The sequence below is a fragment of the Oreochromis niloticus genome, linkage group LG14 (assembly GCF_001858045.2).
Source record: "Oreochromis niloticus isolate F11D_XX linkage group LG14, O_niloticus_UMD_NMBU, whole genome shotgun sequence".
NCBI classification, from domain to species: Eukaryota; Metazoa; Chordata; class Actinopteri; order Cichliformes; family Cichlidae; genus Oreochromis; species Oreochromis niloticus.
The window spans coordinates 2578310-2697126 of record NC_031979.2 but is presented as its reverse complement, the minus strand read 5'-3'; the positions used below and the strand labels follow the sequence as shown (position 1 = coordinate 2697126).

Below are 118817 nucleotides of genomic sequence, written 5' to 3'. Positions count from 1 at the left end.
TCTTCAAACAAGCACTCGTATAACTAAAATAAGCATAACTATATCATTGTTTTATGACCTGATTATGTGAAATAATCTGAGGGGATCTGACTACTCTGTTAGGCCCACCTGTGCATCATGTGCTGCTGTAGTTAAATCAGTTTTGTAAAAGTACTACTTTTGTTTTTATTAGAGTTGCACTAAAATATATTAACTTACCTCTAATATTTTGATCCACTAAATGTGAGTGGAGCATACTTGTTTTTTGGTTAGAGGCTTTAAGGCATGTTTGGGTCTTGTCATAGTTGCAGTGGTGCACCATTATTTAAAAAAAAAAAAAAAAAAAAAAAAAAAGGGGGCAGGGATAGCTCAGTAGGTAGAGTGGTTGCCCCATGATCGAATGGTCGGGGGTTCAAACCCACTGAACAGTACCCCCTGAGCAAGGTACTGTCCCAACACTGCCCCCCGGGTGCTGGATCGGTGGCTGCTCACTGCTTCACTGAGGGAATGGGTTAAATGCAGAGAGGAATTTCTCTGTGGGGAATAATAAAGTATACATTATTATTGTTATTATGTAGAAATGCAAGAAAAAGAGCTGCAATCAAAGCATTTGACCATCTTTAGTTTGAAAAAAGACTAAACGCTAAGTTCTGGATGTGCAGCACACCACGTTCATGGCCTTACTGGGTAACAAATACGAGTAATACTCAAGCTTTTTTTTTTGTAAAATACTTGTTACTATTGCACACCACACCTTTATTACCACATCATTTGAGCTGGAGCAGATTTTGTATCTGGAATGAGTAAAGCTTTCAAATTAAAATATAAACTGCTTGTTTAAAAAAAGTATCAAAGTACTTTTAAAGTATTTAACTCAAAGTGTTCATAGGGACTGTAGTAAGTGGGAGATCTGGAAAACGACCCTCATCCCTACCAGCTCTTTGCTTTATTTGCAAAGAATAATTCCAGAATGTGGAGGTAAAACAAGTGCAGACTGGAGTTTTCCACTGCTGAAGACATTGTTTGGAAAGTGACGGGATCACCGACGGTTAACCTTTCCTCCAAGAAAAAAGCTGTTTAAGGTACAGAAAATTTGGGGGGTTTGATAGAAAAAGTGTTGTGGAAGCTGCTGTTGCCAAAACGGGCCGCATCGTTCCACCCAAACTGGTTTTATGTATGTAGCCAGAGATTGACGACATACGTAGTGAACCGTGTAAAGTAATTTTACTTTGAAAGAGTCAAACTGCATGTGACCCTTTAACACTTGGACATGTATACTTTCATTTCTTTCTCCTCTAACACACGGAAATGTGTATAAACATCCTTATTTTTCCTGATGTTATCACAGTTATTGCCAGCAGATTTGACGCTAAACAGCAGGTGGTTGTGAGCTAACACGTTCTAAAGATCATGTTTTCCATTTGATGAAATTCTTATGTTGTACGATGTGACGTTTGACACTAATGTTAGATCACCTTCTAAGAAAGTTTCTACAATGCCGGCTAACTGGCAAAAACAGCAGAACAGTTCAGCATCAATGAGGACTAGAGTCGGGCTCCTTTTGCAGACATAATAATCTTGACAGTTGAGCTCAACAGTAGACTGACGACCTGCATCCGTTACAGATGAACAGCAGCCAGAATTGTTTTGTCCCACAGTGGCCACCGTAGCTAGGATTATGCGCTCGAGTTTGGAGGGGCGCGAAAACAGAATTTGGTTGACTGCAGTGTCCTGACAGCTAATGAGTAACTTTTACACACGGAGACTTTGTTTGCCATCCAGTTAAATATATCAACTTCATCGTGTAGCAGCCCACTTTATTTCTTTTTAAGGATAGGAAACGAGAATAAAATGCTGCCCCCTCGTGGTGAGGCGGTCAAGGTGTATTTTTTGCAGAGCAAAAGGTGTTTTTAACCTAAAGGCAGCGTAGACGTTATTAAAGGTGTTCACACGTTAGCAAGAAAAGCATAAAGGAAGGAGAGCAGGCGGGTCATGAACAACTTCTTATTTAATAATACATTACATTCAAGGCAAATGATACACCCTTACCAATACATATTCAGCAATGCAATCGTTGGCTCCTTACATAAATAGAAATTTGAAATCTTGAAGTCAGTGCACAACATTAAGAGAGAACACTTAACAGTCAATCTGTAACATGGTCTGCACACATTCTGCATTTCTGCACAGTACACACCTCTGGCTAGTGCTGCTAAAACCAACATAAAAATAGATCTCAAAATAAGTTATATGTATATTTGTATATGTTGTGTCTGTCTTCATAGAAATATTGGGCTTTTGGTTCATATGTACAGCAGTATAGACTTTGATGGGATTCTCAAATGACAGAAATTGCACAGTAGTGAAAGAATTCAAGAACACCATTTCCAAAAATATTTTACACAAATAGTAAACAGTCAGTCTTCAAGATGCAGTATGAAATTGCACGTTGTTGTCACGCCACAGAGGGGGCTGTTTCAAGGCTTTGGTACACAACGTCCTGATCGGAAGAAAAAGCACGGACCCGATTCCCCCTCCGAGCCTCCGCGGCGGCAGGGTGGGGGAGGGAGGAGAGGCCGTAGCGAGGTCCATCCAATGCCACGGCCTGTTCCTGGGATCAAACTAGCGAATCGGAGAGCAAGATGACTACAGTACACATTAGGATCGGGGAAGACTCTTGGCACTTGAATCACAGGTGCAGGTCCGTGTCGGACGACCGATCGTACGCGGCCGCGTTGGACGGTTTAAGGAGCGATAAAGGGTCACACTGAGAAGAAGGGAGAGCAGGAAGGGTGTCAAAAAAGCACCCGACTCCCTTCAGATACAAACGTGAATGTGCTGTTACTCTGAAGCCAACACCAACACACTGTAATACTGATCCACTGAACACTAGTGATGGCATTAAAAGCAGCTTCTTCTCAGGTTTCTTTTGTTTTTTCTCTAAACCTGGGACTGTAAAGACAAACCCAGCCCGAGTCTCACAGGCTGGACTTCGGCTTCACAGGGACAATTGCAACCACTTCTCTGGACAGTGCTTCTGAATGCAAAAGGAAGCTGAACAGTCTTCGTGGTGCCTTCAGGTCAGCGTGCATGTTTCAAACGAAATTACTGAAAGGACAGTCTATATTTCCCGAGAATATTCTTTGCTGCGAAAAGTCAAACAAGCACTGACCACATCCTGCAACCTCGTGTCTCCTGTTCTATCCCATATACTCGATCTGGTTTGCTTTTGGGTTTTTTCCCAGGGAATGCCTAATAATGTGTGCTTCTATTTCCTGCAGCTTCTCCAAATTTCAACGACATTTCAACACAGCTGGATCTGAAACCGACATTTTCCATAAAGTTAAATGGATTTACAGCTGGTTATTGGAGCTTTCATACTATAGTTCAGCTCTGTTGTGTGATAGTTAAGGATCAAACAAACTTAAATGTTAATCAAAGATTATCTGAAAAAATTATACTCCAGGAAGTATATCACAAAATTAGCTCAACTACTTGTCAGTTATCTCAGTGTGATTTAATAGCAAGGTAAAGACCCTTTGAGATTAGCGAGAGATCCCCAACGATCAGACAAGAACTTCTTTTTAACAGGAATAAGGCTCGGGGAGGGGGGTCACCAAGAAAAGTACATGTATCTCACTAACTGGTTAAAATGGGGGTGTTAAATACTGTTTTTCAACAGCTGGAAAAAGCTGTAAGTTATAAACAAACAGCACTACAACACTAACTCGATTCTATGATCTTATTGTGACGTCTGCTAAAACTACAGTCCAGCTGTTTGAGGAGGTTTCCTTCAAGGAAGTGAGTTTCATTCTTTTCATAAAAATATCCAAACACTGCTAGATAAATCAGTTTTTACATTTTCATTCCACTAATCCTAATTAGGCTAAATATATGAATATATGATGTTTTTTAACAAACAGATCAGTTTGCCTTTGAAAACTCAGTGAGTCTTTGTAGGCTAAGCGAAGCCAGAAATAGCAAACACAAACTGTTTGGTATTTTGTAATGACCCCGACACGTGAAGTCGTTCCCTCATGTTTCAAGTGTCGCTGGATTCTTCACCACCTTTGTCCCGCTCACCTTGGACGTAGGTGACGTTGTGCCGGAAACTTTTGGCTCTCTGAAATTGATGAGCAGCCACAAAAAGAGCTAAAAACAATTTAAACTCAAGCTGAAACTGATCGAGATAAGTTAAGGTGTAGCTGTCATACGTAGCTGTGGCCCTTTTAAAATTGCGAGGATAAGGAGGGAGGCTCGTGTGCTCTTGCGTTTTGTGTTGTGCTCTGGGAGTAGACATGCTTCAAACACTGACCGACATGTTCAGAAAAGCTGGCTGCAATTCATCCTGAGTTTCTAAACAGTCTGGCCTCTCGCAGGCTCCTCCGGCCCCCACAGACTGTGGCGTGGCCTTCACAGGGACCGCGAAGGACCCCCTCACAACAAAGTGCAAGTAAGTACCTTGGGCTGTTACTGAAAAAGGCAACATTTGTGTCATAATGACTTTGTAGACAAAAAGAAAAGAGGGGGTAAAAACACACATGCTTGTAGAAAACACTCATGAAAAGGTCGTTGGCACAGTCCATTTGGTCACTAATGAAAACGTCTTCGTGGCTAAGTCTTCTGCTCCTCTGTGTGTAAATCCTGCACTCTAGTGGCCAAAGATGGCACTGCATGGAGAACACAAACACAGAGCTTCAGCTTTCCTGATAGGCATCCAACATGTTCTGTCTCAGAGTCGAGAAAAAGAGCGAGACTTTAGAAAACCGAGTCGTGATAGTGTGTGTGTGTGTGTGTGTTTGTGTTTCATGCACGCACGCAAACTCTGTAGGACTGGGGAGACTCAAGAATGCGTTCACAGTGTGATCAAACTCACAAGCATGCAGACAAATCCACGTCCAAACAGGTACCATGGGCATTCCACGTGAAGGGTAATGTAAACAGATTGGGCCGAGCTCCAACAGCCGCCCCATTCCCGGGGCTTTCATCTGGAGAAAAGGGACGCCTCGACCACCCGGCTGTGGCCTGGGTAAGTGGAGGCAGGAAGTGCTCTAGTTTCCAGCAGGTTCAGACACTCTCCCTCTGCATCCTCCCATTCCTCTTTCTGCCTTCTTCGTCACAGTTACTTGTTGTCCATCAGAGACTGGACTTTGTGCACCAGCTCACGCGCTATCTTCAGGATATGCTGGACATCGTGCCGCTCAGCCATTTCTGTGGATCAGACAGGCTGTTAGAGAGATCGCTACCAATATGGAAATACAGCACAGCTGTAGGCAAAGATTTCAGCAGCTAACTGATCAGCCCTCACATTAGATTGACCTATGCGTGTGTTTGTGAGGAAGCCAGATTATCTAAAGAAACAGACGCAGGTACAACATGGCAGTGTACCGCCGCGCTGCCGATTCTACAGAGTGACCCATTTATATGGATACACCGTAATAACATGGGAATGGTTGGTGATATTAAAGTCCTGTTTGTGGCACATTAGTATATGTGAGGGGGCAAACTCCTCAAGATGGGTGGTGACCATGGTGGCCATTTAGAAGTCGGCCATCTTGGATACAACTTTTGTTTTTTCAATAGGAAGAGGGCCATGTGACACATCAAACTTATTGGTAATGTCACAAGAAAAACAATGGTGTGCAAAACTGAAACTTGGTGTGCAAAACTCAAACTTATCAAGCAACCTGCTTGATAAGTTTCGTGAAACTGGTTCAGTGTTGGATTTGCCAAAATGTGGACGCAAGAAAACTGTCACGAATGAAGAAACATCAGTGGCTGTCCTAGCTTCATTCAGCAAGAGCCCACAGCGTAGCATTCACCGCATGTCACTGGAGAGTGGCATTAGTCGAACATCCCTTCGGCGGATATTAGCTACTCACAAATGGCACCCTTACAAACTCCGGCTACGGCAGCATCTCAACGAGGATGACCCAGATCGGCGCACAGAATTTGCAGAATGGGCAAAACAAAAATTGGAACAGGACCCTCAGTTCACGCAGAAGATTTTGTTCAGTGATGAGGCAAACTTTTATGTGAATGGTGAAGTTAACAAACAAAACCACCGCTATTGGTCTGACACTAACCCACATTGGATGGATCCCTCCAAGACTGTTGGAACAACAAAAGTGATGGTTTGGTGTGGTATATGGGGAACAACGATAGTGGGTCCATTCTTCATCAATGGAAACCTCAAGGCCACTGGATATTTGAAATTGCTACATGATGATGTGTTTCCCTCTTTATGCACTGAAGCTGGCACGTTCCCTGAGTTTTTCCAGCAAGATGGTGCACCACCACATTATGGGTGCCAGGTCCGAGCATTCCTAGATGAACAGTTTCCTGGAAAGTGGATTGGTCGTCGTGGGCCAGTTGAATGGCCCCCAAGGTCTCCCGATCTGACCCCCTTAGACTTTTATCTTTGGGGTCATCTGAAGGCAATTGTCTATGGTGTGAAGATACGAGATGTGCAGCACCTGAAACTACGGATACTGGATGCCTGTGCTGGCATTTCTCCTGTGGTGTTGCTATCAGTGTGTGAAGAGTGGGAGAAGAGGGTTGCATTGACAATCCAACACCATGGGCAGCACATTGAACACATTTTATAAGTGGTCAGAAACTTGTAAATAACTCATGAAAGAATAAAGTTACGTTGAAACCAAGCACACCATTGTTTTTCTTGTGACATTACCAATAAGTTTGATGTGTCACATGGCCCTCTTCCTATTGAAAAAACAAAAGTTGTATCCAAGATGGCCGACTTCTAAATGGCCACCATGGTCACCACCCATCTTGAGGAGTTTGCCCCCTCACATATACTAATGTGCCACAAACAGGACTTTAATATGACCAACCATTCGCATTTTATTATGGTGTATCCATATAAATGGGTCACCCTGTAGATGTGGACCCACTGACACTGAAGTTTTCTACTCACTGTTCCAACCTCAGAGCACATTTCTGATCTCCACCGATGGGCATGGCAGAACAGTAACAGGTATGAATGTGCATCCTACCATTAAAGAATTTAATGATGTCGGTGAAGTCCATGTTGTTGTCCACGATGATCTCGCGGTAAACTGTGACCAGCGCCAAGGCCAGGAAGAGGACAAAGTGCTGTGAGGAAATCCTGGGAGCCACCCAGATCACCTCCCACACTGCGAACACGTCGTCGTACAGCAGCTCTGCACACAGCACATTTCCATAATCGGCATTTCTAAAGAGCACTTCTCAACATGCACACTTTGTCTGTGCTCGGAAAACAGAAACGTCACGTCACGGAGGAGTCAGGTAAGACGAGGATGTAGTGCTCACCTCTCTTGAAGTCCAGCAGGAACCACCGGTAACAGAAGTAGAAGTGAGTGTAATCTCCATTCTGCTGCATCAGCTCAAACAGCTCCGAGTCCAGGATCTGACGTCACACAGAGCACCAGGAGCTGTTAGCTGGAGCATCTCTCTCTAATACACACACTATGAATATTATCCATCACCTGGATCAGTGACCTCATGTTGGCAAAGTGCGAGTCCATGGCTCCACCATTAGGGAAGTTCTGACTCATCCTCTTCATCAGCTGAGTGAAACAGCTGTACGCCAGGCACTCTGACACACACACGCACGCACACACAGTCAATGATCATTTATTGAATGTTTTTTCTGGAATAAATACTGTCACAGAAATGAAAACAAGCTTCTGCTGCTGCTGCATGTGTGTTCTGCACTGACCGACATCCACTGCAAACAATCATCCCTGTCAGTCTATTTATCATTTTTACAATTTTTATTAGCTTCACTTGTCATTGTTAGGCAGGGCTGTGATCTGTGAGGTCACAATGATTCTTTTCTCTCACCATCATCCAGGATGACCATGAGCGGAGCGAGGAGGTCACACATGCCCTGAACGTAGCCCATCTCTAAATGCTCCCACACATAGCTGCCAGGAAGAAACAGGCACAAGAGAGACAGACGAAAGAGAGAGCACACACATCGGCTGTTGTTGTAGATGTTGGTGATTCGTTCTCCACAAATAAAACGCTAGAAACACAAACTGGAAATAACACAAACACAGCTGGAGATAAAACTTGCTTCTTCTCACTCTATAAATACTCGCCTCCACCTTCTGCATCTACTCATCACTACACAAGTAATCATCTAATACTACTGTGCATACAGCATTCAGCAATGAATTTAGAAGTGAAGAGAGTAGCCACAAACCCTCAGAGTGTGTCTCAGATCTACAGATCTGCAGTCAGCCCACTGCTTTACTATTTTCCTACCCACTGTGAAACTCTTCAAATAAGCCGCTCCTCTGCAGATGATCAGTTAGCTGTTTTACTACTACTCACTAGAATTTTTGAGGTCTATAATCGATGGCTTTTTAAATAACGGCTTAATTAATTCCACCTTAAAGGCCTGTCTTACGTAGCCCTAGCTGCACTGGCAGCTAACGTCTTCCCATGATGCTGTTTGGCATTGAGTTCCATAGAGTAGACTTGGGCATCAAACATGGTTAGAACTGATCTGTCTGTCGCTGGAACGTGTGAAAGCTGCAGACAGGAAGTTCATCGCTTCACCAGGAAGCAAGAACAGATCTGTTTATGAGAACTCTTCATTGCACCTGACCCTGGATCAGTTTTACAGCCTTCCTACTAACAGAGACCTGACCCAGTGCCTGAGATGGGTGTGGTATAAACCAGTTAAACCAAGGAGCGATGCAGATGCATTTCTTTGATATTCAACAGTAGCAGCTGTTAGTAAAGACTGACTGAAACACACAATTTACAGGAAGTGGATTTGATTTTGTTTACAGCAAAAGAAACCAACCTGTTCTTGTTTGATGCGACTACCTGACTCTGGTCATTTAAATCAAATCCAGCACTACGTGACTGGTGAAGTAAAATGGGTTTGTCTTTCTGTTGGAAAGCTTCACATTGCAGTTGCATTTTTTCACTCAGTGATTTGAATCATCGTCATAAAATAACAGAACGATCTGCCTTCCTTCTTCAGGTCTTTCTCTACCTGCACATGATGTTGCGGAGTTTCTCCAGGTTGCTCGTGGTGAAATAATAGTAGTTGCGATCACAGCGCTGGACATCTTTGTCTATTCTGTGGAGGTTGAGGGCGACCGTGTCCAACAACTCGATCTGGAAAATGAAAAATTGTTTTCAACGTTACTTAGTGAGTGTAAATCTGACCGTGTTACTGTGTCCATCAAACACACAGACTGCAGGTTGGTGTCAACACGTATGCACAAACGTACACTCACCAAGCACTTTATTCTGATCATGTGACATCAATGCAAAAAACAAGCCCCATAAACGGATGTATCCACACACTGTACGTACTGTATAGGAAGAGAGCGACGGTGACGTCCCCTCAGCAGCTGCTCCACTGGTCACCAGTTTGTCCAGCTGACTGCACAGCCGGTCTTCTGTCAGAGAGTCCCGGCACCCCGCCAGCTCACTGGGAGTCCTGCCGTCCTCCGCGCCCCCACCCTCCTCCTCTGTGCTCTGACCGTCATCGATACTAGACAGGATCTGGGAGTGAGCAGAGGTCACAGAGTAGTTTCTGGAGGAGGGGAGCCCTGAGTCGGGGGAATCGAATTCTACCAGAGGACGCTCTTCTTGTGGGAGGGCCACGGGGGGCACCAGGTTGGTCATTGTGGGAGTGCTGTCCTCTCCACTGGGGGTCTCCTGGCTTCCTGCGTCCTGCTCATCTACAGACATGAACACCTGAAAAGGGGACGGGGGAATCACTTTAGTTCACTTTAGTTTGTTCATATGTTTCGTCATCATCCAGGTGACAGTCTCAGCCGACTGCAGGTTTCCAACCTTATAAACATTTACACAAACTAGCACCACTGAGGGAACAGTGGGCTGTGAGGTCAGCTGAGTGCAGCCATTCCCCAACTCTCTGTGAATGGTGCTCATGACCTCTGATCAACAATGACCAAGGAACTGAGCTCACAGCCAACTGTTCCTTCAGTGGGCTGGTGTCTCCCACTGAAAACGCAGAATCAACCTTTTGGGATTTTCTTACTGGATGATTGAGCATGCATATAGATCTAACTATGTATCTCTTTGTGCGGTTGGTGCATTTAGCAGCATTGTTATCAGATCATCTGTCAAACACTGTTGCTGTTATTTGACTAACAGCTTGTCCAACACGTCTGCAGCCTCGTTTTGTAGAGTGAAACTATCTTATTTTGCTTGTTTGTTAGTTCACACTGCTTTACAAAACCATCAAAACAGCATCCCAGCACTCACTGTCCAGGTGAACATTAATCATACGTCAGCCTGTTTGTGGCAGTTTGATCTCTTTAAAAACAAGTCAGTATATCCTGATTTTTTACTGACTTCATCATATCCTGAAACGCTGAGACGTGCAGTTGCTATAATTCAGCCACTAACATGTTTTATTGCTCCATCCGTGCAGGTTTTAGTTTGACGTCTCAAAGCTTAATGCAAAACAACACAGGCTGAAATGAAAATATAACACAATGAGATAATAACATAGAGCTCACGGTGCAGCGTGTCTGCATGCTGCTGATACCAAATGAAGGTTTGAGGATAATATAAAGCTCACCCAGACAACCCAACAAAGACTTTGGATATTGCTTGTATGAAACTCACCTCATACAGCGTATATTCAGATTCATAATAACGTTTAATAAACTCTCACCTCCCAACTTAATAAAGTGTATCACTGAGTGGATGCTATATTGCTCTGAGCCCTTCACCTCATTGCTGAGTGTGGAGTCTCTGTGGACGAGCCGCAGGACGTGGCTGTCGATGCTGCTGCCCGAGGAGAGCTTGGCAAAGATGGCCGACTGCATCTCCTTCTCCCGCTGCTTGACGATCACCTCACAGGCCTTCCACTCCCGCATCACCTGCTGGTACCGCTCGCTGATCTTTGCATCGATCTTCAGTGGGAATTAGCACACAGGGTTTTACTAAATTAGGGGCAAATTCAAAGAATGTGTGTGTGTGTGTGTGTGCAGGTGCACTGTACCTTACTCATGTCCTTTTTGCTCATGCCAAACTTGTAGTGTCCCAGAAGGAAAGGCCACACCTCCTTTCTGATTTCATGCTGCACTCCACCGTAATAAACCAGCCGGAGCAGCTCCAGCTCCTTGTAGTTCTGTGCACACACACACACACACACACACACACATATATATATATAGAAACTATATCAGGAAGGTAGGCAAAAAAGAGGAAAGATAATAGACAAGAAAAGGTCTGAGAGGAAGAGGAAGCGCATCAATAATGGAAGGAGTGAAAGAGTGATGGAGCTCCGTACAGGAGTAGACGTAGATTAGAGCGGAAGATAAACGACACAGATATGAATAGAGTGTAAATTAGTAATGATGACTTTGTTGGAGCTGATGAATGATTACGGTGGCTGCTTTAATAGCTGCGATGGTATCACACGGAGACTTCATTTCACTGAAACTCATTAAATTTTCATTAGAGCGAAGGAGAGAGTGGAGACAGCAGGAACAGTGCACCATCCTCCACTTTCAATTAATATGCTCCATCAGCAGGTGGAATGATATATGAGTGCAGGATGAGGAAACCGAGGCTCACAAAGTTAGAGTTCAGCTTTGGTATACTTTGTGTTAATAAAATGACTCTGTGCTTTACAAACACAACAGGTAGTAATGCTAGTTTATAGCACTGTGCAGGAAGGCGCTGCTCTCAAACTGTGCTGCATTTAACCATTTATTGTTTTAATGGTGGATACTCACACTGAGCATGGACACAGTCACACACTGGGGTCTGCAAACGTCAGCTTCAGACCGCTCTAACTGCACTACTCAGATTCAGAGCTTTCTCCTCCTCCTGGCTCTGCTCATAAGACACAGGCAGCTTCAAACTTTGTTTATCAGACATAAAGTTGGCTTAAGCAGAGCTAACATGGCAGTTGTTCACACATTTACACCGACGGGTAATCGGATTTGAACTTAAGTACAATAAGTGGAAGCCTTTTGCTTAGAAGAGCCTCACGTCTGTCCACACAGGAGTGAACGACTTTCAGAAGCTATAAAGCTGCAGTGATTAATCGCTGGTATCATTATACTTAGCCTTTTGTTCTCGTCTCAGACTTCACAGCTTCTCGACCATGTTTGGTAAAAATCTTTCAGAACAGCTTAACATTTCATTAATTTATTAAAAAAATTAAATACATTTCCAGCTGATAACAGTTTAATGACATTCAGTGCATTTGTTTGGGCTCTATTTTCAGCTGAGGATTAAGCTGCGTTTGATGCTCTAGTAGCTGTTTGGGCCAGCAGGACGATGCGGGCTGGCCCGTGTCGATGTGCGTCGTGTTCACGTCTGTTCTGGACACAAAGACACTTATATTCACTGAAAAGTGTCATTGCATACAGCTGTCATGTGTAACGGGGTGGATTCAGAAAAGATCCGAGTCAACGCTGACAGGACCGTTCATCATATTGTTCCAGCTGTTTGTATCTGTTTGTTACCTTCATAGCTTTTTAGCTTCTTATCTATTACTTGTTATTTGCACCTATGAAGTTCACTGGATGTTATTAAATAAAGCATGCTGAAACTCTGGAATATCTTACAGGGATCATGGTGTGAGGGATTATTAGGGATTTTCTTCCATCGCTCAGGAGGTCGACCGGGTCAGCGGTTGACTCCCAAACTACACCAGGCTGCATGTCTAAGTATCCTTGGGAAGGATGCTAAAGCCCATCTGGTGCATTAAACCGGGTCTGTGTGTAAACCACCATAGGGATTAGTAGGTTCTGGGTTCCACAGAGCCCAACGCTCAGATTAAACATAATCTATATTCTAGGCAAGAAGTTTCATTAATTAGTAACCTGCAAACAAGAGCAACAAAGGTTTTATGACTTCTATAGAGTTTATACAGTTACTCAGCTTGGCCTTTTTCATGCTTTATGTATCTGACTTGACGAGGAAGTACAGCCCACTGCGCCTGATGAGACACAATTTCCTTCACACCCACGGGTAATCTAGAATCACCAGTTAACCCCACTAAATGCATGTGTTTGGACTGTGGGAGGAAGCCAGAGTACCTGGGGAGAACCCACGCAGACACAAGCAAACATGCAAACTCCACACAGAAAGCCCCGGCCACATGGTGGATTCAAACCAGGACCACCTTCTTCCTGACGGGCACTTTTTAAACCAATCAAGGGGCTGATGTCAGAAATTATATGCACATGAACAGTGCACTGGACTTTTTTCTGTACTTGTCCCTGATAAATAAACTCCTAGATAAACATGAGTGCAGCTCCTCCCACGCAGTAACTCGGTTAGTTGTGTTTCTTATGCAGCACAGCAGATATTTCCTGTGCTAATCCTCCAGCATTGTTTGCTTTGCTTTGCTCCTCATTATTCTCTGAAGGAGCGTTTCTCACAGTGTGGATCAGATGACCTCACTTTCTCAAGTATTACTGTAAATACGACTCACAGAGTCGCTGCACAGCACAAAACAGCCATAACTTACAGTGTCTTTGAGTGCCGATCAATATCCATGACAAGATGATGACTTGGCAATTTGCTGTGGTGTCTGGGTTTTAAATTTGCCATTGTGTGTGAGAGGTGGGGGGTGTCAGACTGAGGGGAGGGCCGGGCAGTCTCGTTAGGTTGCAGGGCCTGCAGGATTAATGGCTGCACCCACCTTGCAGTCTTTCTGGTACTTGCTCCACACCTCTTTGCTGAGGCCCCCGGATGCCTCGCAGGGCCTGTCTGGGGGGACGATGTTGTGGTTGACCAGAGCTGACAGGTGAGTCCGCACTGTGGACAGGTGTCGACAGTATGCCAGCCCTGAAGGGCACATGTGCACAACAGTAGGGTCAGGATGAGACTACGTTTAGCTCGAATCAGTCTTTCAAACATACAGGTCCTCATTTCATCGTTTTTTCATATTTGCCACACTTACATGTTTTATATCATCAAGCTAAATTTTAACATTAGACAAAAATAACCAGAGTAAATACAAAATGCAGGTTTTTTTCATTCATTAAGGGAAAAGTTATCCAAACTGTCCTGGCCCTGTGTGAAAAACTAACTGCCATCGATCGCACTGAGGAGACTGTTGTTGTGATTCGGTGTTATAGAAATAGAAGTGAACTGATTGTGCCGCACTTAGCAGCAAGAACTACAATCATGTGTTTGCAATAACCGGCAATGAGTCGTCATCACTGTGGAGGAATTTTGTCCCACTCATCTTTTCACACGAGGCCTTAAAGGTTTGAAAACTTAATGAATCATTTAAAACTGTGACTGAAGCTTTTTGTCTAATGTAACATTTTATCAGATGATCTGAAACAAAGTAAACCCCGAAGAAAATATAGAAAAATATATAAAAGAATATGTAACCACATCAGATTCATTACATATGAGATGTAGATGGTGCATAAGGACAAGTGCAGAATTAGTTCAGGTAATTCAAAGGGTCGCACAGGTCAGCAGGTTCTCATACTGCTGCACTAAACTCAGTAAATCAGTATGTGTGACACAAGATCTAATCTAGTATTTATTACAGGTGTTATTTATGAATTAAGAGGCCTACTTCATTACATCACAAACATATTGGATATATGAAACTGTTAATTTAAGACCATCATTTAAATCAAACCAGGCCAACACTGAACATCTCAGTAAAGTCCAGGAGGAACAAATGATACGATATGAAGCTCTGGCCACAAATAAAGACGCTCGAAACAATAAAGTGTGCTTACATCCATAGAAGGCTCTGGAGACTATCTGCCGCTTCATGTTCTGGCAGAGCATCTTCAGAGGAATACTGCAGAAAACAAAAGACATCAGTTGTTATCGTCACACGGTTCCAGAAGATGGATCCATCTCATCGATCTGTACATGCCTGTGGTTTCTCAGTGCACAGTTCAGTACAATCTCTCACTGTATTACAGCTAAGAAGCCACAGTCATCTCAAGTCGCTGCTACTTTTCTCTGTGTTCAGCTGATTATTTCCACAGACGAGTAAAGCTCTGCTCATGGCCCGTTTGTCCTGCCTCATGTACACTGTGTATATCTTCAGTATGGCATCATATCAATACTAAATGAATAAAGGCTTCAAGAATATTTTTTAAAGAAGCATCTTTACTCTTGATTTTAACTCTTGTTAGTTTCTGAGCATTAGAATAAATATCAGCTACTGAAGAACGTGTGTATTGTTTTCACGTGGCTCTTAAATACAATATTTTACTATAGAATTAGAAACTTTGGTTAAATTCAGTGTTTTCTTACTTTTCGAATATCTGATTAATTTTATTTTCTCAAATTTGTACAATGAGTCCCCACGGCCGTAACTCATGTAAACTAATGCAACGCTGCAGGTAGCTTAAACAAATAACTGGCAGAGTCGTGTGCAGCTTCTGCTTTAAAGCATACGTGTGAATATCTGACGGGTCGTGTATGCAGGTACAGCCAGACGCGTAGTCAAAGGACACGTTGCTGCCAGCGGTGGAGCAGGACTGGCACAGGGACTCGTGAGTGGTGACTTCAGCCTGTTGCCACGACGACGGGCTGCCTCCAAAGCCCTGCGTGTCCATCATGTCCCCGTGGTCTAAGCCAGAGAAGGAAAACGAGAAGACAGAGAGGTTTCAGTGCTCTGAGACACTTTTCTTTTCCCCACACTCCTCTCCTACTGTGAAAGGCTAAGCCTTACATATTATGACATTAGTCCCTCAGCTCAACCATAAATACATCATCACAATATTAAGAAATGAGGAGATGGAGAGTTTTAGACTCGTGTTAAATATGAGAGCTCGAAAAACAGAGGAAACCAAAAGTGGAAGGGGATGGTTTTGGGAAGCGGGAACAGTGCCGTGGGACAAACAGGCTGAGGATGCCGGTTCAGTTCATTCAGAGAGGAGGCAAGAGAGACAGCGGAGCTCGGGACGATGCTCCAGATGAACGGGAGAGCAGAAGACAGGAGGAACTGACAGTAGAGAGGGCGGGGACGAGGCTCACGCTCAGGCCGTGCAGGATGCATAAAACCAGAACAAGACAAGAGACGTCAAAAGAAATCCTCTCGAAACAACCAAAACAAATGGACACCGGTAACAGGGCACACACAGGGGAGGGAAGAAATCAGAAAACATTAACAAATGCTCTTCACCTTAATTCTTCAGGTTGGAGCTGATGACCTGTCATGAATATGAAGCTGTGCTTTGGTCGTTCGATAACACCCCCCATAAAAAAAGTCATTTTCAGAACCGAAAAAAGCAAAAAAGCAAAGAGAAATTGTGCCGGAGCAAGACCGACATCGGCCCCTCCTTATTTACTTTGGGACTAGACGTGATCGACACTGGGTTTGGGCTCAGTAACGCAACCCCGCTCACACCAGGACTCCACGTCTCAACTACTGCGGAACCCCACAGGACCATAATGAGAGGGGTGGAGGACGGGGCGAGGGGAGGGTGGGGTGGTGGGGTTAGTGAAGAATTACAGTGAACAGCATTGCAGCGAATGACTGCACGAACAGAGAAGAAGAAACTGGAGAGGAGAGAGAAATCAAAAACAAACAGAGGAGACTGTGAGAAAGTCCATCACAGATATGCAGAAACACACAGTTGTTCTTTAAAAAAGCAAACAGGCGCAGATTCCCCATGCAAACACTGTCAAGCATGTCGCAAGGGACAAAAGAAAGAGCCAAAAGGAAACAGAGTCAAGAGTGCAAAAATAAAGAGCCATGACAGAGAAAACCCAACAGGACTCGGGCATGCTTCAACAGATAAACCCTTTTTTTACTCTAAGGAGCATCCCAGAATGCAAAGCAGCCCCTAGGGCCCGGCGAGGACACCTGGGAAAGCTTGGATCTGTGCTGAAACCTGCTGAAAGACATTTGCAGTGACTATAAAACAAGTCTGTTCATCAGATAGCGTGTTTCCTGTCTTTCGCAGGTTTGTGTAAGAAGTGGATTTATCTGTGTTACTGAGCGCTGGAAAGATGGAGAAAACAGAAAGAGTGAAAGCAGGAAGGCGGCGGGGGGAGTGTGTTATCGGCTGCTGCGGTATTAACCAGACGCGTAACGGCAGCGTGTTCTTAAAACTGGATCATAACGTCCAACTTCCAGCTAGAACAGGAACTGCTTTCACTAATACTATTTAGAAGTGAATGCTGTGGTTTGAACAGATAACCGGGGGCTGAGATGCTGCTGTCTCCGACTCTACCAAGTATCCTAAAAAAGCCCTGAGCTGCTCACTGAACGGAGGATGTGGAAGCCCCCGTGGTGCTCCCCAGAAACTGTGTTGTCATAGCAATGCAACCATTTTTTAAATGACTCTTTTATTCTCATTTTGCTTACACAAAGTCAAAAAAGGCTGTTTAACTGAAAAATCCTTCGTGTGTACCTCACCATAACACCAACAGGGCAGCCACGTCTCCTAATGAACGTTTACTGGGGAAAATGGTTTGTCCACAACGAAAATCACTGAAACTCTGTTTTGTTTCAAGATTTTTTACAATGTAGCATTTTTAAACTTTTTAACAAAAAGGTTACAAAGAAGCGCTTCAGAGCACTTGTAACATGTCACTGAGCTGTCACTCAGAGGGACGTTAGCGAGCTTTTATTGGGTTGTGTAGTGGATATGCTACCAGTGTCTAATGGATGTGTCACTACGGTCAGTCAGCTACACAAACTCTGGACCAAATAACCAACAGGCTAACTGCAAACAGGTGCACATTTTTGGAAGGTACTTTCCTTCTTTTTTCTGACCCAGTGCCCTAAAAACTCTCAGAAGCTACTAACTCGTGTGGTGCAGCTGGACACAAAGTCAATGAATGAAGAATTTAGTGTTTCTTACAAGAGCAAACAACAACAACAACAACAAAAGCCTCTTCCTTAGACGAGTCTGAAAAGTTCTGTTCATGGTTGTAATGTGGGGCTAATTTTCTGTAGGCTGGAAATGATAAGGACACCCTTCATTTTACATGATGCATATGAAATACTGATTAGTGCGCTCAACCAGAACCTCGATGGAGACAGTAGAAGACCTTTAGCTTGTGCGAGACGATGTTGCGGCTTAAAATGGAAATCATATTTAAGTCTGCAGCTTCCACTAACCAGAACTCATTATCAACACAGGACAAACAACCAAAAGATTCTTCCATCTATTTTTAATCTGTGGCGATTTTCTTTAAGAAACTCCCTCATCCACGTCTGTGGTGCACTGACGTACTCCAGCAGTATACTGCTGACTATCCGTATTCACTGGACGGGCCTACCGTGATCTCACATAAATATGTTAATGCTCTAAGCGCTGCTCGTTGGTTGTGTTTAGTTGCTAACACAACCATCCCTAGTCCATGCTTCACTGTTGGGCTCGGAGTCGGGGAGAACATACACAGGCAGACGAAGCTGGAACGGGTGGGGTTGGGAGGTGGAGGGGAGAGGGCCAGAGACAACATAATGGGAGGCAAGAAAGCGCAGGTGAAGCGGAGGTGAGGTGTCGGGGTGGGGCAGCAGGGTTTGGTGAGGGTGGGGCAGCAGGGTCGGGTAGGTGTGTTAAGGTGATAAAAACCTTTCATGACATTAGGGTCTGTGAGGTTCCGCGAGCAGATCATTGAGATCATAGCATGGAGCCTATCTTCCTCTTCCTCGTCATCATCCAGCGATGGAGCGCGGCTGCCCGTGGTGTGGTGGTAGTTTATAGTGACTGTTAGCACCGGTGGGACAACAGAGAACAAAGTTAGAAAAGCGGTGGGAAAGCGGTATTGTGGGAAAGAAACCAGGGTGCTTTACAAACACATTCATGTAGCCGTTAATCAGATTAGAGTTCGCCACAAAACAAGATTCGTTTTGGTTACGAGCAGCTACGTCTGCCTCGTGGAAGCCTGCGCTCTTACTTACTGGCTTCGTATCGATATCCAGGGTAGACGATGCGAAACACGTAGTCGGCGGCCGACTGCTCCTCGCCGTTGGCTTCCTGGTCGATAAGCCTGGCGGCACTACTCCTCTTCCTCAGTTTAGGGAATACTTTTCCCTGTAGGACAGGTTTAGCATGTGATGCAGGTCAAAGGCACAACTTAAACAGGTTTAATGGGACGCTCTTAAATTAGCTTTGTGGGATTCTCCAACACTGAGCCACTTTGGTTAAGACCTTTGGTTCAGCTGTTGTCTAAAACAGCTGTTTTAACTGACTATGCCAGCATTCTTCTGATTGGCTGGTTTTCCAAACGTGCCATCTGACTTGCAGGTGGGGTTAGGGGGGTTGTGCTCATATTATAGATATCACCTTTCACTGATGTAAAAGAGCCACGAGTAGACAGGAAAATCAAATGGAGCAGTCTAAATCCTGGGCTTCTTGCACGTTTGTCCCACTGTTCAACCCGAGCAAATACAACATGTAGTGATTTCATTTATTAAGGGATAAAAGTCCAAACCTACTCAACAGTAAAGTTCTGTCATATACTTGATTGCAGTTGATGCTGCTAAGGGTGGAGAACCAGTTATTAGGTTTGAGGGGGGACTACTTTTTGACGCAGGGCAGCTGAGTTTTTATGTCGATGGTGATGAACTTTAGTTAAATATAAAATTTTGAAATTCCTTCACAGTTTAGAGGTTTCGATTCGAGCCTCAAAATATAAGTGCTACATGTAAAAACTGTTTATTGGTCACAGCATCATCTCATCACCTGCAGAAAGTTTAAACTCTGAGTTTTTGGTCTTGTGTTCAGATTGTCTCAAAGTTAGACTGTACTCTGTACTATAACCTACAGTCTGACGGCCTTTCTGGTGTTACTTTATTCCTACACTTCAGTGTGGTTTATTTTATTTTAGTGTTTTATGATCTTCATTTGTAACCTAAATCATGCTATTACCTTTCCTTTTTGGGACCAGAGAGGCGGCTCCAACTGGCCCCGTGGTAACAGGCCCGTTTCCAGACAGGAGAGAAAGGCCAGCAGGTGACCACCAGGGGGAAAGTGCAGGGGTGGCCGCTGGATCCCATCCTGACTGACCAGAACCAGTGTCCCCCCACAGTCAGCTGGAATATATGGAAGAGACATGAACAGGCAAAGAAAAGGAACAAAGTAGATCAAATACTGTCTTTTAATAATGGACAAGACATGAACTGTGATACTGTAAAAAGAAACTGAAGGTTTGTTCATGTAAGAAATGGAAAAGGAGGAGAGGGATTCTCTGTTTATACTTTGTCATGATCAGTGATATCCAGTCTGATACAGCTACATTTGAAACACAGATTCTTCATGACATGATCTAAAGTTGACATGACAGACTGTGTGTGTGTGTGTGTGTGTGTGTGTGTGTGTGTGTGTGTGTGTGTGTAGGACTGAATTCAGCAGTGTACTCACAACGTTGGTGACAGTGGATGCATACTATCTGGCGCAGAGGAACAGTTAGTGCGTAATCCCAGTAGATACTAAAGGAGAAGGACGCGTGTTGGATTAGTAACAGAAGAGTGACGGGAGGACAACGTTCTGCTGGTGATCCACAAACAATGCATGAACCCAGGAACACACACATAGTTAGTGTATGACCCAATCATAGCAAACGCAGTCCAAAAAAAGAGAGCAGACATTATTAGGTTAAATTAATCTGTTGATAGATGATGCACATCTATATATCTATATCGACCTATCTAGTATTTCTCCCTGAAAGTAGAAAGATAATTTAGATCAGCGAGACATGAATCAGTACATTCTGTCACGAGGCTGAAAGCTTTCCTCTGAAACTGATCTCTGGACAGGTCTCACACAGAGAGCAGCATTTATCCACAGAAGGGCTGATTTACTAAAACAATTCTGTCATGTGAAGCAGAACTCTGTGTATAACCTCAGGATGGCCCCCCGGCTGTGAGAAGAAGAACACGAGACATAATTCACCAACTGATCTCGACTGATGTGTTCGTAAATGCAGGTATTTATCAAAGCCAGAGCAGAGGATCACACTCACCTGTCAGCCAATAACAACAACAGCACAACATCCTGAAATACATCCTGTGACACCTGAATGACACATTGTAGATTTGCTTCAGGTGTGTCTGTTACCACAGGTGCAGTGATGATCTGATACCGTATTAAAAATCTCGACACGACAATCCGTCTGCGATGTGTCAAACGTGTGTGTGCACACATCTGCATTTCTTTACTACATTTGTTTTTGTATCAAGCAGACTTTATCTGATGCATTCAAACTGTTCATTTCTGAGACGTTAGCTCATGTGATCATACACTCTGGCTACCTTTTCTCCAGGTCGCAGTCTCCCAGTGTGCCATTGATGAGCTGATTGGGTGTCCACTTCAGCGTGAGATTATCCCCGGCTTGATGGAGAGACAAGTAACCCCGTAAAACCTCCATGTCCTTCTTCTGCCACGTGAAACAGAGAGGAGGAAGAGATGGACCATTGTTAACACCAAGATGAATACAGCGCTTTTACCCAAACATGTGACAGGAGATGCTTTTCCTCAGCACCACTCTGCCTTATTCTGCTGTGCAGATCACAGCACTGCTGAACATGATCAGCAGTGCTGTGATGCTTTGTGGGACGCAGAGAGAAAGCATAATGTGTCTGCACTGTACACACTGATGTCGAGTGAGCATCACCAGATAATTTTTATACTGAAGACAACATAAAAACTTAATTCTGCAATTACGAGGATATTTTTGCATCAAACTTTTGTAACGTAGCTTTTTCACACAGCACTAGAAACTGCTTTGAGCTCTGTGTGCTCTATGATCCCAGCATTATTTAACACACCCTGATAATCTGGTGTTTTAGTAAGATGTGCTCATCAGCCTCTGATTCACGTTTCTGATTTATTAAAATAAGGAAACTGTTTATTGCCCAACTCTGACATTTATTCCCACAATGCCAGACTTTCTCTAGCTTTCTATTTTCTTATCGTCATCTACTCATCACACATTTCTGAATCTAATTTGTTAGAAGTGTGATGATAATGTCACATGGTCCAGGTTTAAGAATTATATTTCAGCCACATCAAAAGCCTGAATTTATCCTCGTGATCTCTGTGAAGTACTCGTGTTCTGTGCCTTCAAGTATCTCCTAGACTAACACACTGAGGTAATGTTCAGTTGTGCTTTGCTAACATATCTTCAGTCCTGTTTGCAGTTCAGTAGGTTGGAATTTCAATCATCAGAAATGCGAACGATACCAGGCTTTGTTTATGTGGGTGTTACATGTCAGAGTAACATCCACATCCCTCACATTGTAACAAGGTCGCTTCACTTGTTGTGGTTTTCATGTCATTGCCGATCAGTAGGTCACGATGAGAGAGTGCTGTTCTTGCACACCAGTGCAGCAAGTGCTGTATTCATCTGCATGTCTGTTAGCGGGGCTCGGAGAAAGGCATCGTGGGAGGCATACGTGTGCTCATTATAACATGGTCAGGGCCAAACATGCTGGAGCTGCGTGGCAACGCAGGCGGAAGCAAGACAGCTGTGATTTCAAAGATCTCACACACAAACTACTTTGCTGTACAGCACAGTTCTAATTTACTACTTATGCTTTTAGCAGCTCGGTTATGGACCCTCGGGGTTTCAACGCGAGGTTTGTTTTTTCACTTTGGGATTCTTGTGATGCTTTGAGTTTTTCTTATAACAGCTGTTTCCTGTTTGGTTTCTTTATGGTTTTAGTTTTGAAATGTAGTTTCTTCCTCCCCTCTAGCCTCGGTCTTCTTGTTTTTTGTCCCATTTATCTTGGATTCAGCTTTACCTCCCTTGATTGCATGTGTGTACGACATATTCCTCCCTCTGGCCTGTGGTTTCCCGGTGCGCTCTCTGTCAGTTAAAGGATTAGTTTGCCTTTCCTTTTTATGGATACTGACTTTCTGGACTTTGCCTAAATAAAGGTTTGCTTTTGTTTATCCTGTCAGCCTGTGGGGCCTGCATTTGGGTCCTCTCTGCCTGCATGACAAGCTGAGTGGGCGCTGAGGGCCGTCTGTGAGCGCTGCACGTACAGTGTGTAGGCTTCCAAGGATTACTGCTGCTATTCTAAAAAAGCAGCAGCTTCGGGGCCTACACAGCCCCGCAACCTTTGACAGCTACACAAAGTTTCAACCTTTATCAAAGTTTATGCCAAGATTTTTTCAGAAAGCTAAGCTCATAGCTGTCACATTATATCTCACACACACTATAGACATAGTCTAAGAGCAGAATAATATAAACTATCTGTGTTTGTACGATTTAATGTATGAAACACAGCTTTGTGTAATAAATAAAAAGCAGTGCGGGGAACTGAAACTGCGCAGCATGTCTTGAAACATTGTAACTGTAACTGTAAATGTGATTTGCAAAGAATTAAAGAGTATTTTTCATTATCATTCCTCAACTGTTACGATTGATTTCTCGTGGGACTTTTACCTCAGGAACATTAAAGTGTTACATCCTTACATTTGCGTTTTCCTTCCTCTTGCTGATATTCTTCAGGTGCATACTAATGCAATGAAATGCATCTTGTGACACAGACAGCTCGCTGTCACACGACTTGAAATACTCGTGGATCATCCAGAGCTGCTGTTTCTTTTTGATTTCTTCCGTCACTGCTTTGTTCTTTACTCAGACAACATGAGCTGAATCATCTGATTTTATATTAGAGCAGAACAGACTGACTCTAAAACTTAATGACACATACTGAAATTAGCACATCCTGTGCCATATTTATTTCTTTATCTCTTTTCACCTGTTTCATTGGCATTTTAGTCTAATTAAGCTGCTGATATATGGTTCTTACTTGTTTTCAAGGCTCCATGTGAGCGTGGAGGATAAAGTCGAGCTGTCGTGCTGTGTTAGCAGATATTATTTTTCTGATAATGTTGCAATATTTGACATAGTGTCTTCTTGTGTTGCACACTGCTGTGTGACAGAATTAGCTGTGCAACACAAAATCAGTGCTGCAGAGAAAAAGTCCATAACGTAGCAGACTTTCTCGCTCACACAGCCGGCCAATCACTGCGGGCATCAATGTTGGATGACGTGGCCGCGAGTTTGAGACGGCTGCCCTAAGTGAACACGTGTCGTAGTAATAGAAAGAAATATATCCAAACTTTCTTCTTGGATAAATCAAAAGAAAACATAACAAATCAAGTTGTTATGTTTTTTTTGATGGATGTAAAGTTTGGTCAAAGTGAGGACACACTCTCAGTGGCTTGTTTGAAAAACTGGAGGATCCAACATCAGACTGGACTGAGATGTTGACCCTTTACCAAAGTACAAGTATTGTCACTATATGTCTGGGCTGTGAGACTGTGGAGGAACTGAAACCACTCCAGAGGATGATGGGACAAAAACAGTGAGATGTACCGGTTGCACAAGGACATTATTTTTGCCATAGAGAAGGTGCGTTCTGGAGTTTTGGTGAAGAGACTCCACATACTCCCTCGCTGATGCAGCAAACCTGTCCTCTGACATGCTGCCGCTCGACTGCCTTTTGCGGATCTAGAAAAGAAACGAACAGCCAGTTTATACAACGAACGACTCCTACGAGAAAACCAATCCTACACACAGCGATGATCTATCCTTAGAACAACACCTCCACAGAACAACACCTCCGGAGGATGCCCCGTACTAACCCCCAGAGCAGGCCTGCGGCCGGCTAAGACGTCCTGGCCCCGGTGGGCCCCGTGAATACGATGGCGCTGAACCAGCTCATTGGCTGAGGGGTCTGTCCAGAAATGATCCGAAGTCTTCAGCTTTGTGTACTCCAGAGCACACGGCCCCACTGAAAAGACAGCACACACATACACAGTCTTTAAGCACACATTTGATGTTGCTCATTTCTGCATATGTGATGGAAAACCTGCAGCGTATCTACGACACGCTCCTGTGTGCACGTACATTTTCGAATTCAAATGAATGATCAAATGACACTATTAAAGAGGATTCTTCATCGCTAACAATATTGTATTCCCAAGATCTTTGTGCAGCTAAACAAGAGCAATATAAGCCTGTCCTCCTGTCCAAAGTAAATCAGGGCTGGCGTGTAGTGAGAGATGGGCTCAACCCTGCATATTTCACCAGGTCATCACAATGGTTCACTAGTAGATAAAACAGTGTGGCACAAATGTACCGTATTTTTCGGACCATAAGGCGCATTAAGCGAAACAAAGCAGTCAGATAAGTCAAACTTTATTCAACTCATTCTTTTGCTTCCTCCACTTCTGTACCATTGATTCATTAATGCTGTATTCTATCACAGCTGCTCTATTCCCATGTTGTTGCAGTATATTAATGACTAACCTCGTATTGTGGATGGATTATCTCAGTTGTTCTCCTGACTGAAGTTTGGTCCGTTTACAGCATCCTGCCATGCGATTGCATTTGTCTCTAACCATCAGGAACCCTCACGTGTTTATGCCATGCTAACATAACTGTGTTGCTAGCGATCATGTAGCACATCATTATATACCAGCTAGCCCAACTTCAGTAACCCTACAAACGTTCCTGCTAACTGCTAACTCCACTAAATTTAATCAATTCTGTTTTCATGGATGCCTGGATGTTAAACTTAATTGTTACACCTGATAAAGCAGCAACTCTGATCATTTTATGAAAATGAAAGAATTTAGACAGTTTTTAACTCTCAGTGATGCTGCAGTGTTGAGGGGTGTCCAAATTCATTCTTATTAATCTTTCTGGGTCACAAAATAAACTTTTAACATATTTTCAGGTGAGAATGTAGCTGTGTAAACTTCAAATATCTGCTCGGTTTATCAAGGTATCGCATATTTGCAAAAGTGCTTCGACGTTTTCGGAGACGTCTGTTACCCACCAGCTCGACAGCTAGCCGAGAGCTCGAGGGTCACTGAAGCCGCCGAGAACGGCACAACTCCCGGCACATCATTTTCAGATCACCGCAGACTTTCGCTACTCAGGTTAAACGTAATATATAAGTCACTTAGACAACCTAAAAATGTTATTGTTTGGCTTTTTTCAGTGTTTTATTTGTTCTTGAGTAAATCGGGTTGGCTGAGATTAAAGTTATTAGATTAGATAAAATAAAACTTTATTAATCCATCGGGTGGGTTCCTCCTTGGTTTTCACACAACTGAATAAACGTCAAACAGAAAACTGATTAAACAGAAGTGTGAGATGGTCGAGAATTTACGGCAGTGTCCTGTTATATTTTAGATAGCAAGGAGCAGACGGCCGAGTTTATTAAACTCCACCGAGACAGCGGTGACGCTAATCAGAAGGCTAGACCGTCCAATTTCACAGCCGTTTGCTTCCGGCCTACCCGACCTTCTGAGGACCCGGCCCATGTAGACCGCGAAGGCCGGGTCCTCAGGAGGATGCAGCCCATGAATTTGGACACGACTTTTGTTTGACTTTGGGACCTGAAGCGGACGGAGTTTAGGACCCAGATTGCTCCGCGAGGCTCCTGACTACGGTGGCCGTAATGCTCCAACAATCCATCAAGTGGTGCGGCTTCGTAGCTTACCAAAGTTGTACTAAAACATTTTTGACAGATTTTTGAGTGCAGTGTACCACATAACATCGGTCAGAGGTCAGTAAGCACAACCAGAATTCATACATGAGTTGCACCGGCTTATAAGGCGCACTGTTGATTTTTGAGAAAATTAAAGGATTTTAAGTGCGCCTTATAGTGCAGAAAATACAGTAAGTTTCCAAATGCACCTGTGCTGCATTCCCAAGTAAAGCCTGTGTGGCTTTACTTGTGGACAAACATTTATACCTGTGTACGCAACTTTTTTTTTGTTTTTTACATATCAGTAATCTAATAATATCAATGGTACAATAACACCGTAAGTGTAGTTTGTAAAATTAGTTTGTGATTATTTTTGAATTTTGTCTCTGAAAGCAGCTTTTACAAATATTATCATATAATGAAATAACAACAATGTATTCATATCCAATGAACGCATCAGGGAGCAGCTCGGGGTAAAACAACTTGCCCAAGGACACTTTGGTGCACAGACTGGAGCAGGCAGTGATGGAACATAGTGAAATGTCTCATTTGTTCTGTTTTAGTTCCACCGTGTGAATCTGCTTTTATTTATATTTGGAATCAGGGATGTATTTATGGATGCTGATTACAGCCATTCTGCGTGGGAGGATTTCCCACTGGTGTAGGATATGTTCTTTCTCTTCATGCTGTGAGTGGGGAGGAAACTCCCTGGTGTCTCTCTCTTTCACTAGAAACTCTGGCACAGTTGTGTTTTTGTGGACAGCATTAATAGCTCATCTTCCCACCCTGACGTGTTGGCGATCTCAGAGGACAACAAAAGGATGAAGACACAAAGGAGAAGATCTGTAAACCTCAGCATGAAGTCTGGATGCCCCCCCTTTTCCAGCTTCCTCCGACTTCCTCCCACAGTACAAAACATGCACGCTAAAAGTTAAATGTTGCCGTGGACGTGAGGCAGATTAAGTGCTTGTATAGAATAAAACATCATATAAAGTGTGATAAAAAATATGGCTTGCAGCAGTCAGAACTTTAAATGCTCAGACTAGAAAAGTGCCATATGAATGCATATACACTACATTATAAATGGTTTCAGTTCTTTCTTTCAGCACGGAGCAAATATGCAGCAGGTGTCTGGATACATTAATGTGCGTCTCTGTCCCAGCTGTTCATGACTATACTCTGCTCCGCCCCTCATCAGCGCTCATTATCTCCTCATCAGTGTCCCGAACTCCCTCTTTAGTCAGAGATGATAAAGTGTTTATTTTCTCTTCACCAGTCTGTCTCGCAGTTAACTTTGTCTAGTTTGCTCAAGTTGGCAAAGCTGTTTGCTTCCTGTTCCTGTCTGACTGCCTGCTGTCCAATTCCAAACAGTTATGAAAATGCCGTCTTGTGTATTTGTTTGCAAATTTAAATGAATATATGAACAATCACCTGCATGATCAGCTGTACATGCTTTTTTACTGGCCTCTGGTGATTAAATACATTAACATACTCACCTAGTAGGGCTGCCAAGATGGGCCCAAAGACTGAGTCATGCATCAGAGCTTCCCTCTCATAGTATTTACTGCCGTCAGAAACACAGAGAAGAAAGAAACACGTCACTGGATATGATCAGTTTGGAGGTGATGAGTGCAGGTTAAAGGTTAAAGTATGCTCTCTCAACTATCCAAGAACAGGCAAGGATTCAGCAACACTAGATGTCATGATAGAAACTCAGATGACACACCTGCCTGATTACATCACCATCCCTCACTCATATCTAGTGGCTGCATTACATCACAGATCCATCACATGGGTTAGGAAGATGTGGCTTTTGGCTGGCTCCAGTGTAAATCACCATGGTAACTCATGCTGAATAGCTACAATGTGACCTTGTGTTTGAATAACACCAAACTTCCACAGAGTGCTCCGATTGAGCAGTTTCCAGTAGTTTCTGTGGGAGTTCACCATGACTCTGTCCTCCAGGATGGCACAGACAGCGGTGAGTTCCACTTCACCCGAGGAGCGTGGCAGAGAACATGCAGCAGAAAGGATTTTGCCACAGATACAAAAGTAAAGACTACATTTAAGGATAACCATTTCAACATCAGGTTAGAGCCACCGCCTAATGCACAGGTAAAAGTACAGGGGGCGTACAGATCGCAGGATGTGGCAGGGAGCAGGTCGGAGAAAAGTATGTCAAAAGTGAACAAGGGTAACTGTTCATAGCTGCTTATACAAACCCAAGATAATATCAAACAGCATAAATGAACAAAGCACCAACAGTTTGCTCAAGTTCATCTTTAAAAGTGATCAAATACTCCAAGTGTAGGAGATCACACTGATTATCCCCTTCACTTGACTCAACAGTGTGATTGCTGTAAGTGTATAGAAGCTGCAGTGACACTTTATGCACATGATGAATGCAGCAGCACACCCAGAGGACCGAGTGAGTAGAAAAATCACTGATGAGCTCATTTCTATGTATTAGCGCTGGCCGGGTGCTTCACCGTGACGGTTAAGGTTGGACGGCTGATTCACGCGCACATTATTTCCAAGTGCTGTGATTTCTCAAAGGTTGACGATATGCCTGTGCATTAAGGATGCATCCCCGATAAAATAAATATACCCTGGCTTCAGGCATCTGTCACTACTGAGAGCTGATCCAACACCAGCGTTAAATTAAAAAGCTTTACTTCCCTCCCAATAAGGACGAGGAAGGATAATAAGTTTACGCATCAGCAGCTGTCCTATACAGCCAAACCCCCAACACTCATCGCTTCTGAAACAATATTGTTTCCCAGTATCTGTGATGTTAGGCCCAGTGAAACCTGTAAACACAGTGAGAAGAGCACTGAGGTCTGCAGGCTTCACAATAAAGGCCAGAATAAAGGTTTACTAAGGTTGCTGTTTGATGCTCTTTACTTCTGAGGGGCTTCTGAAGCCTTGACATTCACCGTGGGCGTCTTACATCAGATTAGATCACCTCCGCTGCAGCTGTCTGAACACAATGCTGACTTTACAATATTTGCCCAGCTTTTAACAGGAACTATACAACAGCAAAACCGCACAAGTCTTGTTTAGGGTTGTCTGCATCTAATAACCGTTGCCATGTTTGTGAACCCCATCAGTGCACTTCATGTCTGAAGCTTTGATCAGTGAATTGCAGTGTGTGGACAGCTTGTCGAAACACACAGTGGTTGTTAGCCAGACAGAACGCAGAACAAAGCAAACACAGGAGAAGAACGGGGCGCATAAATAGATCATTCATTCAGGTACAACAAAGCCTAGAGTAGATTGCTGTGAGTCATCACAGTGCAACACCAGACAATAAAACAAACTCACCTGCAGTTGTCCACAATGTACTGCACAATCTTGTCCAGAACTTTCTCGAAGAGAGCCGTGCGGACCCAGATGTGTTTGATGGCCTGGGCGGAGAGGGGCTGAGGGGGCCGGCTGGTGGTGGAAGAGCCTTGTCTCCTCAGGGGTTCGTGGCCCACGCTCTGGGTTCTCCTGCACAACAAAGCACCAGTTACTCTAATTAACAAGCCTGCAGGAGCGCTCGTGACACACAGGATTTCTAAGGCTGATGCTGACCTACACTTATATAAATTTCAACCTGCAAAAAAACCTCAACTTTATCAGTTACAGATAAAGAATAAATAAACATCATGGATAAGGATAAAAGACACGTTACAATGTTACAATGAGTCTATGTGGGATTTGAAAAATGGGCAAAACAGTTACATTTTTACTCTTCTCTGCCTTCAAACGGCTCTGCAGAAGACACTTTATATAAGAATCTAAATACACAATGACTAACTTACTGTATCTGTTTCAACACCTCTCAACATCTCCCCAACCTTTGAGAGCATTTGCCCTCTCCCCAACCGGTCGCAGCAGATGGCCCTGCCCCTCCCTGAGCCTGGTTCTGCCGGAGGTTTCTTCCTGTTAAAAGGGAGTTTTTCCTTCCTACTGTCGCCAAAGTGCTTGCTCATAGGGGGTCATATGATTGTTGGGTTTTTCTCAGTATTTATTATTGTAGGGTCTACCTTACGATATAAAGCGCCTTGAGGCGACTGTTGTTGTGATTTGGCGCTGTATAAATAAAACTGAATTGAATAGCTGTAAATCTTAAATGCACAAGCATGACCAGAGTGTCTAAGCTGGACATTCTGACTATGTTTGTGTGGTTGGACCATTCTTTTACATTTACCTGACAAATATTATGACTATCGATTTTCTGTTTTTCATGATTAAATAATCATACAAAGAACTGGTGTGGAGCATGAAACACAGGGTACAGCTCATGCTCAGCTGCACTACCTTTGACCAGTTATTTTTTTCCTGCCCCTTTAAAACCATTTAATATTTGATAATTACAATAAAAAAAACCTTTTTTTTCCCTGACAAACATTATTGGATGTATGTAGATATTGCTTCAAGGCCTCATAAAGTATCTAAAAATGTAATTTATAATGTACAGTAACACATGCAAACAAGGAATGAATTTGTTTTATAAGCTGTGCGAAGGCTGAGCGAAAATTGCACCTATGACCATGAGGAGGCAGCATTTAACAGCATAATAGGGCGTCACTTACTATAGTCCATTATAACTTATTAATATTTATAATAGCTAAACACCGGCTGCTTTATTACTAAATCTGTTCAACGTCAAGCAAAATGTGTCCTTTTATTCTGGACCTGAGCTGTGAGAAGCATTCATGAATCTGGATACAGATGACTAGCGTCAGGCTGAGAGACGAGCACTTTCATCCCAGACTGAGTTTGATCTTCAGTGTTTCAACAGCAATCAAACAAAGCCACACACACACACACACACACACACACACACACACACACACACACACTTCTACAAGCTAATGAGGATGTGTTTGTGTGTCTGTGCTGAATGTGGCTCGGCTGCCACAGTCACGATGATAGCAATCCCCCAGTGAGTGTGTGTATTTGTGTATGTGTGTGTATGTGTGTACGTGGGACCGAGAGAATAGCGTTCTTCTTTCAGCTGCTCCCTTCGGGGCTCGCCACAGAGGATCATTTGCCTCACTCTATCGTTAGCATCCTCGTCTGTCACACCAGACGTCTGCTTCACTACATCCATGAATCTTCTCTCAGCTACCTCTTTTCCTCCTGCCTGGCATCCTTTGTCCAGTATTTCCAGTGTCCTTCCTCTGTACATCTCCAAACCATCTCCACCTTGTCTCTCTAACTTTGTCTCCAAACTGCCTAACTCGAGCTGTCTCTGTAATGTGCTCATTTATAATCCTGTCCATCCGGGTCACTGGCAGGGTGGCTGTAGCGCAGTAGTTTGATCCCAGTCTGCATGCCAAATATCCTTGGGCAAGGTATGAACTTCAAGTTGCTCCCCGATGCATCCATCAGAGTATGAATGTTAGATAGAAAGCAGAAAGTGCTTGTGTGTATGGGTGAATGAGGCAAGTTGTATAGAGTGCTTTAAATGCTCACAGAGTAGAAAACCACTGTACAAGAAGCAGACTCCAAACCGTAACATCTGCCACCTCCAGATCCACCTTCTGCCTTATTCCCAGTACTACTGTCTCTAAACCTTCCCTTTCACTCTTTCTGCTTTCCTTCTGTCACAAATCCTCCCTGACACTCATCTCCAGCCACTCCACCCTGCCTACACACTCTTCTTCATCTCGCTTGTGCACTTTGGATTCTGTCCAGTCCAAACTGGGACCTGGTTTCATAGTAGAGGCACCTGAAAGCCGAAGCCTCTGCTATGATATTCAAGACTTTGTATGTGAGGAGAAGGATTTTAAATGTGATTCTGGGTTTAATGGGGAGCCAGTGCTCTCTGTTTCTAGCACCTCAGTGCTCGAATGCAGCTTCTGTTTAAGCTAAAGGAGTTTTTAGAGCTACCAGATTATAGTGAATCATAGTCGTCCAGCCTAGAAGTAATAAATGCATGAGCTAGCTTTACTCTGAGACTGACATGAATAATTTTTGTGATATTGTGCAAATAAATGAAAGTAGTCCTACATGTCTGTTTAATATGTGCACTGAAGGACATATCCTGGTCAAAAATGTCTCGAAGGTTCCCCACAGTGTTACTGGGATCCAGAGTAAGGATCTGCTTAGACACAGTGTTTCTAGGTTTTTTGGATAATATTGTTTGAATGAGTAGAATTTTTCAAAACTGAAAACAGGGCCAAACATTTGGTAATTCTGTCTTAATCCTGAAAGTTTACACCTGTAGTAAAAGAGGTTAATGTGGAGCACGCTCGGGGTGGGAGTGATAGCCGCCCAATAAAAGATGCCTTGGTTTGTTTTTTGTTTTTTTTTACCCTGGGCAGTGTGCAGTTTCATGTTTTACAAGTACAGCTATTAATACAGAGTTTGCTCACTTCCACAGAAATGAACAATCTCTAACTCTTATGGTAGCTTCCTTTTAATTGGAGAGAAGCAACAATCTAGAAAAAACACAGTGATCACTGTCGGCTTCTCTCGGTTTTTATTACCGCTAATCATTTTAAAGCTCAGTTTTTAAACCCTTACGATGTAACTACAGCCCAGCCCATGCAGCAGTATATTAATGACTAATGATGGATTATCTCAGTGGTTCTCCTGACTGACCTTTGGTCCGTTTACAGCATCCTGACATGCGATTGCATTTGCCCCTAACCATCGGGAACCCTCACGTTAACTTTTATCGAGTGGAAAAAGAACTCCATTCGTAAGCATTCGTCCTCCAGCTTTACTGTTTATGTTATGCTAACATAACTTTGTTGCGCTAGCGATAACGTAGCACATCATCATTATATACCAGCTAGCCCAACTTCAGTAACCCTACAAATGTCACAGCTTTTTACTTTCCTGTCTTCATTTATGTCAGAAGTGATAGCAGAGCTGTACGTTTTAATTTCTTTCATAAATCTCTCAGTCAGAACCTGGTATATTATATTTAGATGGAAGCTAGCGAGCTAACTCCCTGCTAACTTCTAACTCTGTTAAATATCATAAATTCAGTTTTTATGGATGCCTGGATGTTAAACTTAATTGTTACACCTGGTAGAGCAGCAGCGCTGATCATTTTATTACAGATGAAAGAATTTAGACAGTTTTTCAACTCTCAGTAATGCTGCAGTGATCGTGTGACTTAGGGACTGGCAGTGGAGCCCAGACATGGCTAATGACGTCAGACTTAAAGACCGGATAGGACTGAGATCTGGACTGATGACCTTAATGTTCATACTTTGGCAGCACGTTTTGGTTAAGTATTATTCCCATTCATGGCCTGGCTTCAGGTTTCTGGCAGAGGGAAGGAAGTTCTTGTCCAAGATTTGACAGAATATGGCCCCATCCATTGGCCTCATAATGCAGTGAAGTCATCCTGTTTCCGTAGCAGATGCACACAGGAGCTTAAGTTAATTCCAAAGAGTTAGGTTTTGGTTCCATCTAACCACAGCACTTTCCTTCAAGCCTTCTCTGAGTCGATGAGATGTTCACTGGCTAACTTCAGACATGTTCTTGATGCTCTCAGATCATTAACAAGCTCCTCACGTGTAGTTTTGGGTTGATCCACCACCTTTCTCATCATCATCCTCACAGCAACCATCAGGCTGACTCATAGTTATGCACTGGTCAGTGAAATCTTACACATACTATTAATGTGAGGTAGCAATTAGTAGCAACTTTTTACTCCACCTTCTTGTCTAAAGATATACATTTTGGCTCCGCAAAAATCCTGCTGGTTGCAGTCAAAATACCAAACTCGAGAATGAAAACCATGCGTGACAAACCATGTCTATGTTTATCCAAAGACTAACGGTGTTGCTGACTGAATGCGAGTATAACATTACCCCACTGTGCATGCATTATTCATAAGCCATCAGGCTATTATGCATTTAATGTGGATGTGTTGCCTCAAAGCATCTTCTCTCATAAGTGTAATCTATTTGTAGTTTCAGGAGGTTTGATTTACTGTGTAAATATCCTTTCTGAAAACATGCTGCCCACACAGTGCGGTCTCTCCTCCTTCGTCTCTAGTCTTTACACATTCTAAAATGTCAACAAATAACTGATTTGATTACAGTGATCACAAACGGCTGCATTTGGACAAACGCGTGTGAAAAGAAACCTCGTGGGCTGGTTTAGAAGCCTCTGGATTCGCATGATCCAAATTTGGGGCTTGATGACGTGATGTGTTCAAATGACATTTTCTAAGGTTCAAGCAGCTGTGATGACAGATGTAGAGTTTGAGATACTTAAAGTACATCATGATGCATTGGAGACTGTGTGCATCTGTGTGTGTGTGTGTGTGTGTGTGTGTGTGTGTGTTAAAGGATTTTCAAGGTCTTTTAAGAATGCTTAAATGTAAGGTGCTTTAGGTCAGGGAGGGTAAAATTCTGGAAATACACAGAGAGAAGAGATACCACAAATCTGACAAAGCAGTCCACATTTTTTTATCTGTAGAAAAATATTTTTATTAGCCTAATACTGACATACAGAACAAGTTAACAGTAGCACTCACCTGTTTCCTTACCAAAAAACTGCTAATCATGGAGCTGTTATATGATCTGAAAGGAAGCTCGTCTGAAACTTAATTTGGAAGTAAAACATGCGTGTTGTGTGACCATGAAATGTTGGTAAGTGAATATGTAAAGAGCATGAATGTCGTACAAGAACTGGAAGCTGGCCTCAAAGATGGTGCCAACTTATCTGAACAGAAAAACTTTTCCTGGCACACGAGAGAGAGAAATTTGAAGCTTCTGAGTACTTTCACTTTGTGTGGCCAACTTAGCCTGTACATCACTGTTCCCATTCACACACTGCAACCTGGCTCATCTTACTGATAATTCAAGAGATTTCTGACCATACATCTGTCCACCTATCTTCATACTGTTCATCTGATCTGCTTCAGACTTTGATTTATTATGTTTTTTTGTATCCCTGTGGTGACTTCCATTTCATGTGTAGGATAAAAGCTACAAATAAAGAGAGACATCATAGTTTGTCTCTCCTTCTCCTTCTCTACATTCACTAACATTACTGTATTCCTAAATCACTCATTCTAGATTTTAACCATCAAAACCCTTAATCGTTAATCCAAAACTAAACAGGCTGTGAAAAAGTAGGACTCACAGCCACCATTTCAACAGACTCAATCACACACACACACACACACACACACACACACACACACACACACACACACACACATTCAGTGAGTGTATCCATTCAGCTGTCTAGTTTTCATAACACAAACTTTATGGCTGCGTGCATGTGATGTGTTTAGGAGAGTCTATAATAACATGGCTTACACTCTAACCCAACAGGCACTCGATTAGCCGACTTAGAATTCAGATAGTTCCCAAGCATCTTTGAACCAAGCAGTGACTGCTGAAGCTGAAAAATGGAGTCAGGGGAGTAGTTCCAAAAACTGCAGAATCCCATGAAATGAACATTTCCAATAACATTATTAAAAAGCATGTTTACACCCTGGTTCAGAATCTGCTTTGGACATCTCTTTTCATCTGTTACTGCACTAATGACTGCATGTGTGAGCTGCACCCGTAGAGTTTATGAATGGTAACAAAGCTGATAGCTTATCACAGTAGTGACAGAAGGATGGTTATAAAACAATAAATCATAAAGAGAAAGTATCGAGGCAGGCTGTCCACTGTAGTCTGTGACACACAGAAGTCTTTAGTCCAATGTTGATCTCTGCTCATATTCTTTCTCTGGCCTCTCGTTTCCCATCATGCTCAGCGATTCTTTCACCGCCAGTGGCCCAAACCATGTTGCCATGGCAAACAGGGTAAATGAGAGATGGAGCCCTGAGGTAGGATGACAGAGAGCATTGTCTGGGAGTGTGTGTGTGTGTGTGTTCGTTCTGACTGTGCTTGACTGGACGTATGGATTCTGGCACAGGGATGTGATTTGTGCAAACCACATTTACACACAACAATAGGCTTTAATGTTGTGTGCAGTCTCTCGGGGGGAAAAGGCCGACCAGATGTGACAGATGAATGAGAGACGCTACGCTGATATGAAGACGGAGCGCTGAGCACCCAGTGTACCCAAACACATTTAGCTCAGCTTTACATCAAATAACGCAGCCATGTTGCAATGATGTTGTGGTTCACATTCTGCCTGCACATAGTTTATGCAGATATGGAGGTGTGTGTGTGTGTGTGTGTGTGTCCATGTGGTAGCCATGTGGCACAATTAATGACCAAGCAAACAGCTCAGCTAGTACTTCAGCGCCTGTAGATGAAGCAGTTTATCATAGTCTGTATCTGCAGGCACACATGCAGAAAGATGCAAGTAATCCTCACACACACATGCACACCTCAATACAGACCTGAGGCTTATCACGGTGTGCACACAGACCGTTCATCCTTAGCAAACACTCAACTGAGCTGATATTGTGTCTGCTGGTGACAGACACTGGAGATATATCTCCAGTTGTGTGTTTTACAAAAACTGGAAGGCATTTGGACGTCCTCGTGGACCTTCGTGCTTTTGATGACGAATTTTATGGCACTAGAACCCAACCGGGCCCATTATGAAGATAATGAAACTTTAAAACATAAATATGGACTAACAATAATGCAACAGTAGCCTTTGAAGTGAAAACACCTAATTTAACGAGTTTAATCAATAAGCCCAGAATCGATGGAATCAGGCAGATGTTAATAATTTAAAATGCTAATGCACATCTTTTAATAATCTCACCATTAAAAAAAACTACAAGCAAATTCTTCTGTCTACCATTATGACTTAAATATGTTAATATGCACAAACTAGCTCATACACAGTATCACCCAGCGAACAAAAGTCAAAGTACAGAGCACCTGCAAAAAGGTGGTAAAAACCTCCCCGTCAGCTAAAGAGGCCCCAAGTTCCACCAATGCACCGAAGATCCCCGGGCTTGGGCAGGGCCCCAGCACATGCACCAACCCAAAACCCCAGCAATGTGCCAACCACGGCCCAAACCCCCCAGGCCCAGCCAGAACCCCAGCTCGAAGGCGTAGTGCCCCCACAATCTCAAGTCTCCGAGCCCACCCTGGACTCGCCCAGGAGCAGAGCGGTGACCAGGCCTGTAATCCCCCGAGGAGCGGCACACGGAGCCGCCAGAAAAACACCAACCAAAAGACACCAAAACCCCATTCAGGTCAGAACCACAGCCCCTGCACAGAACCCCCCAAGAAACCCACTCCTAGGCAACCGCCAGACCCCCAAGCCCATACGCCCCCTAACCCCACTAGGTGATGGAGCCAATCAAAGGAACCCAGAGAGATTGATCTGATGTGGCGGCAGAGGCTGTCTCAAGACTAATATGGTCCAACAAAAGATCTCTATATCGGTTAATACTAAGATTATTTTTGTTTTTCCACTTCATGAGGACAGTCTTCTTAGCAATGTGGTGGTCAGAGCCATGTGTACTGTGTTCATCGCCATAGTGACATCATGTAGGTTGGCCAAACTGAAGGGGAGGCTGGAACGTTACATTTGAGTCTTCACATATCTGGCACCAAAACAGGTGCACAGGTAAACAAGTAGACCGAACTATTGAGCATGGATAGCATTATCTTGCTGTAGGATGAAGCCCTGACCAACTAGGTCCATACCCACATAGCAAGCAGGTCTGGCCCGGATCTGGTATCAAGCCGGCACTGCTGGCTGACTTCTGGCATGATAAGACGTATGTCATCCAGATATGGGCCAGGCCTGGCAATGATGCCACTGTCTATGTGATGGCATGCCATATCTGGCTCAATTGTGGTTTGGTTTATGTGGCCCAGGCCCACAGAAAACAGGTCTGGCTCGGATCTGCCATCAAGCTGGCACTTCTGACTGATCGGTGTCATGGCAGGGTGTATGTCAACCAGATGTGGGCCAGGTCTGACAATGAGGCACTATTTCTGTTCCTATTTTCCTATTTTAGTTAGAAGACCCAAATGCCATGTTGCAATGCTATACTGCTATGGTAGCCAACGTTTCAAATGCAGGTTTGACAGGTTTGTGAGTGTACACTTTATCCAAAACCTAGTGATGGTTTACTCATCTTTGCCAGTGGGTGGCTGTAGCTCAGGAGGAAGAGCTGGTCACCTGCTGATCGGAAGGTTAGTGGTTCGATCCCTGGCTCCTCCAGTCTGCATGTCAAGAGTGTGAATGTGTATGAATGTAGTCAGGAAGCACTCAGTTTAAAGAAAGTGTGTGATTAGGTGAATGTGGCGTGTTGTATAGAGCACTATGGCTACGTTCACACTGCAGGCGAGAGCGCATCAAATCCAACTTTTCTGACCATATCCGATCATGGTATGACAGTGTGAACGGCTCAAATCCGATCTGGGTCACTTTCGTATGTGGTACTGAATCCGATACATATCCGATGTTTTAGAAAGCGACTGCTGTTTGAACGGTCATGTCGCATTAAATCCATCTTTTACGTCACTGACACAAGACGAACGCCAATTATCAGCGCCGGAGAAGCGCCCGAGAAGACATCGCGAACGCTTCCTGGCCATCCAGTGTAGATGTCAGTGAAACTGTTGGGAAGACAACGTGAACATTTTATTTGTACTGTATAATCTGCAGCTATCCTTTGAAGCACCGCTCCTCTAAAACAGCAATAAGGATCATTATTAGGTTATTTACATTATTATGTAAATAACAAAATAACTTAAAGCAAAAATTGGGAAACGTAAAGTCCGAAGTCTTTATATTAAGGGCCATCAGTCAAACAATACTGTTGGTCTGGGTCTAAACAGAGCACGTTGTGTGTGACATCTTCTTTTGCGCATGCGGGCCGCTTTGAGCGTTCACACTAGAGCGCGTTTGCTGTCGCATTTTATGTGTAGTGTGAACAAGCAGACAAAAAAAATCAGATTTGATCAAAAAATCGGAATTGAGCATTAAGACCTGCAGTGTGAACGTAGCCTAAGAGTAATCTGGGAGATTAGAAAAGTGTTATATAAGAATCAGTCCATTCACTGTCTGAACAGAGTTTCATCATGTTACTTTTGCACTATCATGTTCCGGCACATGTTGTTATTACATGGCTTGATTAAGGTACACATTAGGCTGACATCTGTGGCCAGAGCTGAAACTGTTCTGGGCCAGCACAGGCCCAGCAGTGTGCCTTGTGCTGGCCCATGTGTGGGCCACCTCTGGCAAACCAGATCTGGGCCACCAAAGGGCCGTCATTCTTTGCAGTATGTGGGCCATGTGTAAGCACATTGTGTGGGCCAGATCCAGGCCATACCAATTTTGCTATGTGGGTACCAGAGGGTACTGCATGGTGCTGCAGAATGCTGTTGGTTCAGGGTGCTTCTCACTCTGTACGAGTCACCGACCCTGGATCCAGCAAAACAGCCCCAGACCATCGCACTTCTTCCTCCATGTTTGACAGTTGATGCCACACACTGTGGAACCATCCTTTCACCTACTCGACGGCGTACAAAGATCCTACAAAGATCCAAATTTTGATTCATCAGTCCATAATACCTTCTTCCAGTCTTCAGTAGTCCAGTGGCAGTGTTTCATGGCCCAGGCGAGCCTCTTTGTCTTATTCTGATGTCTTAGCGATGGCTTTCTTGCTGCAACTCATCCTGCCCATAGTTTGTGGGTGTGTGTAGTTGATGTTGAACGCTGCATTTGACGCTCAAGTGAATGAGAAAAAACACAAGTTGATCGGTTGTAAGAAAGTGTGGGGAGAGGTTCCATTAGAGTGCAGTACGTAGACCCGAGTGGTGTTTGGTGTTGTCTGATTATATGTGTGCACATTAACTTATATGAGTCCTGTATGTCTGTGTGAGGATGTAGTGGATGTGGTGACGCTGAGTGTGTATCTGCATGATCGCAAATGAAATAATCTTTGTGTAAAGACCAAGGGTGCAGAAGCAGAAAACTAACTGGGGTGAGGTTGGGGGTGAGAAGGAGTGAAAAGAGTAAGTTGTTTGTAACCTAAGTAGGAAAACAGCTGATCTGTAGAGTGAGGGAAGAGAAAAGGAAGAAGAACATGCAAAGGGCCAAGAGGCAGGGATGAAAGGGAAACAAGAACATTGTAATTGTCACGTTTATGCTGCGGTGACTGAAGGTGATTTATCTGTTATGACGTCACGTTGCATTAACAAATTGACATGAATAAGCTAGACAGATAGCAAGGGAAGAGGAGGAGAGAAAAAGGCAGTGCATTCTCATCTGGAGTGGCGTTAATACAACCAGGGAGTGGTGCTGGGGTCGCGACTCTTCACCGTCTCCTTCTGCTTGAAATGTTTGAATTTGGCCACAACAGGACGCGGTCTCCTGGCTCCCGGCGATGAACACGGTGGAAGGTGATGTTCTTTACAGTGTCTTCCAGAAGCTTCAGGTGGGTCTTGATGAAGGTTTTAATGGTAACTTTTGCTCCTCAGGGATGCCTGAAGGTAATCTCTCATGCTACGGGCCAGGAGATCGATGACACTCTCTTTTATTTTTTTATTTTCTTCAGCTGGGTCACATTCTCAGTTAGAGAAGTGACAAAGTCCCATAGCAAGGTGTTTTCAGCAGTGAGTATTTCCTCCTGCTGTTTGTGTAGGATTTCAACCAGAAACCTGGACAATCGCTTATCGATTGAGTCCACTGTTTGTTTAATTCTGAGCCACCATTCGCTTTTTCCCGCCAAGTCTCCAGGTGTCTGACATCACCTAGACAAGTGTTTCCCAACCACTGTGCCACAGCACGAGAAATGATCAGGTGTGGAAGATTATCTGGTTTCACCTGATTAGTACTCTAAGCGATCAGGGCAGAACAATTACATTCTCTTCCACTAGAGGGCAGTACAACTACCTGCTCTAATTAAATGGGTTGCCAAGTGCCAGTAAAACAGAAGAAGATAAAGAAGAAATTACGTAACAGTCATTTGAAAAGAAAGTCAGTCTGACCTGGGTCCTGGAGAAAACTGCCACCGAGAGGAAGGCCGAGCATGAGTAGTGATCAGAGGAAAGCAAAAAACGGCATACTCAGGTCAAACCGAGCTAACTCCGCTATGCCTGGTGTGCTGTGTGATTTTTCTAATGTGAAACGTGCCGTGGCTCCAAAAGGTTGGGAAACACTGACCTAGAGCATTTTCATGGACTGTGTCTGAGATTAGAGACGTTTTTTATACCCAAATTTGAGCCTGGTGGAAACTGAGACGTCAGAAATGAAACAAGCATATTCATTCATTCGTTTTTTTCAGGAAAGCAAGTCAGTAATTATAATTTGCCATCTTAATCAAAACATAATGTGCTTGGATGGATAACATTACATAATAAAAATTATTTTATTTTATCATTAAAATATAATTTCATGCAAACACTGGTGCATTAGGCATCACAGAAGCATTAATGTTAATTTAGGGCAGCTGTTGCAATAACTTGTATGATAAATTTGCATGATTTTTGTGTGATTTCCTTATCGCGATCATAACTTCCTCACATTTCTATAATCTTCAGAGCAACAGGATCAACTGTGGGGAGACCTCGTTTAAATATAGTGTCTCAGCTATTCTGTGCACCCCGTCATAAAACTGTCTCTGCTACCACTTTTATTGTCCCTTAATTATTAAAAGTTCAGGTGAATAATTAGAGCTACACTAACAGTCTTCTTATCCTCCTTCATAAATTGGGCTGAAATGGGGAACAGAGTCTCTCCCTTTCTAATTAAGACGACAGATTCACTCAGTTTGCACAAATGGAGGCGGTGTCAGGTACGGTCCCGCTGCTCTCGTCACAAAGTGATGAACTGAAACCTTAATGTGGAATCATAACAGGGGCTCGAAAAGCATTTAGTAAGCGATGCCTCATGGCTGCCTCGGGACAGATTTGGGTGAATTCAGCACAGCAGACAGTAAAAGCATAGCAACAGGAGGGGTCGGCGACATCTGTGTGACCAACCTGGTAAGATCAGCCTGCTGCTGGAGCTGCTCTTGCACTTTATGGCAAACCTCGCCGGCGGTGTCGCAGACTTTGCCGACCTTGGTGAAGAGGGCTGCGATCTTGTCGCTGCGGAGAAACCCAGCAGCTCGTCTCTTCAGCAGGTGACCCAGGCAGGCCTCGATGGCAGCTGCAGCGACAGGAGGCAGTTGAGTTAATACTGACAAAGACAGGAGAGCAACCAGAGGAAAGTATACACAAAGTGGAGGAGAAGAGATAACAGCTCAATTTTGAATTGAAGGATATCCGCAAGAAAGATGGAGACCGACATAATTATCACATTGAATGAAATAAAGCCTGAAAAGCTTGTAGTCAGCACAACCAAACACACCAAATGGCTGAGACGTGTTTTAAAGTGTTAAAGTATTTTTTTAACTTTATGCAGTTGATAAATCTTTATTGATTCATAAAAAGAAAAAAAGCAGGACTGCAACAGCGACCAGGCTATCAAGGCAGTGGGTAGAGAGAACATTAGGGAGGTGGCTTGCTGTTAGCAGTGCCTGTGAGTACACTGATTGTGGATTGCCTAATTAAGACTGACTCAAAGTTATTTGAACAGAGACAAACTTGTTTTTGAAAGAAATGGCAGACAAAACCTTATTTTCACATGAATGTGAGAAGTCGTAATGAAAGGAACCGTGCCTAATGAGCGCACACACGTTCTGTTACAGTCGTGGAAAATTTGTCTTCTTTCATCTTTTAATGGCAATTTCCAGTCATTGTGGAATTATCAAAGATTGTCTTCTGAACTGGAAAATGGTAACTGTGCTAATTATTAAACATGCAGCTGGTTTAAGAATATAAAACTACATGTGTCATTTCTATGCAAGTGAGCTGCACAGCAGTGTTTATGTGCACATGGGTGCTGCTGCAGCTGACCTCTGATTTCCACCTGCAGGCTTTTATAGATAAAGTTATTAGTGAAACACCCTGACATATTTAGAGGGTTGCCGGCGGTAACCTCAGCGTGCAGCTGCAAGATGACTATGTGGAAGAACAAATGCATTACGAACAGGACATTAGTATATGAGCTGAGGCAGAAGTGCAGAAGGGCACTGACTCATATGCAGAAAATGAGGGAGAAATTGAGGTAAACAGTCTCTTTCTAGCTGTGACCCATCCATTAGCCGTCTCCCTCCCTCCCTCTGTAATTGCTGCATTAGTGCTCAGCCATAATGAGCTTTAGGGCTGATGTTGAAAGCAAGATTGTGACACAATTATTTCAGCCAAAGCAAACAGGGAATTTAGCTCGTACTTACTCGGAGACTGTTTTTGATACGCAGCATGTTTTATTAATGCACCGTCATTTCAAATAAAGGTGTCTGCAAATGCTCTGGATCCAAATGAGCTTCAGCATAAACATACAGAAGCCACAAAGATTATATTTATTAAAAAGCCCATCTGAAATATGTCATTCATGTCAGGTTTGAGCACTTGTGGTTCTCTGCTTGCTTTTGCTCTGTGAGGTGAATCTACCGCATAATATTACAGACCGACAACAACGTCATTCTCTGCGATGCTGGGAAAAACCCGTGCTTTATGGGTGCAATCGTCTGCTTTTATTGCTACTCTAGGCGCCTTAGAGGGTTGCTCAGAGGCTTGGAGATTTTCACTCACAAAGCTGTCTGTACAGTATATTCACAGCAGCTTTAGTCTGGCAGATTAATACATTAGCCTATGGGGACGTCTTTCTGGTAATACTTTCTCATGTAAAATTGTCCTTTATCCTATTAGAAGAGGATTGCCAGGATTAGCAGCGGAAGAAGAAGTGAAGGTTTGCAGGGAGAATCGCCTTGGAGGGAATATTGATGCACGGTTGTTTCTGTGGAAACACAAGAATTGAGGAGAGGATGCAAGTAGCTCTCCCACGGGAGGAACCGCACCCAGCTCCTCTCATTCTGCTGCCTCTCCTTACAACTGGCCTGCTAATTCATGTTCTGGGTGTCTGTGGCTCTGATGAATCATCAAATCCAAGCTATTACGCGAATAATTAGCATCATTCTAGGGCTATGGAAGAAAACACTGTGAAATAAGTGCTGTTGGGACCACAGAGCAGCGCAAGGCTCGTTTCAGTACTACCAAAACATGCTCACCATGCAAAATGTTTTCATTTTGGTTTAAAACATTCGCCAAATCCTTAGAGTCGCCCCTTCGATACCTCTGCTGATAGCTCTAGATTTATGACAAGCATAGCTGTGTGTGGTTTTTCAACGCCAGTTTAAAGGTCCAGCTGTCCACGTTGGTCATTCAGAAATCCACCATCCCACATTATTAGAACATTTCCTAATATCAATGAAAAAGTATTTTTAAAATACAGAAATGACCAACAATGCGCTGATTTACACACTCAATATGTGTTGAGTCCATGAATTACTGGATCAGTGTGGCGTGACATGGAGGCGATAAGCTTGCAGCACTGTGTTGTGTCAGGGACCTGGGTCTGAGGAATCCAGGGTCCATGAGCAGTTTTGGACTTATATTATATGCTATATGTATATTGAATGTATTGTGCTGCTGTCCCTAGTTTTCCTGCTTGCTGGTGTGTGTGTGTGTGTGTGTGTGTGTGTGTGTGTGTGTATCTGGTAGGCCAGTTTACAGGCATCATCAGCCCTGGTGGGTGTGCCCTGCCAGGTGGCTGGCCACACCTAAGATGATGCGACACACCTGCAGCTGATCAGCCTCGTCTGGAGGGAGTTACTTTAGAGAGTGGCTGAGCTCCCATCAACGTGGGATCGTTGCATGAGGCTACCCGTCAGTTTCTCTGCTAGATGTCCGTAAGTGTGAGTCTTCTGCAATGTTCCCTCTAAGCTGCGCGCGTGCGCAATTGCGCACTGCTGGCACGGTCTCTGCGCAGATAAAATCTGCGTTGCGCACAAAAAAAAATTCTAACCTGAATTGAAATTAAAATAAATAGTTAACAATTCTGTTTTGCAGTGTTAGTCAGTAAGTGACTGGCTGCTCCTGTATGGGATTACAACGATGCCACCTTATCCCATAGTCCAGCCAATCACGCGATTCACATTAGTATATACGCAGCCAATCAACGTCGTTGACAGGCTATGACAGCGTCCTTATGTGCCGACACCAGTGTTTTAGCGAGCAAAGCGGCGTGGCTGATGTGCAGTGAAGCCACATTAATGACAACGTGTCCAACCATTGGAGATGTGAGCAGGACAGACGGAACAATTGACGGAAAAAGTGTGGACTTTATACCAGTTTTCAAATTGTGTTGATCGGCCACGTAAAACCAGAGTTATGATAAAAATATCTGCAATGTTTGGTTTTCTTCCTGAATACTATCGTTGTTTATATTTACTGCGGGAAGAAACGGTAAAAACGGCGTTTTATAAGGAAAACGCTTGAAAGCACTCTCCGCCTGTGAGCAAAAACAAAAACAACCCCCACCCTTTCCTATTGGTGGAAAAAAGTACCGTGTCGACCAATCAAAAAATGATATGGCAACGTGGCATCTAGTTGTTCAGAAACGGGGGGAAGTTTTAGGAGTGACGGCGGTGTTCTGAGATGTGAGAGATTTGAGACGTTTAGCACAAATCTTGTGTAGTTAGTGTGTAGTTAGTGTGTAGTTAGTGTGTAGTGTAGTCAATAGTTTTGTTGTGTGTGTCAGAACAATGAGGCGGCTGCTGAGTGTTACAGGTGTTACAGCAGTGATACATCTCCTGTTGTCAGGCCTGCAGGTATCAGGCTGTTGTTCTCCTTTATCTCATAGTGGACAGAAATTATTTTTTGGAGTGGCACAAATAATTTGTGTGGCATCAGATTTGATGCAGAACAGCTGATTGTTCTGTAAATAGTTTGAAATGTTTGTTTAAAAACCGCCTTGGCTGCATTTTTAGGTAAACAGCTGCAAAAAACTTTGTTTGCAAAACTCAGTTACTTTTTTGAAGTAGTAACTATATAATTAATTGCCCAACATTGGTCATTATATGCTGTATTTGGCAGACAGAGTTACAGACTCTCTCCCAGACCACAGACTCATAATGCAAGTCAGAGCTTTATGAAAAAAAAGAAAGAAAGTTTTGTTTTCAAAATTGGAGTTCAAGTTATTTTTACTTCCAATAGTGTTAACATACTACACAGGTCATGAACAGGATTTTTTTAAATTTTCATTGTAAGTGGGCTAAAGCAGTTAATTAAAAGTAGTCTAACATAAATGTAAATGCTGTAATTTGATTATTTTAATAAACCATGTAACTTGGATGGATTAGATGCTGGCGTGACCACAGTGCACACGTCTGATGTCGCTCACAGTGGTCCAAGGGACGCTCAGGAGGTTTGTGTGTTTGCTCAGACACATGAAATATTAGAGGGATCATTGGTCTTCTGCAAGTTAAGTGTACTAACGGCTCCTCCATGTTTTTTCTCAGGAAGGCTGTGGGAACGCGGAGGCAGTGAGCGCGACGTATAAAGGGAGTGGACACATGAAGCCACGGACAAGGGGAGAGGACAGTGGACGGGAGTCGGGGAGCACACGGGGACTTATTATTGGATTGTATTTTCTTCACTGTGAATAAACACACTGTTTGCATCACAAGAGTCCAGCGTTCGGTCCTCCTTCCCCACATCCCCGCGGTCTGCCAGCGCAGCCGTGACAAGTTGTTACTGAAGCCTGGTAGAAGTCGCCTTTAGGTTTGTTTGGGGATAGCGTGTTTCTCGTCTTCCACAGATTATCCACAGAGTTCAGCCAAGTTGGCTAGCCGATCAGTCTGACCAATAACACTCTTGGTACCGTGGGTAGGTGACCAGTCCCACTGGAAAAGGAAAAAGGAGAAAATGTCTCCACAAAGCTTTTCATGGAAGTATGAAATCTCCTGGTAATGGGCTGCACTGACACAGTTGACCAAACACCATGAATACCAACCAAAGACACAGCACACCAACTGTTCACACACTGTGGAAACTTCTCACTGCTCTTCAAACACTTTGAACTCTGTGCCTCTCCTTCAGACTACTGGAACTTAAATTGCAAATAAAATGCATCTAAAAAGAAGTTTTTCTTATTCCACTACTTCTGACATTGTCCCTGGCTCGGGAGTGGTTTCATACTGGGAAAGCAACAGCTGTGTAGTCAGTCACGATGCACAGACACCAGTCTCACGTCGGTGACAACTTCTAACTTCAATCTGCTTTTCTTGATAATTTTCTGAAGGCTTTAGTATTTTATTTTATTTCATGAATTTTTATTTCCAGCAAACTTTCCAATATATAATCTATAATATTCTTTGATGCGGCACTCTGTAAACAGCCAGCCTTTCAGCAGTGACTGTGGCTGCGTGTGCTGAACTAGACCAACGGACACGTGGCCCCCTTCATGATTTTAGTTTTGTGCATATTTGTCACACTTAAATGTTTTAGATGATCAAACAAATTTTTATATTAGACAAAGATAACCTGAGTAAATGTAAAATGCACTTTTTCATTAGCCATACCTACACCTGATAACTCCCAGACAGATGTGTGTGTGTGTGTGTGTGTGTGCACATGGCTGGGCAATGCAGTATCATTGCTGGTCCACCATGTCCATTTCACGCTGTTCCTCTCCAAAGAGTCAAATGTACGCACATGCAGAAGTTGCATCACCAGCAGGAGGAGATAATATGTTTAAAGCCAAGAGGTTAAAAAAGATAAATAAATAAAAGCCAGTAGTGATCAAAAACAGTATGAAATACACTCAAGGGTCATTAGTCACCAAAAACATTGAAGCTCGGCAGCTAATATGTATTTACATGTAACTGTGTTAATGTCTGTTTAAATGTTTTTCCATCACTTTGTAAGTAAACACCTGAATCTCTTTGTTTGTTTTTGAGGTCCAGAAAAAGTAAACATGACAACGTTCAGATTTCTCTGCCCAAACATTAGGAACAGGTGTGACATTAAATCTTAGGGACAAAGTCCATTTACCAGAAACAGCATGCCAAAGTCGTCAAGCACCATCTTCAGGTACCAAGCAACCAGGAAACACACACACCACAGATATAAAGGGATGGTTACAGGCATATGGAGCTGAAATACAATTAATCTAAACAGTACGAAAGATTGAGAGAAAAGGTCCAAATGCCAAATAGAAAAGATTTCACAGTATAAGAAAGCATGCGTGAACTGAGTGCAGAAGCAGCCGTCTCACAGGCAGAGACTTCAGACTCAGCTTCAGTGCTTCGAACACCACGACTCATCTGCAGTTCAAGAAGGACGTGACTTCCTGAGGGCCACAGTGACACGATGCTGTTCCCAGCACTGAATCGGAAAGTTTAAGCTACAGTAATGACTCTCGCTCTTATTCTCCTCTGCATATACAGTACGCCTACTTTCATTTGGTTCTTTTGCTCGTGCTGCAGGCAGCACTGCACACTGTTACACTTTAGTTTTCTTCAGTTTGACCTAACCCAGCCAAATCCCATAAATTTCAGCTAATCTCATTGTTTTGTCCCTCGCACTGAAAGCTTTCCTCTCAATCAGTTAGATCACTCAGTATCTTTGGTTTTAGATGTGAGCTGTGTACATACAGCATTTACACAAATTTACCTTCACACAAAATTTGCTTTTTGTTTATTTTCACAATTTCAATTTTGTTCTTTAAATGCTAACAAAGAAAATATACTGAGTGTCTTCAGGGTAGTGGCAGGTAGCTCCGGAGCTATCTCCACTGAATTCATTAGAAGATCTAATGAAGACAAAAGTTAATTAGCGCCACTTGTCTCCCATCAGGTCTGTCACCGTCTCACAAACTCAGATCTCCTCTGTCTGCTCTCACTCTGTCTCACCTTCACTCTATAAATTTAACATCATTTTCTGTTTGAGGCACTGCTGCAGACAAATTTGTTACATGAGAACATCACATTTACCTCAAAGAATACAGGAGCTGAATCTAAACTAGTCCGTTAAAAGTTACAAAGTTACATGAAAGAAAACAACTAATGTATAAGGTGGCAGTAAAAAACTTGTATGAGGTGTAAAATGACTCTTTGTCAGTGGAGGCTGGTCGGTCTGATCCCTGAGGTTGAGCATGTAACCCCCTCAACCTCTGGGCAACCACTTTCCATCGCATGGCGATTTGAAAGGTTGGAGGCAATTTCCAAGCGATCACGGTCCAACTTAGACAGAGTGTCAAAGCAGATCACCAACATGTTGCAATAAGAGTGAGTAGGTCTGTGACCCAGCATTTCACTTATGGTATTTAATATTTTGGCATCTGAGTTATTATTTACAGATTTTGGTTATGATTTAAGTTTTGCTCATTAAGATGCCTCACTGTGTAGTCTTTATGTAGTTCTTGATATCTCGTTTGGCTTTCTGTTTGTGGGGTTTCTTAGTCTTAGTTTCCGGTTCTGCTCTCAGTTATTGCAACTCGTGGTTATCAGGTTAACGTTGTTAACTCGTTCCTCCAGCTGACTTTTGTTTCCCCAGTTAGTCTCCTGTGTATGTAAGGCCTGAGTTTACGCGTGTTCTTGGTTCTGGCATCCATTTGTCTTCCCAGTTTGTGTAGCTGTTCTGCCTGAGCGTATCCTTGTGTCTGTCTTCAGTCTGAATTTATGGACTTTCTGTTGGAATCTTGTGAAACGTCCAAATAAAGATCAGTTTTTCATCCGCATTCAAAATGACAATTTACACCAGTCAGTGCAACTCATCTGTGATGATGGAAACGCCCAGAGGTCACTAAAACTAATATGGAGTCGGTCATTTTTCTACAGCACTGTGGAACTGTGTTGAAATTAAGATTATGTTCATTTTACTCAGTTGTATATAGCATTTGTATTCTATTTTTATCTCATTGTATATTTTATTCTATTTTATTCTGCTGTATATAGTATTTTATTTTATTCTATTCTGTACAGTTGTGTACTGTATTTATTCTTATTTTATTTTATTCTAATTTTTGCTTCATAACTTTTGCACTGTCCACTTCCTGCTGTGACAAAACAAATTTCCCACATGTGGGACTAATAAAGGTTATCTTATCTTATCTTATCTTATCTTATTAAGCGATTCCTTCAAGAGAAATTTCACTTCCTGTTATAACTCTCAAACAGGAAATGGCGTTTCACTAATTTAACAGATCTTCATGTGTCCTGGAGAACTTGTTAGAACTTAGAAAAAAGGCCTCCATAAACCTGGAACATCGTACTGTTTGTCACCGATCGAGGAAAACAGGAATAAGCAAACGTTTCGTTCAGCATCACAGCCAGGCTGACAAAAAGTCACAGCTCTGTTGAGCCAAATATTTCATTAACCTTCAATAGCAATGATTTGATGAATGTCTTCACAATAAAATTTTAACCATCAGAGAAAAATAATCACAGTCATGCCAGTAAGTACAGAACTCACTCTGCCCATTAATTAACACTTACATTTTAAATGATTAATCTATCTTCATAAATAGGATACATACTACAGGCTTTTAAGGTGGCGGTAATCAAGCCATTACTTAAAAAGCTGTCTCAGCTAATTATACATCAAATCCTCTGTTCATTTCAAAATTTCACTACAGAGATCATTACACACCGCTGGTATTCAATGTTCCCTCTAATATTTCATGTGTCTGAGCGAACACACAAACTCCCTGAGCGTCCCTTGGACCACTGTGAGCAACAGCAGACGTGTGCACTGTGGTCACGCCAGCATCTAATCCATCCAAGTTACATGGTTTATTAAAATAATCAAATTACAGCATTTACATTTATGTTAGACTACTTTTAATTAACTGCTTTAGCCCACTTACAGTGAAAATGTAAAAAATCCTGTTCATGACCTGTGTAGTATGTTAACACTATTGGAAGTAAAAATAACTTGAACTCCAATTTTGAAAACACAACTTTCTTTCTTTCTTTTTTTTCATAAAGCTCTGACTTGTATTATGAGTCTGTGGTCTGGGAGAGAGTCTGTAACTCTGTCTGCCAAATACAGCATATAATGACCAATGTTGGGCAATTAATTATATAGTTACTACTTCAAAAAAGTAACTGAGTTTTGCAAACAACAAAGTTTTTTGCAGCTGTTTACCTAAAAATGCAGCCAAGGCGGTTTTTTAAACAAACATTTCAAAATATTTACAGAACAATCAGCTGTTCTGCATCAAATCTGATGCCACACAAATTATTTGTGCCACTCCAAAAAATAATTTCTGTCCACTATGAGATAAAGGAGAACAACAGCCTGATACCTGCAGGCCTGACAACAGGAGATGTATCACTGCTGTAACACCTGTAACACTCAGCAGCCGCCTCATTGTTCTGACACACACAACAAAACTATTGACTACACTACACACTAACTACACACTAACTACACACTAACTACACAAGATTTGTGCTAAACATCTCAAATCTCTCACATCTCAGAACACCGCCGTCACTCCTAAAACTTCCCCCCGTTTCTTAACAACTAGATGCCACGTTGCCATATCATTTTTTGATTGGTCGACACGGTACTTTTTTCCACCAATAGGAAAGGGTGAGGGGGGGGGTTGGTTTTTGTTTTTGCTCACAGGCTTTCGAGCGTTTTCCTTATAAAACGCCGTTTTTACCGTTTCTTCCCGCAGTAAATATAAACAACGACAGTATTCAGGAAGAAAACCAAACATTGCAGATATTTTTATCATAACTCTGGTTTTACGTGGCCGATCAACACAATTTAAAAACTGGTATAAAGTCCACACTTTTTCCGTCAGTTGTTCCGTCTGTCCTGCTCACATCTCCAATGGTTGGACACGTTGTCATTAACGTGGCTTCACTGCACATCAGCCACGCCGCTTTGCCAGCTAAAACACCGGTGTGGGCACATAAGGACGCTGTCATAGCCTGTCAGCGACGTTGATTGGCTGCGTATATACGAATGTAAATCGCATCATTGGCTGGACTATGGAATAAGGTGGCATCGTTCTAATCCCATACAGGAGCAGCCAGTCACTTACTGACTAACACTGCAAAACAGAATTGTTAAAGTTTTAATTTTAATTTCAATTCAGGTTAGAATTTTTTTTTTGTGCGCAGAGACCGTGCCAGCAGTGCGCAATTGCGCACGCGCGCAGCTTAGAGGGAACATTGCTGGTATTAAAGGTATTGAGCTGTAGAGTCTGAACCATAACTATCTGATAGATCTGAAGAGTGTGTCTCACACAAACATTAGTTACAGAATATCACACGGTTAGCTTCTTTTTTCATTGACTCCATGCTGAGAATTGAATTTAAATTCTTTCTCCTCACATACAAAATCTCAAATAATCCCCATTAAATCTTAAAGATTTCATTCCAAATGTCTTACTTACTCAATAGGATATTTAAAAGTTCTTTTATGGGACCAGCTCCTAGTTTGGATTCGAGAGACAGATGCACGCTCTACCTTTAAAATTGGTCTTAAAACTTTCCTTTGGGATTAAGCTCAGGTGACCCTGATCAATCCCTTAGCTGTGCTGCTGCATGCTGCATCATTTCTCTTCCTGTGAGCTTATACAGCACTACTGTATGTAATTATTAGTAATGATTAAACTCTTGGTTTTTCTTCTAAATTGTGTCTTTTGTCTTGTCTGTCCCTGCCTTCTGCTTTCCTAACAGTCCAACTGGTCCGGGCTGTCAGCTGCCCCTCTTTGAGACTGGTTCTGCTGGTTTCTTCCTGTTAAAAAGGACCTTTTCATTCCTGCTGTTGCCAAGGGGTTGCTCACAGGGCATCATGTGATTGTTGGGGCTTCTGTCTAATATTGCAGGGTCTCTACCTTACAATACAAAGCACCTTGATGAGACTGTTGTTGTTTAATTGCATTGAACTAAACTGAATAGGGGACTTGGGTCACCTGGTTGGCAGGTAGCTGTATTCTGGCTAACACTGAATAATGTAATTGACACGTGACCCATTCACACATAAACTGATAGCTGAAGCTGTTTTATCGCCATCTTGGTGCACCAGTGTTGTTTTGAACGTATCAGCTGACCTCAGTTGACTGCTCCTCTTATTCAAAGCAATCATTTAAAGGCAACAACAATCCATTGCACACAGCTGGGATCATTTTGGTTGTGCTACAGTGTCCAGCACTGTTTTCCACAGTGTTACTGTAGCATCACACACTGACTGGGGGTGAGGATTTCATACAACACAGCTTCAAAGGAATGTAACCAACAGCAACTGAGTCCAACTCTTCAACCACCTCATACAGCTGATGCTGCTTTCATAGCTAATACTGTAAAATACATCTTGGACAAAAATAGTGAGTCATGATTTTTGGTCCATGTTGCTCAGCCCTGAACCTGAACTTGAACCGTCTGAAGCCAACGAGCTACTCTGTAGCGTTTTTTTAATCAGCTGCAACTACAACAGGTTGCTGGTCATTTCACAGGGGGCGTGCAAGCATCTAACAGTGTTTGCTGTGTGGGATGTGTACACAAAAATATTATATATGTGCATGAACGTGTGAACTCTGATTGATGACTTTAATAATGCTGGTAGCCTTAGGCCTGACAGATGACACACAGGTTGGATGTCTGTGTCACTACTGTGCATCTGCCATAATTATAGATCATGTTTAAGTATGTGTGCGCTGGGCAGACCATTTATTACTGGGGTAGGGTCCAGCAATAACTGGTGATGGATTGTCTCATACCTTCATGCCATAAAACCATCTCTGTGGATTATAGTGAAGTTTTTTAGGTTTTTTTTTAAATAAATACAACAGAGTTTGAGCTAATCCAACAATCCCAGGTGATTTCAATAATAACCTACATCAGCTGATGGATGAGTTGCCTCCAACTGGCAAACTGCATACACTATGATTACTTTCCACTTAAACTGCTTCAGCTTAAAGCAGCAGTTATACTCTGCTGTGGACACAGACAGCTGGAGGCACTGTGGCCACACGTAGTCATACGTATTATATGTTTATATTATTTTGTATAGTTTGCCTGACTGACACTGGTGGAGGCAGTCGTCTGCTCACAACCTTGCACTCACCGATGACAATCCAGTGGTGAGTAAAGCGGTCCAGTGATTGTGTCACAGCACTGGTTACAGCACGGGCAGAAGGTAGACTTAATAGCCCATAACACGTGACGTGCAAACCAGTGAACACGCTTCTGATGAAGACCTGGGCCCTGCACAACGAAGCCAGCTCCACGTACAAAAAGTATCTTCCATCTTTGGATTCACTTAGCCTGGTTTCTCAGCTCGCTATGTTAACTTAGGGTTTCCTCTGTGTTCATGTGAAAGAAGTGCTGCTGGCTGCCTCTGACCAATTACAGTTAGAGAACAGAGCAGCTGATTTGATGAAGGAAGATAAAACTGTAGTGTGGGAAAATATGAAGAGGTTAAACATAATGAAAGCAATACTGCTGCAGACAAAGCAGGAAAAACACTGTACACTAGTTTAGTGTTAAAGGACTGAAAGATGGTGTGATCACATTAAGGGCTACTATCTTAATAAAGCTATTAGCTATTTGAACCCGATTTTTGCCTTCACCCTGCGCTCCATCTCAACCCAAACCATCTCCACTGGGTTTAGGTCAGGTGACTGTGGAGGCCAGGCCTCCATCACTCTCCTTTTTGGTCAAACAGCCCTCACAGAGCCTGGAGGTGTGTTTGGGGTCATTGTGCAGTTGGAAAATAAATGATGGGATGGCATGTGGCTGCAGGATGCTGTGGTAGCCATCACAGTGGGTTGTAGTAGTGGTAGTGAGTCATGCTTCACAGTGGGAACCATGCATGTAGAGACTATCGTTCACCTTTTCTGCCTCACACAAACACACAGCAGGTGGAACCAAAGATCTCAGATGTGGACTCATCAGACCAAAGCACAGATGGTCTCATGTCCAGCCTTGTGTTTCTCGGCCCAAACAAATCTCTTCTGCTTGTTGCTTTTCTGTAGTCATGGTTTCTTAGCAGCTGTTTGACCATAAAGGCCTGATTCACACAGATGTGTCTGCTGCTGGAGCTCTGTGCAGCATTTACAATTATTTTGATGGAGTGTATTTGTTTTTACATAGTTCTGTCTAAGTGTGTCCGGTTTCACTGTAATACAAATGAAATGATAGTGATGAGCTTTTATGACAAAAAATCTATCCTGGAAAACCTCTTTTAGCAGAGGGAGCAAACGTACCCACATTTTGTATTTACAGTGGCTTGCAAAAGTATTCGGCCCCCTTGAACTTTTCCACATTTTGTCACATTACAGCCACAAACATGAATCAGTTTTATTGGAATTCCAGGTGAAAGACCAACACAAAGTGGTGTACACGTGAGAAGTGGAACGAAAATCATACATGATTCCAAACATTTTTTACAAATAAATAACTGCAAAGTGGGGTGTGCGTAATTATTCAGCCCCCTGAGTCAATACTTTGTAGAACCACCTTTTGCTGCAATTACAGCTGCCAGTCTTTTAGGGTATGTCTCTACCAGCTTTGCACATCTACAGACTGAAATCCTTGCCCATTCTTCTTTGCAAAACAGCTCCAGCTCAGTCAGATTAGATGGACAGCGTTTGTGAACAGCAGTTTTCAGATCTTACCACAGATTCTGGATTGGATTTAGATCTGGACTTTGACTGGGCCATGCTAACACATGGATATGTTTTGTTTTAAACCATTCCATTGTTGCCCTGGCTTTATGTTTAGGGTCGTTGTCCTGCTGGGAGGTGAACCTCCGCCCCAGTCTCAAGTCTTTTGCAGACTCCAAGAGGTTTTCTTCCAAGATTGCCCTGTATTTGGCTCCATCCATCTTCCCATCAACTCTGACCAGCTTCCCTGTCCCTGCTGAAGAGAAGCACCCCCAGAGCATGATGCTGCCACCACCATATTTGACAGTGGGGATGGTGTGTTCAGAGTGATGTGCAGTGGTAGTTGGCTTGTGGCAAACTGCAAACGGGACTTCTTATGGTTTTCTGTTAACAATGGCTTTCTTCTTGCCACTCTTCCATAAAAGCCAACTTTGTGCAGTGCACGACTAATAGTTGTGCTATGGACAGATTCCCCCACCTGAGCTGTAGATCTCTGCAGCTCGTCCAGAGTCACCATGGGCCTCTTGGCTGCATTTCTGATCAGCGCTCTCCTTGTTCGGCCTGTGAGTTTAGGTGGATGGCCTTATCTTGGTAGGTTTACAGTTGTGCCATACTCCTTCCATTTCTGAATGATGGCTTGAACAGTGCTCCGTGGGATGTTCAAGGCTTGGGAAATCTTTTTGTAGTCTAAGCCTGCTTTAAATTTCTCAATAACTTTATCCCTGACCTGTCTGGTGTGTTCTTTGGACTTCATGGTGTTGTTGCTCCCAATATTCTCTTAGACAACCTCTGAGGCCGTCACAGAGCAGCTGTATTTGTACTGACGTTAGATTACACACAGGTGCACTCTATTTAGTCATTAGCACTCATCAGGCAACGTCTATGGGCACCTGACTGCACTCAGACCAAAGGGGGCTGAATAATTACGCCCACCCCACTTTTGAGTTATTTATTTGTAAAAAATGTTTGGAATCATGTATGATTTTCGTTCCACTTCTCACGTGTACACCACTTTGTATTGGTCTTTCACCTGGAATTCCAATAAAACTGATTCATGTTTGTGGCTGTAATGTGACAAAATGTGGAAAAGTTCAAGGGGGCCGAATACTTTTGCAAGCCACTGTATGTGGGCTCTAATCTGAGCTGCTGTTAACTTGTGATTTCTGAGGCTGGTGAATCAGTTGAATGTATCCTCAGCAGCAGAGGGGACTCTTGGTCTTTCCTGGGCCGTCCTCATGTGAGCCAGTTTCCTCGTAGGGCATGATGGTTTCGCGACTGCACTTGGGGACACATTCAAAGTTTTAGCAATTTTCCGACTGACTGACCTCCAGTTCTTAAAATAATGATAGACTGTTGTTTTTATTTACTTAGCTGATTGGTTCTTACCATAATATGAATTCTAACAGTTGTCAAATATGGCTGTCAGCTGTGCACCAACCTGACTGCTGCACCACACAACTGATGGTCCCAACCCCATTAAGAAGGCAAGAAATTCAACAAATGAACCCTGACAGGCACACCTGTGAGGTGAAACCATCTCAGGTGACTACATCATGAAGCTCACTGAGAGAAGGCCGAGGGTCTGCAAAGCTACTTTGAGGAATCTAAAATATAAAACACAGAGTTGTTTATCATTTTATTCTTTGCTACATAACTCCATATATCTTCATATATTTGATGTCTTCAGTTTGTATCTACACTGTAGAAAGTAGTAAAAATAAAGAAAAACCATTAAATGAGAAGGTGTGTCCAAACTTTTGGCTGGTAGTGTCCATAATCTTACTACCAAGCACTGACTGTTTCTGTTACACAGCCAGTGCCATATATAGGTAAGGTTAATAATGCCACTGTGAACTTATGCACAAATACAGATATGATATTTCCAGCCTGACGCCTGATATAAACATAACGCCAACTATTTTAATCCACTTCTAAGGGTCTATACCTGTGTGACTTTATGAGTCATGTTGCTGCTGATGAAGCAGGTGCAGTCAGAAAAGTAAAAGCAAGATAGTGGCGGACAGTGATGAAACAACACAGACAGATGGAGGAGACTGTGAGGCAGAAATAGCACAGAGGAGAGATGAAAAATGCCAAAGACGAGAATGACTTCAGCACAGAAGATGGGAAGCACTCACTTTTTCCTCCCACTCTCTCCTCGTAGTGCCCAGTTCTCACAAGGAAATCATGTCTGCTGCCAAACAGGTGACAAAGCAGCGATTATGCAGCAATTTCTGCCAGCCGCTCAGCCGGACAGTGTTTGTGGCAGCAAATGATCTCAAATAAAAGTCGTGATCAGACGTGGAGGAAAGAAAAAGTCGTTGTTTACCTTAAGAGTTTATACAGATATCGTTGTGCAATTTAAATCATGTAAATATTTAGTATTTCAGTTCAAAATAAAAGAAAGATTGTACCATAATTACACCTACACTGGGGGTTGGTTTACAAAACACAGCTCAGTGCTGCGTCACAGGAGGTTTTTGCTGCTTTGCACTATTTACGTGTTCTGGAAATCCTTAAGCTGTTATCAGTGCCTGGGGTTCAGATGATTGGTGAGATTTTCACTGAGCTATTGTAATTATTAACAGATTGATTATCAAAACAATTATACAAAAAAACAGACTTTCAGCTCCATGAATACAAATAAACCTCACAGATTCCTGGCAGTTAACAGCAGTTTACAAACTATAAGATTCACATTTAAAATCTGAATGCATGTTGGTGTCTACTGTGAAACGAGGAGGTTCAGCTGCGGCAACAGAAATATGGTCCCTTTCTTGCCTGATAAAGGATTTTAGCTGCTCATGAGTCCCGGGTCTTTGCCTTCTTTTCCCTTCTTGATGCACCAGATGATGCAGATGATGAGATTTTCCACTGAGGAACATTTTTCTGAAATTGTTTCACAATTTTGTAAACCTCTGCTCATTTTCACCTCTGGGAAACTCTGGGATCTACTAAATGTCTCAGGTTTCTGTGTTTTAAAAATGTTTATGAAATCTGCAAATCATCATTTTTATTAACATTTTCAGAATTGGGTTTGAATAGCCTCAACATTAAGGAAAAGGCACTGTGAGCCAGGACAGCAGCAGTGGAATGATGCTGCTGTGAGCTGCTATTATTTGCCATGAAGATGAATGTGTCCTGGAAAGACAACAAAAGAAACAGTGTTGCAGTGCGTCTCTGCAGTATCTGCTTCCTGCAGGTGTGGATGGATTGTGGATGCTCCTAAAACTGTGACGAGGATCGGGGTCTCTAAATCGGCTCAAACAGATTTGGTGTAATTCGACTCAGTCTCCTGAGGATTTGCTTCTCCGTGGCTACTGCTTCCTAGTCTTCTGTGTAAGGTGTGAGGAGGTTGGGAGAAAGCGGGGAAAGGGAGAGCCTGCTAGGGTCACGGGGTCAGGTGGGTTGGCATGGAGACCAACCTGCATCTGTTTCTAACTGCATTTTAAAATGAACCGTTGCAGAGGTAGCTGTGTGCAGAGCTACAGGCTAGGCAGACCTGACTCAGTCCCTTTTCTGCACTAGCTGAATTGCAACCTTGGCTTTTTAAACAAGCTGTGATCAAAGCTTTTCAGATAAAGAGATGCAGCGTCTGCTGTGACTAAGACTGCAGTCCAAGTTACATGATGCAGCAGGTGTAGAAGGGACAGGAAGTTTCAGGGCAGGGCTGCAAATGTAATTGCAACTTAGGTGAGTTGAATGCAGGCAAAAAAACAAAACAAAACCCTGAAGTCGAGCAGGATGCAAAATGGAAGAAAAGCAGAGGGCACAAATACCTGTGCCACAAGTATGAAAGCATTTCTACTTTGATACTTCCCAGCTCAAATATCCCGTCTCTTGCTTGCTGCCTCCCACCTTTGGCATTAGAAATGTAAAGTACCCTTACTTAAGTAGATATTTTTCTGACAGCATTTCAGTTTTACACTTATCTTAACACACATTTTCAAATCAGGCTCATTACTTTAGGTTTAATGTATCTGAGGGACGTTTTCACTTCTTCAAACATCAAACCGAGCTAAGCCTGGATGAAGGTAACAATAATACAAAGACCACAGTTCTGTTGGTGCCTCCATCACTGGCCTCCCACAGGAAGAGTAATCTATGGCTCATTTTTTAGCTCTATGCTCTGGGGTTAAAGGGGGTCCAAATGATCTGAAACAGCTTCTTTGGTGCTGATGTCCATAAGCTCCATCTAAGCTCGTGCTACAGAAAAAATATTAAGATAAAGCGGGTGAGATTTCATGGGTGGCAGGTCATTTCAAAAGCAATGTTTCTGATGGTTAGGCTACATCAAGATGACCTTGAATTTAGGCTGATGATGCTTAGATTCATTCAGTGAATTCAACTTTCAACAGTATAAACAGTATGCTGTCAGTGTAGGGAGTGGAGATCAGCTAAGACAGATGGTGAAATACTGTTTACATCTCGCTCAATTCAGTTGTGTAAATCCACAGAAAGCTGTAAACCTCAGAGCAGCAGCAGGTCAGCTGATCTCAGCCTGTGCACAAAACTCATTTTTCTGTTTGGGTGTGGAAGTTTTAAAAAAGAGGTTTTATTCCCATGTCCATTATTATTTTAATATTACATTAATATAGTAGGGTTGAGATTGAATTAGCTTTGCAGAAAAACAGCTGGTAGAAACGTCATTCAAAGAGCTACTTTTTACATTCTTACTCTGAGTACATTTCAGAGCCTGTACTTTTTCATTTTTACTACTTAAATTAGTACTTCAGTTTTTACCTGAGTATATTTACCTCTACCTACAGTGGCTTGCAAAAGTATTCAGCCTCAAAAGTAAAAACCTCAAAAGACTTGAGACTGGGGCGGAGGTTCACCTTCCAGCAGGACAACGACCCTAAACATAAAGCCAGGGCAACAATGGGATGGTTTAAAACAAAACATATCCATGTGTTAGCATGGCCCAGTCAAAGTCCAGATCTAAATCCAATCGAGAATCTGTGGCAAGATCTGAAAACTGCTGTTCACAAACACTGTCCATCTAATCTGACTGAGCTGGAGCTGTTTTGCAAAGAAGAATGGGCAAGGATTTCAGTCTCTAGATGTGCAAAGCTGGTAGAGACATGCCCTAAAAGACTGGCAGCTGGAATTGCAGCAAAAGGTGGTTCTACAAAGTATTGACTCAGGGGGCTGAATAATTACGCCCACCCCACTTTGCAGTTATTTATTTGTAAAAAATGTTTGGAATCATGTATGATTTTCGTTCCACTTCTCACGTGTACACCACTTTGTATTGGTCTTTCACCTGGAATTCCAATAACATTGATTCATGTTTGTGGCTGTAATGTGACAAAATGTGGAAAAGTTCAAGGGGGCCGAATACTTTTGCAAGCCACTGTAAATACAAAATGTGGGTACGTTTGCTCCCTCTGCTAAAAGAGGTTTTCCAGGATAGATTTTTTGTCATAAAAGCTCATCACTATCATTTCATTTGTATTACAGTGAAACCGGACACACTTAGACAGAACTATGTAAAAACAAATACACTCCATCAAAATAATTCTCCAATTCTAAAAAATATGAAACACATTCACTCAAATCTCTCAGTTTACATGTTAATGTTTTTCAAGCTCACACATTCATTATATGGAAATCTTTCGGTTTCATTGACACCAGAAAAACTCATCTTAAAGCCTCTCACAGACATAAACACACTAACAGTGTTATGTGCGCGTGTTTCAACATTATCTTCTTGAGATTCACACTTCTTCCTCCACGCTTTCTCTGTTGTGCTGTCCAACACCTCCTCTCTTTGTTCGTGCAGTCACACAGTGAGTTTTAATAAATAAACTTAAGATTTAATGGACAGTATGCATGAGGTTTAGGCTTGGATAACCTGCTTTGGCTGCAAGACAAGAGAAACTTATAAGCTATTTTTGGTGTGTATATATATATATACATCAGACAGATTTTATCTGTCTATCTAACACACACACAAACATTTTTTTCTGTGTTTAAGTATTTCTCACATTTACACACATTCACACTGTAATTGACGCGTCACATATTGGGGTTAATATCGTTGGCCTGCAGACTGGAGCAGCCAGGGATTGAACCACCAACCTTGTGATCAGCATATGACCTGATGACCTGCTCGGACTCCTGACCTACAGCCACTCTAATTATTCACACCTATAGTAATTAAATTATTCTAGATTATATACACCGTATGATCTGCTCATAACCCCCCAAATTATACCTCGTCTGTGATGCGATGTAATTCGCCGATTTCCACCATGAATAACTTCCTGCGGTGTCGTAGCAGCAGGCTGGCATTTTTCAGAGCAGTTCTTCTCTTAGCAGGTTTCATGTCACATTGCACAGATGTGCTCATTATGTGTGGAGTGAAGCACCAATCATGGTGATTGTCAGACAGAGTTGGAACTGATTAAGCACTAAAATAATATGAAGGCTGCTCCGTCTGTGTGCACACCGGGGAGTGCAGCCTAACAAAAAGACCCAACCAAACGAGAGTATCAGGTCTCTGCTGAGGGTACTTGATACTCAGCTGTAGCTGCTACCACGCTGCATCCTGAGCAGACTGTTTTGGAGGCTGTGGAAGGAGCTTGACGAATGATGTTCTGTCTTATGCTCCTCTGGAAAAAGCTCATTACATTTCCTCTTTCTATTGCAGTTTATTTTTGTGAGTAACATTTTAGTTTCAGCGTGTCACTAAGTACTGGTAGGACGGTTAACTGACAGCAGAATGGCTGCTTTACGAGTAAGGAGCAAGCTGCACTGTGTCATCTTGCATAAGCAACACTGTGAGCTTTCAGACGCTGTGCATGCTGCTGATATGAGATATAATGTAATAGGAAGTTTGTGAATGGCAGGCCTGCCATAAGTACATGTGCAGTTTGCTGAGCATCTGTCAGTCAGTGACGGCCAGCGCTGCTCTTTCTTAAAACATGCTGTCAGGATTCCTGAATTTATGAATCATCTGAATTTGTGAGTCCGGTTGTCTGTCAAAACGAGTTAATTTACTAATGTTACTTTTAAGGCCTCACAAACATAATGACTGTCAGACCTGTTTTGAAGCTTAAAGACTAAATTCATGGTGTTTTTTTGCTAGTTCAATGTTCTAGTCCTTTCTCATGTGGTGTTTCCATTACTGTCCACCCACTGTGGAAGGTAGAGAGTCCGTGTTGTTCGCGTGGGAGTGAGAGAGGTTGCAACCAGCTGCCAGCAGAGAGGAGGAAAAACACAAGAAGGATGGAGGGATTAAAAGCAGCAAGGCAGAGGTGAGAGTGGGTATTGGTTCTCACAACCCCGGGCCTCCCCCGTTACTTACTGCATCTCTACACGCGGTCAGGATTCCTGATGCCAGTTTGCCCAGACAAGCTTTATTCATGCCTCTGAATAAAGTCGGAATAGGAAACACGGAATATCCATCACAAGGGACAAATCAGGAAAGTTGACGAATGTTTAAGAACAGAGAATAGTCAGATACACTAACACGTGAAGGGAGCTGGCTCTTCTGAGGTGTTCTGTTAAAAACTTAAATGTTGTCTGTGCTCAGTCGGTGCTTTGCTGAGCAGAGAGGAGACTGAGAAACCAGTGCAGGGGGTGCTGAACTGAACATCCCATCACCATTAAAACCATATCTGATGTTCGTCAGAGTCTAATAGAAGTGCATGCACACACACACTAACGTTATTACACTTGTTCATTCATCCATGACCCAAAACTCACAGAAATAATAGAACGGAAACGTGTTATCGTTTGCAGATATGTTTAAAAAAAGTCTTGTTCTGGAACTTTGAAATGTCTCAAAATAGTTTAGCAAGGTAAGCCATCAGTCCCACTGTGCTCTCTGTATATTACTCATGTGTTTATAGTGAAGCACAGTGGTGGTAGCATTATACTACCGTATTTTCCGCACTATAAGGCGCACTTAAAATCCTCAAATTTTCTCAAAAATCGACAGTGCTCCTAATGTCTTACGTATGAATTCTGGTTGTGCTTACTGACCTCGAACCGATTTTATGTGGTGCACGGTGCTCAAAAATCTGTCAAAAAATGTTCTTGTACGACTTTGGTAAGCTACGAAGCCGCACCACTTCATGGATTGTTGGAGCATTACGGCTACCGTAGTCAGGAGCCTCGCGGAGTAATCTGGGTCCTAAACTCCGTCCGCTTCAGGTCCCAAAGTCAAACGAACACTGCGGCATCACTGAGAGTTAAAAACTGGCTAAATTCTTTCATCTTTAATAAAATGATCAGAGTTGCTGCTTTACCAGGTGTAACAATTAAGTTTAACATCCAGGCATCCATGAAAACAGAATTTATTAAATTTAGCAGAGTTAGAAGTTAGCAGGAAGTTAGCTCGCTAGTTTCCACCTAAACATGGTATAGCAGGTTCTGACTGAGAGATTTCTGAAACAATTCAAACGTACAGCTCTGCTATCACTTCCAACATAAATGAAGACAGAAAACTAAACAGCAGTGACGTTTGTAGGGTTACTGAAGTTGGGCTAGCTGCTATATAATGATGTGCTACGTGATCGCTAGCTACACAGCTATGTTAGCATAACATAAACAGTGAAGCTGGAGGATGAACACTAACTTTTTTCCACTCGATAAAAGTTAACGTGAGGGTTCCCGATGGTTAGGACAAATGCAATCGCATGGCAGGATGCTGTAAACGGACCAAACTTCAGTCAGGAGAACAACTGAGATAATCCATCCACAATACGAGGTTAGTCATTAATATACTGCAACAACATGGGAATAGAGCAGCTGTGATAGAATACAGCATTAATGAATCAATGGTACAGAAGTGGAGGAAGCAAAAGAATGAGTTGAGTAAAGTTTGACTTATCTGACTGTTTTATTTTGCTTAATGCGCCTTATAATCCAGTGTGCCTTATGGTCTGAAAAATATGGTATAACCTAGCACCTGAGAGAGGCCGGTCACAACCGGATGGAGGATGAATGCAGCCAAATATGGAGAATCAAGTACAAATACAAAGAGTCTAAATAACGTCTTGATGCATTCTCAATCATCCAGGAAAGTAAATCTCCAAAAGTTGAATCTGTTCATCTGGACGTAGCGTTTTGTGGGAGAAACGTTTCGTCACTCATCCAAGTGACTTCTTCAGACTGACGAAGTCAAACGCTCAGACAGGTTAACATGTACACGGGTGAGACTCAGGGAGATACCATGTTCTTCAAACAAGGTATGACACATGAAGTGAAAAGACACAATAACAGCAGAAGAACACCAACAAAAACAAGTCCTTTAATCAGCAGGGACTTCCATGAGCCGCTTAAAAGCCACGTGAGCCAGTCTTCTGTGTTTGTGACATAGTCTTGTTGTTGTGCATCCCGACGTTGTCTGAGTGTTTTCAGAGCATCAGTCATGTTCGGTGAGTGCACATTATCTGGAATGTATGTGCAACATGTGTTGTTAAAGAGAACACATAGTCCTCCTTTCTTGGCGAGAATCATGTCCAATGCTACCCTGTGTTGCATTACTGCAATGCGCAGAGCGTCAATTTCCTGATCCTGTTTGTCGTCGATTTTACATGAAGCATTCAGAAAAAGTCCAAAGCGGTAGTTCAGGGTCTCTATCCTTAAAGCGTGTTTTCCTACCCCCACCCATGGGAAGAGTGCGTGAGTAACTTTTTGTCTGTCAGTCCAAAGTTTGAATTCCTCTGGGACATCGGAACCCCACACAGAATCATGCTGCTTGAGGTCCGGGGTGCTTCGTCTTTTCCTTGTTGTTGACGTTGAAGTTGACGTGGCGTCCATGGTTATCTTGAAAGTGTGGTCAGATATGAAAATGGGAGCGCTAACAGCATCATGGGACAAACCTCTGTCTACAACACTGTGCCCGGCTATGGACAGTACATGGAGTTGGACGGCGCCGAGGGGGCTGGCTTAGCTAACCCACCCCCTATGGAGCCGTCTCTGGCTGCTTATCTGGCCCCGTCCCATAACCATGGTGTCGGCGGCCCCGCAACTCTGCCGTCCAAGCACTGCAGATTCTCTGCTTCGCAGCTGGAGAAGATTTATCGGGCTCAGGCCGGCACTGCTCGCACCATGAGCTCCGTCACCAGGCTCCAGACGTACCAGGCAATGTGCCTGGCAGAGCTCGGATCGCTGGTTCCTGATGACAGCCCTTTGGCACCTCTTCTTAACGAGGTCAGAGTCGCCACAGATTACATCCTCCGTGCGTCTCGGTGTGCAGCGCTCTCCCTGGGCAGAGGGATGGCTTCGACAGTAGTGGCGCGGAGGCACCTGTGGCTGACCATCTCTGACGTCCCGGATAGGGACAGAGCTGTATATCTGGACGCACCAGTGTCTGTGGCTGGGTTATTCGGACATTCACTTGAAGCCATTCAGGCTAGAATCGATCTGAGGAAGAAGCAGATGGAAGCTCTGCGCGACATCATCCCCAGACGTCAGCCCAAGCCCAAGCCCGCAGCTAGCTCTCACAGGCCCGCCGCTCCTCTGCCGACTGGCAAGAGACCGACGCCCACTGCTGAAGTGGGTGTGTCACCAGCGAGAGCACATCCTCCGGCCCGAGCTCCACACCAGTCGGCCTGGAGCAGAGGCCCACCCTCGGGCCCCGGCGGGACCCGACGCCCAGGAGGAAGAAGCCTCAGCCCTCCTAGCTGTGGTTTCGAGTGGAGAAGGGGTCCAGCAGCAGGGAGACGCTGCTTTTACCCCTCTGTTGCCGCCCAAGAGGTGCCGCTTAAGTTCTGTTCAGGTTGTCAGCCCCAGAAGGCGCTGCACTTTCCTAACACAGTCTCCCAAGCATAAAACCCCTGCACACAAAATGCCTCAGGTAACTCCCTGTTCAGGTGTGTTAAATGTTCAGGTGACCACATCAAGTGTTCCCGCTGTTTTTCATTGTTGTGCCCCAGAAAAGGTGCCTCCAACAAAATGTATGAATGTACATGTTCCCATGTTACAATCAATAAAGAGTGTTGTTTATTCTCAAACAATCACAAATGCTCAGCCTGCGGGCAGAATGAGCCAGGTCAGGCAGGTGATGCAGTCCCCTGCAGACACACTGGGGGGCGACAATGCCCCGCCGACGGTGCTGCAGGTCAGCTGGCTGGCTGCTCACTTCCCTCAGTGGCGCGCTTGCGCCCCCTCTCCGTGGGTGCTGCGAACCATTGCCATGGGTTACCGGTTGCAGTTCCAGGTCAAGCCGAGGCGGCCATGATACTCAGAGAGGAAATAAAGGCGCTATTGCAGAAAAGAGCAATACGAGTGATCCCCACTTCGGAGACAGACAAAGGTTGGTACAGCCGCCATTTTGTTGTTCCGAAAAGAGGGGGAGGGCTTCGTCCCATCCTCGACCTGCGAGTCTTGAACACGTATCTACATACATACAGGTTCAAGATGCTAACACTCAGACAGCTCTTGAATGCAGTCGGCCAGGGAAATTGGTTTGCGACAATCGATCTAACAGATGCTTATTTTCATGTGGCTATACACCCGAAACACAGGCAGTTTCTGAGGTTTGCATTTGAGGGCATAGCCTACGAATACCTAGTGCTGCCGTTCGGACTGTCGCTCGCTCCTCGCACCTTTACGAAATGTGCCGAAGCAGCGCTAGCGCCCCTCAGAGAGAGAGGCATCCGCATCTTAGCCTACCTAGATGACTTGGCTCTCGTAGCTTGCTCCAGAGAGCAGGCGGAGACACAGCTGTCACTGGTTCTGTCACACATTCAGACACTGGGGTTCTCTGTGAACTTTCAAAAGAGCTCGCTAATCCCGAGTCAGCAGATTTCTTTCCTCGGTTTGGAAATATGCTCGCTTTCCAGCCGCGCACGTTTGTCGGAGCACAGAGTGGCCGCGTTTCATCGCTGCCTCGCTCAGTTTCAGCTGGGACGCAGACTGCGTTTCCAGACGATATTACGCTTGTTGGGCATGATGGCATCTATGATCACCGTAGTGCCACTTGGACTGTTAAAAATGAGAGCGTTTCAACGCTGGACTCTCTCTCACCGCCTGTGTGCATCGTGTCACCTCCGGAGGAGGCTGCCGGTAACCGCGTCTTGCATGCTAGCTCTCCGTCCTTGGAGGTAGCCCAGGCTGCTGCATCAGGGCTCTCGGATTGGGAGGGTGTTGTTTCGCAAGGTGGTGTCCACAGATGCTTCCCTAAGAGGGTGGGGAGCGCTGTGCAAGGGTGCATCAGTGAGAGGGATCTGGTCCGCAGCTCAGCACCAGCTGCACATCAACCACTTAGTGCTGTTAGTAGTGTTCTTAGCTCTAAAACATTTCCGTCCAGTCCTGGAGGGCCAGCATGTCTTAGTCAGGACGGACAATTCAACAGTGGTGTCTTACATAAACAGGCAGGGAGGAACACGCTCTCTTCCCCTGTTGAAGCTGTCTCACTCTCTGCTGTTATGGTGCAGTGTTCATTTTCTGTCTCTGAGAGCCACCCATGTCCCGGGCCACCTGAACCTGGGGTTGGACCTTCTCTCCAGGGGGGGTCCTCTGGTGAGAGAATGGAGGTTACACCCTTTAATAGTGGCTCAGATTTGGGATCTATTTGGCAAGGCGCAAATAGATCTTTTTGCTTCCAGGGTAAATACTCACTGCCCCCTGTTCTTCTCCATAATCGACCACGATGCACCCTTGGGCTTGGACGCGCTAGCGCACCAATGGCCAGACGTGCTCCTGTATGCATTTCCCCCAGTGGAAATGATATCTCCAGTTCTAGAGAGAGTGCATCGGCATTCCCTCTCTCTGATTCTAGTGGCCCCTTGGTGGCCCACAAGGTCGTGGTATGCAGAGATAATCAGCCTGCTAGCAGCGAGTCCTTGGCAGCTTCCTCTCCGCAGGGACCTCCTCTCTCAGGTGGGAGGAGAAGTGTTTCATCTGCGCCCAGATCTGTGGCGCCTTCATGCTTACCTGCTGAGAGGCTAAACTTGATTGCTAAGGGTTTGCCACCTAGTGTGCTAGCTTCAATTCAGAGTGCTAGGGCCTCATCTACTAGAGGCTTGTACGGTTACAAATGGCGAGCCTTCGAGCAATGGTGCCAGGACCACCACACTCTCCCATTTCAGTGCTCTATTGTGGATGTTTTGACATTCCTGCAGGAGCTGCTGGATAAGGGCCTTTCATTTTCGACAATTAAGGTTTATTTAGCAGCTATATCTGCTTGTCATATAGGCTTTGACGGGGTGACACCAGGTGCACATCCCCTCACCATACGTTTTCTGAAAGGGGTTCGCCGGCTGAGACCCGTGCTTAAGTCCAGTGTCCCTGCTTGGGACTTGTCTTTGGTGCTGGAGGCCCTTTGTAGCCCCCCGTTTGAACCCATCGAGTCTGTGGATATGAAATTTCTTTCATATAAGACTGCATTACTTCTCGCTTTGGCTTCGGCAAAGCGAGTGGGTGACCTTCATGCGCTGTCCGTGCATCCCGCCTGCACACAGTTTTCTCCTGATGGCCACAAGGTCGTATTGCGTCCAAATGCTGCCTATTTTCCCAAGATCATGCCTGCATCTTATAGCTCAATGGAGTTTGAGTTGCTGAGCTTTTGCTCCGCTCCTTTTGCATCTGAGGAGCAGAGGAGGATGCATTCTCTTTGTCCAGTGCGTGTGCTATGCACCTACATTGAGCGCACTCAGAATGTGCGTTTATGTGACCAGCTGTTTGTCTGCTTCGCCAATCCAAATAGAGGAAGATCTCTGTCCAAACAGAGGCTGTCCCACTGGATTATAGAAGCTATCTCACTGGCATACGGCACCAGAGGTCTTGCTTTGCCCCATGGGGTGAGAGCTCATTCCACCAGGGGGATGGCAACCTCATGGGCTCTTTTTAAAGGGGTGCCTGTAGCTGATATTTGTGCGGCAGCTAGTTGGGCATCACCGCACACTTTTGTGCAGTTTTATCGGTTGGACGTTACAGCCCCTTCGGTGGCTCATACTGTCCTTTCTGCTGGGTCTACCACTCACTAAGGAAGTGGTGGCCCGATTCCGGTTCGGTGGCTGCTCCGCGGGGCGTGTATATATGTCCCATACTTATGTGTTGTACCGAGTGAATCGACTGAAAGGGAACGAATAGTTATGTCTATAACTTCTGTTCCCTGAAGGAGAGGAACGAGGTACCACACAAGGTGGCCCCACTGAGCAGTTTGGCTCGGTGAAGAGCGGCTATCGAACTGAGGGATGACTGTGATGACAGCGGCTATATGTGCAGGCGGGGCCGTGCACGTGTCATCACACGTCATCTGCCTTAAAGGCGTGAATAAAGGTTTCTTCAGCCAGGACACGCGAGGGCGTGATATCCCATACTTATGTGTTGTACCTCGTTCCTCTCCTTCAGGGAACAGAAGTTATAGACATAACTATTCGTTTCGTGTCCAGTGAACAGAAAACAACAGCTGTCTTTAAAAAAGGACGTTCATGTGATCCCAGTTTGTAGTTAATGGGCCAAACCATGTTAAACCAGTCCGACTGCCCTTACACGTTCATGGTTTATCACCTCAGATCTAATGTGCCTCCTCAGGAGCTGACAGTGCTGTGCAGTCACATGTGCATGTCCATGCATGCGAGTGTGTGTGTGTAACAGTCTATATGATCTGCAGACCTTAAATTGATTTTCAGCAGGATTTCAATTAGCAAATGCTGTTTGGGCCCCTGAGGTCCCATCAGTGACAGGAAATAACCCTCAACAATGGTTTTTTCACCGCACACTTTTTCCTTACATATAACGTGACGAGGAGCGGAGGAGGCGATGTGTGGAGCGCCTGAATCAATATTTCATCAGCCTGTGCTGTCCTGTGCTCAGAGACGGGCACATCAGCCAGGAGCGTGTATGATGGAGTAACACTGTGTTTCAGAGTGTGGTTCTGTGAATACTCATGGGACAGAAAAAGCATCGCAACATCTCCCTGAATTTGCATTCAGTTGGTCGTCTCGCAAACCTTTTCCAGCTGTGAAAACAACAAAGTGCACACTGCTGCTTTTATACGTGAAACGCGGTCAATTGTTTCTGGAACACGATTATTTCACTACAATATACGAGCCAGATTAAATGTGCTGGAAAGGTCACAGATCAATAAAGTGCAGACGAGCACTAATATCATGAACGCTGTTTTATTTTCACTGCAGTAAAAACGAGTCACCTGTGGTGCAAACCTTATCAATTATCAGTTATATTCAAAAGGCAATAATATTAATATTTCCTTTTGGTTATTTAAGACTTTCTGAATGTGCTAATCAGCCAAAACATTAAAACCACTGACAGCTGCAGTAATCATCTTGTTTTTCTGTGAATTCTTGGTTTGCAGTATTTATTTTGATCCAACTTTGACAAGCACCAGCCCCCTACAGTAAAATCAGACCCACCCCAGTAACAGCAGTTTCCCCCAGCAGGCCAAAAGCTTTGTGATATAAGTAAAGAGATCAAACCTGTCTGTGTTTCAGCAGAATCACAACACTGCACGACATCATTTTCTTTATAAAATATCAAAGTGCAACAACAGAGCAAAATAAATGTGTTTGCTAATGTATTCTTTCCTTTGTTCGACTGTAATCTGGAGCCTTTTAACGCTTCCCACTACTCCACAGATAACATTAAACATTAAAACATGTCTAAGAAAACAAAAACGGACCTTTTTCACTCAGCGCTGATACCTAACATCAGAACACAGGCAGAAAGCTTTTTTCTGTAATTTATCCCACATTTAAAATGGATATGAATTTGTTTTTATGTTTTTATGTGTTTTTGGTGTATGTGTGCTGTTATACAAACTTCATATCAACTTGTATTCTAATTGAATCGGCTCGATCATATGATAACAGCATCTACCATGTAGGCACTGTTTGCCCATATGGTAGATGGGTGACTTTGCCAAACCTTAACAGGTAAATGAGTAAAGTCAGAGGTTAAAGTGAGATTGAGCTGGTGGGGAAACCCTAAGGTTGGTTGAGGTGGTGCAGCGTCGTGACTGCAATCATTTCTGTTGTGAGCTAACATGGCTGAGCTGCTACAGAGGTGTAACTGACTGACTCAAATCATCATTAACACCTGAATTTGAACTGATGTCTGCTACACTGTTACACTGACGATGCATATCACAGCGACGCTGCATTACTGTAAAGTTCACTACTGGAAACTAATCAGTGTAGTGCTTAATGTGCTGAAATAAGACTAAAGTATACTTTCATACATTTTTATTTTATTAATCTTCATCCAGTTTTCTTACTCTACTAATTCAATACATTTATTAGACATATTTATTTGTTACATGTAACTTTACAAAGTGAGGAATGTATTGTTGAAGTTGGGCCTGATACTATCTTCCATATAAAGATTAATTCCCAGTCATTTCCACAGAGTGAAACACAGAGCTGTTTCATTAACCAGTCAGTGACCGACATCAGCACATATACAAATATATCCAAAGCCAAAATATTATTTTCATATTTGCAATGAAAAAGGTTGCATCACTGAGCCGCTACATCCCAGCAGATATGTGTGTCATACAGTAAACAGCAGCAGCTTTCTAAACAAGCGAGTTAGCCTCAGCTAGCGATCCGCTCTTTGGTCTAAATCACTTCTGGCTCTTAATAAAAGAAAAAGCACAGGCAGTGACCAAAACAGTAACCTTGAGACTATTATATGCAGAGACCACAAATGATATATGTAATGGCATTTACAGTCTGGAACAAAAGTTCAAGACCGATAAAACGGCCCAAAATCCTGTTTTGCATGGTTAGATCTTAACAAGGTTCCAAGTAGAGCTTCAACATGCAGCAAGAAGATAAGTTTTCTTTGCCTTTGCCATCAGAGCATCATGACAGTGTGACTACCTGACAGAAAATGACAGTGAATAAACATTTGTGCACAGATTTGGCCTTTTAAAGGCATGTGGTCCTAAACTTGTGATCAGCTGTAAAACAGCCTGTTTCAGTTTAAATGTTTGCATGCTCAAAATAATGTTTTGTCTCACTCCCATTTCTTCTTGTTGCATGTTGAAGCTCTACTTGGAACTTTGTCAAGATCCAACCATGCAAAATAGGATTTTTTGCCATTTTTCAAGTGGTCTTATACTTTTGATCAGGACTGTATGATAACCTTTAATATACAGTGTATTCATATTTATATGAACAATAAATAAATAAATAAAAAGAATTCAAATTAAAAAAAACAAAACAGCATCGACAGCACACAAAGAACTTTGATTTGAATGACGTGCTAGGACAGGGCAATATGGCCAAAAATATTTATCATGATATATATTTGAAAATTTGCGATAACAATATAACTGACGCAAGACATAATACTCCACAACTTTATTAGTGCAAAAAAAAAAAAAATCAATGTATTGTAGCAGGGCAGGGCTGTTCGGGGATTTGTTGTTGACATTTATGTTCTGTCTTACAGTTATGTTTGTTTATGTTGCCATGGTTACGGGTGACGCTCCCTCTGGACTGTGTGTTTCCGGGTGAGAGAGCGCCTTTTTGTGTTGTTGTTGTTGTTGCTCTGCGGTTGCCGCGCTGAGCAGTTGGCTCACGGCAGTGTTCCCCAAAACTGCGAATAAACGGCTGTGCTCCCAAGAAACCTTTGTCTCCTCAGTGACTGAGCTCGCCACATTGGTGTCAGAAGTGGGATAGCTCACCCTCGCCGGAATGGAGAGAGACACTCAGAGGCTGGAGCAAGCCGTCGAGGACAGTATTCGCTGCTTGGGAAGCTGGCGATTGAAGAGAGAGGAAGCGAGCAGCCATGTAAGTCCCCCGACGGGTCCCGACGGCGCGAGCGCACCGCGGCGGCGGCCCATCGCGACAGACGCTGGGACAGTGCTTCATGGGCTGCCTTTGTCGACCGACACGCCGGGCCCCCGACACACTGAAAAAAGAACCAACTTAATTGAATTGTTTCAATTGGTAACACCTAATTCAATTAAGTTCTTTGAAATGAAGTTAATACATTAGAGTGCACAACTGATTTATCTAATGTATTAACTTCATTTCAAAGAACTTAATTGAATTAGGTGTTACCAATTGAAACAATTCAATTAAGTTGGTTCACCTATTTTCTTTTTACAGTGAGCAGTGATGCCTGCAACGCCAGCTAAGGTACCGAAATACAACGGGCTAACCCCGCTAGAGCCCTACCTCTCACAAGTACGGCTAGCCGCGAGGCATAATGGCTGGAGCGACGAAGAGGCTGCTACACACCTAGCGCTAGCATTGGAAGGAAATGCACTGCAGGTACTCCATGACCTAGCCCCGTCAGAGCAGCATGAGCTCCAGGCCCTCACCATAGCACTCGAGAGGCGATTTGGGCAGCGGCACTCCACTGATCAGAGCGGGGAGCAGCTGACCAACCGGAGCCGTAGGCCGGGGGAGAGCCTGGGCACCTTTGCAGCGGATGTGTTGCTGTATGCTCGTCGTGGCTACCCAGAGTTCCCAGCAGCAGCCCGTGAGGAGCTTAGCCTGCATGCTTTCCTGCGAGGACTTTTTCCAGAGCGACTACGCCAACACGTCCGCCTGGCCATGCCTCAGACTCTCCGTTAGGCGCTCCTTGAGGCTGAAAGGGCCGAGCTGGTGCTCACCTCACCACCTAACCAGCAGGTGCCCCCCTCAAACTACCCTCAAATCAGAGCCGCAGACTACGACAGGGAGGGGGAGGTCCCGGAGGTATGCCAGCTGCAGCCCTCGGTGCCCTGGAGGCATCCCTGTCGACCGACCGACCGCTGCTACCAGTGCGATGAGCCTGGCCACGTGGCGCGCGACTGCCTGGCGCCCGCTCCAAAGGCCAGAACTATGTGGCCTCAGGGGGATGAGAGGGGGAGCGGTACAGCGAGGGGACCACCGCTCCAACTTCCTGCCCCCCTCCAAGAACGATGCACGGTGGCGGGCCTAGTCGGGCATCTCAAGGGACTCTACCTGAGCTGCTGTGTTGAGGACCAGCCCTGCCAGGCCCTGGTGGACACGGGGTCCACCATTTCCCTAATATGACCTGGTGTGTTTCGTGGAACATCCGGGCCGCTTGTGATAGGTTGGTCACCCACCGACACCCAGCTGGTGACAGTGACGGGGGAGAGAACTGACATGCGGGGGAAGAAACCGTTGCGGATCCGAGTGAAGGATCTGGAGCTGGTGCACGACTTCTGGCTTGCTGACATCCAAGAACAGTGCATCATTGGCCTTGATCTGCTGACCCGCTGGGGGGCCTGTGTTGACACCGCGAAGCTGGCTATCACTCTTGGTACACAGACTCTGGCCCTCCAGTGCGGTCAAAAGCAGGGAACCGGAGACTGCAGGCAGACTCGGCTGGTTCAGCACACCACCGACACCGGCTCTGCTCAACCCATCTGTCTGCGCCCACGCCAGCTGCCCCTCTCGAAACGGCAGGGAGAGCGGGCCCAGGAGGCACGGGGCGTGGCTACTGCTCGGGCCACAGCCGGCGGAGGGGGATGGCTCTCGTTGACCATGCAGCAGCTGAAGCAGGAGCAGGAGGCTGATGCGACGTTGGTTCAGGTGGGGGCCTGGCTGGAGGCAGCACGACGCCCAGGCTGGACAGGGGTGTCAGGACAGGGGCCCGAAGTGAAGGCCTACTACTCCCAGTACAACAACCTGGAGACCCACACCGGCCTCCTGTACCGGAGATGGCGGGCCCCCGGGCAGGGCAGAGATCTCCTGCACCTGTTGGTGCCTCGGACGCTGCGGTCGCAGGTGCTCGAGCTCGTCCACGGCTCGGTGGGGGCCGGCCACTATGAGAATGCCAAAACTCTCCGCCGTCTCAGGGGACAGTTCTACTGGCCTGGTTGTCGACGGGAAGTGGAACTTCATGTGCACTGCTGTGACACCTGTACGGCACGGAAGGGCCCCACTCAACGCTTCACTGCCCCCCTACAGCAGCATCGGGTGGGGGCCCCGATGGAGAGAGTGGGAGGAGACGTCCTAGGCCCTTTTCCCGTCCCCGAGGCAGAGAATCGGCGCGTGTTGGTGGCCAGGGACTGCTACAGGAGGCTGAGGGAGCGGCGCCAGGCCCAGGTCAGTGCCGGAGTACGACAGAAAAGAGCCTGCGACACCAGGTGCTGAGGGGGAGCTTTCGTGCCTGGCGACAAGGTTTGGGTGTACTGCCCGGTTCGCAAGAGAGGGGTGTCCCCCAGGCTGTGCGGTCACTGGCAAGGGCCGGCGGAGGTCGTGGGGCGGCTAACAGAAGTGGTGTACCGCATCCGCATGCCGGGTCCAGGACGCGTGGCGGTGTTGCACCAGGACAGGCTCTCACCGTACTGCCCGCCCGCTCCCACAGCTGCCAGGGCAGGGGATGCTGGTGGCACCCCAGGTTCTCATCCAAGTGACTCTTCCCCTGCTGGTCCAGATCTGCCTGCATGCCGAAGGAAGACACATGGACATTTGCAGGACTTTGTGTTGGGTAATGGGGTTGTCGGGGACGACTGACCCCTTAGGTGGGGGCTATGTAGCGGGCCAGGGCTGTTCGGGGATTTGTTGTTGACATTTATGTTCTGTCTTACAGTTATGTTTGTTTATGTTGCCATGGTTATGGGTGACGCTCCCTCTGGACTGTGTGTTTCCAGGTGAGAGAGCGCCTTTTTGTGTTGTTGTTGTTGTTGCTCTGCGGTTGCCGCGCTGAGCAGTTGGCTCACGGCAGTGTTCCCCAAAACTGCGAATAAACGGCTGTGCTCCCAAGAAACCTTTGTCTCCTCCGTGACTGAGCTCGCCACAGTATTTTCACTTAAACAAGCAGCTGTTTTTTATGTGCATTAAAGTTATATAAAAATGTAACAGTGCAAATTCCTCACTGACAGTTTAACCAAAAGGCATTTCCAGTGGAAACTGGCCGACATATCCTCAGCATAACCATGTATAATATCCACAAAACTTAAAAAGAGGTTATACACACACAATACGGTAATATTATGTTGAAGCACAGTATGTATCACTCTGCGAGGCTCCTGCCTACGGTAGCCGTAATGCTCCAACAATCCATCAAGCGGTCAAACATTTGACAGATTTTTGAGCGCCGTGTGCCACATAAAATCGTTTTGAGGTCAGTAAACACAACCAGAATTCATACATAAGGCATACGGGATTATAAGGGGCACTGTCGATTTTTGAGAATATCAAAGGATTTTTCAGTGCGCCTTATTTTCCAAAAAACACGGTAATAACGACGGCCCGCTAGCATGCGCTACCAAAAAATGTGCTTTGGTGTGTATCTGACGGACGAAAGCCAAACCAGTTCCACACCACTGAAGTTGCAGCATTTTTACAAACCAGTTCTGGTTCATCCATTTCATTCAACGATCCACTTTCGCCCTTCTCATTCTCCGTCGCCGCCATGCTTTTCCACCATGTGCGTATGAAAACAAAGGCACTGCGCATGCGCGTTTTACCCATATTCTATCGCCATATTTCATTTTCTTATCGTTGCCTAACATTATACCGGTATTACCATGAATGGTATGATATGGCCCAGCCCTATGACGTGCTCCCAGAACATTCAGCCTATTTGTCCCAGCACACACTCACACCCTATTTGAACATTTCCACAGTTCCCAAGGTTGTTTGTTGCTGTAAACCATGCAGAGACATACAGGATCTCATGTTCACTCAGATATCTGCTTAAAAGATTTCTTTGAAAAACGCTAATAAATAAAATAACATAAACTAAATGATTCAGATCCTACAGAAGATTTTCTTTATGACTAAGACGGCAGCATGCGTGCAACGTTCAGTGTCTTTCAAGAATCTGCAGACGTATTTGTTCCTTGCTAGTCTCTTCATACAGAACACTTTCACATCTTTTTAAACATACTCTCAACTGGATCTTTTAGAAATCAGATTACTCTACTCCAGCAGCGCTGTCACCACTATGAGACTCATGCCTGAGCTCTAAAAAACACTGGAGGTTACACACTCCACCCAGCTGAGCAGAAGTACTTGTAGGCAGCATTGAGACCTTAAACAAAGGCAGCGAGACGTTGAGTACTATGAGCTCAGTTAGAACTGAATTAGCTGCTTTTACCCAGCATTTTCCTCACAAAGGATGCCATTACAACCGGAGAGGCTGAGCTGTGTGAGCCAAGCTTGGTGCATGAACTTTTATCACTGAGAGACATCGCACTGCTAACCTGGAATTCCTCATGGTTCAGTGCAAACCTTGTTATATGCTAAGCTAATAACTGCTGCATTCATTTCAACAGATGCTAATGCTAAGCTTACAATAAAAGAACTACGCGCAGCCATTGCAAACAGCAGAGAGGCTGCCTTCATGCCTCTCAGTCTACCTATGACACACAGATGGACATTGATGAATGCAGCTCCTCTGTAACAGACTGCATGAATACCACCGTCAGCAGTTTTACACCCAGAAACAGATCACAACATGAATGAACAGGGAGGTTCAACTCAAAGCCCACAATGCTGCCATCAGATCATATGACAGACATGAAGAGGGGAACCAGAGAGAGCCATGCACAGCTACAAGCCGAGGACTGAGGAGCATTTTACCAACTCCAGCCCTGACATACGTGCCAGCGTTTCAGGCCATCACTGATTACAAGCCTGTCAGCTCTGCCCCTCTTCACGTCTAATTCATCAACGCGCAAAACAGTTTCTATGCTCGCTCTGACAAAAGCAACAAGCAGACCGCCAACCCCACAAACTCTCCAGTGTCGACTTCAGCTCAGCATGTACTGCTGTCATTTCCTTCAAGCTGATCACTAAACCTGGTGACTTCGGCATCAGCGTCCGAATCTGCAACCAAATATCGGACTTTCTGACCAGCAGCAGCAGCAGCACCTCTCATCATTCAACACCAATCATCATCGTGATGACTGGCACGCCTCACAGCTGTGTGCTGAGCCTCTTCCTCTGCTCTATTTTTCTATTTCTCTCTCTATGTGTGTGTATTGAGCCAACCTATAGCCATGCAGATTGAGCTATAGTTATTTATTCCACATAATATCATTAATTTCACATTTTGTATATTTGTACGATCTCATATTTGCTGTGCATGTTCTCTGTGTTCTGCATCTGCTGCTCCTGCACTTCTGGTTAGAGGCCAAGTGCATTTCATTGCCTTGTACTTGTGCATTGACAAAGTTATTATGACATTATAATATTATGAATCTAATCGACAGACTTTACATAAATCTACTACATAAAACTACAAAAACTGGCAGGAAAAACAACCATTCCCACACAGTAGGAACTCTGTATTTGTTCAGGGCTCTAAATATTGAGTTGTTAAAGCTGCGAGTAAACGACACTGTGACTCACGACACTTTTATCTGCAAACAAAGGAAGCTGCTCACTTCTGTGTTGTGTTCACTGACAATAACACTCGTCCTGAAACGATTTTGGGGCTTCAGCTGTTAATGACTCTGATTTATACTGAAAACAATTAGAAACACACAGACCGTCATGTTTAAGCTGGGATTCACATTCTCTGCCTCATAACTGATAAATACAGCTGTGCTCATTTTCAACTGGTCAAAAAGACACACTGCCCTTTGACTCCTAATACCAGGGCAGGCCATTATTCCCATTATTCCCAAAAAACTCCAGTACAGCTGCTGCTTTGCAGTAGTGGGTCAGTTACATCACAGCTCTGCATAAATTGCACATCGGGGAGCGAGGAAGGGAAACAGTCCTGTGTTATCTTAAAGCCTTTAATCGGGTCTGACAATTTGAACCTCTGGCACGACATTTCAGTGTTTAGTCTGCATTCCATAAGAAACAAAGTACTTGCCCACTGCTACGATGGGCAGTTACATGATTAGTTCATCATGTTTCACTATATCACGTGTCATTTGCAATTTAATATGAATGACAAAAGCCTGCAACACTGTCCTGACAATCCTACAAGGCTTTATCGTTACAAGCCAGGATAAGAATAAAGCTAATAAAAACATTTTTCTCCAGTCAAATAAGAATCACATTTTGATTCATGACATGGGAAAGAAATTTACAGGTACAGTTTCACTGTGATGGAAAATCAAGTCATTTGTACTGTTATAGGAAGTTTGGACATTTTTGTCTGCAATCTGTAATAAGATGAGTAACGGATGTAAAATGCATTGGGAGTAAACCTAACACACCAAACCCAGCTGTCTCTTCTTAGCATTCCCATAATGGCTGAAAAATATCTTTGTGTATGTGTTGTGATAGCTAGCATTGGTGCTGACTGAAAATAAGTCAGTTTCTTGTTTTCTAAGAAATGTAAGCTGTGGAGCAGTGGGAGGTTAGACACTGCAGTGGGATGTGTTAAAGGGCCCCAAACTGCAATCGAACAAAGAGGAGCATACATCAGCAAACATGTTTGTTTCTCTCTGTTGTCACTTTGATATTTGTGTCTCTTATTAGTCCTCCACTTACTGTGCAAGAATACAAAGGAAGGAGACAAAGGATCTCACTAACAGAATAATGTGGTGCAGCAGCCCTGGCTCTTAATGACTTGGATAAACACTCATCGGCTGCCTGAACACCCGTCAATCAGTGTGTCCACCCCCGAACATAATTATTTAGGCCACTGATATAGATAGATAGATATAGATAAATATATATATACAGATATCTCTACCAAGATGGTGGAAAACTAAGTTATCAGCTTGGTTAGCAAGTATATATGATGGCAACGCAAACTAACACTAACCACTAACAGTCGGGGTGGGTCATGATGATATTTATGTGCACGATATTGTCCATCCATCCATCCATCCATCTTCATCCGCTTTATCCGAGGCCGGGTCGCGGGGGCAGCAGCCTAAGCAGAGAAGCCCAGACCTCCCTCTCCCCAGCCACCTCCTCCAGCTTATCCGGGGGAACACCAAGGCGTTCCCAGGCCAGCTGAGAGATATAATCTCTCCAGCGTGTCCTGGGTCTGCCCTGGGGCCTCCTCCCAGTGGGACATGCCCGGAACACCTCACCCAGGAGGCACCCAGGAGGCATCCTTGTCAGATGCCCGAACCACCTCAACTGGCTCCTTTCGATGTGGAGGAGCAGCGGCTCTACTCTGAGCCCCTCCCGGATGGCCGAACTTCTCACCCTATCTCTAAGGGAGAGGCCAGCCACGCTTTGGAGGAAGCTCATTTCTGCCGCTTGTATCCGCGATCTCGTTCTTTCGGTCATTATCCACAGCTCGTGGCCATAGGTGAGGGTAGGGACGTAGATCGACCGGTAAATTGAGAGCTTCGCTTTTACACTCAGCTCCCTCTTCACCACGACGGACCGGTGCAACGTCCGCATCACTGCAGCCGCAGCACCAATCCGTCTGTCGATCTCCGGCTCCCTTCTCCCATCACTCGCGAACAAGACCCCGAGATACTTGAACTCCTCCACTTGGGGCAGGAACTCATCCCCGACCTGGAGTGGGCACTCCACCCTTTTCCGGCTGAGAACCATGGCCTCAGATTTGGAGGTGCTGATCCTCATTCCCGCTGCTTCACACTCGGCTGCGAACCGTTCCAGTGCGAGCTGGAGGCCTTCACCTGATGAAGCCAACAGAACCACATCATCCGCAAAAAGCAGAGATGAGATTCTGAGGCCACTGAAGCGAAAGCCCTCCGCCACTTGGCTGCGCCTAGAAATCCTGTCCATAAAAATTATGAACAGAACCGGTGACAAAGGGCAGCCCTGGCGGAGCCCATCACCCACTGGGAACGAGTCCGACTTATTGCCGGCAATGCGAACCAAACTCTTGCAACGGTTGTATAGGGATCGAATGGCCCATAGCAATGGGCCAGACACCCCATACTCCGGCAACACCTCCCACAGGACACCCCGAGGGACACGGTCGAATGCCTTCTCCAAGTCCACAAAACACATGTAGACTGGTTGGGCAAACTCCCATGCACCCTCAAGTATCCTTGAGAGGATAAAGAGCTGGTCCAGTGTTCCGCGACCAGGACGAAAACCGCATTGTTCCTCCTGTATCCGAGGTTCGACTAGCGGACGAACTCTCCTTTCCAGCACCCTGGCATAGACTTTCCCAGGGAGGCTGAGGAGTGTGATCCCCCTGTAGTTGGAACACACCCTCCGGTCTCCCTTCTTAAAGATGGGGACCACCACCCCGGTCTGCCAATCCAGGGGTACTGCCCTTGATCTCCACGCAACATTGTAGAGGCGTGTCAACCAGGACAGCCCTACAACGTCCAGAGCCTTCAGGAACTCGGGGCGGACCTCATCAACACCAGGGGCTCTGCCACCAAGGAGTTGTTTAACTGCCTCAGTGACCTCGCCCCTGGAAATTGGCGGGTCATTCCCCTCATCCCCAGACTCTGCTTCCTCCTCGGAAGACGTGTCAGTGGGATTAAGGAGGTCCTCGAAGTATTCCTTCCACCGCCTGACAATTTTCTCAGTCGACGTCAGCAGCGCTCCGCCAGCACTATACACAATGCAGGTAGAGCACCGCTTTCCCCTCCTGAGACGCCTGACGGTTTGCCAGAATCTCTTCGAGGCAGTCTGAAAGTCTTTTTCCATGGCCTCTCCGAACTCCTCCCACACCCGAGTTTTTGCTTCAGCCACTGCCCGAGCCGCATTCCGCTTGGCCTGTCGATACCTGTCGGCTGCCTCTGGAGTCCCACAGGCTAACCAAGCCCGATAGGACTCCTTCTTCAGCCTGGTGGCTCCCTTCACCTCTGGTGTCCACCATTTGGTTCGGGGATTACCACCACGGCAGGCATCAACCACCTTGCGGCCGCAGCTCAATGCAGCAGCTTCGGCGATGGAGACGCTGAACATGGTCCATTCGGACTCAATGTCCCCAGTCTCCCTCGGAATGCTGTTGAAGCTCTGCCGGAGGTGTGCGTTGAAGATCTCGCGGACTGGGGCCTCTGCTAGACGTTCCCAGCACACCCTCACTACGCGTTTAGGTGCACCGGGTCTGTCCAGCGTCCTCCCCCGCCACCTGATCCAACTCACCACCAGGTGGTGATCAGTTGACAGCTCAGCCCCTCTCTTTACCCGAGTGTCCAGAACATATGGTCGCAGGTCTGGTGATACGATTACAAAATCAATCGGCCTAGAGCGTCCTGGTGCCACGTGCACTTATGGACACTCTTATGTTCGAACAAGGTGTTCGTTATGGCCAAACTGTGATTTGCACAGAAGTCCAATAACAAAACACCGCTCGGGTTCAGATCAGGGAGGCCGTTCCTCCCAATCACACCCCTCCAGGTCTCGCTGTTGTTACCCACGTGAGCATTGAAGTCTCCCAGCAGGACAACAGAGTCTCCAGATGGGGCACCTTCCAGCACCCCCCCCCCAGGGACTCTAAGAAGGCTGGGTACTCTGAACTGCCACTCGGCGCATAAGTGCAGATGACAGTCAGGACCCCAGGCACGATATTGTCACATAATAAAATTAAACCTGACAGATGTTGGACCTTGTATCGAGCTTTCTAACCAGGTGCTTGAAGCCATCCTTTACCTGTAACAGCATCAGTAAATTTCTATCCACTGTTTGCTCTCTGGTCATTAGGACTGAAACGTGTTTGTCGTTTCCACCTTCAGTTGTAACAGTTTTGCAAACTTTAGCTCCCCTCTCAGGTGCTAAACTGTCATTGGAGGATAACATGCTGCTCTTGCTCTCAGACATGCCTCAGCTTGTCTCGTCACTGTGTGTGTGCTATGGAGCGTAAACGTACAGCATCGCTATATTATTAAACTTTTTTTTCACAGGAAAATTTATATCAATATTACAGTGGGCAGCATGATATATGATATATGGTGTGGCATAGGCTTACCTACCAGATTAAAACACTCTTTTAAAATGCTCCAAAATGCACCAACAGTGCAAACAGCAGAGCTTTAGCTGAGTGACTCAAACTAGTGAGACATAGCAGACGCTGATCAGCAACAGCTGCCAGTGTCAACAGGTCTTTAAACATAGCAACCATTCCCTAAATTTAAGTCTCATCCGTATCCAGATGGATGAGGGGAAAACCTCAGAGGACACTGCACACACTGCTGTAAACATGATTTCAAATGCTGTGAAGTTGGACATTTTAACAGGGGAATTTATGGGACTGACTCACTTTGGAGCCGGTCTCAAGGGCACAGTATAGGAAATGCAGTTTTTGGCACCTATGCATTCACTTGATTTCAAGTGCTTGCTTTGGGGGGGGGTCATCTGATTATGGTGGGGTCTTTGCCTCACACTGACTGCTGTTGTGATTTGGTTGAACCTCATTTTGCTACTCAGGAGGTTGCTTGTAAAATCAAATATAGCAAATAAAATTAATTAAAATAGAGTCTTTTTTTTAAAGAAGCATTTGATCATTTTAATGGTTTTCAAAACATTTAGCCTGCATTAATAATTAGCCAGCTGGTTAGCACTGGCACATTTATAGAAATAAAAATAGAACCAACAGGCTGTAAAGAGAGAGAACAGCATACACACTAACATTTACACTTTGAGAAGTGTCCGTGAATGTTTTGATGCACTTATTCCAAACCCGGCTCTGTTCTCTGTGGGCTTTGTGGGAAGGAGAGAAGTTTAAAAAAAATAAAGTTTTACAGCCTCCTTTCAGGTCAGCAGGCGGTGGGTGAGAGATACTGGGTGAAGTAACACTGTGAGACTAATGTTGGCTATTTTATCTTCTCTGGCACTCGCTTCAGTATTTCTCTTCACATTTTTACTCTTATATACTTATCCATTTATATTTTATTGTCATGCAAGTGCAATCACAAGCAAGCCAGTGTTATGTATAATACCCAATTAGATTGCTTGCCTTCCTACATGTGCTAATAATGGCATTTATCTCCTTATAGAGGTGTTTTTCTGCATCAGCCCATCAGATCGTCATTGACTATTTATGGTCAGTTAATATAGATGCTCACATTTACAATGAAAAAATCCTGGGCTGTCTGAACAACTGTGCTGAGACCGGTTAATCAGCCCAACCCTGGCAGTTTGTGCATGTACACACATACGCTTTCATGTTGCAGCTGCAGCCTGCACACTGTGATGTGAGTGAAGCCAGAAGGATTACACAGAGTGGCGCGTCTCCAGTCACGACTCTGCTCTGACTCTGATGTGCCGTCTCCAAGGCCCTTATTGCCTTTTGGCCCTCTGCTTTTGCATCGGTCACCACTTACGGTCCTCGTATTCGTATGATGTTGCTCTCTTTGGACGCGTGTCAGCTGCTGTGTCGTTACACTCTCTGTCACGATCTGCATTAGGATCGTCATCTTTCATCTTCCACAAACTGATTGTGGAAAGCAACATTGGGTTATAGCAAATTAAGATTCCTGGAAGATGGAGTGGAGTAATGAAGTCACCAGCAATACAGTCAATTAAGTCAATTAGAGAGGCATCTGTGGTGGAACAGAGTGAAAATAGCCAACAGTTATTTTCAATTAATATCAGGTATTGTGATTATAAACTGATTAATTGCTTTGTCCATAAAATATGAGGGAAACAGTATAAGTCAGTGTAACGGTCCATAATTGTTCTGGACAGGAAAAGTGTTCAAATCACCACCTAAGCTCTGTTTTCATTCCAGCCCTCCATCCATTCTCTTAACCACCTGTCCAGCATAGGGTCGACTTAAAGCAGATTAACTACCAGGACTTTTGAGGTCCAGGACTAAGGCATGACTGTAGACTCTCACATCTACAGTCACGGCCATTTTCCCAAAAGGTTCAGTCGGTTCATCTGGATGAAACGTTGTGACTCCTTCAGTCTCAGCTGACTGCAGGTTTCCAACCTTATAAACAGGACATTTGCATAATGACTGAAACTAACCCACTGAATGAACAACGGGCACTGAAAACGCTACGTCCAGATGAATAGAATCAACCTTTTGGGATTTACTTACCCGGATGATTGAGCATCCAGCCTATAGAGAATCCACCCTGGAATCTGCTTAGATCAAGTGTTTGGTAGTTTTTTTAATAATTTTATTTGATGTTAAAAAAATTTTTTTTCTGAAACAGAATTATCTACTTTCCAATAAGTGTCATACATGCAAATCCACAAGTCTCCAATTCTCACCGTGAATATGCAAAAACATTCTTTAAAACACGTCCTTGGACTGTGGCGGCAACTGGAGGACTGGAGAGATGGCACGCAGAGGGAGATTTTGATCACAGTCCATGTCCAATTAAAGTCCATCTGTAAACTGGTTAAATGTGTCTCCCTCCTCTTTCTTCTTTCCTAATGCTTCAACTGTCTCTTTCCTAATTGCTCTTTCTATTTCTGTCTGTTCACCCCTCTACAGTGCGTAGAACCCCAGATGTCCACTGGATGACAGGTCATTACATGACCACGACTTTCCTAATGAGCCCATTAGTCGTTTCTGCCCATTCTTTCCTCTCTTCCTCAGCATCCCCCAGTTCTTTTGCACCACTCCTCGAAACATTTCCAGTTCATCAAATCGTGTACTCCTTCTAACACCCCCGTCACCCCCTCGTTTTTCACCTCCCTGTATGTCAGCCATTACAAAGTGCACAGCTCCACCCAAAGGCCATGATGGCTGCTGTAGTTTGTAGTTGTGTACTTTAACTAATGCGGATAACTTTTTTCCACATTTACAGAAAAAGTGGATTGTTTAAAAGCAATCATGAATTTCTAATATTGTCTAATAAGTACTTGATCTCCTATAACATATACCAGGATTCTGGTTCCCACAGATTGGCGATTATAATCAGTTAATCAGTCACAAATGCTCCTGATCTCAGTGCATAAAGCACATGGGTCCTCAGCCTCAGTGACTCCACCACTGCAAAATCAAAGGGCTGTCAGAGGACATTGGGGACAAGACTGTAGATCTGCACAAGAGTGGAACGGGCTGCAAGATCATCAGCAAGAAGGTTGGTGAGAGGGTGACAACTGTTGGTGTGATTATTTAGAAATGGAAGAAATATAAAACGACCATCAGTTGCCCTTTGTCTGGAGCTTAATATCTCGCTTCACGCCGTGAGGATGAAAGGTGCTGGATCATCCCAAAATGAAGGGAAGGAGGAGCTTGTTACTGATCTGTCAGCTGGGAACACAGTCACCAAAAACGTCATTAGTAACACTGCGCTGTAATAGATTGAAGTCTTACAGTGCCTGCAAGATCAACACAGATGTGCAGACTTGTCTTACGTTTGCCAATGAACATCCAACAGCAACCTAAAGACTTGAGTTTCTGTAAAGAGCAATGGGCCAAAATCTCTCCTGGTGACCAACTACAAGAAACACCTTACCACTGTGCTTGCCCATTTCTCCACCCAATACTAGGTCAGGCTTTGCTTTGGAATCAAATACTTATTTCCTCAATGACATACACATCAAGTTATTTGGTTTTTATGGATTTTCATTCTGTCCCTCTCCATTAAAACCAAACAATTATAAAACAGTTAGTAAAAACTTGAGTATAGCTGAACAGGCTGAACTGGTCTTCACTTTTGACTGTAGACGGTCAGACTGCCAAGCTGTACTTAGACTTTCACTGCTGGTAAAAAACAACATGGGACATTTCTTGACATGTCTTTATCATCATAAGTTTTTAAAGTTTTGTCAGATTTTTGCACAGATGTTAAATGTTGGTTATTTAATTGGTGCAGAGGATACATGTAGAAGCACATCTGTACACATTTTAAGGTTATTCAAAGCAGCATTGAAAAAGTAATAGAATCTGAGAGGCCAGAACAAAGATCTGTCTGTAAGGCTGACAGAATCAGGTCTATACTATGAAAGACTGATATTCAAAACAGGCCTGCAATTGTGCTCAACACAGACCGACTGACAATCTGTACAGGTCAGCTTTTAATGGAAGATAACATCATCTATGAGGAGTATGGCAAACAAAGATAACTGTAATAATTGGGAAACATTTCCATCATTAACCCTGTCAGGCCGAAGGCACCATCAGTAAGGACCATAAACCCATTTGCTAAGCCTAGATTATCAGAATATGTTCTTTTTGGATTTGCACAATTGTTTTTCTCAAGTCTTGGCAATAAAGAAAAAACAGCATTCTGAATCACTGAAAACAGAGATTTTTAAAAACTCCATCTTTGCGTTTACGTGTGTACAGAAAACAGAGATTTAGTCATGCAACGTCAAAGGTGTGCGCCACGTTATTGTAGATGAATTTCTCCAATGGTGGATATGGTCAAAATACTGTTGCTGGTAATCTGACCGTCTGCAGTTTTTACACACAGTTACTGTCCCTCCATTTAGAAAGGCAGAGGTCAGACTGAACTTCAGATGTGGCTTTAACACAGACGCTCTTACAACCCAAATCCCAACGCCAACAATGGTTTTGGACGAGATTGGGTCGGTGGTCTTGGTGGTCTTTCTTCACTCTTTCCCTCTCAGGCTTCCAGAGTTCTGATTGGCCAACATTTCTACAAGGTTAGGATTACATCGCCACCTGTTGCTTTGGCATGTTGACAGCGTTTGACTTTGTTTTTTGTGTTTACATGAGGACGAAGATATTTTTTCAAAACTGCATGTGTGGACCGGATGTTTGGTTTTTTTTCAAAAACATGGCACTGGTTAGGGTAAGGGGTAGATAGGCTCTCAGTACCGAGTCGTACATGACTTTTATCTGGTGATAACTGCTCTGTAACAAAGGTACATTACTTCAGCAGGTTAGCAGTAGTGGCAAGCTAGAGTTAATGTCCAGTTTTTCATTTGTCTCTGTGGGCCCCAAATAATCTCATATAACGAGTCTCTATTCCTACAGTTATGTATTCTTCTGTTGCTCTTTGGTTTTAATCAGCGGATTAGTGGAACGGTGCAATCCCGAATGGTGTTCTAGCACCTTAAATCTGACAGACAGGTTCTGATGCATAACAGCGTCGAACGAGTCAGTCTGTCATGTGCTGCATCCAGATAGTATCCCAGTGAGGGCATGGAGATACTGGAAAAAAAAAATCCTCATCCTTGCAGTGCATTCATAGTGCATACGTAAATAAATCTAGTCCCAGTACTCGTATCTAGCTAGCATTATAGACTGATCTCTTCTGTTCACTCAGCAGTAGCTGAGTAACGTATTTTAAGTGGCAGATAATTTAGAATACGTTTCAAACAGCTCCATAAATATCAGCAAACACAAAAAGGTCTCAGTGTGTGAGAAAGATGAAACTATCACACCGATATTTAATTATGGAAGATACAGTTTCCTCATGTCTCATGTACTGGAATTACAGCCATACATAACTATTACATTGTGGGGTCTTTACTTTGCTTTCAAGTTGTTATGATTTAGCGATATATAAATAAAACTGAATTGAAAACATAAATAAGAAACTATAAGAACTAAACCAAAATATCAAATATTTGAAAATGTTTTACTTTTCAGTTCATCAACTGGCAAAATTGAGGCAATTGGTTGGCAGTGTTTTAAGGTCCAGTGCTACAAGAAGGTTTGATTTATTAACGCCGGACTTTTTCATCAGCATGTGTATTTATATTTTAATGACAGTTTGAAAGCAGTTAGAATGAGTTACATTTTAATATTAAAAACAAAATGTTCTAGTATAATGTCAAAGCAATTTCTTAGCATCTCTTTTTATAAACACATGCGCAGTGCCCAGTCCTGGGCACGATTTCCTTTTGGGTGTTTGTGTCTTGATGCACACACACACACACACACACACACACACACACACACACACACACACACATGGGCTAATACCATAACAAGTAATGCTTTTCACAAAACAGAAATCACACTTTGCACAACTCGACTCCCCCATCCAGGAGGCTAATGAGGGAGAGTTATATTATCGGTCTGAAGGTTGTGGAGACATTCTGGACTCCTACACATAGAAACACACAGGATGTTTGTTGGCTAGTCTCACTGTGTGGTTGGAGTTGACTGTTGTATAACTGTGTCTATGTATAACTACAGTAGATACCAGGGGTGCCACCAGCCCCCACTGAAGTTTCTTTGGTCAGCCAAGCTGAATGGCTCATTAATATCAATGCAAGGAAAGGAAGAGGAAGTGCACTGAAGAGAAATGTCTTTGCATCAAGTTTCCTTTTCTCTAATGAGCTCTGGGTCTTGTGGAGGGGATGGAGGAGGACCCAACAAGAGTCCCGACAGGCCACTTAAACACAATGGTTACTTTGTGACTTGTGCATCAACTCTTCAAGTATTTCTGTTTTCATTTGTTTTGGAAAGGTGAGACACACAAGATGTCAGCTGCTGCTGATGGCATCATTTCTGAATCTTCTCTATGGTCTTTCTCTTTTCCTCGGGCGTGGCAGCTTCATACTCGATATCCCTCCTCAGTCTAACGTTATCTCCAAACCCCTCTGATGCACTCATTTCCACTCTTGTCCATCCTGGTCTCTCCCAGTGAAAATCGGAACATCTTCAACTCCAACTCATTCGTCACCTCTCTCGTGCACCGTCCTCTGCCTTCAGCGGCTGACCCCCGGTTTTTAAACTCATCCACCTTCACTGCCTCACCTATTTGCATCTTCACCGGCTCGCCTGTAGCCCCTCTCGTTCAATCACGTCTATTCTGTCTCGTGCTTTTATCTAGTGCATAACTCAACCAGAACAGATGCCCGATGTACTTTCACCCCCACCTCTGTATCTTCCCTCAGCATCGTCTTGCTGTGTCCGACCTTCTCTATGCTTCTCCATCAACACTCTGACACTAAACATCACATCTGCAGTGCTCCTTCTCAGAACGACACCATGGTGCTGCTTGCTGATCGTCACCTCTCCTCTTAACCTCGCTTCAACTACTCTTTCCCATATCTTCATGGCATGGCTCATCATCTTTATCCCTCTGTAGTTACTACAACTCTGCACATCAACCTTGTTGATGAAAGTCTCCTTTCTTCTGCCTCATATTCAGTCCACTGTACGTCTTTGCCACCTCTCTCTTTGCTGTACATGTAGCCTCCCAGTAGCTCTTCTCTATTTTATCTCCCTGATTATCACACTTTTCAATCCTAACCTCTTCCTTTCCTTCACTTTCCTGTACTTCTTCATTCCACTGCTGAGTCTGCTTGTCTTCTTTTCTCTGTCCAAACGATACATCAAACACCTTCATGGCAGTTTCCATAAAAAATAAATAATGATGAAATACGTATTCTTTGTTGGGTTAACAGTCCCTCTCCACCAAAATAACAAAGTGCTTCCTGTTGGCTTTTAATAATAAAAACAGTGGCCTTCATCAGTAGATGTTAACAGAGCCTCGTGACTCGTTCATTTGCAGAAATCATGTCAATGGAAAATTGTACTTAGTAGTCAGTATAATCTTTTAATGATACAAGTTTACTTATGGTAGAATACTGCACGTAATCATTTGTGTTTAGAAGTATATAGTTGATGGCATATTGAATGTCTCATCCTAGGAGGTCTGTGTAGCATGAAGAGGGGGGTGCGTTCACTCCTCTTCAGAGTGCTCTGGCTTTTACACCCACACCCACATCCTGGGAGCGTGGGAAAGGGGCATACCTTCTTTTATTGTTTTATGGTAGGATAAACGTATCTATGTCTGTTTTACTCTAAGTGCCTTTAGATGAACTGCTGGACTTCCAGACAAGCAGGTTTAAGGAAGTCTTCATGGGGTCACACTCTGACCCCACACCACACACACATACACACACACATATATATACGAATTCACATTCCAATGTAATGAAGAAGCGCACCCACTGGTGTATATAATAAAGAGCAGGACAATGGGAGAGCGGACTCTTGGAGCCCTCGCTTCCATGCGAGTGAATTCTGCAGTGTGTGTGTCTCCACTCTCTGACTCTCAGCTGAAGAAGTGTTATTTAGAATAAATCTCTTGACAAATCATTACTTATCATTATCACCTGACCTTTTACCTTTCACCTTTCCTGAGAGCCCCTGAACTGTAGAGGTTGACAATCAGCCTGCATTATACTGACGTCACTTATTTGGCCTGCAGGCTTTCAGTCCAGGAATGATGAGATGAACATGACAGGGTCTGACCAGGGTGCCCGACTCTACAGACTCTATGTAACATGTAACATTTGCAGCAGTATTAAGATATTACAGTGAAGAGGGAGCATCTGCACCAGATTATATTACCAACTGCTTACACACTGGTCCTCTTTTTGTTGACTGGAACATTTTAGCTGCATAAAGAAAGTGAAATGTCCTCAAATGCAGTCTCTGTAACAGTAAAGTCTTGGTGTGCATGTACAGATCTCAAAGAAAACACTGACACGCCGACTGAAAGTTGCTCCCTGATTGCTGCTGATACTTGGGAACGATCTACTTAGATGTAGCTCCAAGTCAACCTTTATTTTTTTGCAGTACATATGCATGTACATCTTACGACACACTCCATGAGCTGGCATATTATAAGCACGCTCTCTCTCTCCCTGTCTCTGTCTCTCGCTCACATACACATTAACACATTGTCCAGTTTGCACATCTGTGGGCCGAGCACACATTAAAGGTGCAACAGGGTCAAATAGTAATTTCCTTGATGGGGTCATGTGGGCACACAGCAGATTTGTACAATTAGTAACAGACACTTGTGTCACAAAACTTCACGCAAACATCAGAGCGGAAGCTGACGCGTACACTACAGTAGCGGGGCGTAAAAAACAGGTTTTCAGTGCAGTCTGTGGGTCTTAGACATTTTTCAAATCATTTTTGTGTGAGATATAAGCAGTAAAAATTGTGAGGACACTACTGTGAAAAATCTTTAGCCAGCTCTCATTTCTTTATATTTTTAATTAATTTAATCATTATTTATTGAAACATGTCCAGGAACAGATGGAAAAGCAAAAACAGAGGTTGTACAATCCTAACAAGATTGAACATTAATATTTGGTATGACCACCTTTATTCTCCAACATGGTCTGAACTGTCTACGTGAGCTTTCTTGTAATTTCTTTCAATAATCTTCAGGAAGCGTTCTCCAGTCTACCAAAAGGTCTTTCCAATCCAGGACTTACAGTAGGTATACTTTTACTTAAATGTTTGGGATTACTGCCATGCTTAAGAACGAAACCTTTGCCAATCAGATGCTTTTAAGATGGTATTACATAGTGGATTGAAATTTGACAGCACCTATGTGCTGTAGACACTCACTACTGTACCTCTCTGTAAATATTAATGCCAATTTGAATTTTTCAATTCAATTTTATTTCCACAGCGCCAAATCACAACAACAGCCGCCTCAAGGTGCTTTATACTGTAAGGTAGACCCTACAATAATACATACAGAGAAACCCAACAACCATATGACCCCCTATGAGCAAGCACTTTGGCGACAGTGGGAAGGAAAAACTCCCTTTTAACAGGAAGAAACCTCCGGCAGAACCAGGCTCAGGGAGGGGCGGGGCCATCTGCTGCGACCGGTTGGGGTGAGAGAAGGAAAACAGGATGAAGACAATGAACAAACCCACTGAATTTCAGTTCATATATAATTTGGCATACCTCAGCCTTTTCCCTGTTTCTCGTCCTTTAGAATGACTTGCTGACGGCCACCCTTCCACTGAGACCATTTCTGATGAGTGAACAGTAAATGCATCAACTGTGTCAAGTCCTATTTCTGAAGGATATCACTTTCACATACTGTTCATCTGCTGCAGAGAGTTTGTTTTTTGTTTAGACCTGACACATCTTTGGTTTTTATTGGTAGATTCAACTAAGGAAACAGCCTGACACTAACAAAGAGCTTAAAGATATCACTTAAAATCAGTTTTTTGAGCTCTAACTGACTATGGGGCCACTGGTGTCAAATTGAAGCCAGTTCCATTTATTTAATGAGCGCTAAACCCCTAAATATGTAAATATGATTACATCACATTACATTTCCACCACTGTTCTGTCTTCTCTAAGGCTGCCTTGAAAACAATCTGGACTGCTGTGTGCCGCTGCTAAGGTCTCACAAAAATAATTACTCTTCCTTAAAGATCTGCTTTATTAAATAAAAGGGAAACCACACACTTGCACTGTCCAAGCCCATATATCTAATAAGCAACCGTTTCAACCATCAGCAGCTCCAGATAAGGTTATGAGATGCTTCAGGCTCAGTCTAAAATCACTTGAGCAGATTTTAGAGACACTGACTGATCACATCATACATTTGGCTCTAAGAAATTAATTAGAGTAGCATAGTTACTGCTATGCTTCCCTTTTATTGCCACCATTCATTTATGGTGACGGGAATAAACAGAAAAAAATAGACTCGAACACAAAAGTAAAACTTTCGGCTACATTGATAGAAACCACTGCAGTGCAGTTAGCATCACAAAGGCTTTTAAAGAATAACAGCTTGATATAAATTGTTACTGATGGAATGTCAGAATCACAAATATACCAGTCATTGACAAATGCAGCGCAGAATACAGGTAAGGTTTTTAACAAGGAAGCTAAAAAACGTTTTTCCTACTGCCCTACTTCAGATCTATTGATTCACTTATTTTTCTAAAACTACATACCAGTTATTATGTAACATGTCACTATGTTTGAAATAAAACCATCTATGTTACCGTATAAACCTTCCTTTACTTTTAATCTCATCTGCTCGATTAGTCAAGTTCACTTAGCTTTGTTTGTGAGTTAGCAAAGCAGCGCAGCGCTGCCGAGGCTTTAGCGCCTGTTTCAACAACGTCATTCCAGCACAGCAGTGAAAGGTGAGAGACCTCGCCTCTGGATGCTGTCTTGAAGAGTTATAATTAAAACTAAAGCTGACAGTTTAATTTCCACAGCGCCCTCTTCTCACATCAGCAGTTAGAAGGACATGCACTCCCACAGCTTGGATGAGGTCAAACATGGTTCTGGCTGTTCTGCAGACAAATGTTGGATAAAGTGAAGATGGTGGATGAGAAATTTTCATAATCCAGCACCAACATTAGAGAACAGGCTGCTATAATCTTTAAATGTCAGCACATCTCAGAGAAATGATCTGGTTTCAGCAGTTCTTCCTTCCCAGCAGTACGCTCTGTGCTGAAGTATCTCGACCTTGAAAAGGAAGAAGCACGTACAGATGCTAGGGTACAACACCGTCTAGTTACTGCCTGTTTACTTTGGCACAGGAAATGAGGATTATTTAGTGGCTGGATCAAACTACAAAGTTTAAACATCTTTCAACACAACACACAACGTTTCAAGAATTGACCTTCCTTCATTTTAAACATCACAATAGCTGTAATTCCTCCCTCGCCTTTAAGGTCGGGTCCTTTCGCACCTCTGGACGTCCAAATCTGAGCACTCGGCCAGACTCGGCGTTCATGTGAAGGATTATTGAGAACACTGCAATGGCAATGTTTCACTGAGCAGCCATTCCACTCATCAGATTTTCTTAAACTTCCTTCTCTTTGCCAACATGACAGTAAGGTGGATGTGTCGCTGATGTATGAAAGGAGCAGGTTTCATGAGGAGTGCAGCACTGCTGGTAGGAGATCAGCTAGACTTTAATCAGGTACAATTTTGGATTTTTAAAGTGTGGGCTGCAAAACTCTGATCGCAGGTTGTACACAGAACATTTTAATGACACATTCTCATACTTCAGGCTGCTTCCCTTCTTTAACACAGCCACACTCTCTACTTTAAAGCTTTCCCTGCACGTGACTGAAAACTGTCTCAATGTCAAAAACAACTTTATTGTCGCACCAAAGGTTGAATCAGTTCTGCTACACGAGAAGACTTTAACATGTGGGCTAAAGGAGTCAGGGATCCAATCATGATCTCCTGAAAATCAGCTGCCCGTGGCTGAGGAGGAACAACTCTGCATCATCCATAGTACTGAGGAATTCTAACTGAAACTCTACACAGTTTTATCATGAAGACTTCTGGTCCTCGTCAGTCAGTGATAATCCTGTGGACGTGGGGCTTAATGCAAACTAACAAGAATAAAGGAGAAGAAATCAATAGTCCCAAGGTTACTTAAGGCTGAACAACCAGCATGCGCAGTCTGAGGCCCTTTTCTCCCACTATGCACCTGACAGCAGTGCCACGCATGTTATCACTGGTGTCACTGCTTGTGTGGGTGTGGAAAGGATGATCTTATTACTAAATCTTAAGTCAAAGAGGTGGTTCTTTGGTTCAGTCAACAAAGCGGACAAGCAGCTGACGTGTGATCCACACACCTGGGGAATTTTACCAGCAGGCAGCTTTCAGTCCTCAGGCATCATCTAAGGTCCTGCCAGGCTAAACCGTGGCCATCCATCGAGACGCCGACTAGTTAGTTTCATTTGAGAAAATTCAACGTTTAATAAAAAAAAGCCTTTTCTTTTCATTTCAGTCTCTGTAAAGCATTTTAATAAAGGTTAAAGTAGCATATATATAAAATATAATTTTTCTTACATATATAGATGCGTGAGGAGACAGACAAATGCACAGGAGGTGAGAGCAGAGAGGGAGAGAAATGTGACGCTGTAGGAGAAGAGGAGATGAGACAGTGTGCAGGTTACGGTTACTGAGACTGAGGCTGAGAAGACATGAAGAGATGGAAATATGTTCAAGGAGCATCCGTTTAGGGGAAAAAGCTCTGTCAGATGAGGAATAACTGGATGAATGAATGGCAGCAAGCAAGCCACCAGGTAACACCCAGCGGACGCACAATTTCTGATATGTTTAAAAGAAAGAGTGACGTCCATATACCAACTCCTGCTGTTGGGTTTAGATTTGATCTGCTGTTCATGTTCAGGGAGACAGAGAACCGTGGAAACCTCGCCTGTGGAAACTACCCCACCTACCCTTGAGATGAAGCTCATTTCCACTGCTTGTATCTACAGAATTATTAGTCCCACTATGAAAATGTATTTTTTTAAAATACATATTTCACAAATGTTGTTAACCAGAGCAATTGATTTGTGATCCCTGTCTCACAAGCTCCTCTTCTGGCACAGACCTTGGTCTTCAGTTCACAGGTCGGGGTTTTGTGCAGTCAGTAAGACTCACTTTGGTCTTCTGGAGGCAGTTCTTCATCAGGAGTGACGGATGTTTTGGGTCAGAGGATAAAGCAACGACCCAGACTTAACAGAAGTCTCGACGTTTCCTGTTATATTTGAACATTTAATTAAATAAAAAAGATTTTCTTTTAGTCAGAGGCCAAAACCTCATTGGCAGCATTTGTCATATTCAGAGAAAATTTTAGGAGAAAATTTAAAAACGCATGTATTTTATTCGAGTTATGGTGCAGTTATATATATTTATCCCAAGAAAGAGAAGCTTTGGCTGTGAGGTCGGTGATCTGGCTGATCTGCAGCTATAGGCGGAGGCAGCTTTGTGACCAGCATGGAAGCTGTGACTCATACAGTACTGCAAGCTCAACAAGCCGGTCAGGAGGGGCAACCCCCCTGTGTCCGGCCACACACACACTCACACACAGACAGGCTTAGAAAGCTTGGGTTTTGTACAGCCTCTCTATGAAATTAAGTTTCCATTATCTCCATTGTGATTACTAAGGTTCCACTGAGACAGCAGCACAGTCACAGTGACGTCAAAGGAAGTCCTTGATGGAGCAGCAGCATTAAGTCACCTGGTAAGGAGTTCAACAAGTTTGTGTGTGTGTGTGTGTGTGTGTGTGTGTGTGTGTGTGAGAGAGAGAGAGAGAGAGGCACTGATGGGTGATGCTAAATTATGTTTAGTGAGAACATTTTACAGAAGGGAATGAAAATTATATTGACGTGAAAATGTGTCATCACCCCAGCAATTACAGTTTTGATCAAATCCAGATAATCACTGTAGTCGATGTAACATCCTGTGAAGACACACAACTGTACGTGTGGTGGAAAACGAGAGAGAAAAGGAAGAGTACTTACTGCAGAGAGCGATGATGTGGCTGCTGTCTTCGTGGACAAACTTCTTAGTCACTGCTTCCTCCATAATCTGCTTCACCTGCGCACAGAAAAGCCAGGGTGACTCTGTGCTAAGAGTCATTGTCTTTAACCTTAGCTGCATCATAGAGATGGTAGCCGCATCACACAGTCAAGCTAATCTGCATCAGTTTTACATAAAAGCTACTGTCACAGGAAATGAAAACACACACACACACACACACACACACACACACACACACACACACACACACTCCAGATGATGGTACAGTAATGGTTTGCAGTGCTTTCTTTCTCATTGCCACTCTTTTATGATGACATGTGGAAAGCACTTTGTACAAATAATAAGAAAACATTTAATTTTTTTTTAAAAACAACGATTGCCCAGTGCACCCAGCTGATGATGGTCAGATTATTGGTGTGTGCTTTAAACAGGCTTCACTTATCCAACCAGATCACTGAGCTTCAGCTGCTGGACTGAGACTAAAGAGCAACTGTGCTGACTGTGGGGGTGAACAGGTGTGTGTGGGCAGGTGGGTTTTTGCTGTTTCATTAATGTTAGAAAGGCAAGTAACATACCTGTATTTCCTGTTGGGTGTATGTTTATTTGTTTTCTAAACTAACTGAGAAATAAATCAAATTTGTAACTAACTGGACTGATACTGCTGGTACTACTCAGGCATAAACATTAACAGGCTCTCATACATTAATGCAGTACCAACACTGTGACACGTGCTTAAAGACACACGGTATAGTTCTACTTTTCTTTTACTATGTTAAAATAAAGATCACTGGCTTCATATCACCAAAAAAATGTAAGACGGCTCAGCAGCTGTTCATTGCTGTCAACTGTTTACTGATTGGTTATCGGTATGGAAACCAATGTTTTTCTATGGGACGTCAATTAGCGCATTATATATATATATATATATATATATATATATATATATATATACATATATATATATATATATATATATGCCCCCAAGGGTGATGGAGAATGACCGAGCTAAGATCCTGTGGGACTTCCAGATACAGACGGACAAAATGGTGGTGGCTAACCAACCGGACATAGTGGTGGTAGACAAACAGAAGAAGACGGCCGTAGTGATCGATGTAGCGGTTCCGAATGACAGCAATATCAGGAAGAAGGAACACGAGAAGCTGGAGAAATACCAAGGGCTCAGAGAAGAGCTCGAGAGGATGTGGAGGGTGAAGGTAACGGTGGTCCCCGTGGTAATCGGAGCACTAGGTGCGGTGACTCCCAAGCTAGGCGAGTGGCTCCAGCAGATCCCGGGAACAACATCGGACATCTCTGTCCAGAAGAGCGCAGTCCTGGGAACAGCTAAGATACTGCGCAGGACCCTCAAGCTCCCAGGCCTCTGGTAGAGGACCCGAGCTTGAAGGTTAGACCGCCCACAGGGGCGAGTGGGGAATTTAAAAAAATATATATATAAATAACAGTGACGCAGTCTCCCCTTCAAATTGTGACACGTAGGAATAACGGCTCTGACAATCTCACCCAAACATCCGCACCGCTGACTTCCAATTAATATCTTGGCATCCTGGAAACATTCAAATGAGTCTTTCTGCTGCTATCTATTGTGTCTCTGGGGAGGAGAGCCTGAGCGAGTTCAACAACACTGACTCAGTCTGCCGTTCGCTTGTCCAAGTTCGCTCTCTCCGAAGAATTAATTGCAGTCGGTAATTAATCCAGGACGTGTCTGGCACCTCCGCCTGGTTTGGGTCTAATTGATAAACAGGATGGCTTTAATTGCTTGTGTGGTTGTGTTATAATGAAGCTCTTACTACAATATCGTTCTTTCACTCAAAACTTTTTCCCTGTATTGTGGAGGAGTGGGAGGTTGTAAAGATTTTAGTAAGGGATGGGCTAAATCCCTCGATTTGGAGAGCCAAAAAAAACAAACAGCTGCTATAGACTTGTTGTTCCTGAAAAGTAGAAGAGGAGGGAGCCTTCAGTTTAAAACAGCTCCAAACTTTCCTTTTTGTTAAAGCATATAGTTAGGGCTGGACCAGGTGACCCTGAATCCTCCCTTAGCTGTAGGCTGCTGGGGGATTCCCATGATGCACTGGGTGTTTCTTCTTCACTCACTATGTGTTAATAGACCTCTCTGCACTGAATCATATCTGTTATTAACCTCTGTCTCTCTTCCACAGCATGTCTTTATCCTGTCTTCCTTCTCTCACCCCAACCAATCACAGCAGATGGCCCCGCCCCTCCCTGAGCCTGGTTCTGCCGGAGGTTTCTTCCTGTTAAAAGGGAGTTTTTCCTTCCCACTGTTGCCAAAGTGCTTGCTCATAGGGGGTCATATGATTGTTGGGTTTTTCTCTGTATCTATTATTGTACAATCTACTGTACAATATAAAGCGCCTTGAGACTGTTGTTGTGATTTGGTGCTGTATAAATAAAGCTGAACTGAACTGAACAGTCGACAGGTTAAACTGGTCACAAAGAGCTATACGATGCTGCACTGAAAACCTGCAAATACAAATACTCACTAAGAGGTGGTGACCCTGTGAAAAATTATTTTCTGTATCAGGGTTAAATTTGTACTTGGTAAATAAAACTTCAGTGTGGTAAAAAGACATTTTTATTAACTGCTGGGAGGAAAAGCAAACAGCAGTTTCTGGTGTCATGTGTTTGGTTCACTTAACCATTCACCCTGATCAGCTGTGACTTGTTATTTAAGGTCATTTTTAGTATTACTAGTAGTAGTCTAATAGTATTATAGTAGTACTGCTGGGCTGTGGGGTCATTCCCTTAAAGCAGGGGTCGGCAACCCTGGGCACGGGTTAACTGATGGCACGCCCATAGCTGGACTGGCCATCGGGCATACCGGGCCTTTGCCCAGTGGGCCGATGGTGATTTTTAGTTTTTATGGGCCGATGATTTTTTTTTTGGTAATGGTATAAACAATGAGAGGTGGTGGATTGGCCGGATGCTGGCAGATGTGTAAAAATAACTCAGTTGTTTGGTGGTGGCTGTGGCGGAGCTTCCACAGAGGCCAGCAGGTGGATGAGGGAAGGGGAGGCAGGAGGACGAGTATCAGGTGAACTGAACTTCAGGTAAGAAGTTATGACCTGCAGTCTATCTGGGTCAGATATAAACCAAGTTTAGGTGGAGTTTATTTTCGTTGTGCTGACTTTTTACAGTCAGTTACAATAACTCGTACTGCGTGAGCTAGCATGACGGAGTTTCTAAGCTGGGTGGGTGCTATGATGTTACTGATAGTGAACTTTATTTTATTCATAAGGTTAGTTAGTAGAGTTGCTGCCCCTTAAAAAACGGAATCGTCCCTCATTCAGAGAAAATATTACGCGTTTCGTGTTGAGCTGAGAAGGAACACAGTTTGTCCCGGACTTCAGCTAGAATGGAAAAAAGACACAAAGCTGGAGTTATTCTGCGTCTTTACGCTGCACAGCTGCCTCTTCTTCTCTCATTCAATCATGAAACTGATCAATGATCAGCTGATCGGTATTTCTGACGCAAGTCCAGTCTTTCGTTTGTTTATCGCTCACTTTGCGCCAGAAAGAGGAAACTGCCGGATGTCGCGCTAAACAACAGCAGCACCTTTAAGCTTGATCAGCTGTTGTTAGAATTTATTTAATAATAATTTCTAGTATCAGCTGATGTTTGCTGGAGCCACAGCTGTAAAGCTGCTGGTCATGATGTCGGTTTGGTTATCTGGTGAGAGGGAAACATGAAGATGAAACCAGGAGATGTCCTTACTGAATCATCAGAGCTGAACAGGTGATGGAGAAACAGGTTTACCTTTTAGGTGACATGAATGAGTTGAAGGGAAGTTATGAACTGTTTCTGAGAGACAAATAACACCAGGATCCTTTTCTGTGTAGCTGACAGCTGGTAACTGTGCAGGGGCGGATCTAGCAAAGTTTTGCCAGGGGGCCAGGTAGGGCATTAACAGGGAAAGGGGGGCACAAAGAAATACTTTTCTTTCTTATTGTCATTTGAAATATCTAGTTTTTATTAAATAATTATCTGAAGCTTACAACCAAAGTTTTTATCTGACGTAAAATGTATAGAAATCATACATTTACCAACAAGACAGTGTACATCACTGTCACAACAGCGTTTGTTTTCATTCAAAGGCTTTATGGCTTTAATACCTGGTGGGCCGGTCTCTAGTCAAAATGCCCGGGCCGATGTTTTGTCCCAGTCCAGCCCTGGGCACGACACACAGTGAATTAATCTGAGAAGGTGCATTAAAAAAATAAATGGCCGGGCCAGCGGTGCACATCGCAAATTAGCTCGCATAGACACATTAGTTGTGCCTCTTCTTAATGACGGTATCTTAGCTAACAACCCCAACTACCAGATTCAACTTGTAATTGGCTAAAAATCACTGCCTACTGGTGAGAGGGACGTTGCTGGCTGGCAGTTTTTTCAAGCGATGTTGACATTTCCACATTCTGACACTTCACATGCTTCAGGAGCTGCCCGCTCAGTGCAACAACTGTTAATATAGAGCGTTATTAAATTTATTGCTAATGCAATGATATGGCACATTGACTTCTGAGGAAATTTTAGATGGCACTCATCATCAAAAAGATCGCCTACCCCTGCCTTAAAGGAAAGGAAAGAAGCAATTTTTCATAAAAATAAAACTTCCTAAAGACGGAGCCTGTTATGTTACCAGATGGACACATGCCAGTAGCCCACAGATCCAGTCAAACTGGCTCTTTACCATTCCTGTCTCAGCGTAACAGTCAGTCACAGATGCCACAAGGAAAAACAAGGAAATGTCGTGGCATTTGAAGGTCAGAGTGGCAAACACTGAATCATCTGTTAACACATATTCTAAATATTATATTTCTGTGATTACAGCGATACCTTTAATGAAAATAAAATGCTATTTTCAGTCTACCACCAAATACCGCTCAGTTATAAATGCTTCACTACTACCTGCTCTTGTATTTGGCAGGTACATTTCCAGTCAGTGTGCTAAAGGATCCATGACTCAGAAGCTTGAATTAACAGAACATGTACACAGAGACAGGAGCAGACCCCACGTCTGCTGAGAGCGAGTCAGGTTAGGGGGAACTTTCTGCTTCTCATTCAGTTTTATAGATGTGCAAGTAGATCCATATATTCATGCAGAGAGCAGCTCCACCCACACCAACAGCTCCACAGAGCAGGCTGTCAGAGCGGGATCGATACCTTCACCTGGTGGGACTATGAAACTAACAAGTTTAATTAGTTCTGGGTGTCAGGGATTACACAGAGTTACAATGAGCTCTAGTAGTTTTAATTCCAGCAGATATTGAAACATTGCATTTGCAGTAAACATGATTAAAAATCCAAATTCATAATAAATGTTTCTTAAATACACACAGATGTTAATAATTGCTCTAAGTGTGACGATGTCTGTGCAAAGTTTTGTTCAGATTGGCCCGCCTGTTAACGAGGAGGAGGAACATATATACATGTATATATGTGTATATATATATATATATATATATATATATATATATATATATATATATATATATATACGTATATATATATATATATATATATATATATATATATATATATATATATACACATATATATATGTGTATATATATATATATATATATATATATATATATATATATATATATATATATATACACATATATATATGTGTATATATATATATATATATATATATATATATATATATATATATACACATATATATATGTGTATATATATATATATATATATATATATATATATATATATATATATATATACATACATGTATACGTATATATATATATATATATATATATATATATATATATATATATATATATATATATATGTGTATATATATATATATATATATATATATATATATATATATATACATATATATATATATACGTATACATGTATGTATATATATATATATATATATATATATATATATATATATATATATATATATATATACACATATATATATGTGTATATATATATACACTTGTGTAAATCCTGTAGGTCAAACTGACATGACAGGAGTACGTTAGAAGCTCGTTTCGTTGGCACAAAGTTCACGTGACCACAGAGATACCTGCATTTATTGACTTTAGCTTAAAGAGGACGTTCCTGCATTAATAAGCATGCACTTCCAGGGACAACGTTGAAGACAAATTCACTGTGTTTTGGGTTTTTGTGTGTTTTTAATGGCTGAGCAGAGCTGGGTAATTCTGACACACTTCTACGAATCCTGAAGCTAATGCTTTCTGGGAGGAATGGAGAAAAGAGCTCATTAGCCCCCCGTCTGTTACATAAGGAGACGTTTAATTTTCCCTTTATCTCATGTTCGTGACTAGACAAACAACCGAACACCAACAGTTTGTTTGTGCTCACCACCAAGAACCATGCTCCTGATGCAAACGAGCAGAATGGAAAATACAGTAAGTGAAGGGACTGTGCAGCAGACGGTTTGCTAATTCAGGCTGTTTATCGTCCATCCAGGGTAGTACTCAGTTTATGATTAAGGGAAGAGTAATCAGGGCTTGTTCACTTCCTGAGGTGAGTGAGTTTATCGGAGCACCAGCCTCTTTGGTTTGTGATAAATAACAATATTAAAGCATTTTTGTGCCACCTTTAAATGCGCTTCACTCTTTTTACATGAGCGTAAGGTGACAGCCAAGAATTTCACATTAATTTATCATTTTTTGTTTTTCAGCTCATCGTTTTGTAATTAGCGCGAAGCATGGCGCTCTTCTCTGAAAGGTAAACAACAGCGGCACAGTGCGCGCTTTTAGATACGAGCTACACCGTTTGTTTTCTAGTCTGGCTCATTAACGGCCGCACAGGTGTTTCCACTTCCTGCTGATTAGACCTGTGTCTAAGAGTGGAACACGGGCAGCACTGTGACGGGAATTACTCACGACTTTAACACAAGTAATTAGTTTGAATGGATGCTGAAGCCTGAGCAGCTCAGTCGCCATTGTTAGTTTTTGTTAATTACAAGTTTGTCCTACTGTGAAAAATACCTACGACCCAGGTGGGATCTTTGCTGCCCCAACAGGTGAAGGAGGCAATGACAGCCTGTCTCTATTAGGTCACTTGTGTGTTTGATAAAGGTGCACCATGTCTGACTTTTAAAACAGCGCACTGCAAAAATTAGGATGCTGTTAAATCCACATAAGAGTTAACTGCTCGCTCTTTTGTCAGCTCTCTCCGCTCGTCTTGTCTCCGTATCAGTTGTGAATTTGCTCTAGAGGAAGCACCTTGCTTTCAGATAATGCAGAAATTACAATGTTGTCCAAAATAAGTGTGATTATGACTTTTGCAATAATCTCAGAGCCTCACGTGTATTTTTTAGATTAGTTTCACAGTTGGACAACCAGTCAGGCTCAGAACAGCGACACTGACTGATCTAATCCTGGGTGGATGCTCAATTTGATGGCTTATAAAAACTGTAATAAATGACTGTTTATGTGTTTGTTTGTTTTTAAGACTTTTGGTTAAAAAACTGAGCGTCCATGTTGTTGAAGTGATAAGCCTGTAACTCAGGGGTGGGGGGGCTCCAGGCCTCAGGGCCTGCAGGTTTTAGATGTGTCCTTGATCCAACACGGCTCATTTAAAAAGTTCTCCAGAGGCCTGGTGATGAGCTAATCATTTGATTCATGTGTGCTGACCCAGGGTGAGATCTAAAACCTGCAGGACACCAGAGTTCCCCACCCCTGCTCTAACTACTAAATACTTCTTTGGATCATTAATCAGGTAAAATTAAGACAACATTCAGATTTTTCTGATGCCCGTGTTGTTTCTTCAAATACTGTTATGAACCTGCTGCTAAATAACTCTGATCTCTGCTATGGGTCCTCTAACCACATTATCCTCACACATATATGGTTTTAACTATTATCTAAGAAAATTGTGCTCTGGTTTGTTGTAATGCAGCCCTTCACTGAAGAGCTGCTGTTAGGCCACAGCACCATCATTAATGAGGTCACGAGTAATGCCCTCGTAACATTGGTGGTGGAAGAGGGAGGCTGAAGGATGAGTTGGTGGACTTCATTTGTCCTCACTCATATGTAATGCAATTGTTGACCTGATGCAGCTTTTCACAGATGCTACGACCCTGAGATAATTCTCTCCTTAAAGAGCCATATCCTGGAACCAATACCTCTGATATTCCTGTAAAGAAAATGTAGAGGAAATTAGCGTTTAACCTTAAGAGTATAAAATATCAAGTAGATGTCAGTGTAGTTTCACGAGCTGCTCTGGCCTTTGTAGCTCTCGTAGCAGCAGCCATAAAATGAGACTGTTGCAGGAAGAAATTATTTGGTTCTGGAGAAAGTGTCAGTCTGAGGGAAACGTTACCCCACACTCTATTTTATAATGCTAGAATATTTCTTCAGAGAAGAAACTATTTAATGCTGTTACACAGCAGCATCCAAGGCTACTCAGTGTAGTACATAAAGGAAATGAAAGCCAACTTCCAACACTACGGTCACAGTATTGATGTTGGCCATGTGACAGTTTCCTGATCTTGAAGATGATTTTCCATTTTCTGTGAGCAGCTGGGGAACTACTCATGAAGAGCTTTTACAACTATACAACTTTTCATGAGTGGAGTGTGTGTGTGTGTGTGTGTGTGTGTGTGTGTGTGTGTGTGTGTGTGTGTGTCATGTTTTCATATCTTCGTGGGAACCAGCAGACCTTATGGGGACAAAGTGCCTGTCCCCGTGAGTTTGAAGGCATTCATGAGACTCAAAATGTGGTTTGAGTGTCAGGGTAACAGGCAGGTTATTGGTAGGTTTAGGCTCAGGGTTAAGGGTTAGGCATTCATTGTTGATGGTTAGGGTAAGCAGCTAGGGAAAGTATTATTTCAATTAGATGTCCTCACTAAGATATGAAAACAAGTGTGTGTGTGTGTGTGTGTGTGTGTGTGTGTGTGTGTGTGTGTGTGTGTGTGTGTGTGATAACCTCCAGTAACAACTTGCAAACTGCTCCGTAAATACATCATTTTTCCCTAGCAACCAGAGGAAGCCAGCAGGTCGCCAACCAGTCTCTATGCCTGTGTGATTGAGGCTAAATAACAGTGATGTTTTCAGGAGCTTTTTCTGCTTGCACACTCTTCAATCATTGTCATTATTGTGTTTCTCAGAAAAGTGTACTGTCTCACAAAAACACAGTACTTACTTACTTTTCTAACTCTGACTGACAAATTGTGCTGCATTAAAATAAAAAAAAATAGCAGGAGCTCCTGAAATGACATCGTGAAACTTTACGATACAGAAGTCATGAGATAGTGACTCCTCCGAATCAGAATGTTATCAGTTTGCACATAAATCTATTCAAAACAAGCTTTAGCTGAAACTTAAATAAAGCACAGGAGAAGTCGAGCCATAACCCAGTATGAAATAGTGCCACCTTACTAGTTTGCATGCTGATTAAACAGGGTGCTAGTTCTTAGCACATGCATTTAACCCGGCTCTCTGCTTCTTCTAAAGAGAGAGCCTTTATTTCTATCACAGAGCAAACGCGATGGTCAACATGTGGAGAGCTGTTACACTGACACGTGTAAACACTTTGGCCGATTACAGTATTTAATCATTCATATCAGCATGCATGGCTACAGTTACATGAGGGTAACAGTCCAGTACAGCTACATGCACATGCACTGTACCTGAGCTGAATCAAGTATGAAACACTCGATTCAGCTCAGGTTTGAGTGAAGTATCTTTTACTGCAGCAGTAAAACAGAAAAATCCAGGATGCTATAGGGGAAAATTCATTTCCTCCAAAATCTTCTATGTTGTGGAGACAGAGAAAAGTGTTGATCTGCAGGACGAATAAGCTGCTTCTGGAACCACCAGAAAACTACTACAGATTTTATAAAAGGAGAAGGATGCTTAAGGAAACAGGTGACTACAGAAAGACACTTTTTGACTCGGCATAAGAGACCACCTGACAGGGCCGCCTCACTGCTGAGATATTAATCGCCAACTGATGCAATTTAACTTCTTAGGGAGCTGCACAGGCTTTCAGTTGCCAAGCAATAGTGAGCGAACAGAGTGCCGCTTAAAGAGACAGAGAGCTTTAACGCAGGAGCCAGTCAGCCCTGTTCAGACCAGGCTGTCTCAACACAGCTGAATTTGCCATGCTTTAAAACATCCTAAGACACTGACAGCGTGCCATGGATGAACTCTGGGATAATCGTTTATACCAAATATATACAGAACACAAGAGGATGAAGAGTTAGAGCATATGGCAAAAAACAGATAACTGACACTTTCTTATGCAACAGCATCTCTTCCATGTGAGGGCACATTAATCCTAGTCTAAAGTTCAAAGATCTGCATTTAATTGACAGAAAACAGGAATTGGTGTGTATGAAAAAAAGAACCTGACCATAACCCCTGTGTTTGAGAAGCACTACGCTGTATGACAAGAAGCAGATGGTTCAATATTACATGTTGAATAAATCTCAGAAACAGGACCACCTTATCACATGTAGAGAGGATTTTAATACAACTTAAATTATTTCAAAATTCAAATACAAAGACACTCCACCGAGACATTGTTTAAATGTTAACAGCCAGCGTGCATTAACAATTGATGCTACTGCAGCACAAAACAGTGACCGGTGTGTTTGAAGATGCAGCTCGGCGTATCAACACACACCTTTCAGTGGCTCCGTCACCCAAGACTGCAACAGTCTTTTCCTTTTCCCACGTGGTCTGTGTTTAGTAGACGCAGACCCCACCGCCTGCAGTCATCCTGAGAACTGGAGCTATTTTGAGCCTGAGGCGATGCTATGACTCAATTATTTAAGACTCAAACCTGTAGGTGACTATGGAATAGCTGGAGGAGAACACAAGTGTTTAGCCTAGATATTCAAAATGAGTCTTGCACTTCAGACGGCACAGGAGCCAGTCAGACTATTTTAACCATTTCCCAGTATGTATGACAGGCAGGAGAAACACCCTTCAACCACGTAATTAATACTGATTATTTACAGTTTGTCCACCAGAGGGCACTCTGCAACCTCCAAAGACGGCAACCTGCTGACGCTAACAGAGCGAGGCAGAGAGTAAAGAAGTATTCAATGACTCCTCCTAACAATAAAAAAGGATCATTTTTAAACTGCACTCATACATACAACACATTACAACTGTTAGGAAAATCTGTTTATTATTGTGGGGCTGAAAAAAATATGAACCAACATATCACATTTTTTAAAATCACTAAATATTAATATTGATATTGTTAAGTGGTCAAGACAGAATGAAAAAGAAACAACTACAGGAATAATGATCATATTTAGGTCTCACTGCTAGTTCTGTTGATTCAAATATAATGTGCATGCTGTCAGCAGGCCATCCAGCATTTAGTATCTTTAGTCAGTTGTATAAGGAAGATGAAAAGTGTGGTGAGGTTTGCTAGTCACACAATGGCTCCAAATGTCCAACTCAGCCTCAGCTTTTATTCCCTTTTAAGTAAAAGTGTTTCCATTTTCTGCTTTCATCTTCTTTTAGATGCAGCAGTGATATTAATTCACTAAACCACAATCTTCAGTCAGTGTATCTGGAGCAAACATGAAATCTAGACTATATCAAGTCATTTGCTGCCTAAAGCGAAGCAGTGACGGAGAACTAATGAGGTACTGTTTGATGAATGGGATACTTTAACTCACAGCACAGAGAACACTGATTAGGTAATCCCCCCACCTCTTCGCTCTGACTATCAGATTTTTGGCCTGTTATTTTTAGCCTGACCTTTCTTCTCCATTATAATGGCAGGAGCTTCATGCTCAGACTGAGGTACAAGCAGTGAGCCACACCTCGCCACATCCAGCCTCCTAAGAGGCTGCTTTTGGTTTTCACTGACATTTCATCTGCAGGAAAATATCTCCAGTTGTAGCTTTCAGCATGAGGATTACAACGGGAGTGGGTAGAGAGGTTAAAGGGGTAATGATTTATTCCTCACTGGGGAGATGTGAGACATTCATCATCAGGAAGAGAAAAAGCCTGTAGCACAGTGTGCACCGTGGATGTTAGTGCTGCTGGTAGATGCCTCGGCTTATCACTTAAAACATGAGGTTTCTAATGCAATCCTCCTGGAGGGCTAGCTTATGATTGGACGCAAATTACGTACATCATCATGTCGATACAAATAGTTTGGAAAATAGGGGGTTCTTCCTCCCCACTTTTGCCAAATGTTTGCTGATTGTTAGCTGTCAGATCATTAGGCAAAATACTTGATATCATTTAAACATGTAATGACCCCAGATTGGGCTTTTAAATACATAATCACGCCACATTTTAAAATGCCTTCATGTGTACTAGAAAGTGGAATTACTGTGGGCAAAAACAGACATGCTAACATATTTGAAAATATCCAAATGTCGCTTCGTAATGTAACAGTAATAAACACGAAGCAAAGAAAACAGGTATTTTTATTACTGAAAGAGTGCAGTTGGATGGGGACTGATGGTTCATTTATTTAACTGTTTGGCAACTTGAACTTGTGACGCCCCACACAGCACTAACACGGTCCCCTTCCACCCCAAACACCCCCCTCTCTGTGGGCATTTTTGAGTCCAATAAAGTAATAGAGTACTGATGTGCAGCTCGGCAGGCCGTCACGTGTGAGCGCCTACCTCTCGCTTGACGTTCCATAGTAATTTTTCCTTGTATTCTTCCTCCGTGCAGCCCTCCATGTCCGCGGTGTTCTTCACGACGCGTCTGTATGTCCCCGTCACGCTCCGTGCGCTCTGCTCGGCCTTTCCGAAGCGCTCTCCTTTTATTTCTTGGTTCCTTCTTCCTTGGTTCAGCAGGACTCTGACGCAGCCGAGCAGCTTGACGGCGACGTCAGAGGATCCGCCTTCCTCGCTTTACTGATCAATGGAAGCGCAAGAAAGGAGGAAAACAATCACTGGAGCCCACAGCATCCAGCCCCTCCTCAACCTGCCGCCTGCAGCCACTCAGCATCCAACACACCAACCTGTAGAGCCTCGAGTTATTTATAGCATATTCTGTGAAACGTGTGAAAATGCTGCTCTGGCTCAGTCGATGTTTGCTGCTTGTAAATCCCTCCACTTTCTATTTGTCTGGAGCAAACGCCTCCTCACAGCTTTCCACCGGGACTCCGGTGCCGTGAACGTGGAATGAGATCGTTAGGTGCAGTATTCCTTCTGTCTTTATCCACACGCTTACAGGCACAGGAGGGGGCAGCATCTGATTAACGAGAGCCTACAGCACATGTGGACAGTGCAGTCGCCTCTGATGCCAGGTTGGCCTGATGCAAAATGAATGACGTCACGGTAACGTGACGCACAGTAATCTCTTGTGGAGACCCCGTCATGAAACTTTGTGTTTGTGCCTCCGTGTGGACTGACTGTGCACCTGCAGCACGGCTTATGTAGTTTCACATGAATGTGACAGTAAAGCCAACTTGACATATAGCAAATATATGCTGCATGTAAGTGACGTTAAAGGATATCAGACAGGGGCGATTTTAGCCCATTTTGGGGGGTGCTTCACCCCAAAATGAATCAAAGCACCCCCAAAGATTTCTTACTTTTTTTGGACAATATTTGCTGCTTGTGTGACACACTGCTAGAAATATAAAAACCATACAGTAAATGGTTGAGACATAACATTTTAACAACAAAGGTACAGATACCCCCCCCCACAAATGGTTTGTTCCAGCTCGCCTCTCCCCTACTCTGGCTCTAGCGCTGTTGCTGCCAGAGCGATGGTGGCTGAGACGCAGCGGAGCGGAGGTGTAAGTGCCTGGCTTAACCTTCAGTTACTCTTTATATAGTTAGGTAGGAGTCAGGTCATGTTTCTTTTTAGCTGAAAAACATTACACCAGGTAACCTGCAGTGTTCAAAACATGTTTTCCGACGATGTTTGCTACCCTACAATCCGTCCTGCTCTGTAGTAAAATCAGCGACATCTGACCGTCCTGTTGCTCCCATTGAAATGTATACAGCCTGTTTAAAATCTGAAACTTTATATTGTCCGTAGCTTCTGTTGTTACCACTGTCCTGTTTGAAATGGATACTAACTAGTTAACTGACTGGATGCCCATTAACCTTATAACTCCTGGTGTGTGTGTTTGTGTGTGTGTGTGTGTGTGTGTTTGTGTACAGAGAGACAGCCAAGTTCATAAGGGATATAAGGAAGTTTTTTGAAAAAAAGGAGCCACATTCAGGTAAAAGTGTAAAATCAAATCATCCGTCAATCAAGAATAATGTTGGCTCAGTGTTTATATTATATCTTAATATTATATAATATTTATATCTTTTATTAGATGTTCATGTGGTTTGGTTATTTGCCTTTTGGTTGAAAGTACACTGAGAGAGGACTTTTTGTTAGTGATCTTAATAGTATTTTTTTCATATTAATGTAATTTTTCATCTAATTGAATCCAATCTATTTGTGTATGATTGTCAGTCCAAAGAGGGAGAGAGGAAAGAGGGAACGTGAGGAGAAAGTAGAAGGTCAGGAAGAAGCAGGTAAGTAAACAGACAGGGAACAGTGACAGGCACAACAGAAACTGTTAAACTGACAAAGAGAAAAAACCTGATTTTACTCACACAATCAGGAAGTTGTGTCTCCCTATATTAAAGCTGCTATACAGAATCTGCTAAACAAACTGGGTTGAAACATTTTTGACCCTCTTCAACAACATTCCAACATTATCATTGATTGGGGGAGATTAAAATTAATGATATATTTTTATGTGGTTCAGCCACAACTCTACTAAAACCTCAGCCAGTAATAGGTAGGCCAACTTTTGGACCGTCCAGTTGTCTGTATGACTGCCGCAGTACAGTATCAGAAAGTGCCAAACAGCCCTGGTGGAGTGAGGAGCTGTAGAGAGAAGCAGATGCTCTGTTTATATTCTAAAACTGTTTTAAGCTTGTTTCAAAGATTCTGTATTGCAGCTTTAAATGTTTTCCAAAAGCACACATACACTTATCAGTGTTTCTCAAACTTTTTACAGTGTGTACCATTGGGAAAATGTCAAGCTCTCCCAAGTACCACTATGAAAGCATGAAACTCATAAATCTTACAGCACAAAATTAGTATTATTAAATTAGTCAAATTAGTATCTGCAGTAAAGATTTTTATTTGTAATAATTTATTCTGTTTTGGGAGTGTTTTTTATGTATCTGTATTATATTATACAAACACATTAAAAGTGAATCTCTGTCCAAAAAATGCACTCAGTTTACTTCTTACTCACTATGAGCATCATTCATTATTCTCCCCCAGTAATTAAGGTTAGGATATGTTTTTTTTTATTTCAGTCCATTCTTCTTTTGCAGCATTTAAATAACCTTTATCAGATATGATGGTTTTGTTACAGACAAAAAAGTGTTTTGCTTTTCTTTCACAATTGTGGGGATTAAATTGTGTTAAAATGTACAAAACAGTGATGTCATGCTTTGAGACGAGGACCCAGGCACAGAGAGACTTGATGAATTTAAGAATCTTATGATTTAAGAAAGAAATTTGCAGACTTGCACAGAGATGGTAAAATTATGATGACTGATAACGGAGACGAGGACAGGGAGAAACACGGGTTTAAATGCACCAAGGAGACAGTCAGAGAGAACTCGGGACAACTGGAGACATTTAAGGATGCAGGGACTGAGAGAGACATGGAAGAAGTCTCATCGTGACGTGTAAAGTTTATCTTGCCTGGCTGGGCAGCTCTCTGGGTGCTCAGCACCCCCAAAGCTCTAATCCTAGAATCGCCCCTGATATCAGAGAAGATAAGTTGGTGCTTTTTACAGCACGGACTACATCTCTCCAAGGAACTCGGTGATTGCTTCAAAAGTGCCTTTAAATCATTTACATGTCGTGTTGATTCTTATTCTGGCTCAGCTGGTTTCTGCACTGAGAGCTGACTGAAGTACATGTGTGGGAGTGTGCGCCTTCACACATGAGACGCCATTAGTAACGACCTTGGCTAGCTCTTTTTTGGCATGTGACAGGTGGCAGGATGGGCCTGCCGTTCATGTCAGGGTCAACCGTTTGTCACGGCCAGCTTCTTGTCTGCTCCTGCTAGCATGATAAGTACTGGCACGAAAGAGAAACAATATATGTGGATCTGATCTCTTCCCTATACTCATCATTAATATTGTTACACTAGTACTAACGGAAAGATGACTCTTCATTATATCCAGATTGGGGAATTCATTAGAAGCCTGCCTCCGCCTAAGAAAACACAACGATGAGCTGCGCTATGTCACCGAATGCAAACCGACAGCTTTCAGTGCCGGTGTCGGTTTAACAGCTATCATTGTCTGAGCAGTGCAACTGTGTGGGCCGAGAGAAGAAAACTTGTTTACTTATTTTCACAACATACTGACACACTGCAGCTACTGCAACGCCAGGTAAAGCCCGATCACCAGCCTGAGCAGAAATACTTCAGTATGAGGTCCAAATATTTTGAAAATACAGATCAGCTCCAATTTGAATATGTAAATGAAATAAATAAAATACACACATCGTGGCATGTACAGTTTCATCATTTCAAAACTCCCAGAAACCCGTTTTCATTGATTTGACCCACAATGAATAGATGTGGGTCAGTTCAGGACCTGGAACAGCCTCGACATACAGGGTTCAGTGTGAACAGTAACACACACAGTACAGATGAGGATTAGGGCCACTGGGAACTCATAAAATGGGGGGTTGGATTCAGTTTTTACAGAATTATGACCTTTTTTTTTTTCTCAAAACAGCCCCCCCAGCTGCCCCAATCCACTTTCATATATACACGCATTAGAATGAAAATGAATTTGTCTTGGAGATTTTCTCTAAGTAGGAGAAAAATAGTTTTAGTGCTTATCAGACCAAAAAAAAAAACAAAAAACAATTGTAAAATTTCTCAACAATTTCCTGAACAAGCACAGTTCAGCATGTCGACGAATACAGATGAGACTGAAACATTTTAAGGGAACATTCTGGGAATGTACCACAATGCAGAGCCTTTCCTTGGAGTGGGCTAGTTTGTTGAAATCAAGAACCATCCTGAAATTGTGCAACAGGTAAAATTGGACCTTTTCATCCTGGAGCAGCTGTCATGCGTGGATCCAGATCCCTGCCACAGTGTGAAATGGAACGGCTTTTTCCTCTACGGTGAGCTTATCTGTTTACATTTTGAACTCCTTCATCAATGCCTGTTTGACTGTTGTCATCATAATCAGCGCTTCCTTATAAGAGAACTGAGGCTAATTTTATATCAGCTGCCACATGCCCTGTCCTACCTGAGTTCCATGGTGACCTCAGATCTGGTGATGTAATGGTTGTGGACCTCTATCAGTGTCCTATCAAAGTCAAAATCATTGACTCTGGCCCTGCACGTCCCATGTTTGCAGTGATTCTTGGTGTCTGCGTGCACATGGTTTGGTTCAGGGCACCAATTCAATTCAATTTACAAAGCGCCAAATCACAACAACAGTTGCCTCAAGGCACTTTATATTGTAAGATAAAGACTCAAAACCCCAACAATCATATGACCCCCTATGAGCAAGCACTTTGGCGACAGTGGGGAGGAAAAACTCCCTTTTAACAGGAAAGTTAAAAGGGAGTTTTTATGAAAATCTTGAAAGTAGAGATAGTGTCTGTCTCCTGAATCCAAACTAGAAGCTGGTTCCACAGAAGAGGGGCCTGAAAACTGAAGGCTCTGCCTCCCATTCTACTTTTAAATACTCTAGGAACAACAAGTAGGCCTGCAGTGTGAGAGCGAAGTGCTCTAATAGGGTGATATGGTACTACAAGGTCATTAAGATAAGATGGGGCCTGATTATTTAAGACCTTGTATGTGTGCTCTCACTGAAGCATTTCGTTTAGGAAACAGAACCTGCTCATCTTGTTGCATACAGCCTCTATGTTGGTCTTCCATTTCAGCATATTGTCAGAGTGGACGCCCAGGTACTCCTCCATCACAACAGCTGATGATTCCCACCAGATGTTTCCACAAAACCATCGCTGGGTGCTCCCGTCACTAACACATCCATCCAGTTGTATTTGTGAGTATTTGTGCGGGTGACATGAACCGAAGTCGTGCTGAAAGTCTGAGTAGATGGTGAATAGAAACAGAGAGATCACCGTCCTGTTGTACGGGTACGTGTCAAGACATGTTTTCACCTGTGGTCTGAGGTGGGCCACGACCAGTCTCTCCAGTACCTTCATCACATGTGATCGAGGGCAATTGACATCAACCTGTTAAACGTTGATGGCGGCGACTTCTTTGACGCAGGAACTAGACAGAATCACAGTTTTCTGTAATAGCGATATATAGTCTCCAGTTTCACACTCATGTTGTTAATGTGAGTCGGCATCACAGAGCTGGCTAGCAGTCAGGTTTGATCACACTCGCCCTCTTGTGGCCAAAGAACATATAATACATTTTCAGTGAACAGCTTTGTTCCATTATCCATTTAAGATTAAATGAAATGAAATTTTACATCCAATTCTGTTTCACAAAGAAACTGTATATTTGGTCGGAATTGGCCAAGGGTTCAGCATTAGTGAGCATTATGCCCACTATAATTTAATAATGACACTTGACTTGAACCCACAGGATGATGAGTGGATCCGTCTGTCTCACTGAAAGTGGGAACAAGCTCCAACGCAGAGGACACAAGGTAAGTGTTGCAGTGAGTACTGTGATCCTGCAAAGGTACCAACACATTCGCTCTTTGAGCATTTATGTATCGGTGCTCTGGGTGAATAATAAAGAGCTGCAGTCATGCTGTAGCAGCTGTTCCTCCATCTACTGTGTCCGTTGCTTCAGGTGTTTCAACGCCAGCAGTTCAGAGTCACCATGTGGACTTAAAATACTTGTTTGCACAATTTCCCTTTACCTAAACACTTTGTATTGTCGTATTGTACTCTATTACAAATGAATCAATATTAAACCTGTAAAAATCTTTAAAATACATTTTTTCCCTCCCAAAAGATCCAAACTCCTGCTACGGTTTGGAAACCCTCGGTGGGATGTGGTGCTGCTGTAGAGCTCAACCTTCATCTCTGCAGCTACAGCAATAAAAGGATTGTGTGTGGAAGAAACTGCCTAAGTCTAAGGCTACGTCCACACTAGCCCGGATAGATTTGAAAAGGGCCTTTTCGTCTGAAAACGCTCCGCGATCACACTAGCGTTTTCAGTCGTTTTCACAGAGTTGTGCGTTCACATTGAAACGGCCCAAAACGCTTACGTTCCAGTCCTGCGCATGTGCAAAAGCGAGTGAGAATTAAAGAATTTGAAGAAAAGCTATCTGGAGCATGTACAAACTGATATACAGTGTCTTGCAAAAGTATTCGGCCCCCTTGAACTTTCCCACATTTTGTCACATTACAGCCACAAACATGAATCAGTTTTATTGGAATTCCAGGTGAAAGACCAATACAAAGTGGTGTACACGTGAGAAGTGGAACGAAAATCATACATGATTCCAAACATTTTTTATAAATAAATAACTGCAAAGTGGGGTGTGCATAATTATTCAGCCCCCTTTGGTCTGAGTGCAGTCAGTTGCCCATAGACATTGCCTGATGAGTGCTAATGACTAAATAGAGTGCACCTGTGTGTAATCTAATGTCAGTACAAATACAGCTGCTCTGTGACGGCCTCAGAGGTTGTCTAAGAGAATATTGGGAGCAACAACACCATGAAGTCCAAAGAACACACCAGACAGGTCAGGGATAAAGTTATTGAGAAATTTAAAGCAGGCTTAGGCTACAAAAAGATTTCCCAAGCCTTGAACATCCCACGGAGCACTGTTCAAGCCATCATTCAGAAATGGAAGGAGTACGGCACAACTGTAAACCTACCAAGACAAGGCCGTCCACCTAAACTCACAGGCCGAACAAGGAGAGCGCTGATCAGAAATGCAGCCAAGAGGCCCATGGTGACTCTGGACGAGCTGCAGAGATCTACAGCTCAGGTGGGGGAATCTGTCCATAGGACAACTATTAGTCGTGCACTGCACAAAGTTGGCCTTTATGGAAGAGTGGCAAGAAGAAAGCCATTGTTAACAGAAAACCATAAGAAGTCCCGTTTGCAGTTTGCCACAAGCCATGTGGGGGACACAGCAAACATGTGGAAGAAGGTGCTCTGGTCAGATGAGACCAAAATGGAACTTTTTGGCCAAAATGCAAAACGCTATGTGTGGCGGAAAACTACCACTGCACATCACTCTGAACACACCATCCCCACTGTCACATATGGTGGTGGCAGCATCATGCTCTGGGGGTGCTTCTCTTCAGCAGGGACAGGGAAGCTGGTCAGAGTTGATGGGAAGATGGATGGAGCCAAATACAGGGCAATCTTGGAAGAAAACCTCTTGGAGTCTGCAAAAGACTTGAGACTGGGGCGGAGGTTCACCTTCCAGCAGGACAACGACCCTAAACATAAAGCCAGGGCAACAATGGAACGGTTTAAAACAAAACATATCCATGTGTTAGAATGGCCCAGTCAAAGTCCAGATCTAAATCCAATCCAGAATCTGTGGCAAGATCTGAAAACTGCTGTTCACAAACGCCGACAAATATATGTCAATGCTTTTGCATTCTTTCGCAAATGTAGCTGGGTAATTGTGTCATTGGCATCGATGAGCCACTGTCATTATGTGACATATTGAAATCGCGTTTGAATTTGTGCTTGTTTTTTGCTTTCACTTTGCGATCGCGCAAACTGTGTATAGAGAGCGGCAGCACTGATTGGTGAGTGACGATTAATTGCGCACCAATTCCTCTGACATCGTCTTATCACTCATTAGCTACTATTCAAACGTGACAAGTGAAATCTCCCACAGCAAGCTTAAACATGTGAGAGGTTGATTGTGCAGAGAATCGCTGACCGTTATGTGAGTGCGTGTGTAAAAGCAGCAGGATATATATTTTAGTTCTGCTGAGCCAAATAAGACAAGTCAGGGTGAAGAAGGGGCAGCCAAATAAAAGCCGACCACAAAACGGAAAAGTTATGACAAATCAGACTGAGGCAAAAAGAAAGCTCAGCTTTATGGTTTCATGGACAAAAGAATTTCTGTGGCTGGAATATGACGAGCTAAATAACCAGGGGTGCACATAAGTGGTCCGCAGGTGCGCATTTGATGTCAAAATAAAAAACGCGCACCAGATAAGAAGTTGCAACAGGCGTTTGCGCACATAAGATTTTCTGGAGGAGGACAGACATTTGTTTAGAACTCCTAAAGATGTCGAAGAAGCTCCTGTAAGCAATTACTTTGGTGTTCCTCCACCTCCAAAGAAATGTCAGA

The 118817-nt window shown here is 43.5% G+C and overlaps 1 protein-coding gene and 1 long non-coding RNA gene across 4 annotated transcripts; one reads left to right on the top strand and one right to left on the bottom strand.

Moving 5' to 3' along the window:
- Positions 1-1969: 1969 nt before the first annotated feature.
- Positions 1970-110822, bottom strand: sgsm2 (small G protein signaling modulator 2). Of its 3 annotated transcripts, XR_269803.4 has the most exons (25): positions 110175-110822; positions 97504-97579; positions 42289-42457; positions 29726-29893; positions 27898-27965; positions 24546-24694; positions 24277-24411; positions 21200-21324; positions 20310-20377; positions 19818-19981; positions 18848-18980; positions 18519-18653; positions 15385-15559; positions 14712-14776; positions 13649-13794; positions 10988-11116; positions 10716-10898; positions 9322-9708; positions 8996-9120; positions 7828-7910; positions 7470-7579; positions 7294-7390; positions 6996-7163; positions 4856-5190; positions 1970-4649 (listed from the first exon to the last, which is right to left on the bottom strand). XR_269803.4 is itself a non-coding variant. In XM_025898556.1 (24 exons), exons 1-24 carry the CDS (start codon positions 110232-110234, stop codon positions 5102-5104), a joined length of 3207 nt encoding a protein of 1068 aa, XP_025754341.1. In that variant the 5' UTR covers positions 110235-110822; the 3' UTR covers positions 1970-5101. The 3 variants fall into 3 exon arrangements, 2 of the variants coding, with proteins under 2 accessions (XP_025754341.1, XP_005474478.1); XM_025898556.1 differs by having other exon boundaries at positions 1970-5190; XM_005474421.4 differs by lacking the exon at positions 18519-18653 and having other exon boundaries at positions 1970-5190; positions 110175-110821.
- A 1160-nt stretch (positions 110823-111982) lies between these two features.
- Positions 111983-116703, top strand: LOC112842144 (uncharacterized). The gene is made up of 3 exons (XR_003213821.1): positions 111983-112037; positions 114585-114675; positions 115447-116703. It is a non-coding gene; the product is annotated as an uncharacterized LOC112842144 (long non-coding RNA).
- The last annotated feature ends 2114 nt before the right edge of the window (positions 116704-118817 follow it).

Excerpts from the sequence above, each read along its gene's own strand:
- sgsm2 (XM_025898556.1), bottom strand. The coding sequence starts at position 110,234 with ATGGAGGGCTGCACGGAGGAAGAATACAAGGAAAAATTACTATGGAAC. Across the intron at positions 14,777-15,384 it reads GACCCGTCAGATATTCACAC|TATTCCTCTGAAGATGCTCT; the intron begins GTATGCTTTAAA and ends TGTTTTCTGCAG. Across the intron at positions 7,164-7,293 it reads CCTGCTGGACTTCAAGAGAG|AGCTGCTGTACGACGACGTG; the intron begins GTGAGCACTACA and ends TGCTGTGTGCAG.